Consider the following 143,617-nt stretch of genomic DNA (forward strand, 5'->3'; position numbering starts at 1 on the left):
TATGCCCCAGAAGCACATGTTGCTGATAACCATAGACTGTATATATAGATAACACACAAGCTCATTTACATTATCTAAACTCAGATGGTGCAGTAATATGCACAACATACAGGAGTAACACATAGCCTTCACCCTCATACTTACTTTAATCAAAAAAGGTAATATATTGTTTTATATGGAGGGCTGTTGTGTTGGATTCATTCATTAGGAATCGCTCACTTACTCAATTATGCAAAAAGCACAACACAGAAAACCCACTTCAACACATTTAAAGATATTATTAGGACAAGAGAAATAAGAGTTTCTCGGAGACCTCAAACACATAGTAATGCCTGGGAAAGAGTTGTTAAACCATCTTAGTTATTGTCATTGACAGAAAATACAAACCTGCTTTGTTTCGGTTCAGCCAAATGACATCTCTGCTATAATGAGGGCAATCTTAAATCCTGAGAAGATGCGCCATTTCCCATAATTCAAAGTCAAATCACTTTTGGAGGAAGATTCGTACTGCTGTATTGTATGATGTCTTGTGAAAGAGCATGATATCACCTGTTACACGGCATCTCCAAAATACAATCCTGAAATAAAGAAACTTCAAAAGTTCCCCCCAAGAATAAACAGTTCAGTCAGAAATTGTGTTGCTTCTCAAATACCATTTTATTTTCTCTATCCACGTTAGAATTACTTTATTAATATTGTTATTACATATATGTTCCTTTGTATTGAAATATGATATACAAAATTAATCAAATCAGAGATGACTTTAGTCAAAGTGACCTGTACAAAGGTTTTCTGAAAGCCAAAAGGATGGCCTACCTTGGTCTCATAAAGAGTTAGAGAATTAAGAATAATGAATAATGACAGCGGAAAGAAATGATGAAAGCTTGTGAAAGACAAAGAAATCTAAATGACCAGTACAAATATTATTTACAAAGTTAAAATCAAACAAAAAGCATAACCTTGTTTATAAGACAAATTAGTTGTGAAAAAAAAAGTTTCGTAATAGATGACAAAACATCAAGCCATTTTGACTTCCTCTTTAACATAAGTGAGCAGACCTGAAGTTTACAGTAGCACCCATTTGCTCATTGATGAATTGTCTAACACAAACAGTATTTGACCCAGGCTAGTGTAATGCAGGTAAAAAAAAATACCCATAAAAACAAGTTATTGAGAGCTCTTATTAAGTCAGTTTGTCACGCAGACTGAAACAAATAAAGAAAAACTAGCCATTCTTGGCATGCAGTAGCACTTTGACATTTGCTTTTCAGGGTCTCAAAGGAGCCATCAGCGGATGATTCTTTGTTTTAGCAGCTCAGCATTAAAGGGCAAATGAATGGACAACAATGGATCCAGAACTACCATGCAGACAACAGGACAAAAACAAACCGTCCATGATGGAGGCCTTTAACGCTGAGCCACTTACCCATTGTCTGTTCATTTTAAGCTTCTCAATAACTTAAAACGCAACATTATAATGTTTAACAACTTCCTGAAGTAACAATAAATCTACACCAGCTGCGTTAATAATGTGCACCATTCAGTCATGATTGGCATTAGTGGTATAATTCTTGAATAGAGCACAGACTGCTGTCACAGTAGTTAACATAGTCGTATCTTGTAAAAAAAAAAAAAAGACAACTTAAAGATCTGATTCAGGTACATAAGATCTGTAATAATAACTACATACATTATTTCACTTTATCTTCTCACCCAAAGACAGAAGAAACACTGGGTTTCATATTAGCTACTATATAAAGGGGAATATTGTCATTTCCAAAGAGGTGTCAGATAGTTTCTACATGTATCTGTCCAGCATTTTATGTTCTGAAACATGTATCTACTACAGCCTAGCGGTAATAAACCTACAGCAGCAATGCTTCCGAGTTTACCTTGAAGGAGTAACTGTGGAAATGTTTCCAAAGGACAGAGTGGCAGGAAATAACCGCCATTGGTACACAGCCCGATTCTTTTAACCGACTACATGAACTGCATCATATCTTTTTAGATTTTAAGTCATTAAATTCCCCCAATTAAGACCTAACGGAGAAGTACGAACTGAATACAGCTAACCGAGCTTTTGAGATGTTTCTAGATGAATTTTGTACACATTTCTGTGTGTGAAACTCTCTGCTATATATTATACTAAACATTTGGCAACACTGGCACACAGCTAGATAATGTCAGTTCGTGTTGTACACCAGTGACAGCTGATACGTGCAAAAATCATGTATAATATAAAAAAATATAATAAACAGTAATCCAAAAAAGGAAATACACGGTGACTGCAGGGTGGAGGGCCGAACCCCAGAGTCAGATGGAGCTCGGCTGGGTTGGAGTCTAGTCCAGTTCTACGGCCTCAACATCCCTCCATAAGGAGCAGTGGGCCATGTCTTTCTTAAAAGGCAGCAACAAAATGTGACACTCTCTCTTACTGCATGTACACTCAGAATATCGTCTGTGCATTCTTTCATTCTCACACACAGGATGTGCAAATTGCAACATAAAAAAACAATTTTTTAAAGCAAAACAAAAACTGATGGGTTGTAAGTTCACAGCTGCAGCATGTGGAGTGGACGGTAGGGACTTTGCCCCTTTGACAAAAGGGAGCTCCAAGGGGGCGAGGCGCTCGATAATGAGAGAAGACTGCCACCAACTCTTCAGATTACACAGACTAACACCACTTCTACCTGCATCACATCAAAGAAAACATTGTACCCTTCTCCATCTATTCTTCCCTCGCCGCCCTCCTTTCCAGTTCCTCTACAAGTTGACCAGCTCGTGTGCAACAAACTGTTTGAGTCTCTCCAGGTATTGTCCGTAGAGCTCCACGTCGTTGTGTCCGGCGCCCTCCACCCACAGCGGCTCCACGGGGCGCTGACAGCGCTCGTACAGCGCCAGGCCGTGGGAGAAGTCGATGACCTCGTCCTCCGTGCCATGGATCACCAGCACTGGGGACGTCACCTTGGAGATCTTGTCGATGCTTCGGAGTAAAAAGAAATAGAAAACAAAGTTAGGGAGTGATGTTAAAAATACAGGCACTCAGAAAAAATAAGACCTAGGTTAAAGGCAGGGTAGGTAAGAATGGAGAAACCAGCCCGAGTGCACTAGAATTTGAAAGTACACAACCGGAAAAGATCTAGCCCTTCCTTCAGACTTCCCTACAGAGCCCATCCTCCAAAACACATGAACGCGCACATGACCAATGAGGGCACGAGATAAGTTTGTGCACAGATAGAGGGCTGACAGGCAGGTAGGCCATCCAGTTATTTTAGCCGGGCCGGCTCAGATGATTGGTCTAGCTTTTTACAGTACTACGGCTTCCACAGATGAAATATTTGTATGGATTTATTGTCAAAGCATTTAATATATTCATTGCTATCGGGATGTTAAGAGCATTCCATGGAATATAACAAAAAGTGTTTCTGAAGTGAATTACCTACCCTAACTTTAAGTAAATGTAATCATCAACACAATAAAAACAGCTGAAATTTCACAGAAAAAAGGAACAAGCAGAGCGAGTTTGGCCACCGACCACCAGAGGGAGCTACAGGAAATATCTTTAAAGCATCTCACTCAGAACACTCCCTTTATTGATTAGAAACATCTAAATGTAATTGTTTGCAAGCTTGTGTGTGTTTCTGTCTCTTATGCAAATACGTTCATAAAATACTGTATGTCTAAAAGCATGAGCTTGTCATGCGCCTTTCTGTGCAGGATTGTCGTGCAGGAGCCATCTGTCTCATGCAGTGCACTCACTTTGGGAAGGCGTCGAAGCAGTAGGTCTTCTTGGTGTCGGGGAAGGCCACTCTCATGCCGGAGGTGAGCGGGGAGTGGAGGATGACGGCGGCGCTCTCGTAGCGAGAGGCCAGGTCCACAGAGGGCACGGTGCCAATACTCTGGCCGTACACGATCACGTGTTCGGGCCGGATGCCATACCTGAGAGAGGATGACATTTAGTATCTGAATATTACACGTTTGCACATCATGTACAGGATTATTTACACGACTAAAAGCCAGATATGTTTAGTTACATCCTGCTTGCTTCATCAGACACTGGCATGTGTTCAGCTGGCAAAGTAGAACAGGAAATATTTTGGAATCGACAAGTTGAAAGCTGATTTTATTAGTTACACACAAGGTCTTCTTTTTACCGCTTTCATGGAAAATACCCTCACGATGCCAACTAATCCTCCATTGTTCCCCCATGATGCTTCACACACACACCAACACCTGTGTGCTAACTGAGACTGACTCATACTTGGCTGAGACGTCGCGCTGCAGTGACTCAGTGATTATACGACCTCCTAACACAAGTACACAGAGATGGGAAACAGCCATGGCTCAGTGGCCGTCCGAACACAGAGGACCACCTCCTGCAGACTCGTGACTCAAAAAGGGAATCTAGAGCACGACTAAGGAAGAAAACAACGGATTGAGGTTGAAGGAGGAATAATACTAAGACATTCCACGGCTGATTATGGAGAACGGGACCTAGCAAGAAGCAGTCAGCTGACGACCTGAACCAGTCGGAGAACACTGCAGCCCTGTCTTAGTTTATCCTGTAGTACACAGCCACGAGCAGCCCCACTACAACCCTGCTCTACTCCATTATTACGATTAGGAGCACTACCATTACAGGCTTAAGCCTCTGCACTCCTGTAAATCACAGTGATGAACAATGAATGAGCACCAAAATATGACACGGCTCTGCACTGCTGGGAGGAATTATTATAATTAGGAACTCCATAAAAATAACCTTTGTAGAGAAGCAATCTGTTCAGCACTTCTGCTATGAATGGGCGATGAACAGGGTTAGGGTTGTGTGTCAGTTGTGTACACACTCTGCACTGACACAGTCATTAGCAGGAATATTGGAACAGTTTACCGTCGTCGTGTCAGCTGGCCGAGCAGAGTATAAATAGGGGGTGAATATACTGGCAGGGCAGAGAGAAGTGTTACTACAGACTGCTGTGGTGGTGAGAGCAACATTAACTCTCAAGGCTGGCTGACGGTATTATATACGCACCGGACTGAAAGCTATCTCTATCATTCAGCATCATGTTGCTGTTTAAGGGAGGTGAGGGACAGAGAGGACGAGAACAAGATGTCAAGGTCAAGTCAAATCGCCCTACCTGGTCCTAGAGAGAAGCAGCTTCTGACAAAAATCTGCAAGTTAATTTCCTCGCTTCTTTCAGAACATTCCTTGTTCAATGCAACGTTAATGATTTGTCATTCAGCCTAACATCACTGTTAATCCAGATCCCACTTTATGCGATTATTAGAACGGCTGTTTCTCTGATCCTTAAAAAGCTCAGGCGTTCTAAGCTTTGATCATAATCTTTTATACTAAGAACTCACTGAAGGCAAAATGTACTAAGGAGCGCCAAGACCTAAACTCCTGACTTGTTGAGCAGACAAGTTAGATTAGCACATATACCTGGTTCATACAAATATAAAAAAAAGTGGTAATTCAACCTTGCAAAATCTGAAATAGGGAGTTTGTTGTTGCCAGGGTTAAGCTAAGCTAACAGAAAACAAAATGTAAGCCATTTAATAACATTATTTGAAGGCGATAGACTTCAAGAGCGGTGAACTCTCATATGAAAGGAAGCCAGACAAATAGCAGAACGCTTGCAAAAGGACTGATAACCATATTGCGATTCAAATTAAATGTTGGTTAATCGTGCAGCCCGAGAGATAACAGCCACGGTTGAAATAGGTTTCGAATATTAAGTGCGACCGGGGAAGATTAAGGTACATCTCTTTGTATAAAAGGGTTACTTCTTCCTTTAAATACATGCTCACAGCATTGGATTAGAAGATTTCTGAATGTGTTTATGAAGTAACTTCACAATAATCCTGAGGAACACATCGCAATGCCTTCAGGCGTAACCGCATTAAAAGATGTAGCTTTCTTGTCTGTTAGCGGCACTCTGTTATTTGGTTACTGTTACGAACAGCTTTATCTGTTTAGCCTTCAACCTCTTTTGCTATCATATTTTACTCGTGCTTATCTCCTTTTGTTTACACTTATCTAGTCAATGTTCTTTTCCATATCAGGCCACAAAAGCAGGGCCAATCCTAACACACACACAAACAGTCACCACACGGATGTCACTACCACATTAGACCACGTCCAACTGGTCTAATGTCAATACAGAGAGGGTGAAGTGAAGCCGTTTGATAGCTTAGTCATCAGGGGAAGGGATATGAGATACTGCAACACACTTTAGCATGGTTTACTTCCATCTTTACACCAAACCAACAGGGTGCAAGTAGGAGTGTTTGCCTCGAGGACACAAGTTATTAATACAATCTATAATGCAAGGCTTGACCATGTGACCTCCTGCGAACAACAAGGTCACCTCAACCTCTAACCCGTCCTGGTGTCTTGGCACATTCAAGGAAAAAGGAGGACATTTCTAGATCTGCAGCTGCACGTAAGACCGGGGCTCTGACAGGCTTTAACCAACCCAAGTCCACACAACACACAACTAACCCGGCCAACACAAGCATGCCATTTACTCCATTGCACTTCAGCTTGAATACACTCAGAGAGCCATAGCCCGCCAGCCATGCTCCATGGTTACGGCCCTCCCCCGACTCTTTATCAATTTAGTCCCCTGACACAAATCCAATGTATTATGCATCACATCCTCCAAGTCGTCGCCCTGTTCTGTCTCCAGCCCACCTCTTGCTCCCTGAAGAATGGAAACATGCTCATCCCTTAGAAGTCACTATGAATAATATATATTTTAAAGATAATCTGAACATATGTAGAGGCATTTTTAACAGATTAAAGCACCATCTGCGCTACATAGAGGGGATTCCTTCACTGGAGCGTTCCTATGATCCGTTACTGCTTGGCACCTTTTTCCTTCAGGCTCTGCCAGTGCTCAGATTTGTCTTGAAAATTAATAGACGTTGAGATCTTAAAGCCAACACATGAAATGAACCCGTGAGTGAATTATATATCGAGATATGAGAGCAACAAGTATGTGATCTGCAACATCACTAAGCCCTGTTGCCAAGGATAGTCAGGTGAGCGATTACACTCCACCCGACACACTTAACGCACACAGCACTCTTTCTTTTCTTGCGCCACACAAAGCCTGATATTTCAAGTGCTGTATGTGGATGCACAAACATGGTGGGTAGCCTGTGTTCATTCATGTTTGTGAGAATTTCTCCCCACTAGGAAAAGTGAAGGTACTTTGATGAGGATCATTGAGCAAGAAGTGTTTTTTTGATCGATGAGTAAAAAAAAAAAAAAACCTGTTTGAAAGCTCATTGGTTAAGGGTTGCTAGGCTACTGTCATTATTAGACAAGCAGGATTGATTGCTGCCCCGCCTTCATCTCAGAGGGAAAAGAAAAGAATACAGTGCCATTCATCCCACACGCACACACACACACACACACACACCCCCACACAGACACACACAGGGGAAGGCTGTCAGCTAGGTCACTTCAGTCTTAAGTCAACTACTATTTTTTAAGTTGATTTCTAAACAGATAGTACATCTGACTCATTAGTAATCGTGAGTGTGATGATAGCCACCGTGTGAAAACACAATGACTCATACATTTGATGAGTACACTCCTTGCTCAGGTGAAGGGAGTGCCTCATCCACTGTGGTTAAACAAAAGCGCTGAGGAAGAGTGTGTGTTTTGTGCCTGGGGTTCGACTGTTAGCACAGTGACAGCAGGCTGCCCTTGTGTCATAAGACTGTGTAGTTTAAAGCGAAAGATCGCTACTCAAGTGTCCCAACACTCAAGAGAAGGGGAATTCTCTGACTGCTGAATCATACGGAGGAAAAAGACACGGAAAGCAGAAGCAGGAAAAGACAGCCTGGTTCGCTCAAAATATGAAAAAGAACAGTACAGAAGTGAGAGAGGCACACTCTTCTTCAGAATGTGGGTCTGATCTAACATGAGAGACTTCACGAGGGATGTAGGCAGCTGAGCAGACTAATCTGAGGCCGTGCAGAGAGGCCTTTTGATGAGATAAACACAATCTAGTGGATTCATGCTTGGCAGGGTCTAAAGGCTGGGGTGTACCCTCTTTCTATCTCAAAGACACACAATTAAGATTCTGGCAAAGCCTTTTACGGCATCAGACACACAGAGCAGATCCACCGAGGCAGATACATAATCCTAGGGCCTTATTAACACTAAGCTTTGGAAGGGCAAATACTTACAGACTTATGCAAAATATATCCATTATTTCTGCAGTCAATTACGGGGTGTTTCTCAATCTAGAGTACGCTTGCTTGGTAGCACATGTCTTCCGAGTCACGGCCCCTACACACGGCGGCGCGCGTTGCCGCTTCAACGCTTCTGCCCATTCACTTTGAATGGGGTGGCGTCAGGATTCGCCGAACTGCATTGTGGGAGCAAAGCGTAGCTTCTCTCACGGTGCTCGCTGCAAAAGTAGAGCAATGTTCTACTTTTGACGCCTTGACGGAGGCGTCAGCCAAACGAATCATATGTAACTACAAGCTCTAGCCAATCAAACCGCGTGCTTGTGTGTCTGGGGCGGGAGATTCATGTGATTGGTTGTTGGTCGAGTTTCAGCCCCCCCCGCCGGCAAGCGACAACGCACGCCGCCGTGTGTCTGTGGGGGTCGTCACTTGCTTCATAAGCGAGGCAAGAATACTTCCTGGCATTCGGAAAACAAAGAGTGGAACAGGCTAGCAAGTGTGCGTCATATGAGAGGCCCCGCCTTACATTTTCCGCCACAGATTTGGAGAAATTGATCCGTGCTCAAAGCATTGTGGGGATTTTAAGACCGCGGAGTCTACACATGTGCAGCCTCGACATTTCTCCAAACGAAGTACGCCGGGCTCGGTAGAATTCCAAGTATGCTGGACATTGGAACAGTACTTCGATGGCACTCGATGTCGGAGTATGCTTGGAATAGTGGCTCTGGAGCAGCTTTACTCGAGATTGAGAAACACCCACGGTACGTCAACACGGTTCCATCGCGTTGAAGCTTGCCGGTGGGCGTGTCTGGCACGAACCAATAACATAAATCTCCCGCCCCGGACACACAAGCACGTGGTCTGATTGGCTAGCGCTTGTAATGACATATGATTTGATTGGCTGGCGCTTACGTCGACGCTTGAAGCGAGCAACGGAGGCAAAGCGACGCGACGGAAACACAATGCAGTTCGGCAAAGCTTGACGTCACCCCATTCAAAGTGAATGGGAAGAGTCTCCGTTGAAGCAGGCGACGGAACCGTGTGGACGTACCGTAAATCCCTTTTAAATTATTTATTGTGCCAAAGAATTAGACTTGAAGTCCCCCATTTCAATTTTCATGATTAGCTAGCATTAAGCTCATTTAGTTTGTGAAAATACTTAAAAACTCTCATCATTACATTCTCTATGTGTTGTCACGGTTGTAGCACACTAGCAATGTCGAACTCAGTTGGTCTTTGAGCTGATATCATGCGATGTGTTTGGAGGCCTTAGCAGAGTATCACTGACCACAAAGAGGTCTGATGAGTTAGCACTCAGAAGCACTTAGTGTTGACAATCCTGACAGCGGGACCTTTGACATAATATATTCTGTAACTGGAGAGGCAGCAGAGCTCAGACAGAAAGAGGGACACTGACATGCCAATAAAGTATCCTAACCACACATTTTACATTGACACTCTTTTGTTTAATCCAAATAACGTATGCAAAGGGCTCGAGAAACTGAACAATGGTCTTATTTTAATTGTTGATTTCTTTGGGTATTAAAAAAGGGAACAGTAGACAGTCTCAGGCCGGATGTCTGTGTTCTCAACCCCATAATGACAAGTGTCTTGTGCGCAATTAAAGTATCACATTACATAATGATGCCGTCCTTCATGAACCCGTTACAGTCTCTCGATGCAACTCCTTCCTAGTGTCCATTCTGTAGTGTTTATACATTTCCAAGTGCATTGATTTCTTTATATACTAAGTTTTAGTTTTATCTTTGCAGAAAGTTTCATTTGCATTTTATAGAATTACTAATGAGGATATCTTTACATGCCATGATTCAAACACGCCTGCTTTCATTTTAACATCTTGGCACGAGTAGAAAAGAGATCACCAAAAAGTTGGCATTCACACTTGCAGGGTGAGGCTACTTGAATACAAATATATTTCGTTGTTCCTAAAAAGCCTTTTGAGGTTCCTTCTTCGCTGGGTAACAAACAAAGGAATGTGAAACAGTGTCTAAGATGGATGCTGGGTCAATAACTGCTTTTCCTTCCTTTTTTTACCAGCTCATTTACAGCTTGTTACAGCTAACCAGTGACACCAGAAGGCAAATACACCCCAGCTTACAAAGGTCAGTTGGCCAAGGCAAATTAGGTCTTGCAAATTTGGATATGGATATGATCACAGGGCTATACAATTGGACAAATTAAACATAGAGGCGATCACTTTATATTTTGCAAACTAAAGTCATGTGTCCATATTCACGCAAGAAGAATTGTCCATACTAAACAAGTGTCGTATCATCAACAATCAGAGCTTGAGACGGTAAATGATCGTGACTAAGTGAGTATTTTGGACTGGGAATAAGATGCTGATTGTTAGCTTTCCCACTGAAGACAAAGGCCAGACGTTACAAAGCATTAGTGTTTTCTTTGTCCAGTGGAAATGTGGCTTTATTGGTAAAACATGTATCATCTCTACTGACAGTGTGACAGAGCCTGGGCACACGGTGTGGTGACAGGGAAAGATAAGTAATGACCGGCACATTTTTATCTAAACTATAACTGAACTTGCATAAAAAGTCAGCAAACAAGATTAGCTTGTTGTCAAGAAATGCAGTTTCAACCGTCTGCCCGACACAAAGATCACCAAGTGTAATGTTTTATTATTTAAAGTTCTGCTTTGCTCAGATTAAAGAACATTTCAAAGCAAACGTTCGCCTTCGATCACGACTGAGTGGGAGCAGGAGACTCCTCTGTGCAGCAACAAAAACATGCAAGCTGTAAAATAAGATGAAGCAGAACGACATTCAAGAAGTGTTTGCTAGGAATAAAAAATGAAAAGGAAGAAAGCTTTCAAAGAGTCCTGAAGGCTTTTCTTAACCGTCTTTTTTCTTTCTATGAAAATCTACATTCATTGTGCGGCATTCACGGCGACACACTCCTAATTGAAACCACAAGTGACAGAAAGGCTCCCACTTTAAAGAAAGGATTGCATTTTGTTCCCACGCACACATAGACACAGACTGACCACCGGAAAGCGGGTTCTTCTTCACAGCAGTGGCCCATTTCCTGTATGCACAACCTTTACGATCAATGGGTTTCCTGTTTAACTTGCCAGCTTCCTTTTAAAAAGAGGACCATTCAGTATATTCACTGAAATGGTAGATTGTGTAAAATATAAAAAGAAGTGCCAAGAGAAATTCACAGCTAAAGGCAGCAGAAAATAAACAACGGCCCTACCAGTGTTACCCGTCAGCACTTTTGCCAACATCTTCCTTTTCCACAGAAATAACATGCACTCACAAAAGCATTGATACAGGACTGGCTTTCCCTGAACACCTGAAGCATGCAGTAGTGCAACCTCGTATTAAAAAAACCCAGTCTGGATCACACAGTTCTGGCTAATTTTAGGCCCATTTCCAAAATGCCTTTTATGTCAAAAATCCTGGAGGAGATTGTCAACAGTCAAATTATGTTTTTTCTGGAAGAGAACAATATACTGGAGGTTTTCAAATACTGTTTTAAATCTATACACAGCATTGAAACAGTGCTTTTAAGAGTTTTTAATGACATCCTTTTATCTACTGACTCTCTGGGGACTGCGTTGTGCTTCTACTTATTGATTTAACTGCTGCTTTCGATACAGTCGACCAGCGTTTCCGCCAGGGGGGCGTCTTGCCGTCATTTGACGCCCTTATTCAGCTCGGGACGCCCTGAACTCGAGCCGAGGGCGTCCACAAATATTAATAATTCGAGAGAAGATCGAGTTTTTATCGCTTGAAATGACGAAAAGGAAAAAGGACAAGGACATCCCTCTGTTGGAGGGGCAAAGGAGTCTGGTGGGATTCTTTTCGGAGTATTGAAGATCGTTTCCCCGACATCGAAGGTGCCTGCCACAGGACAACACGGAACGTGCACGATTTGGACGCGCTGAGCGGGGGGGGTTTCAGTGGAGCACACGCGTGAACTGCGAGCACCAGAGCCTCGCAGCGGCGAAACTGAGGCTCTGTGGTAAACTGTGGTAACATGAAGAGCCGCATGGGAGCCGAAATAGCCGGCGCTTTAAGAGAGCCGAGCCAAATGATCCGGCTCACTAACGTAAGAAGACAGTATCTATAAAGGGACGGCTCTCAAGTCAACCCCCCCCCCCCCCCCCCCCGCTCTCGGGGTGGACGCCCTCTTAGCCCTGGTCTGGCGGAAACACTGGTTCAGGTCATATCTGAAGGACAGAAATTTCTCTGTCAGCCTTGGTGACTCCAAGTCATCCTCTGCTCCACTCCTGTATGGGGTCCCACAGGGCTCAGTATTAGGCCCCCTGCTATTCTCCCTCTATTTGCTCCCTCTTGGGTCCATACTTAGAAAGCACGGCATCGCATTCCACTGCTATGCTGATGATAGTAAGATTTATGTCCCACTAAAAAAGAAGGAGGGTTACTCATTAGCCCACTGCTAAAGTGTCTAGAGGACATAAAGGCGTGGATGGCGTGCAACTTTCTAAAACTGAATGAAGGAGAAACAGAATTAATGGTTTTTGGTAGCACCATTTCTGTAGACCTGGGTTCTTTGGCTCAGTACACCAAGCCCACCATTACGAACCTTGGCATTAAAATGGACCGTGAACTAAAACTCGAGTCAGATTAAATCAGCGGTAAAAACGAGCTTTTATCACCCGAGGCAGCTAGCCAAAGTAAAACCTTTTCTCTCCAGACAGCAGTTTGAGACAGTAATCCATGCCTTTGTCATCACTCGGCTGGATTACTGTAACTCTCTCTACATGGGGGGTCAGTGGGTCCTCCCTCGCTCGTCTGCATCGGGTGCAAAATGCCGCAGCAAGGCTTTTAACTGGCACACGGAAATATGACCACATTTCCCCCATTTTGGCTTTGCTCCACCTGCTGCAAATACACTTTAGGATTCATTTCAAAATCCTTTGGTTTCCTTTTAAATCCCTAAATGGCATGACCCCACCATATCTTTCTGAGCTGCTACACCCTTACACGCCCAACCGCCCTCTCAGGTCAGCGGATCAACTGCTCCTGAGTTTGCCCAGAACCAAGTCAAAGCTCAGAGGGGGGCCGTTGCTTCGCTGTAGCGGCTCCCACACTGTGGAACGATCTGCCCCAGCACATCAGACAGGCCGCCACACTGCCTGCTTTTAAATCGCTTCTTAAGACCCACCTCTTCTCCTTAGCATATTAACATCTTTTAGAGCGTCTATTGTTTTTACTTATACTTGTTTTATGGAGTGTGAGCTGAGCTGTGTTACTTTTTGTATGTTTTGTTTATTTGCCTGTACAGCACAGGTCTGGAGGTTTAAAGTGCTCTATAAATAAAGCTGTGTTGTAAGCCTAGTTTTTTTTCTTTGTGGTGGATTTTCGCTGCTTTTGCTTTTCTCTTCCTGCCTTTTTTTTCCTGAGCCATCTTCCCCATCTCCTCTCTTAGTCATGTGTTTGTCCTCCAGCAGGAAGTATACAAAAACAACCAGGCCTAATGAACTTTTATGACCCCCTCATTCATGTGAACAAAAATGCAAAAAAATAGATCAACACATTATTTTCCTTCACATTCATATTCACCATACACTCATCCCCAAAATCGTGTCCTCAGCAGAGGCTGTGTGCTTTCCTGTTTATGAAGACAACATATCTTGTATGAATGGCTGAAACAACTGTAGAAGAGTTTTAATGAATTAAGTCTGTCAAACATATTCGTAAGTAAATCGATTAATTGTCAAACCTGGAGGTCCCATCTTCAAAATGCTTGCTCCAAAGATATTTAGATGGATTAAATGATCAAATACAAACTATCTAAGACATTGAAACCAGAAAAGCTCAGTTTTATCATGTTTTGCTTTGAAAATGAGTCAAATAATGAACTATGAAAACAGTTCTTCAATGTTCTGTGGATCGACAAATCGATTACTGAACCAATAGATTCAGCACTGCATGCGTTTACATTACATTTTAGGAACCTGAAACACAGTCTGTCCTGGCAAACCAGTCCTAAAATAAGATGTAGAACAATGTCCGTCTATGGTGTCATAGAAAGGACACAAGAAGGAGATGACGAGAGGTTTAAAAATGGATGGAAGGAAGTGAGAAACATCTGGTTAACCAGAAACAGACTGAAGTGCACTGCTCAGGTATAACAAACCTTATCTGGGGGAAGGGAGCTGAGAGGAGAGTCCATGCTGCAGTGTGGAGATAGATCTGCAAACATGTTTCTTTTTATCCTTGTTTTCTACTCGAAAACAGCACTAATGCAATTGAGAAAAAAAGGGTTTTCCAGGAACTGTAAATTCAATTATCTATTGCCTGACTCCTTCTCCATTGCCAGTAGACGAGGATTTTCATTATAACCTTGCGTGTCATGGTCGGCGACAAATGCACCATCCAATAAGAGGTTAGTTACACAATGACCATGTTACGGTGATTAAGCTACTGGTTTTTCATTTTGTTTACTTGTTCAGGTTCTCTTTCAAACCTAAAGACAAACAAAGATATTTTTAAATCATTTTAAAATGTGTTTTCAAGTTTGGATGAATTGTGTTTTATGATGATCAGCCAGGTCAAATGAGTGTTGTTCAACATTAGTCTGACGGGTTAGAAGACAGCATTTATAGTATGTTTTTGGACATAAATGAATTATAAGGATCCCTGTTGATTTGATGTTTTATTTGAATTATTCACTTCATTGGACCTGGAGCCGATAAACACCTGGGACTACTGCAGAGTATTTTGTCCCGGGATTGAATGCCGATTGTAACCCTTGCCAATAAAGACAAACACCAGATGTCAGTGGATGTTATTTGTGAGAATTTCTCAACACCACCTGCAATCTAAAACCACCAAGAGTCCAGGGGTCCTTGTTTTATTATCAAAACAAATCATTCAGACAGCGTCAACAAGAAGCACTGAATATGTTAGTTTATCAAACTGAGAAATCAGAAAAGGAGAATATTGGCCGATATGTTTTCATGTCCGCAGAGCATAGAGTTGCAGCAGAGCGCCCACACACACCTACATATGGCTGGGCAGCATAATCACAGCAAACTCCTTATTACTGCCTACAAGAACATCATGTCATTCCTACACAAATGTCCATTCCACATCATCTCCACCCAAGATCTTATCAGTTCCAATCTAATCACCCCTCCACCCAGCTCCTTCTGTACACCAGCTCTCCCTTTTACAGCGCTTGGTATCTCTTTGTGTCGCTCTAATTTTAGGTATCAGTCTACATCAGCCCAGTTTCTACAGAATTTAATTTGCTTTCATTTTAATATGTCCATTTTCTTTTGGTCCAACCAACTTCCCCATAGCTGTAAACATCCCCGGCATTATCCCTCACTAACAAAGCTGTCAAACTAGAATGACATGAACAGAGAGTTGCTATTAATACAACGCTTTTGTCACGGTTTAATCAGCTGACCGCTTCATGTATGACGTGCTATAGAGGGAAACTATTTGGAACTATATCTTGCACTGTAAGGGGAGAAGATGTTTGCATATAGCATTTACATACAGTATGCGATGCGTGTTCCCTTTCCCTTTAAGATCTGACGTTTAACTGCATGCATGTTACAATTATTTCACATCCTTAAAGTTAAAGGGGCCCTGTTATGCTCACTTACAGGGCTCATATTAGTATTCGGTGTCTCTACTGTGACATGTCTCCATGCTTTAATGCTCAAAATGCTCTTTATTCTTCTCATACTGCCTGTGCTTCAGCACCTCTTTTCACCCTCTGTCTGAAACCAGAGCCCGGTCTGCTCTGATTGGTTAGCTGGCCGGCTCTGTTGTGATTGGTCAGCGGCTCAGAGATGTCCCGCCCCTCAAGTACAATATCAGGATATATGCAGGAATCCTGAAGTCAAATGTAAGACCCTTTCCATACATTTTAAGACATCATCGCCACTTTGAGTTTTAACCAGTTACATCGACTATATACAGTATTGATTGTCCTTCCTCCTTATCTTCCAAGCATTTGGACGCAAACTTGCATTTCCTCATAACGATGTTGTTTAACAACCGGCGTAAACGGACCTTCGCGCGCTATCAAGCAGTGAGTGTGCGATGTCCTGTTCAGATGACGTAAAATCCAACGGGATGCCATCAATAAACTACACAGAATCACACTACACACCTACGCAATGATTACATTCAGGCAGACTGTAGAATACAACCTCTTTGGACAATTCATATACTTATTGAAAACAAGCTACAAAATGTAATACCTTGGAAAATGCCGTTTAATACTTTTTAATAGCCTTCATTTTCGCTAAATTGATTTATCAACTTTTAATACTTTTTAAGACCCCGCGGACACCCTGAATATGTTGGAGCGCTAGCCAACAGAAGCGTGAGTGTCGAGTAGTGATGTCATATGCACAAAAACCTATATAACACCCTACAGGGAAGGGAAAACCCCCAAAAGCTCAATAAGGCCCCTTTAAAAAAGGTGCTTTACCTACTATTCTCTGAGGTTTAGTTAATCCTCACCTAAATCGCAATTACGGTTTTATTTTATGACCACCTTTAAATGTGGTTCTGCATGCTATTCAGTTACTCTCATACCAATGCATTCATCACTACTCATCCATCACTGCATCCTTTACTCTACTACACCCTGTGCCAACATCTGTGTACAGGTTCTTCCATCATCATCATTATCTCTAATTACCGTGATCGGAGTGCCTGCCAGGCGGCGTCCACATCAGCATACAGGTTCTTCTCCGAGGGTTTCCCAGAACTCGCCCCGTAACCCGAGTAGTCGTAGGAGAAGACGTTGCAGTTGATCCTTGAACCCAGGCCGATGTAGAAGCTGCTCATCTGGCCCAGGTCCACTGCGTTTCCGTGGGAGAATAACAATGTGTACTTGGCGCTGGGCGAGCAGCGGACAAACATGCAGGCAATGCGGTTCCCTCTTGAGGTGCGTGTCATGAAACACTCGATGGCGTCCTTCTCACGGGACGAGTACTGCCAGTCTGCACGTTCGGAGAGGTTCAGCGTCCATTTGCTGCCACTGTCGTCAGACATGAGGCTGTAGGTGGGCTCTGGGGGCAGGAAGGCCAGCTTGGAGGCGATCTTGCTGGGGCACGGTGGACAGCAGAACAGGCAACATATCTCACTGAGGGATAAGTGGTTCATCCTCAAAACACTGTGGAAGGGGTGAGGGAGAAGAGTTCAAATAGAAACATCAGTAGATGAAATGTAAGATTAGCCTCACAGAAATTAAGATATAATGTCTAGAAAACGAGCCTCTATGCCCTTATCAGCCTCTGCATCCCCTGAAGATTTATCACAAGGAAAGAGCAATTTCAAAACCGAAGTCTTGGATGATGTGCTCTTTCCAAGAACATTAACACTTATCTTTGTTACTTTGTTAAGTGGAATAGCAGGGGGTTTCCGGGGCCGGGGGCTAAAACCTTTTTTACACACTCTCTATTCCCCTCTCCCAAATGCATAGCTCTATGCATTGCAGACAGGATTGTAGAAATAAAGCAAAAGTTCTGACACTAATTGAGTGTTAGTTTTTCGTCTGTCTTCAGGCTCCACAACCACTCAGACAGTATCGACTTAAAATGCTTCCTCGTTGCACCCTGCACCTGGACCCCCACCTAAGGCTACCTTTAAGAAAGTCCAGATGCTTTTGATTTGCTGTGGTGGTCCTGCACGAGACATGTCAGCAGCAGAACTCATTACGGTGACACTGATGCTAGTCAACCTGTCAAAATGTCCTGCAGGAATGCCTCTTACAACCAAGTCATTTGACTCTGCACCGCGGCATATGCCCTTCTGAAAAGGCCGATACACTCATCACAGTCAGGTTATGACCACGTGTTGCAGATTGGATTTCTAATTAAGGTGCTCAAAGTCTGAACTTACACCCTGATATGACATCTTTGTAATTACATCCTCGAATCTATGCAAATCTGCAATCCTCTATCAATCTGTTGCCAGGATACACCATCATAATGCATACTACAGTGACTGGACAAATTGTGAATGATGAAGCACATCCCTCATGCCTCTTCGTGACCACCCTTGCCAGTATTACTACCTAAACTGCTCTGTTTTAACAAATGAGCAATGATAATATAATTAAATGTAGCAGTTCATTAATTTGTGTTTTTAAAACACTTACAGTAAATGACCGGTTCACAGCACCAGAGATTTGCTTTAAATCCTCATTAGGTATTTATTTGTCCAGTGAAGTGTTTAGGAATCCTTATTTGTAGTTGGTCAAATGTGCAAACAAATCACTTGTATTCATGCATGTCTTTTTTCAAACTGCATCTGGCAGATTTACAGCAGTTTTAAATATATGGCAATTGCCCATACTTTACTGTGGGAGACATTCAAAGCCTTGGAAATAATCTTGTGTGTCATAACCCTGATTAATGTGTTTTAATAACCTCCTAATGGATTGGCTTTGATGGTACTGTTTGCATTTTATAGTTTTGAAAAAAGCTATTTGCATGGTGATTACTCACAGCTGACTTTAATTGTACTTAATTACCTGGGAGCCACTACTATCAACTATAGGCTGGACCAAAAATGATTTCCGCCTTGTGATCTATGAATGTTTATTCAACAAAATGCCCTGACATTTAAAACGAGCACACAGCAACAAAGTGCATAGGGGAGGCTATTTCCTTGTCATAATGCCCAAAAATAGTCCTTAAATAAAGCGAGGACACAGAATGGAGCCCCGCAGCGATGTACTGTAAAATGGTGGTGGAGGCAGAAATGTGTTCAGAGAGATTAGGCTGGTTTGTGGAGGTTTAATTTCCAATGGCTAAACATAATTATTGCAAAGTGTTAAGGGCCAATTAGCCACTAGCATGCATATATCCTCCTTATTAACACAGAGAGTAGAAATGATGACATTACCTGCACGGGCTCTTGTTTTGCTTTCTATTTCCAGGTGACAGTATTGAAGGAAGTCAGGTGTTATGTTTGCACCCACTTGTCTTCTTATCGACGCCGGGAGATTGACAAGGTTATCCAGATTATCCTCTGTTCCGTGTCCTCTTTGTTGGCGATGTCACCGAGTGTGTAAATCCCTCTTGGTACCCACAGCTGTGAGTTTTTTTATTAGCTGGCAGATTCCTGGTCCAGGCAGCCTCAGAAACTGTCGTCTCTTTTTTTTTTCCTCCGCTCGGTTTTCTCAACATATAGTCCTGAATGAAAACGATTCATTCAAAGGGTTAATGTCTAAACAGCTCAACAGCGACATGGGTCAATTTTATAAAATAAAATATTGTCTCACGTCCGTGTTGCTTTGGCAATCACTTCACAACAGTAACGCTCGCCTCCGAAACATCACCGCTTTCGTTGTGAAAATCACTCTGCTTGTAAGGAAGAAGAGGATGTGATTGACAGCTGTGTGGACCAATAGAAAAATAGTTTGATGAAACAAGCCGACCAATGGTGTAAAGTGTTTACATTAATGGGCAGGTCCTGTCGACGCTGCAGAGTGGCGTAATGTTTTGATTGACGTTTAGGAAAACCAATCAGATATTACTATTCCAAGGCAACATCCAATCATAAACGGCTGGGGTGTTTCTAATGTTCAACCAGGTGACGTCATTTTCTTAAAATAATTGTCTTAAGTACACTAAAGTTAGTTCCCGTTATCTATTTTTAATCTAGAATGTGTTCTTATTTTCTATTTAATCTAACCCCTTTTGACAAAAAGTGGAAGATTCGTGTTTTTAAGTTTTGACCTCATGACGTTTCATCACGTGCTCGTACTACTTCCGGGGTAGCTCTCTCTTCAGCATGCTTTTCGGAATTGTATACCGACATAACATGTGTATCTAAAACAATTGGGAAATAAAATGAGTTCTCAAAAAGGTAATGTCTCTCGTTCGCGAGCTCAGAAGCATAAAAACAACACGGCCTTCATAAACAACAAGTACGGAGCGACTGTACAAGTGCAGGTATGAACCGTGAAGAAAACAGTCCTGTGTAGCTAGCTAGCATACACTATGCTCAACTAAAGACACTTTAAATGCATTAAATGTGAAATTGTGTATTGATATAGAGTTAGCAACATGCTGTTGTGTTTATATATACAGTCTATGGTTGAGACCTTTTAGGAGACAAAGTTTTATTTTAACCTTTTTTAGTCTGTTGCCATCCTGAAACCAAATTGCGTTAGCATTGTGAACAAATCGTGTATAAAAAGTATATTCTGATTTTTGCAATGGACCTTTTCTGCTTTGGTCATTATTATCAATAACAATCATACAATAATGGTGTTTTGGCAAAACTATCTTATAACATTTCATTACAACACGTTCACCATCACTCTGCTTTTGTGAATTACAGAAAGCAAACTCCAAGATCCATGATGGACTCTGCAGACACTGTAAGGATGTTCTGGAGTGGAGAGTAAGGTACAACAAGTACAAGTCACTGACACAGCCCAAAAAATGGTAAGTAAGCTTAAGGTACACTTTGATTTACTGCTGATACAAGTTTGTATATATTCACTGTCTATGCCTATTTCTATTCAATTTATTTTGAACCCTCCTGTTGTGTTTGGGTCAAATCTCTAGTACTTTCATCAACAATGAATATTGTGTTGCCTTGTGATATCCTCCCCAGTAGGCATTTAAACGGACAACATGGTTGATCATCACTTTCATTGAATTTTGAGTGGTTTAGTCAACTTTGTTACACCTATGGTGTTCCCTGTCTGAAATGACCGCCATAGGAAATGACAGGCCCTGTTCCAGAACAAAATGACTGAGTGCATCTGAGATTAGAGAGGGTGCAGAGGTAAAGTGCTATTTTATAAGTGGTGAGTGGACCTAACCTCCTCTAGGGGGGTCCGGGGGCATGCTCCCCCGGGAATTATTATTTTTTAAATATTGAAGTTCAAAGCATCAATCTGGTGCACTTACTGTCATATAGTATTTCCTTTTTAGTAAGTGAGTTACTCAGATGAGTACCTGGAGACAGAGGTTGGTACTCTTGTACAGTCGTGGTGAAGGCATCTGACATACTTGAACCGAAATGCATAGCAGAAGATGGCATCTTTTTTACATGAATATTCCAGCCAATCTCTGTTTTAAAACCATGAGCTGCAAAATGAGCGCCTTACCCCACTGTACAGGCGAGTTGGGTACTTTTCTAAATATACCTGGGCAGGCTCTGTTTTGCCGAGGTCCTCTGACACTTGCGGGCCGCCGAGGGGTGGCGGTGTTTGGGGCAACAAAGACGGCTGCGGCTGCTCCGCCTCCGTCTTGTTTTAACCATTTTCTGATGTCCATCATTGACTCTATTATTATTATTATTCTTATTTTTATTATTACTATAATTATAATTATTGTTAATATATATGTAATATTTTTCGCTTTATATTTTTTTTGTTTTTTAACTTTAGATTATTTATTTTTTTCACTTTGAATTTTTTTTTTTTTCACTCTGAATTTTTCAAATGAGGGTGCATAATGACTCAACTGAGGGTGCAATGCACCCTTATGCACCCCCGTAGAACCGGGCCATGGGTAACCCTAGATTATGTGCATCCATCACAAAGTACTAGGGATGTAATGATATATCGAATATCGCGGTAAATAGATGTCTCAATACCGTCGTGAGAGTGACAAAATATACCGCGATTTTAAAAGAAACCTTTATTTAACCAAATGGTCCCATTGAGATCATCGATCTCTTTTTCAAGGGAGACCTGTCCAACATGGCAACAATTAGGCTACAACATGAACATAAAACAACAGATAACACAAAAGGACATGGTATTTACAGGGCTACATGTACATACCTAGAGACATAGACAAGTACCAACAGTATATTTATATCTCGCCCTGTCAATAAGCTTCACCTTCTTGGCAAAAACTGTATTGTTTTTGAAGTGGTGGAGACACAATGCACAGTTTGACCCACTGCTGTCACCCATGGCCAAAGCATATCTCTCTGTCCCAGCAACATCAGTACCAAGCAAGAGAGTTTTTTCCACAGCAGGGGATATTGTAAACGCCCAAACATCCCAGCTTCTACCTGGAAATGTGGACATGCTCATATTCCTAAAAGATAACCTTGATGATGCTGAGTGAGTGAGTGAGTTAGAGTTACTTGAAAAATTAAAGTGGAACTTAATTTATTCTATTGCAGGATCTGATTATTATATTGTTGACACTTTAAAATACTACTATCCTACTAAAATACTGTACAAATCAGATGTATTATTTAATAAATACATGTAAGAAAAACAAAATTCAAATTTTTTGTCTTTATTTTTCAATATTATTTATTTATTATAATACTTTTTATCGCGATATTATCGTCCCGTGAGTTTTTGGTATCGTTACATCCCTACAAAGTACCCAAATTGTCAATTTTTTTGAATATTATTAGTGCTATTCTTTATATATTCACTGCAATTATTTGTGTAAACCAGTAGTCTGAGACAGTTTATAGCTTAAAATTGTGTTTTTTTGGCGATGATTTTCCATGTTAATGTACAATTAACAATTGTATTACACTTTTTTATAACAAGATGGTTGTTACCTATTTATATGTCCAGTTAAGCATTTTGGTATTTGTGCTTGGTTACAATTCTGAAATGAATCACCTTTCTGCTTGTATGTTGTTCTTGTTTCAGTATCAAGTGTGCTCAGAGGACAGTGAAGGATGCATACCACATCCTCTGTAAGCCCTGTTCTCTGGAGCTAGACATCTGCTGCAAGTGTGGGAAGAAAGAGAAAATTGTTATTCCGTGAGTGCATCATATATTTTTGTGTGTATATGTTGTCTGTGTGCAGATTTGTGGGTAAAAAAGATAATTACATTCTCTGTTCTGACCTTAAGTAAATGATCAACTTTCCTGCTTGAGATTGGGATAATCTATGACTTCAGAGCCAATGTGTTTCATTCCCAAATTGCCACTAGTTACTCCTTAATGAGCCATTCATAGCATGTGTCGTCACAGTGTGCATGAGATGTGTTACATGTGTTCTTTATCTGCAAGGAGGACTACATGGTATTTATGTTATTAAGTTACTTAAAGGTGGGGTAGGTCACTTTGGAGGAACCAGCTCGAGCATGCTAGAATTTGAAAATACACAGCCGGAACAAATCTGCCACTTCCTTACAGAGCCCCTCCTCCAACACTCACGAACGTGCACATGACCAATGAGGGCACAAGATAAGTTTGTGCAGAGATGGAAGGCTGACAGGCAGGTAGGCCATCCAGTTATTTTAGCTGGGCCGGCTAAAATGATTGGTTGTGCTTTTTACAGTACTACGGCTTCCACAAATGACGTTTTTTTAATGGATTTTTTGTCAAAGCACTTAAGATATTCATTGCTATCGGGATGTTAAGAGCATTCCATGGAATATAACAAAAATGGTATCTCGAGCCGGTTTCTCAAACGTACCTACCCCACCTTTAACATTGTTAATACAGTATATCCATGACCCATCAAGCACATTCAGTGAATTCTACTGCAAGTCTGCCATCTTGTGGACAAAAGGATGTATTGCAAACTAGTCAACTAATAACAACATTTTAGCTCCAGTCTTTACTTCTACATTTAATGCCCTTAACTCTCAATCATTTTTCCATTCGGCATGTAAGACTTAAAGTAGCAGATGCTACTAAATCTAACTTTTTTTTTTCTCTCACTGTGCAGAATTAACTCAGAAGGGGACAATAATGATGATGAAGAAGGAGAAGGAGAAGTAAAAGAAGAAGAAGAGAAAGGAGAAGTTAAAGAAGAAGAAAAAGGAGAAGAGAAAGATGAAGAAAAGGGAGAAGAAAAAGTTGTTGAACAGAAAAAGAAAGTACGAGTACGAGCGAAGAAGGACTTGGATGACTCAGACAGTGATGATGATGAAGAGAGAGAGGACTTGCATAGTGGCTCAAAATCAAAGAAGACGCAGAACAAGTCTGATGATCTCCCAGATGTGTCCCGACTCCAAGTCAGATTTAATGACTAAAAACGAGTTTTAAAGTGAAGTATGAGATTTGAGAGGTGACCATACCCCTAGCTAACCAAATCTAATAACAAAAGTTCCTAGTTTTAGTTGGTTTAACAAAAGCTTCCAACTAATTCACTGTGTATCTTTGGTGAACACGGACCAACATGTTTAACTATCTTCTGACTTTTCTGATTTAAAGAAACAAACAAAAAGACGAGAACATATTCGCCAGATTATTTTCAAAGATTGCCTGCCAGCTGGATAAGTGTACTGTAATTAAAACATGTACATTAATGACATTCATTTGAATTTTATGTTTCCAAACTACCGAACTTCTCACATCACTGAATTAACCCTTTCATGCATGAATTATGAAAGCCTCAGTCAGGATTTTTTTACCAAGTGTTATTATTGCTATTGGGGCATGAAAAACAAGATTTGAACTTTATTTTTTTTTTATTTAGATTTGTATATGTCCACTCAAGTGGACAGTATGCGTTCAGGGTTTGAACTGAAGAGATGTACATTTTGAAAAAATGATAAATAAGGATGTGCAAACTTAAAATTACATTATAATAACATAAGTATATTGATTTACGGCCAAAAAAGATATTGCAGATAGACTATGACTATAGACTATGATCAATTTATTTTTGCATTCTTATACCATTTTGTACAATAATTATAATGAATAAGTTCAAACAAACTAAAACTTACAGCTGATTAATAACGGTAACTTTAGTTTTTATTATATCAAAAACCTGTTGAAATGCTACTGTTATTTTTACTGTCCCCAAAAAGCGCGTCGGAAGCCTCCAGGAATGCTTCTTTCACAACTTCGCCGTCTTTGAAAGACTTCATGTGTTTCGCAAGAACGTGACTGACACGATAAGATGCTATGGTAGCAGCCTTGCTCTTGTTGTTGGGCCTGGTGAAAATGGACAGCTGTGCATTTAGCTGTCCTTTCAGGTCCCTCCCCTTTTGGGAGCGTAGGGCAGAATTAGGAGGGGATTCCGAAGCGTTTTGAAATGCCGCTCCTAAATTACCCTTCTTCGATAAAGCCACGCTCGCATTGCAGATGAGACAGATGGACTTTGAATTGGAATAGATAAAAAAATAATCATCCTCCCACTCGGAGTGAAGATTATATATTTTGGGCTTTTTTCCTTCTGCCATAATTGCGGTCTTGTGTGTGTGCGGACTGTCACTTCTGTTGACACCATAGACCAGGGATCACCAACTATTTTGTCCAAGGGCCAAAATGTATCCAATAGATACTATCGCAGGCCAGCGATTTTTATATAGTCCAGAACGGGGGGGGGGGGTTCTAGTGGAGCACGCTCAGGTACTGCGGACCCCATAAAGCTTAGCAGACTCTTCACGCTAACGAAGGATCACTTCTAGGCAGGGTTGGGAGGGTCACTTTGTAAATGTAATCAGATACTGAATACATGCTCTGAAAGTAATCAGAATACAGTTACGTATTGAGATTACTTTTAGAATACTTTATTTTTCCATAACAGATGGGTATGTTTTTCACATTCACTGAACACGGGAAATTACAGTCCTGCCGTCCTTTCTAGTGTCTTGATGAGGTTCACGTAAAGCACGGTTGATGTATTATATTATTGAGGTAGAATTGTCCGGGGCTACAGAAAAAACATTTGGGGCAGGCCGAAATATTATTTTACCAACAATGTGGAATTTATTGGCTACATATTACACAGATTATGCACAGCGGGAGCAGCAATAACCGTCAAATAATAATTCAGACAGGGGAGCTCCGCACCCCCTGCCTGCCGCTAGGGGGTGCTGCAGCGCCCTCAGCACCCCCCTTCCCGCGCCATGCAGCCTGTACAGTACATGGTTGTGATGAATCACTACCCCTCAGTGATGGCAGTGATTAACTACAACACATCCTCAAATAATATCAGTAACATTTATATTTTTAATCAGTTATCTGAAAAACCATCAGAATATGGCTTTTTTTCTTGTCCAATGACTTAAGACATGTCTCTATTGATCAACGTTTTAACATGATATCTTGTTTCAACAGTTATTTGATCACTTTATTATTTTATCTTTATTCTTTACCTTGTGTGAATCCTGATTTTCACTCTGACCCGGTTGCTGCTGTAAACGCCTGAATTTCCCAACGGGGATGAATAAAGTTCCATTTTATCTTATCTTATCTTATTATCAAAAGTGCTGTGGATTAATTCCTGTCAATGGATGACAACAATTACTAAAAGTTGTTGCACTATTGTTGACGCAGTACACAGAATCCAAATGTAATGGTCTGCTAAACAATGTCATTTACCTCCGATCCCTGAAGTTTAGGTTTGTGGACACACCTGTCCTCACCTGATATTCAATACGATACGATATGACTTTATTAGTCAGATCAACTCTGAAATGTGTCCTGCGTCACAGCAGCTCCATGTCCAACATCAACAGACAAGTATCCAGACACAATACATGAAACACAAACAACAAACATTTAACATAACGGCACAATCAGTGAGAGAAAAGCTGCTCAAAGAGCCTTCAGCGTGCATTTGGTCTGATTTAGCTCTGTGTTTACTGTGAGGATTGACTTATGCACAAATGAATGCTTTCAAGTAATGTCTTGATCTTTTTCATCCTGCCTTTGCAGTATAGGTTCACTTTATGTATATTAAGCAACTGAAGCTCTTAATAATCCTTCTTCATGAACAGGCTTGAACAGAACATATAGGTGCCAATGATTGGTCATGCACCGGGAGTGACACATTTCTGGTGCCCGCCATGGAGAGTACTGAGTAGTGAAAAGATGGACACAGAAATCAGGCCCGGTTACTCCTTGCTATGGTGAGCTCTCTTGGTGGGCAGGGCACTGTAGACAATGTTCATGTCTCAAGAGACAAGAGAATGAGAGAGCTGGTCAGTTTGTGAGACAGCAGATGTTCTCTCAAAGATTGATCACACCGTGCGGGATGAGGAAGAAGCTCAGAGCGAGTTTAACGCAGACAAGACTCTTTCAATCATAAGAGAAAACTGCATTTAGGGTGGGATATGAAAAATGCCTAAAACCTCAAATCTTCTGCAACAAGGGTCACAACAAGTAGACACTTTTTCATTTTAAAACAAGAACAAATAGCCTACTGTACAGGAGCTAACAATGTAAGCAGTTCATGAGTCATAATACTGTCTGAGCTCACTAAGGGTCTGTTGGTGTGAACGATCATCCTCTCAGATCTAAAACTACCTGCCTGTCTTTCTGTCTGACCTTCAAAGGGTTGTTGGGGCTTTTCCTGCTTTTGTTTCAATTGCATCGCCTGCAAATACATGTATTTGTTCTCTTTGTGACACAGTTCTTGAAAAACAAGGTGTTGAGTCTCCACAAGTCTTCCTGGTGTCCAGCTTTGATCTCCACCTGTCTGATTTCCATCTGTTGCAGGAGACCCTGGAGAGAGAGCTTCCTGAACACAAGCCAAACACTCTGCTGTGATATTGTAAAGTGACTGGTAATGGCATGTAATGTCACATAAAACAGTGTGCAAAAGAGATTTTGTTAAAAAATGTAAGAATGTAAATATATTTCCGAAAACAAATCATGAAATAAAGAGACATATCTCTCACATCTCATTCAAACTGTGGGACATCTGCTATCTCACAGTCTGATCAGCATACTTCTTCTCTTATCTCTTGATATATATTTTCTGTCTCTTTACAAGATTTTGTGTCCTTATGTGACCCGACATTTACTCTACAACGCCCTGCCCAACAAGAGAGCCAGCAGGTGAAATAAACAATCTGAATGCTTTGTTTTGGGTATCATGATTAGTCTCATGGCATCTGACGTTACATTTAGTTAAAAATCACGTTAAAATGTTTGGTTTTGTGTTAAATAGTATATGCTAGTGTTAGATATTCACATATAATTTGGGCCTTACCCTTATGGCTTATATACGACTGGTCCTGAAGTTTAGGATTATGGAGGCACCTATGCTCACCCGAGAGTCAATCGTTGATGTCTTGATTCCAGCACAGGTACAAAGTAAAAAGCTCGTAAATCTAATGTTTTTTTAAATGTATAAAAATGTAGCACTTAAAGTAGGGTAGGTAAGAATGGAGAAACCAGCTGGAGTGCGCTAGAATTTGAAAGTAGGCAGCAGAAATAAATCTGCCCCTTCCTTCAGACTTCCTTACAGAGCCCCTCCTCCAACACACACGAACGCACACATGACCAATGAGGGCACGAGATAAGTTTGTGCACAGATGGAAGGCTGACAGGCAGGTAGGCCATCCAGTTATTTTAGCCGGGCCGGCTCAGATGATTGGTCGTGCTTTTTAAAGCGCTAAGGCTTCCACAGATGAAATTGTTTTATGTATTTATTGTCAAAGCGTTTAATGTATTCATTGCTATCGGGATGTTAAGAGCTTGGAATATAACAAAAAGTGTTTCTGAAGTGAATTACCGACCCCACCTTTAAACTCTGTGCACCAAGCTCTGACTGGTCAGCAGGCGGTGCGTTCATTTATGATATTGGGCTATATAAATAAAATGTTATTGATTCATTGTTGGGCAGCAGGGCACTGTACTGTTCAGGTCTCAAGAAACAAGACATGCGCTGATATTGGAGGGTGATTTTACATTTACAACCAGTTTTCAATATATTGGATAAATGTTTGTTCAAGTGTACACTTACATTCTCGCTCACTGAATAGTCATGCCGCTGAAAGCTTCATGAACTCTTCTGGATGGACTGACTGAACAGGTTTGCTAACAAACTTTAAAGAAATGAAATGATCCACTTCCAAAACAAACACACCCTCCCCCTATTTCTTGTAAGCCAGGTGACTTTACTGAAACCGCAGACAAGGAAACAACACTGATTGGTTTAGATTCTCTGTCGCTCACTGAAGGAAACATTTCATTGGTCACTTCATTCAGTGTCGAGAAGCTGACTGTCACTCATGTCTACACATCTAACTATTCACAACAGGGATACAAAGGTACACAGCCAAAGAAAACCAATATATTGAGATTAAATAATTGTCAAATAGACAGTTAGCTTTTTATTGCCTTCTTATTTATATATATTTTTTAAGTGGTTGGTAGTGTACACAAAAAATAAATAAAAATATATTTTTCTCCCATCGCCTTTGAAACACATTAAAATGTATTTTATGAAGTTATAGTTTTTGCTCAGTTTTGCATTTTAAGATGTTCAACATCAGACAGAACCCTTTCACGGATAGAACAAATAATATGTTTGTTCTTCTCATTCACAGAAAGTAGATTAGATTAAAATATTTTCAGTGTCTTTATTGCAGGACATATTATGAGACAGCGTTTCACGTAATACATTTCTCCATAAAGTGAAACCTTTGATAAGGTTACAAACATGTCTTGACAACCAAATGTGCTCTGTAAACAGACCCCTCCTCTATGCATTCCTTGTAAATCAGCTGCTTTAACTGAACAAGGAAAAAGAAAGGAAACATGATGAACGCTGATTGGTTTAGATTCTGTCACTCACTGCAGGAGAAGGTTTAATTGGCCACTGCATTGAGTGTCTAAGGGGCGGAACTCTTTAAAATATGAACCCATACAACAGCGCAGAAAAGAAGTTCAACTTTCTTGCTGAGTTTCAAAGTTGCAGGTGCATCATACGGTAAGGCATATATTTCAAATGAATGTTTAATAACATTAATTGTTTCTGACTGTTAGAGTTGCAACCGTTTACTATCCAGTCAATATGTGTGACTTTTGCTCACTCCTTGCATGTTTATCTTTTGTGCTTTGACTTTTTGCTTTTTTATGTAACTTATTAAGAATCTTGAGTTCACAATGGCTATTCTAGGGTTTTAGGACAGTTCTTAAGCTTTCATTGTAGACTTCACAGTTTATTAGAAAACACATATTTGTATGTAAAGTTTGGATATTGTAATTGTGTTATTAACAAACTCATTGTTTCTGTAAGTTTGATTTAACACAATGTCTTTTTAAATGCTCAGGTCACCAAATGAAAATAGTGAGATGACATTCTGTTTATTTTAATTTTTCAAGGAGAGCTATGGAGGATCCATTTGGTAAAGAACACATAAATACATTTAAAAAATTGCTGCAAACCAATGTCGCCGCAGCAGCTGCACAGATCAAGGCTTATTTGAAAGAGCAGGATAACATTCCACTAAACATCGCCATCACTGGAGAGTCTGGCTCTGGTAAATCCACCTTTGTTAACGCCTTTAGAGGCTTAGACTTGAAGGATCAGAGTGATGCAGCAGCCCCTACTGGTAGTGTAGAAACCACCATGGAGGTCAAATCATACCCCCATCCAAACTTTCCCAATGTTACACTGTGGGATCTTCCTGGTATTGGCATCACCAATTTTCCAGCTGCCAAGTACCTGGAGTATGTTGGCTTTGAAAGATTTGACTTCTTCATCATCATCTCAGCTGATCGCTTCACAGAAAATGATATGAAACTTGCTCTGGAGATCCAGAAGATGGAGAAGAAGTTCTACTTTGTTCGCTCAAAGATTGACCAAAACATGTGGGCAGAGGAACAAACTCAGAGCGAGTTCAATGCAGAAAAGACTCTTTCAATCATAAAAGAAAGCTGCGTTGATGGTAAGTTTGGTAAAATGACACATGGCTAAAACCTAAAATCTTTGGCAACAAGGGTCACAAGTAGACACTGTTTAATTTTAAAACAAAAAAGATGTTACTTTACAGGAGCTTACAATGTTTATAAAAGTTTATAAAATGAGTTGTTTGAATACTGGCCATTAATGGTTTGTTCATGTGATCGATCATCCTCTCAGATTTTAAACAAATAACCAATTGTTTTGTCTGTCCTCCTACCTGATGGTTGCTGGGAATTTTTCTAACTTGGTTTCAATTTCATCATCATGAATTAACTTTGCTGTTCTGTGTGTGTGACACAGGTCTTCTAAAACTCAAGATTGAGTCTCCACAAGTATTCCTGGTGTCCTGCTTTGATCTCCACCTGTATGACTTCCACCTGTTAACAAAGACCCTGGAGAGAGAGCTTCCTGCACATAAGAGAGATGCTCTGCTGTTATCCTTGCCCAGTGTTAATTGTGAGATGATCAGCGAGAAGAAAGAAGCTCTCAAGGCAAAAATCAAGTACCTTGCTTCTTTATCTGCACTCACAGCAGCTGTACCAGTTCCTGGGCTCTCTGTTGCTGTTGATGTAGCCATTCTGGTTAAAGCCAGCCTTAAGTACAAAAAAACGTTTGGTCTTGATAGCATGTCAATGGAAAATCTTGCTCTTAAATCATGTGTGCTTTTGACTGATCTCAGAGCAGTGATGACCTCAAGACTGTCTTTAGATGTAATAAACAAAGAGCTCATTATTCATCTGCTGTTACTGTCTGGGGTTCTAGTTGCTTTAATTGCATCAGAGGAAGTGTCCAGATTGATTCCATTATTAGGAATACCAGCAGCAGCGGCCATCTCTTTTATCTTCAGCTACAAAGCTCTCAAGGATTTCCTCAACATGCTCGCTGAGGATGCTCAGACGGTATTCACAAAGGCCCTGGGTTTAAACAGCTCTGTGTGATATTTTAAAGTGAACGGCAATGGCACTTAATGTCACATACAAAACTGCATTCTACTCATGTCATTTTGTATTAATTGTGTGAGGGGATTGCATTGCATTGTATTTTTTTTTTTTAAATCAAGCAAATAATAATAGAGGCTCAGAGGGGAGGCTAGACTGTCAATACAATTATCAATTGTCTTTTTTTCATCTTAATTAGTGCAAATGCTGTGTGTTCATTTCTGCCAGGAAATAAATGTTTACGAGAATGAGACCTGCAAAGGGCCTGTGGTATGTCATGTGATGTGTAATGTGGTAGACATTCAATGTTTAAATAAGTATATAAATAAGTTCATTGCAGTTTATATTGCTTCAGGTTTATCATTCTTTGTTTTTTATAACTTGCACTGTTGAAGATGTAAAAGCCAGCATGGTCACATGAGGTGCATTGAAGCAGGAAACCACAGAGTCCGTGCTCAAAAGGAAGGAAACTTTTGAATAAAGAATTAACCATATAAATGTCGCTTGAGTGAGTTATTTCTTGCCACTGCTTTCTGTTAATGAAGATAGCAACTGCTAGGGTACACCTATTTAATGTAGTAATTGTCTGCAAAATCCAACCTTAATAGAGCCGAGGAACCGTTTGCAAAGGCCAAACTTAAAAAACACTTAAAACTACATGAAAACTTAAGGCATCCAAGACCTACAATAAAAAAGAAATAGAAAAAAGTTTATGTCTCCTTTTTCCTCCAACATACTTTATAAATGATAAAACAATTGCAATTAGTTTCTATTGCCTTTTCATTTTGTCTTTTTATTCATAATGTTTTTTTATAGTCATCTTTCTTATGATCTTATTATAGATGTGGAATATTGCAATGAGCAAAATTAACTATATATATATATATATATATATATATATATATAAATATATATAATCTACATGGGTTTAATGTAGTCACTGAAATGTCGTGAGGCAAAAAAAGCCCCTCCCTTGCCCCCTTTTTCTCTCCTCTCAACTTCTAAACATAATATAATAACAATGATTAATGATTTAATAATATAATCAAATTATTTTTACTCTACTTTGCTTAAAGAAACTGAAAGCTAAAGTCAAATAAAAATATGTTAGATATGGTAACTATTCTATTAAGAGAAAGTAAATAGCATACAGATGTAGCACTTCATTTCAGACTCCAGTTTACAGCTTCCTGCCTACGGCCTGCCAAAGACCAGTATAGAGGAATGTTAAGCCTTCCCACTATTTTCCAAGAGGGCGTTGCCAGATTTTCAATTTCAGGTTTTAACCAGGAGATGGCGCTTTATTCACAAATACAGAAAGACAAGTTTCATGGACTTTCAGTTGTGTTTTGAAGAGCATTTGAACACATCAATATGTTAGATACTAAACTAAAGTATATCTAATCTTGTAATTCAATAATATGTAGTCTTTATATATTAAATAATAATAATGTAAATGTCTACATTACACTTCTTTATTTGTTATGCTCATACTTTTACCTTTACAATCGTTTGCTTTAATATGCAGTATATTTTTGTGTTTGCTTCCTCCTGCTCCCTTTCGGACACATACTGTATGATTTATTATTATTATTAATATGAAGATATTATTAAGATAAGATAAGATGTTACTTTATTGATTGAACATTTTAGTTTAGAATGTGCTGTCCCACGGTAATTCAGAAGGCTCACAGGTCACATTCCGACCATTATTTAAAACAGTAGGTGCTTTCACACCGTCTACAGTTTGATTTGTATAGAGGGAGCTCTGTCAGTGTTCGAATTACCCATTTGCTTTCGGGGGAGCCCTATTATTCAGTGCACATCCTGCTACAAAATATATCACACGCACGCTCTGTTGACTGGCGCAGCAGCAGTTGAGTAAAGTTGGAACGATATTGGCAGATTCAGATTTCACGGATCAATAACTCATGAACAAAACGTTATTCTGACACAAATGACGTCTCCTAAGTACCGTGGTAAGGTTGACAACGAACTACATTTTTATCAAAAAAAGCCAGTACGTGCTGTTCTCCAAACTGGAAACATTACATTGGTCTCTATCTGCAGCCGGAGAAGAAATGAGTGCTCAGGGACCGTCTGCAAAGTGCAACTCCGAAAAAAGAGAATACAATAATATTCAATCACTATTATACAGCTTATTACTACCAAACTCACTACACACATCAATAGTCTCCTGTTGGTCAGACTACAGCAGAGAGTTTGGAAGAATTTGCTTTTGAATAATTTTGGTGAATATTTCTAATGTAAAATCTTCAATAAATATGGCATCATCTTCAATAACGTTACTATTATACAGTATATTTATACCAAACTCACTACACACATCAATAGTATCCTGGTGGTCAGACTACAGCAGAGAGTTTGGAAGAATATGGTTTTGAATAATTTTGTTGAATATTTATAATGTAAAATCATGTCATCATCTTCAATAACCGTCTATACCTCCTGGATCATGGGTGTAATCCTAGACGGCACACAAGAGCAGATGGCCAGGCAAGACCTAAAAAAGGTGAGTGAAACTGATTATTCAAAGTATTTGCATCCCTTTAGTACTGTAGGCTTGAGAAAGGAGACTGAACTGTGTCTAAAGGCAACTTCTAGCGTTATTATAATTATGCCGTTTTTGGAGACATTTGTGTTGTTTTTAACCAATACATTTAAACTATAAGCATCCCTTTTTTTCTTGTTCCTGTTGAGAAAAATAAAAAATGAATACTGTGTAAATGAAATTATTGTTTTGCACCTGTAAATTATAGAAAATAACACTTATGTTTACATATTCCCTAGGTTTTTCAGGTCACATTTGATCTATATGATGGAGCCATTGGCTTTGTCAATATAAGAAATCAAAACCAAACCATATTCTTCCAAACTCTCAGCTGTAGCCTGACCACCAGAAGACTATTGATGTGTGTAGTGAGTTTGGTAGAAATATACTGTATAATAGTGACGTTATTGAAGATGATGCCATATTTATTGAAGATGTTACACTATAAATATTCCCCAACATTACTCAAAAGCAAATTCTTCCAAACTCTCTGCTGTAGTATGAGCATCAGGAGACTATTGAAGTGTGTAGTGAGTTTGGTAGTAATAATGTATAATAGTGAAGTGATTGAATATTATTGTATTCTCCTTTTTCGGTGTTGCACTTTGCAGACGGTCCCTGAGCACTCGTTTCTTCTCCGGCTGCGGAAAGAGACCAATTTCATGTGTCCAGCTCGGAGGATGGCGCATATTGCCTCTTTTTTTTTTATCAACATGTGATTGTAGTTGTCAACCTTACCACGGTACTTAGGAGACGTAATTTGTGTCTGAATAACGTTTTGTTCATCAGTTATTGATCCGTGAAATCCGAATCTGCCAATATCGTTCTAACTTTACTCAACTCGCAGCAGCGCGGATTCGATCAATTGCTATAAAATCACTCTGCTACTACTACAGACGGTGTCACAACGCCGGCGGCTGTGGCCGTTGTTGAAGCCTCTTCAGGCTCCGCATCGGCAGGCCTCTCCCTCGGTTTCGAGCTGTCAAGCTCGACCGTAACGCCGCTTACAGCCGGCCAACTAAAAGTTGTTTTCCGTTCACGTTGTTATTTTTAGACTCCTTCGCTTCTTTGCTTGTGAATCCAAAGCTGTGACTCTTGGCAGTTTTCGTTTTGCCATATTTTTTATTACAAAGCCAGAGTTAAAAAAATATCAATATGAACATTTCAAATACCGCGCCGGCATCACCGCCATAACCATAGCAACGTAAGTAAGAATGCGGCGCCACCACGTACAGATGGCAACACCCAGACATATTCACAAATATAAAACAAATATTCAGAAACTGTAATGAACAATAACTATTATTTATTTCAAGAACTGTTATTTACAGAAACTCAACATTTCTAATCTGTGTGACACAAATATGCACGATTGTTTTGGGCTCCCCCTATTTATCTCAAAGTCAGCCTTCAGGGGAGCTCCCTCCCTCTTCGGGGGAGCCAAGCTCCCCCTGGCTCCCCCCCATTTCGAACAGTATTTGGCTGAATGGCCAGCGATCAGGTGTGGCGCATAGGTGATCAGAGCTAACTGCCTGCCATCAGATTTCATTTAAAAAACAGATCTGATTTTAAGACTATTTCTGCGCTCATAAAGAATGATAAGAATAAGAATAATGCGTATTGAACTGGTTTCATTAATTAGTGAGTTTATTTAACACTAGAACCGCCAATCGGGTCAATTTGTGTGATGTGTGTTGTGTGTGTGCAATGTAACTTTTTTTCAATAAAATATTAAAGTCTCCCAGTCCGTGACTTTTCCTGAAAGTGTGTTATGTAGCACCCTATGTTGTTAAAAATTGCATTCTAATAGCGGGATTTGACAGGTTTAGGTAGGCCTATACAAAAACCTCTGGCGGTTCTAGTGTTAAGGTAATTAGGTACAGTAGAAGCCCTATTTCATCAGTAACGAATTTAGCAGTTGAACATAAAAGTCAACGAACTGAGGGTCACTTGCAATGACAGTGTTGTGTCTAACTGTAAGCTTGTCACTCAGAGTAACCTACCGTTAATTTAGCTGCTGGAGAAGAAAGATCAAGGGGGGAGGGGGGGAGAGAGCTGTGGTTGATGGGCCATTAGTTGTGTAAATACGCAGATGAGATCTGCCGTTTCATTCAGACTGTTTAAAAAACGGTAACAACGGACTATTTTTCTTAGCGGATGCATGTCAATTTAAATCAATACATACAACTATTTTTTAAATCAATACATACAACTATTTTTTAAATCAATAAAAACATTTTCTAAATCCATAAAAGCATTTCAATTAATATTGGGAGTCATGTCGTTACTTTGTTGAGAATGTGGCCATGTAATAAGCGGGATAATTTGCAGCGACTTGTTCCTTATGGGGAAAATAACACCCGTCATGCAGATGAGGATCCCTCCGCTACGCTTTGGGATCCTGATCGACCGACGAAGCTCCATTAAAATATAAATATTTTTTGTGAATTACTGAGTTTAGGCACGTTAATAACGTTTTAATGAAGTTGAATACAGTATATTCATATGTGTCAGTGATTTCATGTCAATTTGGCGAACATAAACATAAATGATCGTGGTGAAGATGATGATTAAATTAGGATTAAAAATCGAGAGCCGGGCTGCATTTCTTCCCGCTCGTTTTTTTCGACTAAACAACATTATTTTGTTAAATAACAACATGGGGATGTTTTGTAAATGATTACATGTCTCTTATTTAGCACAGAGTATGATATCCGTGACATATGGATCTTAACAAAGTTCCGCTGTACATCCAGCGTACTGTATCTGACTTTATTTCACATGAGCTCCAGTGTGGAACCCCACTGCAGCCCCTGGTGGATCAATGATCCATTGCAGCTGGCTTCATTATAATTATATTTATCTATCACGGGGGCGGTCTCAAGTCAAGCTGGAGGTTTTCCCTTGAGCGAGGGTAGATCACGTACCAATCACGGCCCTCGCGTTTCAAACTTTCTGAAATGAATCGCTACATCTGTAACACAATTAATTAATATTGTCTCATAATCTGAAGTTTAGAGTGTAGGAAATGCCACACTTAATCATCTTCTGGTAAGAAACAAACAAATCTACGAGTTTAAATCAAAGTTGTGTTATTTAATGAAGAGTAAAAGCTTTTAACAGAATCAATCTATTTCCAGCTGGAAGGACAGACCTCTCTCTTTACTTCCCCAATTTTCAAAAATACTAGAAAAAGTATTCAACAACAGACTGGGAGCATTCATTGAAAAGTACAAATTAATCACGGAGAGTCAATACGGATTCAGATCAAACAGATCAACATCACTGGCAATTATGGAATCAATTGAGGATATCGCAGATGCCCTTGAACACAACAAATATGCAGTAGGGATTTTTATAGATATTAAAAAAGCTTTTGACACAATCAACCATGACATCGTATTATATCAATAAGAAAGGTATCAGTGGTTTAGTTTTAGACTGGATTAAAAGCTATTCAAGCAATAGAAAGCAGTATGTGAAGTTGGGAAATGACTGTTCTTCATGTTTGGACATTGCTTGTGGTGTCCCCCAGGGGTTAGTGTTGGGTCCTAAATTGTTTATACTGTACATCAGGGGTGCCCAACCTTTTTTGAACTGAGAGCTACTTTTAAAGTTGCCAGTCTGCCGGGATCTACCAGTCCAAATAGAGAGGCGTAGCCATTACTGACAGCCTACTACCAGGTAAATACACACTTCTACTTGTATAAAACTGACCTTTGTACAATTAATACTTCATAAAATACTGCAGATGATACAATGGCCTCGTAAGAACTTAGATGCTCAATTCCGTTGCTTGGTAATATTCTTTATTGTAAAGAAACCCAAGCTATCAATAATGACTACTAGGCTCTACTAGGATTCTCCATATAATCACTAGGTTCTACTAGGTAATGTAACATGGATCTCTGGCAAAGAGGCATGGAAATAACGACATCACAAGACGAACCAACACCAGACAAAGGGAGAGAAGGACTAAATATACACATTAGGTAATGGGGCACAGGTGGACACAATCAGGGGCGGGAACAACAATCAGTCTAGCAGGTGCCACACGGACAGGAAGTGCCCACACCTGGAGAGAGAGAGTAGAGTAATTAACATCAAAAGACAGATAGACAAAACACTAAGAACACAACAGCTAACAGGATACTAGCGCTAAAACCTTACAGTACCCCCCCCCCCCCCCCCTTTTACGGACGACTCCAGACGTGAAGCCTGAGACCGTAGTCTGTCAAAATCCGTGATAAGGGACTTGTCGACATTAAAGCTGCCCGGGATCCAGCATCTTTCCTCTAGTCCAGAGGTGCCCAGTACGCGGGGGCAATGCTGGTAGATCGCGAGTCATTCATAAATTAAAAAAAATCCAGCTCCGTTAAAATAGACAAAACAGGTTTTGATCCCTCCTCCTTTGGCCTCCCTGCCACTTAATTCAGGAGTTGACTTGATTGACAGAAAAAGCGACCTATTGCTTTCCAGTCTGTTAACACAGAATGCAAAGCGATACAAAATCAGTCAAGTGCCGGGAGAGACAAACAACAAAATGAGTGCGGGAACGAGCAAAAAGCTAAAGACATACCACTTCCACACAGAATGGGAGGGAGAATCTTTTTTTGTGATGTCACATTCAAAGGTTATTTGCCTTATTTGTAAAGCAAGCGTCGCTCTGCCAAAGAAAGGTAACGTGGAGAGGCATTATCGGAGTGTTCACAAGGCATATGACAGCGACTTCCCTCCGAGTAGCGAGTTGAGAAAGAGAAAGGTCATGTATTATTGCTACACAAACATTATCTCTTAGTCTTAGTGTCGCCAACTCGTTTCTAACATGCAAAAAGACAAACAAATGCGTCTATGGTCGGTGTATTTTCTATCTTTCCAATCCAGAAGAGATCTCTCTCTCCCCCGTCTGTTTGCAAGGGGGCGGGGCAGTTTACACACACGCATCTGCTACATGCAGCAACACACGGAGGAGATGGTGGAGAGAAGCGCTCCAAGGTGTGGTTACATGTTACCCGTCTTGAGGTGGACAATGCTCGTCACCAAAAGTGTTTAGCATGTAAGGGCGGTAACACGAGCAATTTGTCTAAACATTTAGCAAAAGTGCACCACATTCAGACGGAGGAATGCACCGGGTTCGACTGTCTTTCGAGTAGCTCTGTAGCCCCATCCACGAGTAACGTTTCCACGTCAGGTGTTATGTATGCTAGCAGCAACACACGGAGTTAACTACATTATACAAACATGGGTTAATGATTAGAGGTAACTGAGTTATTTATTTTGTTAAAGTTTCAGCTATTCTGTTTCCAGTTCTGTCATCAGATTATTTAATAAGATTTGTTAAAACATTGTTGTTTCTTTTGATGTGAAATATTATTTATTTAATTCAAATAAAAAGCAATGTTAATTTTGTTCACAATTTGTTAAGTTAATTTAATAATATATGTATTTTTGAATCAAGTATTCATCTTTATTGTCTTCATTGTTAGTTTCCACATGCCTAAAACAACCTCAAACTAAATCTAAAAGTTGATGGCTAAATAAGAGCGTTTGAGAAATTGTGCAAGGCACACAGTAGTAGTCCGAATAGTCGATTAATCGTTTCATTAATCTATAGATTAATCGATAATCAAATTAGTCGTTTGTTGCAGCCCTATTGTAGTTATCCAATGTAAAAATAAAACGTGTTATTCAGCAACCCTTGCAATTTGGGTTTTTATTTTTGGTTGGTAGACCTTGGTTAGCTGGTCATTTCAAAAGTAGCTCACCAGCCAAAAAAGTGTGGGCACCCCTGCTCTAGTCCATACCCTACCCAGTCGACCAGGAACTGTCTCCCTCTACCCCGCTTTCTTTCTGACAGTATTTTTTTCACTGTATAGACGATACCTCCGTCGATGTCCTGGGGAAGTGGAGGTGGTGTGGAGGGGGGAACCAGTCTGCTCTCTAAAACTGGTTTCAGCTTGCTGACATGGAACGTGGGGTGGACCTTGAGGGACTTTGGGAGACATAGGCGAACAGCAACAGGATTAATAACTTTTGAAATGGGAAATGGACCAACGAACCGGGGAGCCAGTTTCCTGGAGGCGACGTGAAGAGGAAGATCCTTGGTGGACAACCACACTCGTTGACCGACCTTGTATCTAGGAGATGGACGTCGTTTTCGGTCAGCCAAACTCTTCATGCGGGTCGAACTTCTCTGCAGCATCTGTCGAACCCCCTTCCATACCCGGCGACAGCGGCGAACCAGAGCATGTGCTGATGGTACAATAACTTCCTGCTCGAGCTCCGGGAACAATGGAGGCTGGTATCCATGGACACATTGGAAAGGAGAGATTCCGGTGGCTGATGTGGGCAAGGTTTTGTGCATACTCAACCCAAATCAAATGTTTGCTCCAGGTGGTAGGTTTCTGGGACACCAGGCATCTCAAACAAGTCTCCATTTCTTGATTCATCCTCTCCGCTTGGCCGTTTGAATGGGGATGGTATCCAGAATTCAGGCTCAGAGTGGCTTGGATCAGGCGACAAAACTCCCTCCAGAAACGTGAAACGAATTGTGGGCCTCGGTCTGAAACAACATCGTTTGGGAAACCATGGATACGAAAGACATGGGACAACATGGCCTGTGTTGTTTCTCTGGCAGTAGGCAATTTGGACATGGGGATGAGATGGAAATCTTGGAAAAACGATCAATGACTGTGAGTACTGTGGTGTAACCTGCCGAAGGTGGAAATCCTGTCACAAAGTCCAACTTAATGTGCGGCCATGGTCTGTTGAGAATGGGCAGAGGTTGGACAAGACCTGCCGCAGCTTGACGAGACGTCTTGTTCCTAGCACACACAGGACATGCTGCCACATATTCTGCCACATCCTTCCCCATAGCAGGCCACCAGAATCTGTGTTTCACCATAAAGAGGGTCCTCTTGGTTCCAGGATGGCAAGAAAGAACAGATGTATGGGCCCAAATGAATCACCTGAGAACGAAGTGTCCCTGGAACAAACAGGTGATTCTGAGGACAACCTCTAGGGACAGGATTCTCCCCATTAGCCTGTTTTACCTTTAGTTCAATGGGCCAGCTCACACTCCCGATCACCCGGTCTGGCCGCAGAATGGGTTCCGGAGTCTTGGGAACTGGTTCAGGATCAAACATTCTGGAGAGAGTGTCCGGTTTTCCGTTCTGTGAACCAGGTCGATAAGATAGCCTGAAGCTAAATCTGTTAAAGAATAAAGCTCATCTGGCTTGTCTGGAGTTCAAATGCTTTACCCTCCTGATGTACTGTAGGTTTTTGTGATCTGTCCAAACCAGGAAATCCTGCTCCGCTCCGTCCAACCGACTCCTCCAAAGCAATCTTCACAGCTAACAGTTCCCGATTTCCCACGTCGTAATTCCTTTCAGCAGAAGATAGCTTGCGGGAGAGATATGCACACGGATTAAGTTTGTTGTCCCATTTTATATAATGGAATTTCTTTGCCATTATATAAAAATAGTGTTGCTACAAAAGTATAAATTAGGCTTACTAATAAGACAACTCAGATCTGAAGCTACACAGGAATCTACTGTCAAAGTGCAATAAAAAAGACAAAATTAATAGAATCAAACGCTTTTTTTGTTGCATTTTAGTAGAGTATAAAAAGAAATGCCTTTAAAATAGGATGCAAGCAACACTAGTTTCTTAACCTGAATTGATAATAGACTATAATCAATTTAAACAGAACAGATGTTAATGTTTGCATTCTTATACCATTTTGTACAATAATTATAATTCAAACAAACTAAAACTTACAGCTGATTAATTATGGTATCTAACTTGAGTTTTTATTATATCGCAGCGTCATTCAAACACCTATTCTCGCTTCGGAGCACATCTCTAAATTATCAGTAGCCTGGCTAGCTTAACTGTCCATAGACTGAACCACTCTAAGCTAGCTTTCGGTCGCCGGACGCTTGCCGGCTACACTTCCTTCGCATAGATTCGAATATTAACACACCAGTTAACACTCGATTCTGCCCCGCCGTTTTTTAACGGTAAGGTTTTTGATTATTGAACAGTAACATACCAGTTATTGTTGCTTCGCATAGATTTGAATATTAACACACCAGTTAATACTCGATTTTGCCCCGCCGTTTTTTAACGGTAAGGGTTTTGATTATTGAACAGTAACATACCAGTTGTTGTTCCGTCCCTCCAAGTCGGCACACCGGCTATCAAGGATGGACCCTTCTCTTCCTCACACACCAGAGGAGACGGAGGCTCTGAGAAACGGACCACAACCTTATAATTATCAGCCTGCTAGGCGTCCAAGAGACCAGGAGCAGCCAAGGATTAGAAGAAATAACGGCCATCGGAGAGAAATTGAGCTGTGGTGTGAGGAGAACCAGTGGAGAACTGGGCAGCTATCTTGGTGAGTGACCGGCGTTAGCTACAGAATGTTAGCTAACGTCACATCACAACATTGTAAAGTTAGCTATCATATATCAGGCTATAACTAAAGTAGCATTGATAATATAGTATAGTAATATAGCCCGCCCATTTGGAGGGAAGATATGATTGGTCAATTGTACTGTCATTTGACATTACTCTCTCATTGAGTTACTATAGCGGGCCCTCTGTGAATGTAGAGAGGGACCAACAAGCCCTCCTGTCTTCACAGCAGAGTCCTGCACGGGTCTGATTTTCAAGACCCGCTCCCGCCCCGCACCCGCGACGTGCAATACCGAACCCGCCCCGCTACCCGCACATATTACCAATTAGTTCCGCAACCCGACCCGACCCGTCGGCACAGGATCCGCAACCCGACCCGAACCCGCATAGGCCTATATGAGCAGTGAAAACGTGCAATTATTAACACACACAGTTGCATATTTCTCTCAAAAAGCGGGGGATGTTGGTTATTCTCTCCATCTAGGAGGACACCAACAGCCTCCCAGACGTTTGATTTCGCTCTTGAGGAAGTGTTGGAAAATGCTGTATTCTCCGCTATAGAGAGCTTCACCTCAGCCATTCAGAATGTGGCGCGCTCAGAAGCAGATTGATGCGCTGCAGAGGTTATGATTATGCACAGTCCCGCGGGGGAGAGGTCTGAGGATTTAAACTAAATTATTATTATTTAAATATATTTATTATGCAACACCCGCGACCCGACCCGCATCATCTTTGTTTTACCCAGAACCGAACCCGGAAAAAAGTGTTTGAAAAAATACCACCCGCGAATCACCTTTTTTGCGGGTCACCCGTCGGGTACCCGTGGGTACCCGACCCGATGCAGGACTCTGCTTCACAGTACTCGCAGAGACGGCATTTAACCCTTCACATTCCAACAGAAACTGAACAGGCAGATTCGAAGGATTTATTTCTTTGGAAATGTTATTTTAAATACAATTAAATCAAGTTATTTTGGTAAAACTAATGAAAAATGTAACAACAAAAAAATATAAAAAATTATATTTAAAAAGAAATTTTTTTATGTTTTCAAATATTATTCTTTAGAATATCTTAGGCCTAGAGGGCCCTAACGGCTCGCCACTGGCTCGCCACTGGTCATGAGCCTCCGCCGACGGCTAGCACGCCAAGCTAGCCTGTCGGGACGAGACCCTTTCATGTCTAGCGATATGCCGGCCGGCAACCGAGACATGGGGGAAGCCGCGCTGCATCCAGGCTGGACATCCCCTGGCCTGAAGTAGTGAAGGAGACCACCAGATGTCGTTACGAGGGGAAGAATTTGCCCCAGGCTGCGAGGATGGCAAGACAGCTTCTCCCAGTTTTTCCGGAGCTGTTGGACGAGGTGTCCGCCTCGTGGAGGGACCGACCGTTCAGCAGTAAGTCCCCGATCCAAGGAGCTTACTCTCTGGATTTCGAGGGCATGGAGAAACTCGGCTTGCTTCGCATGCCCAGGGCCGGCCCGTAGCACTGGCGTTATAGATGTTAGCCTAGGGCGCCAGATCTGGGGAGGCGCTGCGCTGGTAGAAAAACATTTTTGACCGCTGGTGCTCATCCTAATTTTCGGCCTTGATGTAACAACATTCATAATTAAGTAAATGTAACACCCTTTTTTGACCCCGGTTACACGTTTCATTTGCCCTGTGCGATGGGCGCTGTAAGTGATGAAAATGGGGGATGTTGGCTTATCTGGCGCCCGCAGCTCACAGTCAAAGTGCGAGTGAGCTTGGGAGCGAATGAGGGAGAGAGGGAGGGTGCACCGGTACCGGCGCTGCTGTTATTAGAATCTGGTGCTAGCTGCTCTAACGGATATTAGAAGAAGACGTTTCTACAATAATGTGGAGGGAGAGTCCTCTCCAGTCAGACTGAGATTCTGATAACTACAGCTCAGTGAGGTAAAGGACTCTCTGAGTGTTTAGATAGTTCACTTTAGTCTAAGTTATCTCAGTGGGTCTCAAACGGTTTGGTCACAATTTATGTAAACAAATATTTCCAAGGCACTCCTGTATAATTATTGGGATAAAACAGGTTTGAAATCGTTTCAATGTATACTATAGGACAGTAAACCAGTTTTAAACTGGAGAGATTTAAAAAAATGCACAAATAAATAAATGTTAATAGGTCAAATAAGATATGAATGAACTCCAAAAATAAAATAAGTTACATTTATTTGTTATTGGCTATGGTAGGTTATTGGTTATGTTCACATACTTATTTGATTAATAAAATGTAAACCAATCTTTTTCATATGGGTGTTTAGAGTTGTACCCCCTAGATCTAGTAGTAATTCTGCTTAAAGTGCACCAGATTGAAGCATTTTACTTTAAAGGTCACATGTCATGGCCATTTCCACTGATCATAATTCCATTGTTGAGGTATACTTAAATAGAAAAATAATGTGCAATTTTCCAAACTCACATTGGTTTCGCATACAGCATCTCTGTAAAGTATGTGTATTCAGCAGTATTCACCACTAAACGGCTCACTGCAGCTAACCTTCGCTCAGGCTGCCTCGTGACCCTACCAATTTAAGATCCCGAAACGGCCAAAGCCACATCCTGCCCCGGTTCAAACCCTGCCCAGGCATGAGGCGAGGACGAACTGGCCAAGGAAGTCCCCAGCCCCGACAGCAGGTGCACCGGCACAGCCGGCTCAGACTTTCGGTCATCAAGTGAGGAAGAAGAAGAAAGCGGCCTGACAGCCTTCCCTCGTCTCCTCGGTGGAAGAGCTGGAAGTTCCCTGTTCTCCAGCTCCACCTGTTCTGCGCTGGACTGTGCTTCCGGAGGCCATCCATGCCCCCGACTCCCCGTCGCCTCGCGTGGTGTCCAAACGACATCCGGTTCGCGCCGTGAGGAAGGTGGACTTTACGTTGGAGACAGCAGATTCTGCTGCCCGTTTAAGTCACAGAAGCACAGTTCCACGTTCTTTAATAAAGCATATTTCACTGTCGTTTCCGGGCTTAAAGCCAAGGGCGCAGTCAGAAATACGAACAAGAAAAAATAATAAGCAGTCAGGTGACTGTGTCGCTTCTGAGGGGAGCTGTCGCCTCCCTCAGCAAGCGGACGGTAACCGAGTCTGTCAAAGCGCTATCACCTCGCGCATGCGCAGTGTCGGCCGAGGTTGTCAGTCAGGGGTACTATCGTGTTAAGACACTAATAATAATAATAATAATGCATTTTATTTATATAGCGCTTTTCACGACTCAAAGACGCTTTACAATATGAGGGAGGGTAGACAAACAAGGACAGGCAAACAAGTAAGTATAGTAAAATAAATAAAAAGGCAGTCAAGAGGAAATTGATTGAGAGGAGGGGGGGCTTATGGGTAGGCAGAGTTGAAAAGATGTGTTTTGAGGCGGGACTGAAAGACTGTGAGGGACTCAGAGTCACGGAGATCTTGGGGGAGGGAATTCCAGAGCCTAGGAGCTGCCACTGAGAAGGCTCTGTCCCCAAAGCTGCAGAGTGTGGATGTGGGAATGGATAGGAGTCCAGCTGCGGTGGATCTGAGGGACCGTGGGGGTTGATAAGGAGTGAGAAGGTTTGTGAGATAAGGGGGGGCCAAATGGTGGAGTGCTTTGTAGGTGAGGACCATCATTTTGTAATTGATGCGATGGGAGACAGGAAGCCAGTGGAGCTCTTTGAGGACTGGGCTGATGTGATGCCATGATTTGGTATGTGTGAGGAGACGTGCAGCTGCATTTTGAACCCGTTGGAGTCTGTTGAGGGATGTAGTGCTGATGCCGTAAAGAAGTGAGTTGCAGTAGTCAAGGCGGGAGGAAATGAAGGCATGGATTAGTCGTTCGGCTGCGGGGCGGGTGAGAGAGGGTAGGATTTTTGCAAGATTGCGGAGGTGGAAAAATGAGGTTTTGACTGTTTGGCGGATGTGAGGTTCGAGGGAGAGGGTGGGGTCAAAGATTACGCCAAGGTTGCGTGCCTGATTGGAGGGGGAAACAATGGTGCCATCGATGGTGAGTGTTATGTTAGTGACCTTGCTGAGGGTGGATTTGGAGCCAATTAGGAGGAGTTCTGTTTTGTTGCTGTTCAGTTTGAGGAGGTTATGTTGCATCCAAGTTTTAATAGCTGTCAGACAGGAATCGTTGTGGGTAAGGGGTGGGTTATGGAGGGATTTGGTGCTGAGGTAGATCTGAGTGTCATCAGCATAGCAGTGGAAGTCCAGGTTGAAGTGGCGGAGTATCTGACCGAGGGGCAGGATGTAAATGATGAAGAGGAGGGGTCCAAGTACTGATCCTTGAGGAACACCTTGGGTGACTGAAGCTGTGGCAGAGGAGTGGTTGGGGAGGGAGATGAAGTGGGATCGTTCAGTGAGGTAGGACTGGAGCCATCTGAGTGCAATACCTTCAATACCAATGTCCCTGAGTCGGGTGAGCAGGATGTTGTGGCTCACGGTATCGAAGGCTGCACTCAGGTCGAGGAGGATGAGAATATTGAGGGAACCAGTGTCAGCAGAGGTGAGGAGGTCATTGAGGACTTTGACGAGTGCAGTTTCTGTACTGTGGTGAGGACGAAATCCAGACTGAAGGGGTTCATAAAGCTGGTTGGTTTGGAGATGGCAGTGAATTTGATTGGCTACAATGCGTTCAAGAGTTTTTGAGAGGAATGGTAGGTTGGAGATGGGGCGGTAATTAGTGAGGGAGGAGGGATCAAGACCAGGTTTTTTGAGGATTGGAGTAGAGAGTAGAGATCCACTAGAGGGCCCCATAACACAACTAATAAAGGCACAGAGAGCCGACAGCAGGGCAGGGGCTACTTCTCCTCTCACTCTCATGAGCGAGAGGTGGAAAGCGCTCACAAGCTCAGCTTGGGTGTTGAGGACGATATCACGGGGCTACAGACTCCAATTCGCTGTCACCCCCCTCACTTCTCGGGCATTGTGCATTCACAAGCCTGGGGAGAGTCGGCCCGTATTCTAGGAAGGAGATTTTCTCGCTGTTAGAAAAAAAAGGCCATAAATATAGTGCCCCCCGAACAGAGTCAGAGCGGCTTTTATTCCAGGTATTTCCTCGTCCCCAAACGGGGAGAAAAGTGATTGAGTCCTATGTTCCTATCACCAAAAGTACAATTTCCGTCTAAACTAAATCTAAGTTTACAGGACTATAATTCAGTGTTTTTTTAGTTAAATAATTGTCTGACTATTTGGTGATGGCGGACAGCCACCTGGTAGTAGTTTTCCCCTCAAAATAAAATTTGACAACAATCAATTTCATTAATGGGAGACCCTAAAGATAAGAAAAATCACTGTTGTCATTTGTTCTACCTTGGGTAGGGGTATCTCAAAATCTGAGGGCCCTTCCTGCTAGACTATATATTGTGTGCAGTTCTAGGGTTAATATGAATCTAATATGATTTTCATCGGTCTAAATTAGATTTAAAATGATTAACTGTGTATGTAATGAAGATCATAGTGTGGGTTGAATCCATTTTCATAACCACTGTCTTTTAACTGATTTAAATGCGGAAACTGGGCTTATTCTTCAGAATTTCGTATGACTTGACTTGACTGGCTTGACCTGAGCAATGACTTGACTTGCTTGACTCTCACCACAGTGACTTGGGACTTGCTTGATACTTGTAGGTCCAGACTTGAGACTTGCTCATGATTTGCACATGTAGGACTTACTCCCACCTCTAGTGTATATGCATATATGTCAATCAACAGGTAAAGCAGATTAATAATAATAATAATAATAATAATAATAATAATAATAATAATAATAACAATAAAAATTAATAATAATGATAATTATTGCAGATTATAGATTATAAATAAATCATTTAGGGACAAGGGGGTGAGATTAAATAAATTATACTTCTGCTCACTCCTTTTCGAACACTAGATGTGGCACTGTTTATGTTGCTAATGCTGTTGTTGTTGTTGTTGTTGTTGTTGTTGTTGATGTTGATGTAAATGTCATTTTTTGTTTTGACTTCTCTTACATGACTATGCACTGCAACATTTGTTTTGTTTTGTAATTATTTATTTTACTTGTTCGAAATAAAATGTATCAATCAATTAAGACCTCTGTAATCAATAAAAGGGCGTATTATCCTTTTTGTCCACAGAAAAACACCCTGCCCCCATATAAGATGAGGAAGGATGAATGAGACAAGCAGCAAGAGTCAGATATGAACCTCTCCATGGCCTCTTTTTCTGGCCTTGAAAGATTGTACAGCTTGCTAGAAGGGAAGTCTATCTAGCAAATATATGGAACAGTCATAGAGCCTGACATGTGTGGTAGTAAAGATAATATGCGGTCCTTGCTAAAAATCTCCTGGATGTCGTGATATTCAGAGTTTACGGAGGTGAGATCAATTGGTTTGGACTAGTGACTGTGGCACGAACTGCAGAGTACAAACAATATGAGTGACAGAATAAACATCAATTAACATGGATGAGTTAAGCCAGTCTATGGGAGAGTTGTGAAGTTTTAACCAAGGAAAACCTAAGATGAGTGGTGACATGGGTTAGGGGATAACGTACAGGGTGAACAACTTGTGATGGTTACCAGAGAGATTGAGAGAGACTGGAGAAGTACGGTGAATGACCTGGGCTAAGAGTCTCTCGTCTAAAGCAAACCTAGAGGCTCAGAGGGGAGGCCAGACTGTCAATACAATCATCAATTGTCTTTTTTTCATCTTAATTAGTGTGTTCATTTTTGCCAGGAAAGAAATGTTTACGAGGATGAGACCCGCAAAGGACCTCTGGTATGTCATGTGATGTGTAATGTGGTAGACATTCAATGTTTAAATAAGTATAAGTTCATAGCAGTTTATATTGCTTTAGGTTTATCATTCTTTGTTTGTTATAACTTGCACTGTTGGAGATGTAAAAGCCAGCATGGTCACATGAGGTGCATTGAAGCAGGAAACCACAGAGTCCGTGCTCAAAAGGAAGGAAACTTTTGTATAAAGAATGAACCATATAAATGTTGCTTGAGTGAGTTACAAACGAGTTATTTCTTGCATCTGCTTTCTGTTAATGAAGATAGCAACTGCTAGGGTACACCTAGTTGATGTAGTTATCATCTGCAACATCCAACCTCAATAGAGCCGAGGAACCGTTTGCAAAGGCCAAACTTAAAAAACACTTAAAACAACCTGAAAACTTAAGGCATCCAAAAACTACAATAAAAAAATTAATAAAAAAAGTTTATGTCTCCTTTTTCCTCACAACACCAGGAAATCTTGCTAGTGGGCTAATATACTTTATAAATGATAAAACAATTGCAATGAGTTTCTATTGCCTTTTCATTTTGTCTTTTTATTCATAATGTTTTTTAGTTATCTTTTTTATGATCTTCTTATAGATGTGGAATATTGCAATGAGCAAAATTAACTATATATGCAAGTACAGTATATATATATATATATATATATATATATATATATATATATATATATATATATATATATATATAAATATATATAATCTACATGGGTTTAATGTAGTCACTGAAATGTTGTGAGGCAAAAAAAGCCCCTCCCTTGTCCCCTTTTCTCTCCTATCAACTTCTAAACATAATACAATAACAATGATTAATTATTTAATAATCTAATCAAATTTTTACACTCTACTTTGCTTAAAGAAACCGAAAGCTAAAGTTAAATAAAAATATGTTAGATATGGTAACTATTCTATTAACAGAAAGTAAATAGCATAACACGATTCATTAATATTTTCTCATGATCTGAAGTTTAGAGTGTACTCGCAGGACAGAGGCGCACTGGTTCAAACATACGTTATTTATAAATGAAACGTTTCTTAGGATATACAAACAAAGGTTCAAAGGTTATTTGTCATATACACAGCCAGTTGTGCAAAGAAAGTCTTGGGTCACAGGTTCCTCCAACAATACAACATAAATATAGATAAGACATAAAACAAATACAAAAAAAAGTCCAGATAGTGCAAGCTCAGGAGTTTAGCAGTCTTATGGCCTGTGGGAGGAGGATTTAGAACAGCTAGTGGAGAACATAGAAAATGAAATGCACAAATTAAAAACATGGTTTGACAAAAATAAACTATCATTAAACTTGAGTAAAACAAACGTAATGCTGTTCGGTAAACATTGAACAAAAACACAAATGCAAATACAAATAAATGGGGTTGAAATTGAAAGAGTCTGTGAAATTACATTTCTTGGGGTTATAATAGATGACACAATAAGTTGGAAATTACACATAAAACATGTACAATCAAAGCTGGCAAGAAGCATTTCCATACTAAACAAAGTAAAACAAGTTCTAGATCAGAAATCACTTCGCATTCTCTACTGTTCACTAGTCTTACCATATCTGACTTAATGTGCTGAAAGCTGGGGAAATAACTACAGAAGTTCTATACATGCAGTATCTATTCTACAAAAAAAAGACCTATGAATCATTCACAAAGCCAAATACCTTGATCACACTAACGAATTATTCCTGCAGTCAAAATTGTTAAAATGTACAGACCTGGTAGAATTCCAAACGGCACAAATCATGTTTAAGGTTAATCATAACGTTTTACCAGGAAACACGAGTTCGGGGATATTGTTCAAGGAGACGATTTCAACTCGAAATTCATAAGGTCCGTACAACCAGAAGAACTTTTGTATCTCAGCCTGTGGAGTGAGACTATGGAACAGTGTGAATGTGGAGCTAAAGCGATGTCCAGACATTAACCAGGTCAAGAGGAAATACAGATACATTATTTTCTCGAGGGATGGGGAAGGTGTTTGACTATGTGTACATTATGTGTATATGTGTGAGTATGTAGGTGTGTATGTACATATGGATATATGGATATATGTCAACCAACAGCTAAAGCAGATTAATAATAATAATAACAATAATAATTCATAATAATGACAATTATTGCAGATTATAGATTATAAATAAATCATTTAGGGACAAGGGGGTGAGATTAAATAAGTTGTACTTCTTCTCACTCCTTTTCGAACACTACTGTAGATGTTGCAATCTTTATGTTGCTAATGCTGCTGTTGTTGTTGTTGTTGTTGTTGTTGTTGTAAATGTCGTTTTTTGTTTTGATTTCTCTGACATGACTATGCACTGCAACATTTTTTTGTTTTGTAATTATTTATTTTACTTCTTCGAAATAAAATTTATCAATCAATTAAGACCTCTGTAATCAATAAAAGGGCGTATTATCCTTTTTGTCCACAGAAAAACACCCTGCCCCCATATAAGATGAGGAAGGATGAATGAGACAAGCAGCAAGAGTCAGATATGAACCTCTCCATGGCCTCTTTTTCTGGCCTTGAAAGATTGTACAGCTTGCTAGAAGGGAAGTCTATCTAGCAAATATATGGAACAGTCATAGAGCCTGACATGTGTGGTAGTAAAGATAATGTGCGGTCCTTGCTAAAAAACCAATGTCTCACATTTATTTTTAAGTTATTCCCAACAACACCCAAGTTCAGTTTTTGTTTTTACTGCCCAACACACTATGGAACGCTCCACTCCACCAGTACAGCTTTGTAGCTTTGCCACTTTAAAAACCTTTACATCTTTCACCTCCATTGTGTTCACATTCCAATGATAAAACACAACATTATTGAAGCCTTACATTTCTATTCACTGCTACAGCTTCCCTCAGAGTGCTGTGATGCAGTCCAGTCATACACTTATCTAGAAGAAAATGATCATGCATGATGTAAAAATGTTCTAATTATTTTAAGCTGCCATTTGCACTTTTTGTCACTTGGATATAGGGATGGGTATCAAAAACCAGTACTAAATTGGTACAAGTCTGAATGTTCAGAGTATATTTACAAACCGGTATATTGACTGATTGAATTGGGCTGGAGCTGAGCCCGTTGGTCAACCTTGGCCAATGCTCTTACGTCATAAAACTCACACTACTATGCACATTTTACAGAAATATGCTTTAAATGCTTGCTTCGCTTATAGAAAACACATCTGCATATCAAATCAAGTGCATCCTAAACTAACATTCAGACACCAGACAGGGTTACAGATGTTTTGGCATCACTTTTGGCAAGCCTTCATCCTGGCTCTGTGAGCGGCTGCAGTTCGGTCCAGCTGGTTCTTTGAATTTTCTGTAATTATTCCCATAATTGTATTTATTTTTGTTGGATGGAAATGAAAGCAAAGTACAATACAAACAAACTGTTTTCACTATTTTCCAATGAATAATATTGAAAAAGATCCTCAACATTGATCAAAATAACCATTATTATTTTGGCCCTAAACATGGTCATGGAAAGGTTTGGATATTTCAGAAGGTCTTCCCCCTTCCGTGTCTTTATTGCAGGATATAATATGAGACAGCATTTGTTTCCAACAAGCCACACTTCCACGTAATAAATGTCTCCATAAAGTGAAACCTTTGATGAGGTACCTGCTCTGTAAACAGACCCCTCCTCTCTGCATTTCTTGTAAATCAGCTGCTTTAACTGAAGAAGGAAAAAGAAAGGAAACATGATGAACGCTGATTGGTTTAGATTCTGTCACTCAGAGCAGGAGAAGGTTTAATTGGCCACTGCATTGAGTGTCTAAGGGGCGGAACTCTTTAAAATGTGAACCCATACAACAGCGCAGCAAAGAAGTTCAACTTTCTTGCTGAGTTTCAAAGTTGCAGGTGCATCATACGGTAAGGCATATATTTCAAATGAGTGTTTAATCAAATTAATTGTTTCTGACTGTTAGAGTTGCAACCGTTTACTATCCAGTCAATATGTGTGACTTTTGCTCACTCCTTGCATGTTTATCTTTTGTGCTCTGACTTTTTGCTCTTTTATGTAACTTATTAAGAATCTTGAGTTCACAATGGCTATTCTAGGGTTTTAGGACAGTTCTTAAGCTTTCATTGTAAACTTCACAGTTTATTAGAAAACACATATGTTTATGTAAAGTTTGGATATTGTAATTGTATTATTATCAAACTCATTGTTTCTGTAAGTTTGATTAAACAGGATGTCTTTTTAAATGCTCAGGTCACCAAATGAAAATAGTGAGATGACATTCTGTTTATTTTTATTTTTCAAGGAGAGCTATGGGGGATCCATTTGGTAAAGAACACACACATACATTTAAAAAATTGCTGCAAACCAATGTCCCCGCAGCAACTGCACAGATCAAGGCTTATTTGGAAGAGCAGGATAACATTCCAGTAAACATCGCCATCACAGGAGAGTCTGGCTCTGGTAAATCCACCTTTGTTAACGCCTTTAGAGGCTTAGACAAGAAGGATCAGAGTGATGCAGCCGCCCCTACTGGTAGTGTAGAAACCACCAAGGAGGTCAAACCATACCCCCATCCAAACTTTCCCAATGTTACACTGTGGGATCTTCCTGGTATTGGCACCACCAATTTTCCAGCTGCCAAGTACCTGGAGCATGTTGGCTTTGAAAGATTTGACTTCTTCATCATCATCTCAGCTGATCGCTTCACAGAAAATGATGTGAAACTTGCTCTGGAGATCCAGAAGATGAAGAAGAAGTTTTACTTTGTTCGCTCAAGGATTGACCAAAACATGTGGGCAGAGGAACAAACTCAGAGAGAGTTCAACGCAGAAAAGACTCTTTCAATCATAAGAGAAAGCTGCGTTGATGGTAAGTTTGGAGAAATGACACATGCCTAAAACCTCAAATCTTAAGTAGACACTGTTTCATTTTAAAACAAAAACATTTACTTCACAGGAGCTTTCAAGGTTTATAAAAGTTTATCAAATGAGTTGTTTGAATACTGGCCATTAATGGTTTGTTCATGTGACCGATCATCCTCTCAGATTTTAAACAAACAACCAATTGTTTTGTCTGTCCTCCTACCTGATGGTTGCTGGGAATTTTTCTAACTTGGTTTCAATTTCATCATCTTGAATTAACTTTGCTGTTCTGTGTGTGTGACACAGGTCTTCTAAAGCTCAAGATTGAGTCTCCACAAGTCTTCCTGGTGTCCTGCTTTGATCTCCACCTGTATGACTTCCACCTGTTAACAAAGACCCTGGAGAGAGAGCTTCCTGTACACAAGAGAGACACTCTGCTGTTAGCCATGCCCACGGTTCATTTTGAGATGATCTGCAAGAAGAAAGAAGCTCTCAAGGCAAAAATAAAGTACCATGCTTCTTTATCTGCACTCACAGCAGCTGTACCAGTTCCTGGGCTCTCTGTTGCTGTTGATGCAGTCATTCTCGTTAAAGCCACCCTTAAGTACAAAAATACTTTTGGTCTTGATAGCAAGTCAATGGCAAATCTTGCTGTTAAATCAGGTGTGCTTTTGAATGATCTCAGAGCAGTGATGATCTCAAAACTGTCTTTAGATGAAATAAACATAGAGCTCATTATGAAACTGCTGCTAGTGTCAGGGGTTGTAGTTGCTTCAATGGCATCAGAGGAAGTGTCCAGATTTATTCCATTAATAGGAATACCAGCAGCAGCGGCCTTCTCTTTTACCTGCACCTACATAGCTCTCAACAATTTCCTCAACATGCTCACTGAGGATGCTCAGACGGTATTCACAAAGGCCCTGGGTTCAAACAGCTCTGTGTGATATTTTAAAGTGAACGGCAATGGCACTTAAGGTCACATACAAAACTGCATTCTACTCAAGACATTTTTTATTAATTGTGTGAGGGGATTGCATTGCATTGTATTTTTTTTAAATCAAGCAAATAATAATAGAGGCTCAGAGGGGAGGCTAGACTGTCAATACAATTATCAATTGTCTTTTTTTCATCTTAATTAGTGCAAATGCTGTGTGTTCATTTCTGCCAGGAAATAAATGTTTACGAGAATGAGACCTGCAAAGTACCTGTGGTATGTCATGTGATGTGTAATGTGGTAGACATTCAATGTTTAAATAAGTATATCAATAAGTTCATAGCAGTTTATATTGCTTCAGGTTTATCATTCTTTGTTTTGTATAACTTGCACTGTTGGAGATGTAAAAGCCAGCATGGTCACATGAGGTGCATTGAAGCAGGACACCACAGAGTCCGTGCTCAAAAGGAAGGAAACTTTTGTATAAAGAATGAACCATATAAATGTTGCTTGAGTGAGTTACAAATGAGTTATTTCTTGCCACTGCTTTCTGTTAATGAAGATAGCAACTGCTAGGTTAAACCTATTTAATGTAGTAATCGTCTGCAAAATCCAATCTTAATAGAGCTGAGTAAAGGCCAAACTTAGAAAACAGTTAAAACAACCTGAAAACTTCTCTGGCATCCAAAACCTAAAATAAAAATATATAATAAATAAAAGTTGATGTCTCTTTTTTCCTCACAACACCAGGACATCTGGCTAGCGGGCTTACATCATTTATGTTATGAACTCAATAACTCAGGGTATAGGACCCAATTGCACGACCGAGGAGACAGAAGTAAAGTATTTGTAAGATACTTTATTTTCAAATAGATTAACAAAATGACACTTTCCAATCTCTTGATGAGATGACGAAAAGTGAACAAAAGAAAATCGCTCACGTAGTGAGGAACAAAAACATCATGGTATCAAGGAGAGAATAGATCTGACCTACAGATGTAGCACTCCAGATAGGACTCACATGGGTGTGTCCCAACCAAAAGCCCAGCGGATCCCAGTGGCTGGGGGTGTTGCCAAATTGCTAGAGGGCGTTGCCAAATTTCTCCATTTGTTCAATTACAGGATTTAACCAAGAGATGGGGCTTCATTCACAAATACACAAAGACAACTGGGTGTTGTAGAACTTAGTCCGTTTGCAATGTTTGCAGCTCTGCAGTTGTGTTTGCTGAGTACTGTAGCATTTAATCACTTATTTGTTATGGTTTTCACAGGCTATTATAATGAAAAAACATCAATGTTTTAGATCAAATAAAGTATAAAGTTTGCTTTATGCAGTATATATTTTTTTATATTATTGGGGTGTTTTTACACAGTACAGTAGATTGAAGTAAATTAATTTATACATTAAGATAAGATAAGATGGACCTTTATTAATCTCCGTGGGGAAATTCAGTAGTTCAAACAGCAACAGGGTAAGAGTGAAAACAGGATAGCACAGATTCACACAGATTAATAAAATCAAAAATAAGATGAGCGATAAACATAAAAATAATAATAATGAGAAACTATGAAATAAGAAATGAATAAAACTAAAATGGAATTATCATATATTATAATGTATTGTATTATTAAGTAATATCACACATTAACCCCATTATAGCAGATGCGACATTGAATGGATGAACACATTTACGCATCAATAATTACAACAGAGTATATTTCTAAATACAAGTTGTAAAAATACTTATATGTATTTAATATTAATAACATAATGATTAATTTCAGATGATAATACTTTTCAGGGTTAGGTCCGGTCTGACAGCGCTTAGCTCTCTGCTGCAGAGAAGATCACTGCTCTAAACAAAGTAAAAAATCCTACATCCAAACGGAATAAATACAATTACTTATTATGAATACGTTAAGTCTTGTTCATTGTTTTTCACTTTTATTAAATGTTTGATATTTCCGGCACAGACCCTTTCATACCGGCAATGCGCGATAGAAACAACAGAAAGTGCAACAGTTTAAATATGCCAGTGTTAATTTCGTCAACGAAAACTATGACGAAAAATGTTCGTCAACGACCTTTTTTACATGACTAAGACGAGACGATGACGAGCTAAAAATAGATTCTTTATAACGAAAACTATGACGAAATGTATATTTAGTTTTCGTTGACGAGACGAGACGGGACTAAGGTGTTAATGGTGCACTATCGGACATTCAAAATGCAGCATATTTTCCCCCAAGTGTCCATCAAAGAGCCGGTGTCGGTACCAGATGTGTTCGGGGTACCATATGTGTTCGGGGTCCGTCTCTTACCAGTGACGTCACGACGTCACGACGTAATGACGTCACGCATTGTGATTGGCTATACGGTAATTTACCCACGCTGTCTAGAGTATAGAGGGGTTTTTTGATCATTACATTACATGGTATTTAGCTGACGCTTAAGTGCATTCGACCAACAAGATAAAAACTTGAAGAAATACAATAAAACTTGAAGAAAAACAAAGACGAATGAGGAGAAGAACAAGAGAAATCGAAGGTAAGAAGTATAAAACGTAATATGGTAGGTAATATGTAATATGTTCAGTGCCGTTGGTACGTTAGTTCAAACAGTAACAACGGACTATTTTTCTTAGCGTATGCATGTCAATTTAAATCAATACATACAACTATTTCACATGTACAATATTTTCTTAGCCCTAATACTTAATACTACTTATTTCGTTTTGATTGTTATATTTGATTATATTATATATTATCAATAAATTATATATTATATATCAATATGATATACTTTTCTATAGAATAGATTATCAAAAAAAGTATTTATTAAGTAAGGGATAATGTGCAGCAATCACAATCAAGTCCACAATCGAATCCATAAAGACAAAGTAAATCTGTTTACAGTTGTTTCATATGTATGTTGAGAGGTATCCATATATCTCTTCATTTTGCTCTCAAAGTGCACCAGATTGATGCATTTAACTTCAATATTTAAAAAAAATCACTCCAAAGGGAGTGCTTGTTCTTCCTTCTGTCTGTCTGAATCTGTGTATTCTCATGTTCCGATTAACCCAGCCAAATTTTTCTTCTTTTGTGTCTTGATGTGATCTTGAGTCGAGGCTGATCCTCTTGCTGTGGTCCTGCATCCTGGATCCTCTATCCTGAGTTCTGGATTAAGTCGTGGACTTCGGGTCGTGGTCTCGTCGTGCTGCCTCCCTGAAGGCTCCCACAGGATTGTTGACATCTTCTTGGATTCATCCTCTTATTATAGACACATGCATTTCCTAACATTCGGTCTACCTATGTTGTAAAATTTATTATCTCTTCAATTTACACACGGCATCTATTGCACGTCTGTTTGTCCTGGGAGAGGGATCCCTCCTCTGTTGCTCTCCCCGAGGTTTCTCCCATTTTTCCCTTTAAACTGTGGTTTTTCTCTTGAAGTTTTTCCTTGTACGATGTGAGGGTCTAAGGACAGAGGGTGTCGTTTTCTTCTCATACTAATATTCTGAACAAACTGCTGTTGTATTAGCTGTAAAATGTCTTTACTGTAGGGTATTTTTATTATTTGTACAGCACTTTGGCTCGACCAAAAATCGTTTGTAAATGTGCTATATAAATAAAACTTGATTTGATTGATTTGATTTGAAAGGGTGTGCGCCAAGGTTCCATATTAGGACCAATAATTTCACCATATACTGTATGTAAATAATCTCTAATAATTTTTCAAATGCTGCTTTCCATTTTTATGCAGATGATACTGTTATTTATTGTTCATCCTCTTCTATAGAGCAAAGTCTTGATTTCCTCCAGTCTGCCTTTGATGTTATTCCATCCCATTTATCTCAACTCAAGTTAGTATTAAATGCAGACAACTCCAAACTCATGATATTCTCAAATGGCAAAAAGTGAACTTCTTTTCTCCCCAACATTTGTACTGTTCAAGGGACTGACATTGACATTGAAAGGGTCACTACATACACATATCTAGGTTTTATTATTGATCAGAACTTATCTTTCAAGTCACACACTGAAAATGTTGTTTTAAAATTAGGTTTCTCCTTTCAGACAAGGAAACATTTGATCTCTGCAACGTTTTTACCAGTATTGGATTCTGGTGATCTGCTTTACATGAATGCCTCTGACCAGTGCATAAAGACTTTGGATACTGTATATATATATATATATATATATTTATTGTGAGTTTGGAATAAATATGCACTTTATGAAAATTATTAGTTGGTTACTGTTAGTAAAAAACAGTAAGGTTAATACTGGAGGTTTGTTACACTTGGATATGTTTTCTGTAACACTTGTAATGTAATTATTCTCCAGTTTATGCATTTGAGTGACTTGCAGTTAATGCTCGACATTCAATTCAAAACCTTTATTTATCCAGGTAAAATCCCATTGAGATCAATGATCTATTTTTCAAGGGAGACCTGCAGCAGTAGGTTCCACATGAAGACATAAAAACATAAACAACAGAACAACAAAAGGACATCATACAGCAAAAATTACAGGGATTACAATTTACATATCTATCCACATGTACAGGTACCAACAGCATCTGACTGTGGAGCATCCAACCGAGCTTTAAAAACATGTAGTGGTACCAGCTTGGTAATTTTACATTCTTTTTGCAGACTGTTCCAAGTTAGTGGAGCTGCACATCTAAAAGCTTTCTTCCCTAAGACAGTCCTAGCACTTGGCACATTTAATAAAACCACAGCATGAGATCTCAGGCAATAAGTACTTTCAATTTGCCGAGAGATCAGGGAGCAGATATAAGATGGTACTTTATCCAACATGGCTTTGTAAATGAAAATGTACCAGTGACTGAGCCTCAGTACAGTAAGTTATGGCAAAACCGCCTTGGTTTACAGTGTACAGTGATGCGTAAGTGCTTTACAGTTTGTCACAAATCTCAGTGCACTGTGATAGTAAAACCTTATTGTGGTGTAATTATATATCCAAAGCAGTCAGAAGTCAGAAAATCTTTAGTGATGTTTAACCACTCAGAAGACAGCCCATCAAAAATGAACACATTGGGACCTTTCAGAGAGGTAGTTCATCTTCTATATATAATAACGGACAAAGTAAAGAATGAAGTGTAGGCTATGTTTAAATGTTCGGAATTTGACCGTGTATGATGGTCCTCTTGAGTTGCCGTACAGCCAATGGCGTACAGCCATGCTCCGTTTTCATGTTTTTTTAACATGTTTTTCACAAACATTTTCACACGCTAGGAGCATAGGAATAATTCAATTCGGTTCGTCATGATCTGTAGATGTGATTTGCCCCCGAGCACCCCTGGGTAAATTACCGTACAGCCCATCACAATGCGTACAATGCGTGACCTCATTGGTAAGAGACGGCCCCCGAACACATATGGTACCCCGAACACATCTGGTACCGACACCGCCACCGGCACCGCCCTTTATTATTATATTGTCTAAACGGCATCATGTAAGTTGCACTGACAGGCGACACAGAGGTCCCCAAGCCCCCCTCCCCGTTGACAGTTCACGAGCGCGTCCATAGTGTCTCCCGTCCACCTACCACCCCGTCCACCCAGTAAAAACATCCCCACTACACCACTGATTGTAGTAGTACACCAACATGGATTAAACGTGTGTTTTTTTTTTACCACAATGTTGGAGAAATTAATGGATAAAATGCACGGATTATTATTATTATTATTATTATTATTATTATTATTATTATTATTATTATTCCCACTCCGATCGGGACACTAGGTCCACCGTTTCCCCGCAGCGAGGCTCCCCCCGTTGACAGTTTACGTGGGCTGGGCTGGGTGCAGTGGCGGACTGGCCATCGGGACGAATCCCGATGGGCCGGTACCGAAGTGGGCCGGTCGGATAAGTCACTAGCACATCCCCCACTCCCCCCGTTGACAATTTACTAGTGGTACCGAAGTGGGCCGGTCGAGAATCCCGGGCTGATTTTTAGTCCCAGTCCACCACTGGCTACATGACCGTATGATCGCCCATATTGACGCACCTAATTCCTAAACTTCTAACAGATACAAAATAAACCGATCCTTCAGCCTCATATGAGCTCTCAGACACGTTCAAAATTAAACTGTCATCGCTGTCTGAGCTTGCTGCTGTGTGCGCCATAGTGCGTTTACATGCAGATGCTGGGATCCTGAACGGTGCAGCTGGAGCGCTGTGCCCGCATTGACGTCACCCATACTTTGGGGGGACTTGAAGAATCCCCGAGAAGATCCAGGAAATGGTCAACATTGAAGGGCAGATTAATGGTTATCAAAGCACAAATATCCAAAATCAGTTCAGTAACGGTTTTCAAGGGGACAATATTTACTCAAATTGATGGGTTTGGATGATGGGGGGAAATCGTGTCACAGGCTCTTTAAGGCATCCAAAAACTACAATAAAAAAAATTAATAAAAAAAGTTTATGTCTCCTTTTTCCTCACAACACCAGGAAATCTGGCTAGTGGGCTAATATACTTTATAAATGATAAAACAATTGCAATGAGTTTCTATTGCCTTTTCATTTTGTCTTTTTATTCATAATGTTTTTTAGTTATCTTTTTTATGATCTTCTTATAGATGTGGAATATTGCAATGAGCAAAATTAACTATATATGCAAATACAGTATATATATATATATATAAATATATATAATCTACATGGGTTTAATGTAGTCACTGAAATGTTGTGAGGCAAAAAAAGCCCCTCCCTTGCCCCCTTTTCTCTCCTATCAACTTCTAAACATAATACAATAACAATGATTAATTATTTAATAATCTAATCAAATTCTTACACTCTACTTTGCTTAAAGAAACTGAAAGCTAAAGTTAAATAAAAATATGTGAGATATGGTAACTATTCTATTAACAGAAAGTAAATAGCATAACACGATTCATTAATATTTTCTCATGATCTGAAGTTTAGAGTGTACTCGCAGGACAGAGGCGCACTGGTTCAAACATACGTTATTTATAAATGAAACGTTTCTTAGGATATACAAACAAAGGTTCAAAGGTTATTTGTCATATACACAGCCAGTTGTGCAAAGAAAGTCTTGGGTCACAGGTTCCTCCAACAATACAACATAAATATAGAAAAGACATAAAACACACTTTTTTTAAAACACCAAAAATAGTGCAAGCTCAGGAGTTTAGCAGCCTTATGGCCTGTGGGAGGAGGATTTAGAACAGCTAGTGGAGAACATAGAAAATGAAATGCACAAATTAAAAACATGGTTTGACAAAAATAAACTATCACTAAACTTCAGTAAAACAAACGTAATGCTGTTCGGTAAACATAGAACAAAAACACAAATGCAAATACAAATAAATGGGGTTGAAATTGAAAGAGTCTGTGAAATTACATTTCTTGGGGTTATAATAGATGACACAATAAGTTGGAAATTACACATAAAACATGTACAATCAAAGCTGGCAAGAAGCATTTCCATACTAAACAAAGTAAAACAAGTTCTAGATCAGAAATCACTTCGCATTCTCTACTGTTCACTAGTCTTACCATATCTGACTTAATGTGCTGAAATCTGGGGCAATAACTACAGTTCTATACATGCAGTATCTATTCTACAAAAAAAAGACCTATGAATCATTCACAAAGCCAAATACCTTGATCACACTAACGAATTATTCCTGCAGTCAAAATTGTTAAAATGTACAGACCTGGTAGAATTCCAAACGGCACAAATCATGTTTAAGGTTAATCATAACGTTTTACCAGGAAACATCCAAAAAGTATTCACTCAACGAGTTGGGGGATATAGTTCAAGGAGACAATTTCAATTCGGAATTCATAGGGTCCGTACAACCAGAAGAACTTTTGTATCTCAGCCTGTGGAGTGAGACTATGGAACAGTGTGAACGTGGAGCTAAAGCGATGTCCAGACATTAACCAGGTCAAGAGGAAATACAGATACATTATTTTCTCGAGGTACAGGGATGGGGAAGGTGTTTGACTATGTGTATGTGTATATGTGTGAGTATGTAGGTGTGTATATGTATACGTACATATGGGTATATGTATATATGTCAATCAACAGGTAAAGCAGATTATTAATAATAATAACAATAATAATGAATAATAATGATAATTATTGCAGATTATAGATTATAAATAAATCATTTAGGGACAAAGGGGTGAGATTAAATAAATTATACTTGTTTTTCACTCCTTTTCGAAACCTAGATGTGGCACTGTTTATGTTGCTAATGCTGTTGTAGTTGTTGATGTAAATGTCATTTTTTGTTTTGATTTCTCTTATATGACTATGCACTGCAACATTTTTTTGTTTTGTAATTATTTATTTTACTTGTTCGAAATAAAATGTATCATTCAATTAAGACCTCTGTAATCAATAAAAGCGCGTAATATCCTTTTTGTCCACAGAAAAACACTCTGCCTCATAAGAGATAAGAGAAGGATGAATGAGACAAGCAGCAAGAGTCAGATATGAACCTCTCCATGGCCTCTTTTTCTGGCCTTGAAAGATTGTACAGCTTGCTAGAAGGGAAGTCTATCTAGCAAATCTATGGAACAGTCATAGGGCCTGACATGTGTGGTAGTAAAGATAATATGCGGTCCTTGCTAAAAAACCAATGTCTCACATTTATTTTTAAGTTATTCCCAACAACACCCAAGTTCAGTTTTTGTTTTTACTGCCCAACACACTGCAGAACGCTCCACTCCACCAGTACAGCTTTGTAGCTTCGCCACTTTAAAAACCTTTACATCTTTCACCTCCATTGTGTTCACATTCCAATGATAAAACACAACATTATTGAAGCCTTACATTTCTATTCACTGCTACAGCTTCCCTCAGAGTGCTGTGATGCAGTCCAGTCATACACTTATCTAGAAGAAAATGATCATGCATGATGTAAAAATGTTCTAATTATTTTAAGCTGCCATTTGCACTTTTTGTCACTTGGATATAGGGATGGGTATCAAAAACCAGTACTAAATTGGTACAAGTCTGATTGTTCAGAGTATATTTACAAACCGGTATATTGACTGATTGAATTGGGCTGGAGCTGAGCCCGTTGGTCAACCTTGGCCAATGCTCTTACGTCATAAGCCTCACACTACTATGCACATTTTACAGAAATGTGCTTTAAATGCTTGCTTCGCTTATAGAAAACACATCTGCATATCAAATCAAGTGCATCCTAAACTAACATTCAGACACCAGACAGGGTTACAGATGTTTTGGCATCACTTTTGGCAAGCCTTCATCCTGGCTCTGTGAGCGGCTGCAGTTCGGTCCAGCTGGTTCTTTGAATTTTCTGTAATTATTCCCATAATTGTATTTATTTTTGTTGGATGGAAATGAAAGCAAAGTACAAAACAAACAAAATGTTTTCTCTATTTTCCAATGAATAATATTGAAAAAGATCCTCAACATTGATCAAAATAACCATTATTATTTTGGCCCTAAACATGGTCATGGAAAGGTTTGGATATTTCAGAAGGTCTTCCCCCTTCTGTGTCTTTATTGCAGGATATAATATGAGACAGCATTTGTTTCCAACAAGCCACACTTCCACGTAATAAATGTCTCCATAAAGTGAAACCTTTGATAAGGTACCTGCTCTGTAAACAGACCCCTCCTCTCTGCATTTCTTGTAAATCAGCTGCTTTAACTGAACAAGGAAAAAGAAAGGAAACATGATGAACGCTGATTGGTTTAGATTCTGTCACTCAGTGCACGAGAAGGTTTAATTGGCCACTTCCTTGAGTGTCTAATGGGCGGAACTCTTTAAAATGTGAACCCATACAACAGCGCAGCAAAGAAGTTCAACTTTCTTGCTGAGTTTCAAAGTTGCAGGTGCATCATGCGGTAAGGCATATATTTCAAATGAATGTTTAATAACATTAATTGTTTCTGACTGTTAGAGTTGCAACCGTTTAATATCCAGTCAATATGTGTGACTTTTGCTCACTCCTTGCATGTTTATCTTTTGTGCTCTGACTTTTAGTTTTTTTATGTAGCCTATTAAGAATCTTGAGTTCACAATGGCTATTCTAGGGTTTTAGGACAGTTCTTAAGCTTTCATTGTAGACTTCACAGTTTATTAGAAAATACATATTTGTATGTAAAGTTTGGATATTGTAATTGTGTTATTATTATCAAACTCATTGTTTCTGTAAGTTTGATTAAACAGGATGTCTTTTTAAATGCTCAGGTCACCAAATGAAAATAGTGAGATGACATTCTGTTTATTTTTATTTTTCAAGGAGAGCTATGGAGGATCCATTTGGTAAAGAATACATAAATACATTAAAAAAATTGCTGCAAACCAATGTCCCCGCAGCAGCTGCAAAGATCGAGGCTTATTTGGACAAGCAGGATAACATTCCACTAAACATCGCCATCACAGGAGAGTGTGGCTCTGGTAAATCCACCTTTGTTAACGCCTTTAGAGGCTTAGACTTGAAGGATCAGAGTGATGCAGCCGCCCCTACTGGTAGTGTAGAAACCACCAAGGAGGTCAAACCATACCCCCATCCAAACTTTCCCAATGTTACACTGTGGGATCTTCCTGGTATTGGCACCACCAATTTTCCAGCTGCCAAGTACCTGGAGCATGTTGGCTTTGAAAGATTTGACTTCTTCATCATCATCTCAGCTGATCGCTTCAGAGAAAATGATGTGAAACTTGCTCTGGAGATCCAGAAGATGAAGAAGAAGTTCTACTTTGTTCTATCAAAGATTGACCATAACATGCGGGCAGAGGAACAAACTCAGAGAGAGTTCAACGCAGAAAAGACTCTTTCAATCATAAGAGAAAACTGCGTTGATGGTAAGTTTGGGTAAATGACACACGCATAAAACCTAAAATCTTTGGCAACAAGGGTCACAAGTAGACACTGTTTGATTTTAAAACAACAGAAATGTTACTTTACAGGAGCTTACAAGGTTTATAAAAGTTTATGAAATGAGTTGTTTGAATACTGGCCATTAATGGTTTGTTCATGTGACCAATCATCCTCTCAGATTTTAAACAAATAACCAATTGTTTTGTCTGTCCTCCTACCTGATGGTTGCTGGGAATATTTCTAACTTGGTTTCAATTTCATCATCTTTAATTAACTTTGCTGTTCTGTGTGTGTGACACAGGTCTTCTAAAACACAGCATTGAGTCTCCACAAGTCTTCCTGGTGTCCAGCTTTGATCTCCACCTGTATGACTTCCACCTGTTAACGAAGACCCTGGAGAGAGAGCTTCCTGCACACAAGAGAGATGCTCTGCTGTTAGCCATACCCAATGTTCATTTTGAGATCATCCACAAGAAGAAAGAAGCTCTCAAGGCAAAAATCAAGTACCTTGCTTCTTTATCTGCACTCACAGCAGCTGTACCAGTTCCTGGGCTCTCTGTTGCTGTTGATGCAGTCATTCTGGTTAAAGCCACCAATAAGTACAAACGTACTTTTGGTCTTGATAGCAAGTCAATGGCAAATCTTGCTCTTAAATCAGGCGTGCCTTTGACTGATCTCAGAGCAGTGATGACCTCAAACCTGTCTGTAGATGTAATAAACATAGAGCTCATTATGAAACTGCTGCTAGTGTCAGGGTTTCAAGTTGCTTCAATGGCATCAGAGGAAGTGTCCAGATTTATTCCATTAATAGGAATACCAGCAGCAGCGGCCATCTCTTTTACCTGCACCTACATATCTCTCAAGGATTGCCTCAACATGCTCGCTGAGGATGCTCAGAGGGTATTCAAGAAGGCCCTGGGCTGAAACAGCTCTGTGTGATATTTTAAAGTGAATGGCAATGGCACTTAATGTCACATATAAAACTGCATTCTACTCAAGACATTTTGTAATAATTGTGTGAGGAGATTGCATTGCATTGTATTTTTTTTAAATCAAGCAAATAATAATCTTGTATCCTAGCCGAACAATAAAATATAAGTTTTGTAGTTGATCATTCCATCCAATGGCCTCGTTGTAGGTTGTGTTTAACTGATATTAAAGCATATGTAGTGACACATCTTGTGTAGCTTGAAAGCACATTAAAACATGCCCTCCTTTCAATACATAAACATTTACTTTTTTGTATATAAGACTGTATAATGCAAAACACTGTAGAATTACTTTTGTGATTAAAAAAAAACCTCTTTCTTAAATAAAAACTTGGAAAGGTATCGTACACTTTGTCTTTCATGATTGTAGGTATTCAAAGTTTCTGTATTCTAGATGTACTAGTAGTTATTATTATGAGCCTCTGGACCATGAAATGTTAGTTACACAAGTTAAAGACAGGATATTAGACACATAATGTTTTTGATTTCAATCTATCTTAACCAACTATGATGAATTATATTGTTGCAGCCTGTACAGTACATGGTTGTGATGAATCACTACCCCTCAGTGATGGCAGTGATTAACTTCAACACATCCTCAAATAATATCAGTAACATTTCTATTTTTAATCACTTATCTGAAAAACCATCAGAATATGGCTTTTTTTCTTGTCCAATGACTTAAGACATGTCTCTATTGATCAACGTTTTACCATGATATCTTGTTTCAACAGTTATTTGATCACTTTATCACTTTACTTTTGTATTATTATTATTATTATTATTATTATTTGTAATCTATTTTATCTTTATTCTTTACCTTGTGTGAATCCTGATTTTCACTCTGACCCGGTTGCTGCTGTAAACGCCTGAATTTCCCAACGGGGATGAATAAAGTTCCATTTTATCTTATCTTATCTTATTATCAAAAGTGTTGTGGATTAATTCCTGTCAATGGAAGACAACAATTACTAAAAGTTGTAGCACTATTGTTGACGCAATACACAGAATCCAAATGTAATGGTCTGCTAACCCAATTTCATTTACCTCCGATCCCTGAAGTTTAGGTTTGTGGACACACCTGTCCTCACCTGATATTCAATACGATACGATACAATATTACTTTATTAGTCAGATCAACTCTGAAATGTGTCCTGCGTCACAGCAGCTCCATGTCCAACACCAACAGACAAGTATCCAGACACAATACATGAAACACAAACAACAAACATTTAACATAACAGCACAATCAGTGAGAGAAAAGCTGCTCAAAGAGCCTTCAGCGTGCATTTGGTCTGATTTAGCTCTGTGTTTACTGTGAGGATTGACTTATGCACAAATGAGTGCTTTCAAGTAATGTCTTGATCTTTTTCATCCTGCCTTTGCAGTATAGGTTCACTTTATGTATATTAAGCAATGAAGCTCTTAATAATCCTTCTTCAGGAACAGGCTTGAACAGAACATATAGGTGCCAATGATTGGTCATGCACCGGGAGTGACACATTTCTGGTGCCCGCCATGGAGAGTACTGAGTAGTGAAAAGATGGACACAGAAATCAGGCCCGGTTACTCCTTGCTATGGTGAGCTCTCTTGGTGGGCAGGGCACTGTAGACAATGTTCATGTCTCAAGAGACAAGAGAATGAGAGAGCTGGTCAGTTTGTGAGACAGCAGATGTTCTCTCAAAGATTGATCACACCGTGCGGAAGATGAGGAAGAAACTCAGAGCGAGTTTAACGCAGACAAGACTCTTTCAATCATAAGAGAAAACTGCGTTGAGGGTGGGATGTGAAAAATGCCTAAAACCTCAAATCTTCTGCAACAAGGGTCACAACAAGTAGACACTTTTTCATTTTAAAACAAGAACAAATACTGTACAGGAGCTAACAATGTAAGCAGTTCATGAGTCATAATACTATCTGAGCTCACTAAGGGTCTGTTGGTGTAAACGATCATCCTCTCAGATCTAAAACTACCTGCCTGTCTTTCTGTCTGACCTTCAAAGGGTTGTTGGGGCTTTTCCTGCTTTTGTTTCAATTGCATCGCCTGCAAATACATGTATTTGTTCTCTTTGTGACACAGTTCTTGAAAAACAAGGTGTTGAGTCTCCACAAGTCTTCCTGGTGTCCAGCTTTGATCTCCACCTGTATGATTTCCATCTGTTGCAGGAGACCCTGGAGAGAGAGATTCCTGAACACAACCCAAACACTCTGCTGTGATATTGTAAAGTGACTGGTAATGGCATGTAATGTCACATAAAACAGTGTGCAAAAGAGATTTTGTTAAAAAATGTAAGAATGTAAATATATTTCCGAAAACAAATCATGAAATAAAGAGACATATCTCTCACATCTAATTCAAACTGTGGGACATCTGCTATCTCACAGTCTGATCAGCATACTTCTTCTCTTATCTCTTGATATATATTTTCTGTCTCTTTACAAGATTTTGTGTCCTTATGTGACCCGACATTTACTCTACAACGCCCTGCCCAACAAGAGAGCCAGCAGGTGAAATAAACAATCTGAATGCTTTGTTTTGGGTATTATGATTAGTCTCATGGCATCTGACGTTACATTTTAGTTAAAAATCACGTTAAAATGTTTGGTTTTGTGTTAAATAGTATATGCTAGTGTTAAATATTCACATATAATTTGGGCCTTACCCTTATGGTTTATATACGACAGGTCCTGAAGTTTAGGATTATGGAGGCACCTATGCTCACCCGAGAGTCAATCGTTGATGTCTTGATTCCAGCACAGGTACAAAGTAAAAAGCTCGTAAGTCTAATGTTTTTTTAAATGTAAAAAAATGTAGCACTTAAAGGTGGGGTAGGTAAGAATGGAGAAACCAGCTGGAGTGCGCTAGAATTTGAAAGTAGGCAGCGGAAAAAAATCTGCCCCTTCCTTCAGACTTCCTTACAGAGCCCCTCCTCCAACACACACGAACGCACACATGACCAATGAGGGCACGAGATAAGTTTGTGCACAGATGGAAGGCTGACAGGCAGGTAGGCCATCCAGTTATTTTAGCCGGGCCGGCTCAGATGATTGGTCGTGCTTTTTACAGTACTAAGGCTTCCACAGAGGAAATTGTTTTATGTATTTATTGGCAAAGCGTTTAATGTATTCATTGCTATCGGGATGTTAAGAGCTTGGAATATAACAAAAAGTGTTTCTGAAGTGAATTACCGACCCCACCTTTAAACTCTGTGCACCAAGCTCTGACTGGTCAGCAGGCGGTGCGTTCATTTATGATATTGGGCTATATAAATAAAATGTTATTGATTCATTGTTGGGAAGCAGGGCACTGTACTGTTCAGGTCTCAAGAAACAAGACATGCGCTGATATTGGAGGGTGATTTTACATTTACAACCAGTTTTCAATATATTGGATAAATGTTTGTTCAACTGTACACTTACATTCTCGCTCACTGAATAGTCATGCCGCTGAAACCTTCATGAACTCTTCTGGATGGACTGACTGAACAGGTTTGCTAACAAACTTTAAACAAATTAAATGATCCACTTCCAAAACAAACACACCCTCCCCCTATTTCTTGTAAACCAGGTGACTTTACTGAAACCGCAGACAAGGAAACAACACTGATTGGTTTAGATTCTCTGTCGCTCACTGAAGGAAACATTTCATTGGTCACTTCATTCAGTGTCGAGAAGCTGACTGTCACTCATGTCTACACATCTAACTATTCACAACAGGGATACAAAGGTACACAGCCAAAGAAAACCAATATATTTAGATTAAATAATTGTCAAATAGACAGTTAGCTTTTTATTGCCTTCTTATTTATATATCTTTTTTAAGTAGTTGGTAGTGTACACAAAAAATAAATAAAAATATATTTTTCTCGCCTTTGAAACACATTAAAATGTATTTTATGAAGTTATAGTTTTTGCTCAGTTTTGCATTTTAAGATGTTCAACATCAGACAGAACCCTTTCACGGATAGAACAAATAATATGTTTGTTCTTCTCATTCACAGAAAGTAGATTAGATTAAAAATATTTTCAGTGTCTTTATTGCAGGACATATTATGAGACAGCGTTTCACGTAATACATTTCTCCATAAAGTGAAACCTTTGATAAGGTTACTAACATGTCTTGACAACCAAATGTGCTCTGTAAACAGACCCCTCCTCTATGCATTCCTTGTTAATCAGCTGCTTTAACTGAACAAGGAAAAAGAAAGGAAACATGATGAACGCTGATTGGTTTAGATTCTGTCACTCAGTGCAGGAGAAGGTTTAATTGGCCACTGCATTGAGTGTCTAAGGGGCGGAACTCTTTCAAATGTGAACCCATACAACAGCGCAGAAAATAAGTTCAACTTTCTTGCTGAGTTTCAAAGTTGCAGGTGCATCATACGGTAAGGCATATATTTCAAATGAATGTTTAATAACATTAATTGTTTCTGACTGTAAGAGTTGCAACCGTTTACTATCCAGTCAATATGTGTGACTTTTGCTCACTCCTTGCATGTTTATCTTTTGTGCTTTGACTTTTTGCTTTTTTATGTAACTTATTAAGAATCTTGAGTTCACAATGGCTATTCTAGGGTTTTAGGACAGTTCTTAAGCTTTCATTGTAGACTTCACAGTTTATTAGAAAACACATATGTGTATGTAAAGTTTGGATATTGTAATTGTGTTATTATCAAACTCATTGTTGTTGTAAGTTTGATTCAACAAGATGTATTTTTAAATGCTCAGGTCACCAAATGAAAATAGTGAGATGACATTCTGTTTATTTTTATTTTTCAAGGAGAGCTATGGAGGATCCATTTGGTAAAGAAAACATAAGTAAATTTAAAGAATTGCTGCAAACCAATGTCCCCGCAGCAGCTGCACAGATCAAGGCTTATTTGGAAGAGCAGGATAACATTCCACTAAACATCGCCATCACAGGAGGGTCTGGCTCTGGTAAATCCACCTTTGTTAACGCCTTTAGAGGCTTAGACTTGAAGGATCAGAGTGATGCAGCAGCCCCTACTGGTAGTGTAGAAACCACCATGGAGGTCAAACCATACCCCTATCCAAACTTTCCCAATGTTACACTGTGGGATCTTCCTGGTATTGGCACCACCAATTTTCCAGCTGCCAAGTACCTGGAGTATGTTGGCTTTGAAAGATTTGACTTCTTCATCATCATCTCAGCTGTTGGCTTCATAGAAAATGATGTGAAACTTGCTCTGGAGATCCAGAAGATGGAGAAGAAGTTCTACTTTGTTCGCTCAAAGATTGATGACACCATGCGGGCAGAGGAGAAAACTCAGAGCGAGTTCAACGCAGAAAAGAGTCTTTCAATCATAAAAGAAAGCTGCGTTGATGGTAAGTTTGGCGAAATGACACATTCCTAAAACCTAAAATCTTTGGGAACAAGGGTCACAAGTAGACACTGTTTAATTTTAAAACAACAAAAATGTTAATTTACAGGAGCTTACAAGGTTTATAAAAGTTTATCAAATGAGTTGTTTGAATACATTAATGGTTTGTTCATGTGACCGATCATCCTCTCAGATTTTAAACAAATAACCAATTGTTTTGTCTGTCCTGCTACCTGATGGTTGCTGGGAAGTTTTCTAACTTGGTTTCAATGTCATCATCTTGAATTAACTTTTCTGTTCTGTGTGTGTGACACAGGTCTTCTAAAGCTCAAGATTGAGTCTCCACAAGTCTTCCTGGTGTCCTGCTTTGATCTCCACCTGTATGACTTCCACCAGTTAACAAACACCCTGGAGAGAGAGCTTCCTGCACACAAGAGAGATGCTCTGCTGTTAGCCATGCCCACGGTTCATTTTGAGATCATCTGCAAGAAGAAAGAAGTTTTCAAGGCAAAAATCAAGTACCTTGCTTCTTTATCTGCAGTCACAGCAGCTGTACCAGTTCCTGGGCTCTCTTTTGCTGTTGATATAGCCATTCTGGTTAAAGCCACCAATAAGTACAAAAAAGCTTTTGGTCTTGATAGCAAGTCAATGGCAAATCTTGCTCTTAAATCAGGTGTGCCTTTGACTGATCTCAGAGCAGTGACAACCTCAAAACTGTCTGTAGATGTAATAAACAAAGAGCTCATTGTGAAACTGCTGGTAGTGTCAGGGTTTCAAGTTACTTCACTGCTAGCAGAGGAAGTGTCCAGATTGATTCCATTAATAGGAATACCAATAGCAGCGGCCTTCTCTTATACCTGCACCTACATATCTCTCAAGGATTTCCTCAACATGCTCGCTGAGGATGCTCAGAGGGTATTCACAAAGGCCCTGGGTTTAAACAGCTCTGTGTGATATTTTAAAGTGAACGGCAATGGCACTTAATGTCACATATAAAACTGCATTCTACTCAAGACATGTTGTAATAATTGTGTGAGGAGATTGCATTGCATTGTATTTTTAAAAAATCAAGCAAATAATAATCTTGTATCCTAGCCGAACAATAAAATATAAGTTTTGTAGTTGATCATTCCATCCAATGGCCTCGTTGTAGGTTGTGTTTAACTGATATTAAAGCATATGTAGTGACACATCTTGTGTAGCTTGAAAGCACATTAAAACATGCCCTCCTTTCAATACATAAACATTTACTTTTTTGTATATAAGACTGTATAATGCAAAACACTGTAGAATTACTTTTGTGATTAAAAAAAAACCTCTTTCTTAAATAAAAACTTGGAAATGTATCGTACACTTTGTCTTTCATGATTGTAGGTATTCAAAGTTTCTGTATTCTAGATGTACTGGTAGTTATTATTATGAGCCTCTGGACCATGAAATGTTAGTTACACAAGTTAAAGACAGCATATTAGACACATAATGTTTTTGATTTCAAGCTATCTCAACCAACTATGATGAATTATATTGTTGCAGCCTGTACAGTACATGGTTGTGATGAATCACTACCCCTAAGTGATGGCAGTGATGAACTTCAACACATCCTCAAATAATATCAGTAACATTTCTATTTTTAATCAGTTATCTGAAAAACCATCAGAATATGGCTTTTTTTCTTGTCCAATGACTTAAGACATGTCTCTATTGATCAACGTTTTACCATGATATCTTGTTTCAACGGTTATTTGATCACTTTATCACTTTACTTATTAATATTTGTATTCTATTTTATCTTTATTCTTTACCTTGTGTCACGATTCTCATGTTATGTCACGTTTATAATTTTGTAGGTTTGGGTGTTTTTGCTGTTTTCCATGTCATGTTTTCCTTTGGGTTATTGTCTGGTCCTTTTCCCTGTGTTTTCCTCTTGTCATTAGTTTCCCTGGTGTGTCTAATTGTCTGATTATGTTCACCTGGGCCCCTGTGTTTTCTCCTCCCTCCTCACCTGTGTCTTGTTGTGTGATTGAGTCTTGTGTGTATTTAAGTTCTGGGTTGTCTGTCTGTCTTGGTCGGTTCGTCTTGTTCCCTGACTAGTTCTGCGGTGAGTGTTCTGTTTGTCATTGTACATATATCTCATAGCCTTGAAATAAAGGAAGTTTTCAGTTTATATCTGCATTTGGGTCCTGCTTGTTTCACGAACCGTGACAGTACCAACCGACCTGAAATATGGGCCCAGCAGATCCTTTCGAGCAGGAGATATTGGAGTTAACCGTTGCTTTGGCTGTCTGCTGTAGTCGATGGTTGGGAGCGTCCAGGGGTCAGCAGCGAGAGGCTGTTCGGGCTGAGGCACACCAGAGGGCAATGGAGAAACCAGGTTTAGTTAAATTCTTACCTGGCTGGATTTTGGACTTCCTCTCAGTGTGTTATTCCCGGCCTGCTAGCCCCAGGCATGCTAGCTCCATGTCTCCCAATTCCCAACCTGGCACCATACGCCTTGGTGGGTTCCATCTGAAGTCAACCCGTGCTTCTGCCCCAGTTCCTGCTCCTGTCCAGGAGTTATATTCTGGAACTCGTCTGGCTTATGGAGGTCCACGGAGTATTCAGGCGGCTGCTAAGAGGAGGAGTCGCAAGGCCAAGCTAGCAGCTCAAGCCCCAAGAGCCATGTTTCCGGCTCCAGAACCGGACCTTACAGCCATGTTTCCGGCTCCAGAACCGGACCTTACAGCCATGTTTCCGGCTCAAGAACCCAACCTCACAGCCATGTTTCCGGCTCCAGAACCGGACCTTACAGCCATGGTCCCGGCTTCGGTGCTGGCTCCAGTAACCATGGTCCCGACTCCGGCTCCTCGTCACCTGCTGACTCATCGGCCGACGCCAGCTCCCCATGTCCTGTCAGCATACCGGCCGACTCCAGCACCTCGTCTCCGGTTGGCTGTCCGTCCGACGCCAGCTCCCCGAGTCCGGTCGGCGTACCGGCCGACTCCAGCACCTCGTCTCCGGTTGGCTGTCCGTCCGACGCCAGCTCCCCGTGTCCTGATGGCTGTCCGTCCGACGCCAACTCCATGTCTTGTCACGTTGGAGGTCCCGCAGACTACTCTTCTGCCGGGGGTCCTGCCAACTCCATGTCTTGTCAAGTTGGAGGTCCCGCAGACTGCTCTTCTGCCGGGGGTCCTGCCAACCCCATGTCCTGTGCCGTTGGAGGTCCCGCAGACTACTCTTCTGCCAGGGGTCCTGCCAACTCCATGTCTGGTCCCGTTGGAGGTCCCGCAGACTACTCTTCTGCCGGGGGTCCTGCCAACCCCATGTCCTGAGCCGTTGGAGGTCCCGCAGACTGCTCTTCTGCCGGGGGTCCTGCCAACCCCATGTCCTGAGCCGTTGGAGGTCCCGCAGACTGCGCTTCTGCCGGGGGTCCTGCCAACTCCATGTCTTGTCACGTTGGAGGTCCCGCAGACTGCTCTTCTGCCGAGGCTCCTGCCAACCCCATGTCCTGTGCCGTTGGAGGTCCCGCAGACTACTCTTCTGCCGGGGGTCCTGCCAACTCCATGTCTTGTCACGTTGGAGGTCCCGCAGACTGCTCTTCTGCCGAGGGTCCTGCCTACCCCATGTCCTGTGCCGTTGGAGGTCCCGTAGACTACTCTTCTGCCGGGGGTCCTGCCAACCCCATGTCCTGAGCCGTTGGAGGTCCCGCAGACTGCTCTTCTGCCGGGGGTCCTGCCGGTCCTGTGTCCTCTTCCATGGGGGATCTTGCCGACACCGGCTCCTGACCGGCCTCCGGAGCTATCTGGTCTTCACCCCTCCTCGGACTCTGCCTTGCCCCCGGGCCGTCCGCCCGAATTCCCCTTTTTGAACTCTGCCTTGCCCACGGGCCGTCCGCCCGAATTCCCCTTTTTTGAACTCTGCCTTGCCCCCGGGCCGTCCGCCCGAGACCCGTCCTCCAGACCCCCTCCACCCACCCTGCTGGATTTTTGTTTTTTTGGGACGTCTGGAATCCGTCCCTTGAGGGGGGGGTTATGTCACGATTCTCATGTTATGTCACGTTTATAGTTTTGTAGGTTTGGGTGTTTTTGCTGTTTTCCATGTCATGTTTTCCTCCTGTTTATTGTCTGGTCCTTTTCCCTGTGTTTTCCTCTTGTCATTAGTTTCCCTAGTGTGTCTAATTGTCTGATTATGTTCACCTGGGCCCCTGTGTTTTCTCCTCCCTCCTCACCTGTGTCTTATTGTGTGATTGAGTCTTGTGTGTATTTAAGTTCTGGGTTGTCTGTCTGTCTTGGTCGGTTCGTCTTGTTCCCTGACTAGTTCTGCGGTGAGTGTTCTGTTTGTCATTGTACATATATATATATCTCATAGCCTTGAAATAAAGGAAGTTTTCAGTTTATATCTGCATTTGGGTCCTGCTTGTTTCACGAACCGTGACACCTTGTGTGAATCCTGATTTTCACTCTGACCCGGTTGCTGCTGTAAACACCTGAATTTCCCAACAGGGATGAATAAAGTTCCATTTGATCTTATCTTATCTTATTATCAAAAGTGTTGTGGATTCATTCCTGTCAATGGAAGACAACAATTACTAAAAGTTGTTGCACTATTGTTGACGCAATACAAAGAATCCAAATGTAATGGTCTGCTAAACAATGTCATTTACCTCCGATCCCTGAAGTTTAGGTTTGTGGACACACCCGTCCTCACCTGATATTTAATACGATACAATATTACTTTATTAGTCAGATCAAGTCTGATTGGAAGTGTACACAAAAAATAAATACAAATATATTTTTCTCTTCCATCGGCTTTGGAACACATTAAAATGTATTTTATGAAGTTATAGTTTTTGTTAATTTTTGCATTTTAAGATGTTCAACATCAGACAGAACACTTTCTGTTACACGGATAGAACAAATAATGTTTGCTCTTCCCTTTCACAGAAAGTAAATTAGATTAAAATATTTTCAGTGTCTTTATTGCAGGACATATTATGAGACAGCGTTTCCATGTAATAAATGTCTCCATAAAGTGAAACCTTTGTTAAGGTTACAAACATGCCGTGACAATTAAATGTGCTCCGTAAACAGACCCTTCCTCTATGCATTTATTGTAAATCAGCTGCTTTAACTGAACAAGGAAAAAGAAAGGAAACATGATGAACACTGATTGGTTTAGATGCTGTCACTCACTGCACGAGAAGGTTTAATTGGCCACTGTATTGAGTGTCTAAGGGGCGGAACTTTTTAAAATGTGAACCCATACAACAGCGCAGCAAAGAAGTTCAACTCTCTTGCTGAGTTTCAAAGTTGCAGGTGCATCGTACGGTAAGGCAAATATTTCAAATGAATGTTTAATACAATTAATTGTTTCTGACTGTTAGAGTTGCAACCGTTTACTATCCAGTTTGCTCACTCCGTAGGAGACCAGGGACAGTTGTAACACTTTTTGGGTTTTACCCAATAAGTAAAAAACCATTTACACTAGTTTAGCCATTTTGCTATATTATACATTCTCAACGTGTCATCTACTGAAACAATGTATTTAAGATGTTTCTATGAAATAAATACAGGTTGGAAAATGTATTTTTTCTTTTTTAAACTCAACTATTACAGGGACAGTTGTAACACATGCCAGGGACGGTTGTAACGTGTTACCTTTTTTCACACTACATGACAAAAAAGAGGGAAAGCTGTCAAATTCTAAGGCAACAAGATTGTAATGGGGTTTCACCATAGACTGTATGGGTTTCACACATCCTCCAACAAACAATGAACAGAACTTAAAACAGAACACCAGATGGAATTAATCTGATTCACAGTTGTGGCAGGTGTAAAAGTCACTTCCATCTGTAGCCTATTCCAACTTAATTATAGACCTACCTCCTTTGAGCTGAGACCATTGTATAAATCAGCTTCTAGTCTCTCAAAAGCATCTCTTGCTCTGTTGAGAACACCTTCTTTGGTGTCCAGTAGCGAACTCTTTGGGGTGATTTTGATTCCTGACTCTCCAACCTAAGCCTCTTTTTATGGAACCGGTACAGAGTGACATGGCATATATCATGGGACTTTGCCACTTCCCTGGCTGATTTGCTCTCCTGAACTTCATTTGAGGCCCTCTGCAGCGGCACTCCCCTGTCTTCCTTCCTCTTTCTGATATTTGGCATACTGTAAATACACGCACACACTTTACATACAGTATTTTATTCTGTTTATTTTTACAGGGACAATGCACACCAATCAAAAATATTGATAATTCGAGCAAATGAGCCATCATTTTAAATGTGCCATGTTACAACCGTCCCAGGTGGTCCGTGTTACAACCGTCCCAGGACCACCACTCATGTTCTCACCCCCTGTGAACCTGCCTGATTGCTAGCTTGACCTATATTTAGTTATATGTTTAGCTTACAAAACAGTGATTCTAATAATACTAGTTTGGATTCCTAGACATTTGACCTCAAGACAGTATCCAAAAAATACATCATATAATTTTTGCTAATGTTTTGCCTCAGAAACACACTTTTGTTGATATCTTTCGCGACAGATTTAAACGTGGCTCCTTTTTTTCACAGCAATCTTTCCATCTAACTGAGCATGTGCAGAGTGAGTTTCATCACTCTAGCTTGTTTGTTATTGGAGATATTGAAGGCGTTACAACTGTCCCTGACCTCCCTACAAGTTAATCTTTTGTGCTTTTTGTGTTTTTATGCAGCCTATTAAGAATCTTGAGTTCACAATGGCTATTCTAGGGTTTTAGGACAGTTCTTAAGCTTTCATTGTAGGCTTTACAGTTGATTAGAAAACATATATTTTTATGTAAAGTTTAGATATTGTAATTGTATAATTATCAAACTTACTGTTTCTGTAAGTTTGATTCAACAAGATGTATTTTTAAATGCTCAGGTCACAAAATGAAAATAGTGAGATGACATTCTGTTTATTTTTATTTTTCAAACAGAGCTATGGAGGATCCATTTGGTAAAGAACACATAAATACATTTAAAGAATTGCTGCAAACCAATGTCCCCGCAGCAACTGCAAAGATCAAGGCTTATTTGGAAGAGCAGGATAAAATTCCACTAAACATCGCCATCACTGGAGAGTCTGGCTCTGGTAAATCCACCTTTGTTAACGCCTTTAGAGGCTTAGACTTGAAGGATCAGAGTGATGCAGCAGCCCCTACTGGTAGTGTAGAAACCACCATGGAGGTCAAACCATACCCCTATCCAAACTTTCCCAATGTTACACTGTGGGATCTTCCTGGTATTGGCACCACCAATTTTCCAGCTGCCAAGTACCTGAAGCATGTTGGCTTTGAAAGATTTGACTTCTTCATCATCATCTCAGCTGATCGCTTCACAGAAAATGATGTGAAACTTGCTCTGGGGATCCAGAAGATGAAGAAGAAGTTCTACTTTGTTCGCTCAATGATTGATGAAACCATGCGGGCAGAGGAGAAAACTCAGAGCGAGTTCAACGCAGAAAAGAGTCTTTCAATCATAAAAGAAAACTGCATTGATGGTAAGTTTGGTAAAATGACACACGCCTAAAACCCAAAATCTTTGGCAACAAGGGTCACAAGAAGACACTGTTTCATTTTAAAACAACAGAAATGTTACTTTACAGGAGCTTACAAGGTTTATAAAAGTTTATCAAATGAGTTGTTTGAATACTGGCCATTAATGGTTTGTTCATGTGACCGATCATCCTCTCAGATTTTAAACAAACAACCAATTGTTTTGTCTGTCCTGCTGATGGTTGCTGGGAATATTTCTAACTTCGTTTCAATTTCGTAATCTTGAATTAACTTTGCTGTTCTGTGTGTGTGACACAGGTCTTCTAAAACTCCAGATTGAGTCTCCACAAGTCTTCCTGGTGTCCAGCTTTGATCTCCACCTGTATGACTTCCACCTGTTAACGAAGACCCTGGAGAGAGAGCTTCCTGCACACAAGAGAGACACTCTGCTGTTAGCCATGCCCGATGTTCATTTTGAGATCATCCGCAAGAAGAAAGAAGCTCTCAAGGCAAAAATCAAGTACCTTGCTTTTTTATCTGCACTCACAGCAGCTATAACAGTTCCTGTGTTCTCTGTTGAAGTTGATGTAGCCATGCTGGTTAAAGCCACCGATAAGTACAAAAAATCTTTTGGTCTTGATAACATGTCAATTGAAAATCTTGCTCTTAAATCAGGCCTGCCTTTCACTGATCTCAGAGCAGTGATGACCTCAAACCTGTCTGTAGTTGTAATAAACAAAGAGCTCATTGTGAAACAGCTGGAACTGTCAGGGTTTCAAGTTACTTCATTTTTAATGGCAGCAGAGGAAGTGTCCAGATTGATTCCATTAATAGGAATACCAGCAGCAGCGGCCATCTCTTTTACCTGCACCTACAAAGCTCTCGAGGATTGCCTCAACATGCTCGCTGAGGATGCTCAGAGGGTATTCAAGAAGGCCCTGGGCTGAAACAGCTCTGTGTGATATTTTAAAGTGAATGGCAATGGCACTTAATGTCACATATAAAACTGCATTCTACTCAAGACATTTTGTAATAATTGTGTGAGGGGATTGCATTGCATTGTATTTTTTTTAAATCAAGCAAATAATAATCTTGTATCCTAGCTGAATAAGAAAATGTAAGTTTTGTTGTTGATCATTCCATCCAATGGCCTCGTTGTAGGTTGTGTTTAACTGATATTAAAGCATATGTAGTGACAAATCTTGTAAAGCTTGAAAGCACATTAAAACATGCCCTGGTATCCTTTCAATACATAAACATTTACTTTTTTGTATATAAGACTGTATAATGCAAAACAATGTAGAGTTACTTTTGTGATTTAAAAAAAACCTCTTTCTTAAATAAAAACTTGGAAAGGTATCGTACACTTTGTCTTTCATGATTGTAGGTATTCAAAGTTTCTGTATTCTAGATGTACTAGTAATTATCATTATGAGCCTCTGTACCATGAAATGTTAGTTACACAAGTTAAAGGCAGCATATTAGACACATAATGTTTTATGATTTTTATTTCAAACAATCTTGACCAACAATGATTAATTATATTGTTGCAGCCTGTACAGTACATGTATTTAGTTCTCTCTCTTCAGTTTATTACTGTAAATGCAGTTGGTTTTCCTGGCACCAGTGTTGAGGTCCACTGGAATTTAAAACCTGTCACCATCAGTCTGCTTTTGTGAATTACAGAAAGCAAACTCCAAGATCCACAATGGGCTCTACAAACACTGTAAGGATGTTCTGGAGTGGAGAGTAAGGTACAACAAGTACAAGTCACTGACACAGTCCAACAAATGGTAAGTAAGCTTAAGGTACACTTTGATTTGCTGCTGACACAAGTTTGTATATATTTACTCTCTTTTGCCTATTTCTATTCAATTTATTTTGAACCCTCCTGTTGTGTTTGGGTCAAACCTGTAGTACTTTCATCAACAATGAATATTGTGTTGCCTTGTGATATCCTCCCCAGTAGGCATTTACAGTTTTTCTCGATTGCTAACACTCGTTTTTTTTTTAAATTGCTCAGTTTCTCAGAACACTAAACACAATTCACAAAACCACACACCCAAAGTGCAAAACACCTAATTTCTCCTGCTAAATTAAGAACTGCACTCAAAATTACATAAACACTTACCAAATGCAAACTTTAGCACCAAATGTAACACACTTCATTCATAATACTAGATGGTTTGACCACCCAACTACACACTTCTGAGCATCATCTAAAGCACTTTCATCTGTTATGGGCTATGCTCTGTCCATAGAGGTTTCTGCAGAGAAAGATTGCTTGAGTATACAGAAATACAGTAAATGAAGAAATACAAATGAGTTGTTGAAAAAAAAAATCACATTTTATTCAAAGATAACATTGTGCAACATGCATCTCAGCTCATAGTTACTATGCTTCGGATCTCTCTAAGTGTGATGCATTGTTTGTCAAAATCCAGTTTGTAACTGCTGCTTCCTGCGCCTCATTGAAAATCCTTAGCCTTCCACCTGCACCTCTTTGTTTCTCAGTCCTTCAGAAAAACAACAAAGATGTAGTGGTTGGTCAGTTTCTGTGTTGCATAAAAGTACGTTTACCACAGTCAATTGTGCAGGATTTGTGTACAGTTATAGCCTGCAACATGCCAACAATTTAATTACAGTAATGAAGTAAATACGTTTCACACAACAGATATAAGCACTGATATATCATGAATTATGCAGAGCTGGTAACTAACCTGTTTTCAAGTCTAAGTGTCTGGATTACAGAGGCAACAGTAAATCGGCTTAGATTAGGCTGAACCCTCTGTCCAGCCTCTCCCTCCAGCTCTCAATCAATCAATCAATGTTTATTTATATAGCCCAATATCACAAATGTTACATTTGTCTCAGTGGACTTCACAGTTTGTACAGAATATCAGTATGACAATACGACACCCTCTGTCCTTAGAGCTCTACCTCTACCTCTCATTCTTCCTCATCTCACTCTCACCCAGTGGTGTAGTCTACGTGATACGCTGGTATACGCCGTATACCCACTAGAAAATGCCAGTGATTTCCGTATGCCCTCTTAAAAATGAGCGATGATACGTAACAACATCATTTTGTGACTTCGCTTTCACGCTTTCGCCCCCTTCTGTGTTAATACTTTTGGACGTCTGGGGCTTCCGTCGCCTTTGGCCTGTTGCTAAGCAACAGCAACACACTTTGTTCGGCTCTGACAAACCCCACGTTTCTCTAACGTTATCAGAATTGGATCCTTCCATCATTCAAGTTCGCGGAGCGCTAAACAGGAAGCAAACATGAAACGAAAACAGACGAAAATATTTTTATGTTTTCCGAAGTTTTCCCCTATTACCACTAGAGAAGAAGAGCCAGGTCAGGCGGCTGTCCTAAAGGTGACAGAGAACGAGCCCGGCGCTACCGCAAATTTACCCGGTAAGTGGAATTAGCATGGTTATCATTAACGTAACAGTAGCTGGAATGTAAGAACAGGCATCCTTGGTTAGAGTGGAGGGACAGAAAGTTAGGTAAATGTCAGCACACATGCAAAGGAAAGCTGATCTAAACAACAGAAATTCATAAAGTCAATGACTATGCAAATGAGAGTTAATTCATGGTCATGTTAAAAGTGCATTTAAAACATTTGCACCATTATATTACTATATGTTAGTTATCAGTAGTTGTCAAATAATTAGCTATTGAAAAAGTGGAAGATTGTTCTCCTTTTATCTGCTTTTCATGCATTTGTTAGCCATGATGTACATATTGTAAGCAGTTTATTAAATACTTTTGAGTAAATCTTGGCTCTTTTCTGCAGATATTATTGGTAAAAACTTGTATTATGCTAATTAGTCATGGTTTTGTTTATTTCCAGGTTGTGCTCTTTGCAGCGCTACAAAATCAACAGGTGTCCTCACAGAACAACGAGTGTCTATGTCTGAGGAGTGGGTGCACTTTAAGATCCAGTCCTCAGATTCAAGCAGATCAACATCTCTGGCCTCTTTGAGAAACAAGATTAGACGACATGAGACGTCCAGAGCACACAAAATAGCCCAGGAGCTCACGGAAAAGGGTGGACAGGATTTAGTTGGAAATTTGGTGAGAGCTGTGTCAGAGACAGTGTTTGCAGTAGGCCATATTGAGATTTTGATAAAAATGTCGATTAATTGTTCAACCTTAGAAGATAAGTGGGCTTTTTCCATCATTGTTCATTCTTTTATTTTTTTATTGTTAATGTCTCTGGCAGTTAAAAGTCACATAAAAATGCTTATAATACATTGACATGTTGATAACACATAACCAGTCTCAAGACTAGTCTATGCATTAGTAAGTGTGATGGTGTTCATGAGGTGTTGCTTCGAGACAGGATGAATACAATTATTACAGTATACCCACTACAAAAAAGTAGACTACACCACTGCTCTCACCCCACCACCTCACCCCACCTCCTCCTCTCACTCTCAGCCCAGCTCTTCCTCTTGCTCTTGCTTCCATGTTGGCTTCCATTGTTGCTGTAAGAAAGTACTCACCTGTGGTCTTTTTATAGTGCTAACATCCTGATTGATGAGCCAACAATTATGCTCTCAGGTGTTTGGTCAGGTGGAACATGTTTCTTGATCATTGGTCCATGTGTGAGGCATTTTGAATATCCGTGTTTTAAACCAGCTAACACGTGACTTTATGTCAGATTCCTGTGTCTTACGTGGAGAAACGTGTGCAGTGGTTTGCAAAAAGTACCATGTTGATTTGCAAATTGTGTGAAAAGCTGAAAAGGTATTTAGAGTTTTGGAGATTTGAGCCGATGTTTTGCTCTTTTAGTGTCAGTTAAAATAATTGTGCTTTATGTATCATTTTAGTGTGTTGGCGATCAAGAAAAACTGTTAACAGATAACATGGTTGATCATCACTTTCTGTCACGGTGTGTGTAGGAAGCAGGACCCAAATGCAGATATAAACTAAAAAAACTCCTTTATTTCAAGGCTTAACTATGAACAAAGACTGAACAGAACACTCACCGCAGACCAAGTCATAACACAAGACGAACCGACAAAGACAGACAGAAAACCCGGAACCTAAATACACACAAGACTAATCACACAACAAGACACAGGTGAGGAGGGAGGAGAAAACACAGGGGCCACAGGTGAACATAATCAAAAATAATTGTGCTTTATGTATCATTTTAGTGTGTTAGCAATCGAGAAAAACTGTAAATAAATGATCAACTTTCCTGCTTGAGATTGGGATAATCTATGACTTCAGAGCCAATGTGTTTCATTCCCAAATTGCCACTAGTTACTCCTTAATGAGCCATTCATATAGCATGTGTCGTCACAGTGTGCATGCGATGTGTTACATGTGTTCTTTATCTGCAAGGAGGACTACATCGTATTTATGTTATTAAGGTACTTAAAATTGTTAATATGTACAGTATATCCGTCAAGCACATTCAGTGAACTCTAGTGCAAGTCTGCCATCTTGTGGACAAAAGGATGTATTGCAACCTAGTCTTAACTAACGCAACATTTTAGCTCCAGTCTTTACTTCTACATTTAATGCCCTTAACTCTCAATCCTTTTTCCATTGCTCATGTAAGACTTAAAGTCGCAGATGCCACTAAATCAAACTTATTTTTCCTCTCACTGTGCAGAATTAACTCAGAAGGGGACAATAATGATGAAGAAGGAGGACAAGAAGAAGAAGAAGAAGAAGACGTAAAAGAAGAAGAGAAAGATGAAGAAAAAGGAGAAGAAAAAGATGAAGGCCCTTCCTACATCCAGGACATGGTTAAACCGTACACCCCAGCACGTGCAGTGCACTCCGCTCTGCATCAGCCAAACAGTTCGCTACACCCGCACTGCGAGGGGGACCCAAATTCCCATCTGCAAAAACACGTGGGTTTGCTATCCTGGCTCCAAAATGGTGGAATGAGCTCCTTATTGAAATCAGGACAGCAGAAGGCTTACACATCTTCCGGCGCAGACTGAAAACTCATCTCTTTAGACTCCACTTCGAGCGATAGAATTACCAACAAAGAATTGCTAACAAAGCACTTATAAAGGGCTGGCTTATCTAAAGCCAGTTGAGTAGCACTTGAAATGTTTTGGCTCTATGAAACCTGATGTACTTATATGATTCTGTTCTCTTCAAGTTTGTATTTTGTTGGGCGAACAAACTTATTGTAAGTCGCTTTGGATAAAAGCGTGAGCTAAATGCAATGTAATGTAATGAAGAAAAAGTTGTTGAACAGAAAAAGAAAGTACGAGTACGAGCGAAGAAGGACTTGGATGACTCAGACAGTGATGATGATGATGATGATGATGATGATGAAGAGAGAGAGGACTTGCATAGTGGCTCAAAATCAAAGAAGACGCAGAACAAGTCTGATGATCTCCCAGATGTGTCCCGACTCCAAGTCAGATTTAATGACTAAAGGCGAGTTTAAAGATCAGTATGAGATTTGAGAGGTGACCATACCCCCAGCTAACCAGATCTAATAACAAAAGTTCCTAGTTTGAGTTGAGTTAACAAAAGCTACCAACTAATTCACTGTGTATCTTTGGTGAACACGGACGAAACATGTTTCACTATCTTCTGACTTTTCGGATTTAAAGATAAAAAAAAAAATCAAAGATTACCTGCCAGCTGGATAAGTGTACTGTAATTAAAACATGTACATTAATGAATTTTATGTTTCCAAACTACCGAACTTCTCACATCACTGAATTAATAGAGACTTGAAGTATCACTGAAAGCAGAAGTTGAGCCTTTACATGACCTCACTCTGAAATATTGAGCCTTTCGTGCACAATCTATATTTACCCTCAGAGGACTACTTATCAGTTCCTCTTAATCTAATCCAAGCATCCTGCATCAATGGGTGTTGATTCAACTTTAGAGCCTGAAGTTTGATTCAGAAGAAAATTGGACTGTGTTAAAATAAGTGTCTACTATTTTATGACTGAACATCAGCTAAATATTAGAAACACATCTCGGACAAGGAAATCATACAATACCATTTGATTTGTATTGCAAATAAAAGTATAACATGTTCCTCAAAAGGACTCGTATGGTTTATGAATGTCTCACATTTTTTTGAAGTTATTCCCAACACCCATCTTCACTGTGTTTTTTTTAATGCCAAACACATTGTGGAACGCTCCACTCCACCAGTACAGCTTTGTAACTTTGCCACTTTAAAAACCTTTACATCTTTCACCTCCATTGTGTTCACATTCCAATGATAAAACACAACATTATTGAAGCCTTTCATTTCTATTCACTGCTACAGCTTCCCTCAGAGTGCACTCATACACTTATCTAGAAGAAAATGATCATGCATGATGTAAACAAATTCTTATTATTTTAAGCTGCCATTTACACTTTTTGTCACTGAATAGGGATGGGTATCAAACACCAGTTCTAAATTGGTGCAAGTACCTGATTGTTCAGAGTATATTTACAAACCGGTATATTCACAGTTGAATCGGACTGGATGGAAATGAAAGCAGGGCTCTGTCAAAGTACAAGCAAACATTTGTTTCACTTATTTTATTTCCCACTGAATAATATTGAAAAATATCCTCAACATTGATCAAAATAACCGTTATCATTTTGGCCATAAGGTCATGGAGGCGTGTGGGGCAGTGCACTAGTGCGTTGGTGTTCGGATCAGGGGGAGCACAGGATCAAACCCCACTGCAGTCAGCATGTCGTTGTGTTCCTGGGCAAGACACTTCACCCCAAATTGCTCCTGTGGGGATTGCCCACAGTAGCAATTGGGTATGTATGTCGCTTTGGATAAAAGCATCTAACAAGTAATGTCATGGTCACACACACCACCTTCAAGACAGAGCCCCCCAACACAACAAAACCCAACTGAACCCCTGGGGATAGATATGAAGTATCGGTATTGATAACAATCAATAAAACCCATCTTTACTGAAAAACCTGTAGTACCATCCAAAGTTAGTGTGTGTCATGAGGTCGATACGTTTAAAAGCATGTGCCAATATATATTTGAGTCATGACCTCATAGGATTTCACTTTATGAAGGTCTCCTGATGTATATCACATGGCTCTGTTCTGCTTTTACTCTCATGATTAATGTTGACTGTTCCAAGCAACATATTTACTGAAATAGAAGCTGGTCTATTGGTTTTAAATGTTTTTTTAAAAAGGGCGTTTACAAGATAACAAAGATAAATTGTTTCTTGTTTATGTTCTTGCCTTTTTTTCGCCCTTTAGTACCACATTACCGTGCAATAGGATAAGCCAACATAATACCCGGCTTTTGCTAAATTATTTCCCAAAAAATGAAACCCTTACATTAGCAAATATAAAACCAATTTGATTTATATAATGTCCCTATTTAAAGTCAGCCTTTTCAGACATAACCACTCTAATACAGTATTACCCAATTATAAAGATGTACAGAGCTGGTAAAAGGTGCTATGAGGAAATGTTTCAAACACCATGAGGACCTATGACAAAAATTGCGAAAGTACACTGACAAAAAGGAAGTGACCATATATATGCTGACTGGCATACCTACATTTAAAGCAACGTTTGCAATATTGAAGTTCATATGGGTTAATGAATGTTTGGCCATATGTTGTGAAAGACAGATGGCACAGAGTGTCTTTTTGTGTTATAGCTATCTATGTAAAGTATTTCCTTCTCTCTCTCTTCAGCTTATTACTGTAAATGAGGCCCACTGGAATTTAAAACCTGTAAATATAGAACCCACATGCCAACTTGAACTTTAGCCTGAGTTTAGATATGTTTACCATCTCTAAACACCAGACACGGTCTAGTATGTTTTATTGCAGTACTGATTGAGGTATTGGAAGATGTGAATAAGGAAAACAATAAGTTGGTAAAGTGTTCGTAGATCACGTAAAAGTCGAATTGTAGGGATTTAAAACACCACTCCAGATACTGAGCTGCTGTCTCTGTTTTTTAAATCCATTTCCTTTATTAATACGATGGCACTTCCTCACTGGAATCATTCTTTGAGATTAAAAAGTAAATTAAATCTGATTATTTTTTGTTCGCCTATTTTGCACATAAGAATATATCATTGGGTGTATTTGCTTAGGAGAATTGAGCACTCTATCCGCAGTTTTTCTGTATCTGGCATGCTGTTATTTGCCACGGAAACCACGGTTTCTTGGTCATCTAAAACGAAAGTGGCACCTTGCACTAAGGTAAAGTGCCGCACCTAGCCTACTATTTAGTGGCTATTTAGTCACAAGTCCTGAAAAAAGCAAAACAAAATTAAACTGGAGACGTATTTTTGTTATCACTCAGTCTTGGGGACTGTGACAAGCAGATAGTTATACTAAAACGACGTTTCAAACCGAGAAACCAATTCCCACGCATAGACACTCACCCTGTGTTCTGATTGGCTGCAGATTGTCTCTGTGGGAGTTGCGCGTCCTGGTGCATGGTGTTGATCGGAGCTCTCCGAAGATAAACCCCGGTGCTCCGTAGCTGCGGCAGGTATCTCTCTGTCACTGCTCGACTCCAGCTGATCTAGTGAAAGGATGGCAAACTCTAAAGGACCCACCACCGAAATTAATTACGTCTACAGGGGAACATTTATCCACTCTACCCAGCAAACACCGCTGCAGATCTTGGAAGATGAGGTCCTGGGAGTGGATACAGATGGAAAGGTTTGTTACACTCGAATGTCTAACAGCCTCAGGTCTGATTATTATAAATAAGTATGACTATTTATGCTATTAATGTTAGTGTATGAAAAAAAGCAATGCGTTAAGCCTTTTTCTCTTAATTAATAAATAGGTTTAAGCTAATTGTGACTCATCCATAACCTTGCGCAAAGAGACACAATTTGGCACACAGGAATAAAAAATAGATTTCCAAACGGAGAAGGCGTAAATCTGTTGCATAATATCTTAATTGTATACCACATTAATGTGTTGCTGAGCAACTTTAAAAACGCCAGGCCCTTGGAAATTACCACATAACAGTTTGAAGTAGGCTACCCTCTTCAAATACAAAAGGGATAACAATACTAATGAAGTCCTTAAAACACCCCAAGCAATCATACATGTGTCTTTCTCTCTTCTTTTCAAAACAAAATATTTTTTTCGGACATTGTGTAAATCTTACACTGATATTTAAAAACGTGGATACAGTGTAAAGAGTATCATAAAAGACCTTTACACAAAACGTGTGTTTTTTTTACAGAATTTAACATTGATGCAATTTGTTAGAACATGTCTTAATGAATATTAATGATAAATATAAGTATGATGTTTTTTTTTACCAAGTTAACAGCTTACTCTCTTTTGCATACAACCACTTTCTAATCATTGCCTCTTTTACATTGTGCCGTCAGATTGCTTTCATTGGGAAAGCTGCAGAGTTAGACAGCCTCTCTCAGACTTTTGGGTTCAGTCCTTCAGAAGTCATTCAACTGGCACAACAGTAAGTTGAATATATATGAATGACTGAATATATTCTGCATTAGTATGTGGCTATTAGATCAGCATGCATAACACATACATAATTCAGCGTATTTGAACCATACTAATGGCTTGCTGCATTGCAGTGAGTTCTTCATGCCCGGATTGGTGGACACCCACATCCACGCGCCCCAGTACAGCTACGCTGGCACGGCCCTGGACATGCCGCTACTGGAGTGGCTCAATAAATACACCTTTCCTGTTGAGTCACGCTTCAAGGACTTGGAGTTCGCCCAACAGGTCTACTCTCAAGTAGTGGTGAGTTTTCTGGCACCATGATTTAAGCAGCCAATAAAAATTATAGAGCTGCCGTCGATCATTCACAGGAAGTCAAAATTGAATTATGTAACGCAGGGCATGTAAATCAGGTTTGAAATGTTGATGATTTTTCCATTTGCAAAAGCAGAAATTCAGTGAGGTTTCCTCCATTGCTGCAGAGACAATATCATTTGAGAAGGGTGTGAACCGTTTAAAAGCTTAACAATGTATAAAAAAAGATGGACAGAGCTTGAATGTTTACCTTCGTGTAATATAATCCCTGTGTTTTTCAGAAAAGGACCCTGAGGAATGGAACAACCACAGCATGTTACTTTGCAACCATACACACAGATGCCTCTCTGCTGTTGGCCCAGATTGCAAGTAAGATGTCCCACACACACACACACACACACACACACACACACACACACACACACACACACACACACACACACACACACACACACACACACACACACACACACACACACACACACACACACACACACACACACACACACACACACACACACACACACACACACACACACACACACACACACACACACACACACACACACACACACACACACACACAAATGCAACAGTGCCAGTGTCAAAGTGATGTGGTGCATAAAGACAGAGATGGCTTTATCGGACATATTCAAGCTGTAGTCGTCGTTTTAAGAAGAGCACACATCGAGTTACTGGATCTATTTGTTTTGTTTGGGTGTGGTGAAGGGTATGTAATATGGTGATCTATCAGATTACGCCCTTTAATTATAATTTTGTGTTCATAAAACCCTCTAAGTGGTGCCGAGCAATCAGCTGACATGTTTTTCTCTTTGAAGTTAGACTAGTCCCGTTTCCCTTGGTGGTCTCAATTGGCTTATAGGAACATTTTTCTGGCTCACCCTTTATGCCTTGTTCTTTTCACCATGTTTTCATGTTGTGTAAGTCTGAATACACACCCTTGCTTGAGTGTAAAGGGACCCACTCATTGTGGCTGGGCTGGCTTTAGCAGCCGTGCAGAGTAACTCCGTGTCATTAAGGCTGTTGAACCCCCACCTTTGTCCTCTGTCATGAGCATCTGTCCTACTTTCTACCAAAGTGTTTGTATTTAGTGTGAGGACTGTGTGTTGATTAACAAGTTGGAGAATTTCAAACACTTATTTAGCATGTATGCCTCATTTTCTTCCGGATTTGTTTTTATTTTAAAAAGTGTATATGAAGAATACAAAGTATGCATACAAAATCCATTATGTAATATTTTCTCAGGCAAGAATTTTGTTGGTTTCAAAGTTCAGCAGTGAAATCCGTTATACATGCACATTTTCTGCCTGATTAGAGTGGAAATGTTTCGGTCACAGACACACAAAGCTCTTTCACAGTCCCTGAGTGAACTGATGTATGGTATGTGTAACATTAACCTTCTTAAAGCACATCATTATAAGAGGGTATCCCCTCTCACAGGCCCCCTCTCACACACCACCATCATTTGTATTGTGTACAAATGGTTAACATGACCGTGTTGGCCATAACTCCCAGAAATCCTTGGTAATGTCCGTAGATCATTTATAGATCCTGCAGACCAAGTGCCAGCAAACCAGCCTGCACATTTCCAGGACCCTGAATCTCCTCTAGCTCACCTGGATTCAATACCTTTACCTTTCCTTTTCCTGCTAGTAGTCCAAATGCCTACAGGGAAAAAAGCTCTTTCACACATCTACTCAGATGGAAGACTTGACGAACTATACTCTGAATCAAATTCACCAATAAGAATGATAAGGAAAGTCAGAGTGATGCAATGAAAGCCTTTGCAAACACACACTCTTGTGATCTAGAATAAGTGAGATCATCTATGTGTGTTTATAAAGAAAGTGTTGACCGTGCACATCAATGTCCCTGGAATACAGTTGTGGCTTCGACTGTTGATACAAAATTATCCTTTGTTTGGGAAAAAATGTATGTCAAACGTTTACAATCAAATTATTTCCTTTTGTTCTGACATATGTTTGGTGTAACAAACAACACATCTTTATTGTGGATTTAGTACGGCCCCAAATGTTCCCCTAGGACTGTTTCACAGCATATTTATTAATGTCAAAACAGATCAGAAGCTAAAACATGCTGATCGTGAGGGTTCAAGTGATAACTCTCAAGTGACAGCCTTTCAAATGCATGACCTTTTGTAAGAATGCGGCGTGTATTTGATGGAGATGCAGGTACTTAGCTGTGTGGTGCACTCGTGTATTGGTATGTGTGTCTGTGGGAGAATTCTTACAAAAATACGGGGATTAGTGTTTGTGAGTGACAGCAGGACTTGACTCTGACACATGAAGGACCTGGAATGCTTTCACATGCTGCAGGTGACAGGTGAAACTATGAAGATTGTTGAAGTGCAAGTTTAATCGTTGCACAATTACTGCTCGATGGAATGATAATGACAACATTGTTTTGACCAAAAGAGAAGTCTGTAGGAACGAGTCAAAAACCTATGGAATCTCAATGAGGACTCATTTAATTTGCTTAAAATATTCAACATCAGTATGTAAAGTAAAGCTAGCTCCACCTTTACCAGCTGTGATGAACACATTAATGCACCATGCCGTAATGTGATACACGATTGGCCATTTTGTATAACGAGTACTTTTACTTTTGGTTTATTAGTATATATTGTTGGTAATACGTCTGTGCTTTTACCTGAGTACGGTTTTGAATGCACGACTTTTACTTGTACCAGAATATTTAAAAATACTTAAGTTAAATAACTCAGTACTTCTTCCATCACTGCTTAATATTAACACATTTGTAGTTAGGGTTAGGTAACCGGGGGTTTTGGCTTAACAGGTTACTGTGTTTCCTGTTGTTGTTACTCATCATCCTCATTCGTCTTGCAGATGACTTTGGGCAGCGTGCCTTGGTTGGGAAAGTGTGTATGGACACGAACAATTCTGTGAAACATTACAAAGAGACCAATCAGGAGTCCCAGGACGAAACCTGCCGGTGGGTATCAGCTTTTACTAAAATAGTGATACGATGGGTGTTTTAAACAGGAGATGCGGCTTAATACAGAGTGACCCTTTTGAAACATTGCGTAACATTGACAATAGATGATTCATTTAAAATAGAGTAGTGAATGTTTTTTCCAGTCAGAAAAAATTCACTGACACTTCAGTCACACTGAATGTATAAAATGTGTGTGAGTGAAGTTTTCAGTCGTACAACTCAAAGCTACCGCAGTATATCTTGAACAGATAGAGACAGATGTGTCACAGTTGGGTTGTACTTTGCCGTGAAGATGTATGTTACACATTAGATATGTCCCTCTAGACCCTTTTTTCCACATGACCCACATCCCTGAAATGATGCCCATAGACGCTGAATGTGACAAAGCTAATATGGGTCAGGAAAATCACTTTTTTGACGTCGACTGATACTTGAATTACACCTGTGCACATCACAGAGACTGTACATCTAATCTGCAGTCACACTTGCCTCATAAACCTTTGTTCTTGCCAATAAAACAATAAAGATTTTGTATGGAGACCTTTACAATCCCTTGCAAAATGTAACTTACATAGACATTCTTGTAAAAAGAAAAAGGGTGCATATTCAAATGTTCAAATGTGGCTGCTAAAAATGAGTTCAATCTTTGTTTTTTTCCCTCCAGGTTCATTGCAGAGCTCTTGAACAAAAAGGTAAGATTCTATATTACAATAAACAGTCAAACTCAAGGTAGGCCTGCATTATAAAGACATCTTCTGAAACCCTGTCTCCTCTGGTGTGTGCGTAGTATCCTCTGGTGAGGCCGGTGGTGACTCCCCGCTTCGCTCTTTCGTGCACAGGAGCCCTGCTGGGACAGCTGGGAGCCATCGCTAAGAATAACAACCTGCACATCCAGGTGAGATCACTGTGGGAACCAAACCGGGCCATCTCCACAGGGGACTGTCGCCGTGGATACCATTCACTGTTGGACCAGTGGGGGTTTTGGAAGATGAATTACAAATACACACATGCAAAACGATACTCTCCTGCACACCTCAGGCGGAATGATCTGAATGCTACACCCCAGGTTCTCTTAAAGTAACAGTTTAATGATTTTTTTTCCCAGAGTCACATCAGTGAAAACATAGAGGAAGTGAAACTTGTAAAGGAGTTGTTTCCTGAATCTAAGTCTTACACAGATGTGTATCACAAACACAACCTGCTGACTGACAAGGTGAGTCACATTTCTGCTGGCACACACGCAAGCAGACGTTTAGTAGAAAAACATAAATGCAGATTAAAGTGCTAAATATGATGACGGTTCACAGACAGTGATGGCTCACGGCTGCTTCCTCAGTGATGAAGAGTTGGCTCTGTTCAGAGAGACAGGAGCCTCTTTGTCTCACTGTCCCAATTCCAACATCTCGTAAGTCTTGGTTTATCAAGAGCATTACACAATTGTAAACTTGAATATACTTAATGTATCTAACTGTTACAGTGTGTGTGAGTCAGCTGACAAGACATGGCCCAAAGCTATTGGCCTATGCACTTCTGTTTAAACAGTCTCTATGTGACCAACGTCTGATGAATGTCATTTTTCCAATATAAAAGCAATCAAGCATTACAGATTGACTTCGTTATGCAACATATGAAACTTATCATATCTCTCTCTTTCTCTATTGACTCAGGCTGTGCAGTGGAATGTTGAATGTCCGCAACGTCCTGAGACACAACGTGAAGCTGGGGCTGGGAACAGGTGTGAGCATTTACACGCATTACCAGATTTTGTTTTTGTCAATTTATTGAACATGTCAGAAACAAAACATACAACAATAATAATAATATATATACTGTATATATATATAAAACCTTTTTTTATCTCACTCATAATAATAATTATAACAAAGTAAAAAAAAAATAATAATAATAATAATAATAAAAATAATTCTCAAATAGTCTCTGTCATGTTCAACAGGGGCAGGAAGAAGCTTAAAACGTTTCTGGTCCTACCCCCTCTAGCGTACATGTTCCTTATAAATAAAATATTAGATCATCGTCATCAGCGACATGTTTGTCTTGTTAATTTGTTTGTTTGCTTTTTGTTTTTTACAAAACAATCAGAAAGAAATTACTTTTACAATTACAAGAAATAACAAATGGGATTGTACAGGTCCTGTTCATAACCATTCATGATTTGGCTCCTAAATAATACTTTCAGTTTAGATAGACTTGTACAATATTTTGTTGTGATGCAATGCAGTTTGGCATTTGTTCGTACGGGTGGTTTTTTGAAAATGCAGTTTTGTGCATGCTTTCTCTCCGTGGGAAAAGTACCTGGATATTATGAGGTAATTGTTGATTTGCGGCTTTGAACATCATTTGAATAGTTTTATAGTCAACCAGGTCTTGTAGTTTTAGTGTTTTTAGTTTGATAAATAATGTATTTGTTGGTTCTCGTAGTTTTATGTATAACTCGTATGGCTCTTTTTTGCACTCTTGACAAAATGTGTTGGACACTACAAAAGCATGAAAATGTTGTTTGATGATTTGGCTTGTTTTGGGAAATCCATGCACTGCAGATTTTAACGTGCACGAGATAGGTACAAATATATTCCTACTAACTTGTGTTGTGTTTTACAGCCGTCATCATTTGAATGTTTTAGTGCAGTCAACAAAGAGATGTGGCATGCAGCAGGCTGGCTAACCATCAGCTGATTACTTTTAATGGGTGATCTGGTCTGGTTTAAACCTCTAACTGAAAGCTAGATCCAAATAGCTATTTGTGAATGTTTGTTTTAGCTGTTTAAAAATGTTCTAAGTTCCCAGGAACCTTAGTCAACAAGGATATCTTATTTCTTATTCAGAACTCCAAACTTTTTGTGAAGGCCCGATGTATTCCTAGTAAAACTTGAACATTGTTTCAATGGAAGTAAATTCCAGCGTCAAGCCATTTTATTTCCATCCAAATTGCATCTCAACCGGTTCACCACCACCTTGATGATTCGGAAGTAGGCCATTTGTTATAACACTGCAATAAATAACTAAAACGCTGTTGCAAAACTAAAAGACAAGTCAACATGATTAGCTACATGGTCAAAACTAATTAAAGTTAAACTCTGTTTGGCCATGTGCCCTGAAAGCACAGCACTATCACCTGTGGTAAATAATAACAGGAGCATAACACAGTCCACCTATATCAATATACACAAAACTATACGGGTCGGTATTCATTTGAATTCATTGATATACTTCAGCTTTACTCATGGTAGTACTGCTACTTCATTACTGCTACTAACGGCTATTTCAATGCCCATGCTGTAACAGCACTGTTGATGCAGCTACCTCAGTATTGCTTTTTTACATATTTACCTACTTTTAACAATGTTACCTTTTATTTTTGTTCCATGTTGTGCACTTGTTTTTTTTACATTTGCTTGCTGTTACTCTTCTACTCTTTAAAACATGTAATCGTATGTCTGCATGCAAGCTTGTATTAATGTTCTGGTGTGTGTTTGTGGTGCTTCATCAGACGTGGCGGGGGGCTACTCGGCCTCTATGCTGGACGCTGTGAGGAAAACTCTGGACACGTCCAAAGTGTTGACCATCCAGGACCCAGAACACGACACGCTCACCTTCGAGGAAGTGTTCAGGCTCGCCACACTAGGAGGCAGCCAAGGTGAAACCATCTCAGGAACAAACGTGTCTTTATTCAATTAAAACATGACCTGTGTTCAGACACACAATCATATTCTCCATCAACATTCTCGCGTGATTCAGCACACATGAAGGACTGTGGGAACAAGATATTGTTGATGGTGACTGATTGCAAATTTTACGGGTGTGGAGAAAATAAAGCAGTTTCTTTTGTGATGCATTTTCCCCGTAGCTTTGTCCCTGGATGACCGGACAGGGAACTTCGAAGTGGGCAAAGACTTTGATGCCCTGAGGGTGAATGTGGCTGCTGCTGATGGACCTATCGACCTCATCAAGATCGAGGAACCAAAGGTTGGTAGTCGGGTTTAATCTTGATGTTTTTGCACATAAATGAATTGAAGCAGAACATTTGCTTTCAGTGTTGGCTAATTTATTGTCACTTCAATTTCAGATTATTTTGGAGAAGTTCTTGAATTTGGGTGAGTGTCAATTTCTGTTTATTTGTCCAAATGTTTTACACTTTGATGTGACAATCCCCTTTTAATTGTATTTGTCTCTGTGACTTCTTCGACAGGTGATGATCGCAACATAGTCGAAGTGTTTGTGGCCGGGAGAAAGGTTGTACCATTTACAAAAGAGTAAATGCTTACTACCGAAAAACATGAACATCTGAGCGATACAATATGTGCAGCCAATGAAGTATCAGAAGGAAATGCCGTAGTTGTGCATGAACTGCACAGCTGCACTGTCTGCTTTTGATGATAGGGAAGAAAGTAGGAAATTAATTATTACCATGTTTTACTGCTACTGCAATACAAAGGTGTGGTCCGCTGAGCTTGAAATAGGTCTGTTGATGAAGCTGGAAAGGGTGAACTACTGGACTTTAAAACAGGAAGGAACTAAGGGACTTATTAAATGTTGTGAACCGGTGTTTCTTCATTTTTGCGTGCTAAAAAACCACAATCACGCATCAACGCTTTGCTGATTAACTTTTCACTTTTTATGTGCATGTTCACATTGCTTTAGACTTTTATTAACCTGAACTGCTTGTTTAAACACATACTGATGGTAACGTGCCAACTGCAACTTATCTTCTGTTGAATGCTGATATCTCACTGTGTTGCCTTGAGAAATTTGAACTGGGGAAATCTTGATAACATTAAGTGACATATTAACGTATAGGACTTTGTTCAGTGTAGCTGCAGAGCCTGACATGGCACAAAACCATTTATTAGAAGTCTTTTAGTTTCAGTATGATTCATTCAGTTTATTACATTTGACATCTGATTGCAGCGCCATGTGTGGTGAAATGAAGGGCTCATGATACACAAATTAGTTAAAAAGTGTCCATTCCAGTTATAGGATCGTTCTCTGTGCTTCCAATTACCTCAACATCAGTGCAATTTACTCAACATGGTGCCTTATGATGAATATCAGTTATTTTTGATACAGCTTTGTATTACTAACCTTATCTACTAGTTAAATCCATGTTTTACTAAAGAGATTGTTGATTTATTTGATTGTATTTTACTTCTGTATATATATATATGTGATATAATCTTTGTTATGAATGTTGGGAATTGAAGGGAAATTAATTGGATTGCTTAATATATGTTTGTCCTGTGCTTCCTTTTTACTAAAAATATATTTCATTTTTATCACAACATATCAGTCTATGACACCAAATCCTACATGTTAAACGTATTTTTTGATAGGTCACACTATGGATATTGAAATAAACAATACAATAAAGCCTGTTTGGATACTTTTTGGGTGAGCAGTTGTTTGACGATCAGAAACTGGTACAATGTTTGCATTAACAAACTGTCCTTCCAGCCCGTAAACAGCCCGTACAGCTTTTTTAAGAGACTATCTTCACCATCTGGGCCAGACAGCTGAGAAGCTGAGGTAGCAGAAGAAGTGACATTAAGATGGCTGTTGTCAAGTCTCACTGACATCAAGGCCCACTTCAAATAGACTGTACTACGTGAAGGATTCTTGCTTTATTGAGTTTGTTGGTTTAATCTGTTTGTGCTATATGGTGGCTATGGCGGGAATTTATTTATCAAATGTATAGAGAATCAAACCATTCAGCTGTCTTTGTCGTATTTTATTTCTTGCAAGAAAGTTCGGTCAGTCATACAGAGAGCATACAGTCTGCAGAGTGGAAGACGAAGAGTAGAGTTTGGGTTGCATATTTAAACACAGAGAGAGGAGAAAGGGAGGGGTGAAGCTTCAAAGTCAAGTCAAAGCCAACTTTATTGTCAATCTCAAAATATCTTTGTACACACAGAAAGATCGAAATACTGTTTCCCACAGTCCCGAGGTATAAAAAAACTCACTCATTAAAATGCAAGAACACTCAATAATTTACAAAAAAAACACAAAATAACCGTTTACTTCAAGTAAGCAGGATATATATAAAAAAGATGATGTGCAAGAGGGAGTGCTTGATGATAAGGAAAGGAGCATTCTGGAAGTTAGGGAGTTAGGGAGGCAGTATCAGGAAGTTCTCGGTTCACCTGAGTTGAAGGTCATACTGTTGGTGCACATGACTAACAACACTCTGTAACTCAACACTGCATCAAATCTTCTTAATAAGCAATCTTCCCAAGCTTAGCTAAGAAGTGTGAAAAGTAGTAAATACAGATAAACATTAGCAAATAACAATCACACAATTATATTATTAAAGTAAGTGCAAACACGCCACCCAAAAACATTTCCATAGGAGAAATGCTTTCAAAAAGGATGGATCTTAACTGAAATGTGCCAAATCTCATGGAATGTGATAAACACAGCTGGGACCGAAGCCCTTGTTGATGTTCAGGGATTATAACATTGGCCCATCGTCACTATTGTTAGAAAATTACTTAAAATGTAAGTCCGATATTGTTGCAGATCTGCTGTCAGCTAACAAACCTAACTAACATAGTATTATCGTAAGGAATCATGGGCACCACATGGTTAAAATAAGCCAGTAAGATTCACATTTTAGGTATGATATTCTTCAAATGCATCCACACACCTCAATCCTGTCATTTAATGTACAGGTCTTTACTTATCATGCAGCATTTCAGATTTATAAAGTTTAGGCCATTTAATTGAATTGTAATTATTCAGTTCATCCCTTTAAGGTCGGTAATGATATTAGTTTGTTTTATTACTCAATATAATGCTGGGTAGCTGAATAATATTTCTTGATTTATATTTTTAAATCAAAACTAAAGCAAAGTGACTTGTTACTTAAGCTGTAAAATAAACAAAGTGGAGTAAAAACACAAAATGTGCCTACAAAATGTATTGGGGTAAAAGTATATCAAGAGTGGATGTGTGAGTGAATGTGAATATACTTATAATTATACATTTCACCACTGGTTAAAACAATATATTTTATGATTAGATATGCAGATATAAGTAACACTGTACATTACATTACATGTTACTTGTCAGATGCTTTTATCCAAAGCGACTTACATACTCAATACTGTGGACAATCCCCACAGGAGCAAATTGGGGTGAAGTGTCTCAGGCACACAACGACATGCTGACTCAGGGCCGTTTCTAGCTTTTTGGGGGCCCTATGTAAGATGCTGTTTGGGGGCCCTAGTTTTGACAGTTTTTTAACTACAATGGGGGGGATTCCGAAGCCTTTAAGATGATCTGTGGAGATGCATCAATCTGTTAAACTTTAATAGGAAAAGAGGCTAATTTCACGAAAACCAAGCAATCGAAAATGACAAAAAATGATATTAAAAAGGTAAACAATAAGGCTCCTCTATGTCAATAAATGCAAGAGATGCAGCATTTTCTCAACAATGTTTAATTTACATTTTTCATCTTCCTCAGACGTCACTCATTGGCTGACAGCCAATGAGTGATCGTTGGATTTACATACATTGGATTTGTAAGCATATAATGCTTCACCGAACACATAGTGGTGACTGGTCATTAGGGGCAGGTGGGGCACAACCCCACCTAGTGTCAGCAGAAAGTATTACAAATAATGATTACAAAAAAATGCAAAAAATAAATAACAAAATATATAAAATATATTTTAAGATCATGGTTAATCATCTGATTCGTCTGTACATTGCTTTTTTAGTCTGTGTTCTTCTAATTAGTGTCTACAGTGTATGCCTATTGAGCTGTTTAGAGCCATGTGGGACAAAACCCGATCATGCCCCTCCCTCTCCCTCTCTAAGTGAACGGTGACTGTAAAAACTACACTGCGCATGCTCAGAGTATTGTCCTATTTAATGTGTGTGGCAAAATATTAATGACCATAGGGGCATAGAGCTGCCATCCCCACCATACGTCATCTCACATCATTTAGAACTGATTGGCTGTAAGTACATGTGCCGCGAAAAGTGTGGTGTGTGAAGAGGAGGAGAGAGACGCGTCCTAAAACCAGGAAGTAAGCTGCGCATGGGTTCCCTCCACAAATAGCAATGATATTTCACCATTGGATTTTTGAAAATAGCTCAAAATAAGATCTGTGGGAAACGTACCTGTTAGATAAATGCACGTTTTGTTCAGCCGGATAATATCCACATGTCTACCCTACTTTTATAATTTTCTAATCATAAATCTATCGATTAGATTTATGATAGACTTTTGAAACTACAAGAAGATAAGGAGGACTTTTACAAAAAAGTAATAGAGATTTTTGTCCAGAAGGATAGGCAAATGGACTTCATCTTCAAGTCAAGGTAAGACCGCAATTTTATTGAAAATTGAATCTTACTAAGAGAGAACAATTCAATATTTAAATTATAAAATTACATTTTTTGGGTATCCTTTTGTTGAATTGTCTGTTTAAAATTAATCGAAGCATCAGACAAAAAAAGCTTTTGAAAATAATATTATATTTTGATTTAGGTCAAAATATAATATTTGTAAACCTGAAGATTCAGTGCCAGTGCCTCACCAGCCATGAAACTCACTGCAGAAGCTTATATATAGTAGGGATGTGCATCTCCATCACTGAGGCCGATGCGATGCGCATCTCGATACGTTACCACGATACGATACATTAACGATACCTTTGAAACACCAGGCGATGCGATACGATACGATTCACCCCTGTTGCGATACAGTTCGATACGATTTGATTCAACATTATGCGATTCGGGGCGATACGATGCGATTCAACACGATGCAAAAATAATGATACTTCAATATGGTACGACAGAGGATTTTTGTTTTATTCCTTATATGCAGCAAATCATACATTAACAAAAAAGTGCTTTACATATTTGGTACTGCACATCCCATCATGCCGTTTATTTGTTTACCTTTAAAAGCTCTCCAGAGTACAATTGTATAACACCTCACAGTTAAACAATGTAAGGATGCATTGCTCATGATTAACAATTTGCAAATAACAGCTACCATAGAGCAATGCCCATACAGCTGCCAGCCTGATGTGCTTAACACTCAGAGGCTAACACACCAGTGAGCAGAAAGCATTGGTTTCTATCTGAACAATAAAGAAAACAAATAATCTTTCACAAACAGGTATTTCATAACTGCTTACAGTAAGGAAGACATTTAAATTATTATTGGCCGTCACAGGCTGCTGTAAGCTAAACACCTCTCTCTGACAGAACACCTCACTGAGTGATTTAACTCATATGTCTCACTTTCAGGTTTCTCTTTTCAGCCGCAGACCCCATGTCGCCTCTTTATGTGCGTCGCTAAGTTCCTCGTACTACTTGTGTACTTTAAAGCGGCTCGGCATCGTTAACAATTTGCGAGTGATTTTTCAAGTTGACCGTCTGTAGTAATAGTGCCGCGCACATATACCATCAGGACGTTACTGATGGGGTGCGGCTGCGGAGTGATACTGTGTGTATGCAAGTCCGCATCTAGGACGGATCTATGTATCATGGCTGTAGACCTGTTAAGTAATAAAGATACCTCATACAAAGGTCTACGGATACCTTATTACTCTCCATGACCTGCGGTCAACTATATAGCATAAATGACTATTACACCGTCTTTCTTGAACAATCCGAAGTGTTGCCAAACGTTTGATTTGTAGGTATTTTTCGCTGCGCTGTGTTTCTCTTTCTCCTCAACTTCCGTGTGTGTTGATAACTGAGACTCTCGTTCTCCGTAGTGGCGAAGCAAATATCAAAGATCGTCTCTGCTGAACGTTGACAAGATAAGGGGATTTTATATGAATGAATCGGTTTTTTACCGATGCAAAGACGCTACGCAATCGATGCATCGCGAGTTCAACCCAAACTGTAGCCGATGTGCACTCTTTCAACCGGTGCACTCGCATCTTGAACGTTTATGCCGGTGCACCGATGCGAATCGGTGAATCTTAACATCTCTAATATATAGACATCTACGTTTTTTGTGCCCCACCACTTTTGTACATATAAAAACACCACTGCGAACACAGGAGGGGGCTTGGCTGTCTACAAATAAACTGCTATTGACATGTGCAGAAAATGACCCTATATCTAGTTTTCGTATATATATATATATAAATATATGCATTTATTATTTTCCTGCCCTAACTTTTATTTAATTGTTTCTCCTGTTTACTTTATTTCTTTGTACTCCTTAATTTCTATACGTTTTTGACGCAATATTGCCGCTGTATTAGGATGATGCACGGGAGGGCTACTTTCCACAAGCTATGCTTCAGCCCTCCCGCTTCTACTAATTTTGTTCATCTTTGTGTGTATGAATTAAACTTTTTTTGTTTTTCGGATGAAAAAAAAATACTTTCAGCTTGGGGGCCCCCTATTGGCCGCGGGGGCCCTATGCCCCCGCATAGTCCGCCTATAGGAAGAAACGGCACTGTGCTGACTGCAGTGGTACTCTCGCTACCCCCTGATTCGAAGTTCAGTGGTATACAGTGATCATGTCGGAAATGATGTACTGCCTGGTATCCAAGTGTGTTATTTTAGTTTGAATTCGGATTGGCTTAATATTATATAGGTAAATGCTACACTATTTATGTTTCACTGTATTTACTTAGGCCGCGAATCACAAACATAATCCCAAACATAAAAGAAAAAGCGGCACTTTCTGGTTATAGTCAAAATGACATGAAAAAAACCACCAATGAATATTAAACAACCTTTTTTTAATACGTTTTTAAAACAGCATATTCCTAAGGATAAAAATATACATTTTTCAATATTACTGACTGATTATGTGGGATTGATTTAGGATTAGAACACGATTGTTGTGGTTCAAGGTTGTCCTCCGAATACGTGAATAAAAAATTGTTCCTGACAGACAAAACTCAGGGTTGGAAATATCGTTGACTATGACCAGGAAGTGCCGCTGTAAATAGGCTGAGCAAAGGTTTTTTCAAACACTTAGCTTTTTCTTTACACTCCTGGCTTCTTAGCATTGGATTATTGACATTAAGGTGATTCAACAGGTAGGTCTTAATGCAATACAACATATTTCCTGAATTGGTGGTATTAGTACACTTTAGTTTATTTACCGTTATATTCCTTTCATTCGGTCTACTCTTCTACTCTACAGTAACTAACCTTACTACTGTATTTCTCTTCTCAGCTGATTGAAGTAGTTATGAACAACAGTGGAGATGGGAATTAACTAAAATGATCTTACTTTAGCAAATGTACGTATACCACAGAGTAGAAATTATTTGTTAAAAGTCCTGCATTTAATTTTTTTTACGATTTTAATATACCAAAAGTCAAAGTAGTCTACTTGTTATGCAGAATTGCCCACTTCTGAATAATATGTATTATGTTAATGATTATAATGTTGTGATGCATTAATGTGTGACTTAAATGTTGGATCAATAAAGTGTACATATAATACTACACAATTGATCTTGCTGATATTTATATACTTTTGACCCGTCAGCACTGATTGAATATGGATAACTATAATCCAATGTTCAATCAAAACAAGATCCCCTCCCCCTTATTCTTTTTTTTTTTTGCAAGCTATTAAATGTAAGAATCATTCTGTAATTTTCAAGAAATTGGAATTGTAAATCTGAAACAGTCATGTTTTTTCTCTTCTCTTTTCTTTCCCCCCTCATCCCTCTAGCAGACAGAGGAAACCCCCTCATCACACAGACACAGCATCAATTCCTGTCTGGAAATGCCTCTGTTTCGAGCTCCAGGTAAACATGGCGGGGTCAAAGCTGGGTCCCGGAGGAAGAGAAATAAAGAGTGGATGGGGAGCTGCAGGAAAACAGATGAGGACGGCTCTGTGCTGTCGTTGACTCGGCTGTGTCTGCTCAGCCTGGCAGAAAACATGAAGGAAGTGTGGGTGAAGGACTACGCCGACAACTACCTGGATCACTTCTCATTCAGATACATCATGGGGCCTTTCAACCTACTGCGTGAGTGTGTGAGGGGAACATTTAACCGACAACGATACATGGTGCTCTTTTACGTACTCTTCCAATGTGGAGCAATATATTGATTTCCTGTATCAGGAAGATTTTTGAAGCTAAGTGAAAATACAAGTCTGGTGGAATTTTTTCTTGTGCAGAATCAGAGGTTGAATAAGGGCTGGTGTTATTACTATAGTTCACATGCATGCTTTTTGCAGCTTTACTTAATTGCATGTTATTTACAGGGTTATTAACAGAGATGGCAAAAGTACACACATCCTTAACTCAAGTAGAAGTACAGATACTCGTGTTTAAAAATACTCTGGTAAAAGTAGAAGTACTGACTAATCTCCTTTACTCAAGTAAAAGTAAAGAAGCATGGGCTACGAAATGTACTTAAGTAAAAAGTACCCATAACTACCAGCTGTTTTAAAGAATAACTGACCTCCCTTTATATTAATAGAACATTAAAGATCCATCTTTGGGATAATAAGGCGCTGCAGTTGCTTCAGACCGAATTCACTCGAGCCGAGTTCGCATTGGTCCCTCTTCTTTAGAGAAGAACAGGAAAAGATGGATACACGGATCGTGTTAAAATCCATAGGCACGCAATGACTCTAAATAATCATGATCACGCCACTTAACGCGGTAGAAAGTACAGGTATTTGTGTAAAAAAAATGTAAGAAGTAAAAGTAAAAAGTCGTAGTGGAGTAAATTACTGATACCAGATCAATGTACTTAAGTACAGTAACAAAGTATTTGTACTCCACTACTTCCCACCTCTGGTTATTAATCACTTCTACTCCTGCTAAAATATTTCCCCGGCTGTTTCTATTTATTTGCTTTTCCCTCCGTATAGCGGGTGAGCTGGTGGAGGACCTGACGCTGCTGCTGGGCTCCAGAAGGCAGATGTCCCGGGCCGCCCTCCACCTCCTTCTGGTCCCCCAGCTCCGAGGCCTTTCTCTGGAGAAGTGTCCTGGCCTGGTCAACTCTGCCCTCTGCGCCCACGTTGCTGCACGGTGCCAGGTCAGATTTATTTTGCATTTTGACAGTGGGTTATATCAAACAAATATATACACCGCTAATAAAAAAAAACTCACCCACAGAGCTGTAGAGACATTATCAGAATTTGACCACTAAAGTCAAAGTTCATATTGTTTCTTTGATATATTGTGTCTGGGCCATTGTTTGAGCCGTTTAGAGCTTTTAATTTATGATGAGAATATCTAACAGATATACTTTGACATACAGGGCTATTTATCCAATATATTATTTATTAACTGTTGAGATAATCAAATATTATATAAATAATAAATACGTTATGATGATTGACCTCTTTTTTGTGAACGAAGGAAGGTGGTCTAAATAGACAAGAGAAACTATTACGACCAAATTATTTTGCGCAATATTGGCACATTTCTTACGACACATTATCTTTGCTTTTTGCGAATTGTGTCATTCTCCCTTACCTAACGTCACCTGTCTTCGTAAAAATTTAAGCCCAGGATTATCCAGTTGACCTATTATTCGTCCTATAATGTCCTTCTCTCTGTCTCAGGCTCTGTGGAGTCTGGACCTGTCTGCAGCCCAGCAGCTGTCCTCTAAGGTCCTGTCGGAGACCCTCGGCTGTCTTCCTGTCCTGCGCTCACTCTCCCTAGCCGGTACACCTTGTGACAGATGTGTAATCAGGACGATTGCCCAACGCTGTCGTTTCCTGCGCCATCTGGACATATCCCGCTGTCATCTCCTCTCTCCGGCTGCACTACTTCCTCTCGGTGGTGGGGCTTCCTTTTCAACCTCTAGCTGTCCCTCTAGGTCACCTGGTTGCCCCTCTACATCTCCATCTGTTAGTTCCTCTTCTCCCCCGGCAACCCTGTCTCCTCTCCCCCTCTGCAGTCTGCTGGCTCTGGATATTGATTTTGGGGAACAAGAAGGAGATCCTGTGGCGGCAGCAGCCTACCTCCTCCTCTCCCTGCCCTACCTGGAGAGAGTGGCCATGGAGGGTCTTGCACAGGCCTGCTGTCTCATCCAGGAAAAACAGTTTGGACAGACAGAGGAGTTCACTAACAGAGAAGGAGTTCCCCAGCTGTGGGATCTATGGAGGGAGAGGAAGAGTAAGGACAGTTTGAGGAAAAAGAGTGAAGGAGCAGCAGCAGGCGACGAAGATGAAGAGGAGAGGGCATTGTGGGAAGGGTATGGTAGTGAAAACGAAGAAGAAACGAGTAGAGATGAAGGGCTGAGTCGCTCTCAAGCAGAGGCAAAAAGCAGAGAAGGAGTTTTGTCAAGTGATGAACGCCTGATCCTACGCCTGAAGGACGTCAAGGGCTTATCATGTGACTCTCTGGACAGTTTGAGTCGTGCATGTCCCGACCTCCGCTCCATATCTGTGAACATTGATGATGGTGAAGATACTAGAGGAAGAAGCCAGGGCTCTCTGTTGGCTGCAGGCCTCCAGGCGTGTTCAGGCCAGCTGCAGAGCCTCACAGTGCGCTACCCAGGCCCTCTGGTGGAGCTCCTTCCTGCCTTGCAAGTTGCAGGCTCCTCTTTGGTCTCTCTCACCCTGGAGGGGGTGAAAACTAACCCTCACACTCCTCTGCTGGAGGTCATCAAGGCCTGTCCCCGACTCAGAGACCTGCACATCTCTGCAGAGCCTCCCAGCACACCACAGGAAGAGGAAGAAGAGGAGGAGAATCAGCGGGATCTTCCTCAGCTGCCTCACCTCTGCTCTCTCACACTCAAGTAAGGCTACATTTAAAGTGGACCTATCATGCTATATTTGAATAATATAGTGTAGGACCATACCTATATAAGGCATATTTATACTTTTTATTTTTCAAAATACCAAACAGATCATGCATTTTAGCCATTACTCATTTTGCTCAATTTAACACTTTCTTTCCATGGGCTGATTCTGTGAGAACAGCACCATCTACAGGCCTGGCATATGTACTACAGCGTCTCCAGCGCTTTCGAGCGGCAATGTCCGTGGCTGTCTCCTCCTGATTGGTGGAGTTGGCCCAATAGCCGTAGCGCCACTTTTGTGACGTCATAGAAGTGTTCAAATCTGGATCAGTCTGTATCAGATCCGTTGCAGCCCCTTTTTAAGAGATTTGGGTATGGAGGAAAATAGAGAGGGTTGTGTTTTCTGACACTTGGTGAGTTCCCTGGAACACCGGGGACACATATTCATGTATAAAAGACGTACAAAAGTGCATTTTGCATGATAGGTCCCCTTTAAGTTACACTGGGTTGTACACTAGAAACTGTTAACCCTTGTTTGGGAGTTGTTGGATGAACTGTTGGATAAAAACCTGCCACAAATCGATAATTTTCCTTAATCTAACTTTAGTGCTTTTAAATCACATAATTTCCACACTCAATTCACCAGATCCACTTTGTTTGAACCAGTCGGACAGCATCCAATCAAGTTGCAGCATAAAACAATGAAGAACTAATGTTACATTTTTAGTGATGTACTATAACTTCATGTTCAAATTATTGTTCTTCTTTGTGTCTCTATAAGTTTCTCCTACGAGCACAGCCAAATGAAGCCTGTCATGTCCTGGATGTCCCTGAAGAAAGTGCTCAAGTGTCTCCTGGCTGGTTCTCCTTTGCTGGAGAAGATCTCCCTGGTGTCCCTGCCCTGCCCTCTGAACTGCGTGTTACAGGGTCTACTGAGCGTTTTGGACTTGAACCTTAACCTCTTTGCAGAAGCCACAGACTCACCTCCCATACCACTCTCACGGTTACAACGCATTGACATGCCGCGGACTGATGTGGAGATGATAACAGTGAAAAGCATTATGCAACGAAGCAAGAGACTTAAGAATGTAGATGTGAGTTACTGCTGGCAAATCAGTAACTTGGAGATGGTGGACTGTAAGATGTCCAGTGAAGTCAAAGTTCTCTGGTTGTAGTGAAGAGATGGTCAGCTTCCAATAATGGAGCTGCATTGTTAAAGGTGAATGAATAATGCTTTAAATTATTCAAATACAAATACACACATTTTGTATAGTGTCAATTACATTTGTATTTCAACTTGTATCACTACAACTGTACTTTAAAACGTTTGACCTGACAGTGAATGGGCAATATGTTAAATATGTACTCAATACATGTCAAAACTGTTCATTCTATAGTGCATTAAATTAATTACAAACTGGGAATTCTCCATTTTGTTTTGAATAAATATTTGTATTATTATGTTTTGCATAGCTAATGATGAATTGATGCAGAAAAACAATGTCCAGTACACAAACATCACATAATAAATACAAATACATTCATATGACACTTTTTCTAAGACCTCAAGTACAAAGTCTTGCAAATGTATTTAACGTCTACTGCAGTTCAGTTATTTACTTCAGAACAGTTATAACTTAGAACAGTAAAGATACTTATGTTATCTAGTACTTATATAATTATGTTTTGATAAAGGGACCTTTTTGGGTGAAGGAGGGATGTCAATCCAAATAGACGAGAACAATGTTTTACGCAATATTTTTGCTTTATTTGGCAATTTCCACATTATTTTTGACAGTTTAATGCCTGATCAGAATATAGATTTAGATATTGGATTTCTTTTCTTTTCTGGGAAGTCAACCGGAGTTTATGTTTCCAACATTTTGAAGTTTAACAAAACAGCATCTCCAAAAAAATTGATTTCTTAGTTATTTGTTAACTGATCTACATGCCAGCTCCTAGGTGGGGCTAGTGCAGCTTAATCATGTTTATTACCCGAAATTAAATGGAAAATACGAAGAAGTAATGGTGGGCGGTTTGGGATTTTGCTGCTTGTTATCCGGGCAACGTGGAGGCAAAATCCAACGCACCGCATCAGAACCACGTCACTCACCGGAGACCTGCCACATACTCGCTAAAACATTAGCCAGCAGCTAGCATCTGGCTGCCCAGAAATGTCGATTTCTCCTATAAAGGAGGGACTTTCACTTATAAGTTAGTAAGTATGACATCTTTTAAATGCCTCGAACATATCACTGTGCTGTTTTGACACTGACGATGTGTAGAAATGTGGTAATTTTAGCTATTTTAGCTCGATGCTACAGCCAAACACTTAGCATAATGACTCTCCACAGACGCTACGTACTTAATCTTTACAGTGTTTGTCCAGCTTCCATTATATCAGGTTGATTTCTGTTTAAATTCGTTAAAATGGGTCATTCAACAGGCAACAAGATATACCAACCACGTGAGAACATTCTGTCCAATTATGAGAATTAGTCTGACAGCTTCGTGCGACCTTAGGCCATTCTCATAACAAACCCTCAGACAGTGGTGTAAAGGAATTTAGCATTGGGATTAATAATGTGAAATATCATCAACATTTAAATAAGAATTTAGTTACACGTGGAGAACATTCACAAGCTACCCTGCAGTATAGAAAGTCATTAAAACAAGCTCAACCTTTACCAGCTGTTATAAACACTTTAATGATCAATCATTATAATCAAAACATATTATATATTTTTTTGAAATGGGCCAATCTGCATTATATACATGTATATTTAGATGTATTTCTACTTTTACTCAAGTGCATTATCTTAGTACTTCTCATTTAGCATATCGACATTTCTCCCAAAAAAGGTCATGGTGAGAAGTGAGGAAAACGGGATGGAGCCGTGGATCAAGCCACATCTCACATCTTCAGCTGACTGATTAAATCTCCAAACCCACTGCACTAACAAGAAGAAGACAACCCGCATCATGGGAAGGTGGGTCTGTCAGCTGTCGTTCGTGGGAATGTAGATTGATTGTGAACTTTCTCATATCTCTGACATTTTTAAGGATGCTTTTTTCACGGACTCCTCTCGTGACTCCATTCTATTTCCATGTAAATACTGCTATAGTTTACTACATTTTTTATTATTTGTATTATTATTTTTAAATAGTTCTCTACCTGTGTTTTAAATGTTTGTTTGACTTTTATGTATGCATCACCACACCAAGTCAAATTCCTCGTACGTGTCAACCTACATGGTAATAATCCTGTTTCTGATTCTTATCTGTTGGCAGGATCAGCTTTTCGTGCCTTTTCCCAGCCTCATGGCATTTCAGCCTGTCTTCCCTGTTTCTTCCTCGGCTCCTGACACCTTCCCTCAGACAGCTGCTCTTCATCGGCCTGCTGCTCGGCCTCATTGGACTGCTTTACCTGCTGCTTCTCTCAAAGGGGCACGCCAGCTGGCTCAGAGAAGAAAACCACTTTCACAGGTAAACTAATAGCTGCTCCCCAAATCCGTTGTTACATTAAACACAGGCAGTATCGTCTTAACAATTCTGCTTGTCCAAAAGGCACTTGGCAAGGGTGACTGATGTGGATGCAACAGATACAAGTAATCCCGATCTAAACTACGGCCTGGTGGTGGACTGTGGCAGCAGTGGCTCCAGGGTTTTTGTGTACTGTTGGCCCCGGCATAATGGCAATCCCCATGAACTGCTGGACATTCAGCAAATGAGAGATCAACACCGCAAACCAGTGGTCATGAAGATCAAACCAGGTTAGTGCCATATTAAACCATATGTTATGTAGAATATGTAAGAATGACTTAAGTGTTACCACCGTTTGTTTGAAGACAAATACTAATATGCTAGCTCATTCTAAACCCCAGATAAAATATATGTTTGGTCCTTATCTTTTGTCTTCGTAGGTATCTCTGAATTGGCTAAAACACCAGAGAAAGCAAGTGATTATATCTATCCATTGCTGAGCTTTGCAGCCCAACACATTCCCAAAAATAAGCACCAAGAGACCCCCCTGTACATCCTGTGCACAGCTGGAATGAGAATCCTTCCTGAAAGGTACAGTCTGGCTAAATGATCGTCACCTTGTAATGTTAACCCTCCGATAACACGTGATGTAAGTGAACGCTTTGATGTTTTACACACCACACTTTTTCTCTAATAACGTTTGTGCTTTTGTTAAATCTCAGTCAACAAGAAGCTCTTCTTGAGGATCTGCGCACTGACATCCCGGTCCACTTCAACTTCCTTTTCTCTGATTCTCATGTGGAAGTGATTTCTGGAAAACAGGAAGGTAAATGAAAGGAATAATAACGGTAGACATGTTTCAAAAAGGATTATTTCAACTTTAACGTGTTGCAGTTGCAGTTTTATTTATATATCACGTTATGAAACATTTTAATTATGTTAAGAGATATTTAATACTAGGGATGCTTCGCCGATCGCCGACCGAGTGGGCGGGGCCTATGGGGATCTTCCATTTATAGCAGGGTTGGGCAAATTTCGTTCGGCAGCCAAATACCGCAAAATAATCTGTGACGTGTTTGTGTGTATTGTGTTTGTTTCCCGGGAAACACTCACAAGAAACACCGGCTGTTGTTATGCCTGGGCGAAACAAGTTTAATATTCTAAAAACCAAGACTTTGTTTATTTGAAATCAGATGAAAACAAACTGTCACGGACCCTGCCGTGTTATTTATGATTACTACGCTTTTCATTCAGAATTTCAGCGGGAGGGAGGGGGAGCGGCGCTGAGGAACAGCAGAGTGCGGGCTGAGAGGTGTCTGTGTTGACATTCCCCTTATTGTGCGTCAGCAGAGACGGGCTACAAGTGTCTTAGGTTCAAGTTAGACGACTAATGTCTGGGTTAGTGTTCATGACTTCATGTGTATGTCATCTTAATGGTTAATCTTAATGCACACACATTTTCCGTGCTTTCCAATAGTTTAAAATAGTTTTATTCCTCTGTTAAATAACCTGTTCAATACAAACATGCCACCTGTAAAAATGAAATAACATTTCCGTGAACTGATATTTGTTTAGTGAGCTTATTAGAGGATGTTCCCTGAAAGATTGTAAAATGTCAATGAAGATGTCAGACTTTGTGTGTGTGTGTGTGTGTGTGTGTGTGTGTGTGTGTGTGTGTGTGTGTGTGTGTGTGTGTGTGTGTGTGTTGCCCATCCCTGATTTAAAGTGATGTTTAAAACTCAGTTAATGGGGCTCATTCACTGGCGCTTCCACAACCAACATCGCTCCGCTCACCGGTCCGTCTCAGCGGGTGGAGCTGCAGGATTTCTGCTTCACACACGTTGCAAACCGCTATTTTCTTGTCATTTTCGGACACCTTAAAATACTGCCAGACTGGTGAAGCCGTTTTGGCGAGCTTGTTTTGCCGCGCACAGAGACAAGTGTCATGTATTTTAAGTCATCATGCGATCTGCGTTTTTAGAGAGCACCGATCGATCGGCAGAGAGTGAGTATCGGCCGATATCGATCGGCGGCCGATCGATCGGAGCATCTCTATTTAATACAATGCATCTTGTTTTGATCATCCACTTCATTGGCGTGGAACTATTTGACCTGTATATAACAAATTAAAATGCATTTCCTAAAACAAGTGGTTTATGATTCTCCACTACTGTATATCTTAATTGTCTCTATATATTTAATTTATATTAAGATTAAAGACGCTGCTAAAACACATTGATTAAAGAATTTGTCTTTTTTTTGTGGCTTTTAGGCGTCTATGCATGGATTGGAATCAACTTCGTCCTCGGAAGGTTTAACCATGTGCACAACAGTAAGGAAACAAGCATGTAGTTTTTCAACGGTGTGACATTATAAAAAGTCTCCCACTCAAACATATCTTTGGTCACATGATATACCTTCCCTGCCTGACTCTCCTCTCTCCTGTCACCCTCTCCAGATGGGGAAGCTGTAGTTGAGGTGAATGTCAGCGAGCAGCAGGAGGCGCTGGTGAGGAAAAGGACCGCCGGAGTCCTGGACATGGGCGGGGTCTCCACACAGATCGCATACGAAGTGCCCAAAACTGTAAGCTTTGCTTCTCCACAGCAGGTTATTATCCACAACCAATTCTTTTTTTTGTGCAGTCTTTGGTTTTTGTCACTCACCCTTTGTTCTTCTCCCTCCTTCCAACCTCTGTCATTCCCTGGTTTAAAACCCTGTATGCCTCATTTTGTCCCCTGGAGACGATCTGCTCTCCATCCATCACTATTGAAGGCGTACTGTAAGCCTGCTGCATGACCCTATAGCAGGAGATCAGACTGAGGTCGTTAAGTCATGTAAAAAAATCTGTCATATGTGTATATATATATACACATATATATGTGTATATATATATATAGAGATCGTTAAATGCAATTGGAGCCCATGTGATTTATTTTGTGTTGTAGTGATTATGTGCAGGTTTGGCATACACTGCTTTTCCTTTTGACTCTCATTATTCCCTTAAACCACATGATGCCCAATTGAATTTCCACTGTCATCTTTTTATATAGTTTCAGCCATTGTTCTTTGATGTTTTGAGATATACTAGACATGACCATTTTAAATGTGCCCTTAAAACATGCTGTATAACAAAGTGATGTGTTGCATGTGAGCACTACCTTCATTTCAAAAATATGAAACCATTTTGGATATACTTTGCTGCACCGTGAGGGTCCCCAGCCTGACTTTTCTTTGTTCCCCCAGGAGGAAGTTGCCAAGAACTTACTGGCCGAGTTTAACTTAGGCTGTGACGCACATCGCACAGAGCATGTTTATCGTGTTTATGTGTCCACCTTCCTGGGGTTCGGAGGAAATGCAGCCCGCCAAAGATATGAGGAGAGTGTCATCAAAAATACTGCCACCCGAAACAAGTGAGACCTATAGTCAGATCATTTCTTGTAAACATCTCTTAAAGGTCACCTATTATGCAAAACCCTCTTCTTCATGTCTTTTCTACATCAACATGTGTCCCCTCTGTGGAAAGAGATTCTGAAAGTTTCAGGAAAAAAGATTCTCTCTCTTTTTGTCCTGATCCATTTCTATAAAAACCTGTCTGAAAATGAGCTGATCAGATTTTGGCCACCTTATGATGTCATAACGATTTTTTAGCTTGTGTAACCATTAGCCAACCCCCCCCCCACCTTATCACCTGAATCTCCTCCTAGAGCACCAGTGTGTTCTTTGTAACCAAATCTCTCTCAGAGGGGCGTGGGGAGGGGCTCCTTATTTTTATCTAAAGTAACAGACAGAGAATCAGCACTTTTGAAACAGGGCTGAAACAGAGGGGATTATGGGTAATGCTGCAATGATCTGTTTGGTGTTTGGAGCCAAACACTTCAGAGACATGTTTTGTATCTGAGACCTGTAACATATTGATGAAAAACAGTATAATAGGGGACTTTTAATACCCAGCATTATGTGTACTTACACTGTACTGCTGATTTCTCCAGGCTGTTGGATCAGCATGCGGGTGAGACGGCAGATTCTCCTCTCCTCGACCCGTGTCTCCCCGCTGACCTGCAGGATGAGATCGGTTCGTCCACAGAGAAGCTCCATCTGCGAGGCACAGGAGACTTTGACCAGTGTCGACACATCCTGCAGCCGTTCCTCAACCGCACCAACGAGACCCTGACCTCCCTCAACGGCATCTACCAGCCGGCCATCAACTACAACAACAGCCAGTTCTACGGCTTCTCCGAGTTCTACTACTGCACCGAGGACGTGCTGCGAATGGGCGGGGACTATAACTCATCCAAATACTCCAAGGCTGCTAAGGTAAACGCTCCACAGGGAGAGGGTCTTTTGTACTCATTCTGTTTCACAGAGTAGAAGGAGACGCTATTAGCCCTAAAAGAGGAACGTTTAGATTTCACTCTGTTGGTATCAGTGGTGGAAGTAACTAGTCGTGAAGGACACATTTGAGGTACTTATACTTCAAGCAATTATTTTCATTTTATAGTACTTTTACTCTACGACATTTTGGAAGCACATTTTTGAGTTATTTACTACCGTAATTTTCGGACTATAAGCCGCGCCTTTTTCCCTATTTTTCGACGCTGCGGCTTATATAACGGTGCGGCTAATCTATGGATTTTTACAGCTAACGGCCAACACCTTTAACTCTATGGGCTCTATGGCCGGTCCGCGCCCCCCCACCTTTAAGCGGTGGGTTCCAGCAGGAAAAGCTGGAGGCCGGAAAAGAGTGAGACAGGTAGCGCGCAAAAGTAAAAGTGGAACCGAGAGTGGTATGCAGCTGCTGCGGCTTATATTCAGGTGCGGCTTATAGTCCGAAAATTACGGTAGTTACTTTCTAAATTCAGACTTTGAAACACAATACTTAAATATGTGATTATTAGTTATAGATTCATTAAAAAAAAATGTTTAAAAGAAAATGTATTGGAATTATGATTTATTTGTGTTGTATTTATTTATTTTATTTTATTTTTTTTATTATTTGTATTTTTTTTTTTACAATATTTCAGTTCCAGATTCTTAAATGTGAAATATTTAAATAGGTTTTTTCTGCAATTAGTTATTTTACTCCTAATACTTAAAGTACATTTTCCTAATCGTTCTTAAATACTTTTACTTAAATTGAGTATTTTTACAATGTGGCATTAGCACTTTTACTCAAGTAAAGAACCTGCCATTTGTTTTCACAATTTGTCCAAGTATACACGCATGAAACAGGACCTAATATAGATTAGGCCTAAGATGCACAAACATGGAGAGATGTTTGAGTGAAGGGGCTGCAATGTTTCGGCACCCAGGATTAGTTAGGGGTTCAGTGCATTGTAGGGCTGTACCCGAATATTCGTTCGTTGGAGTACTATTCGGGTTTCAATTTCGTTATTCGGATATTGTTTGTTTTTTTTCATTTTTTTATTTTTTTATTTATTGAAATCTCCAATATCAACGTAAGAGCTTGTGCCTCTTCGGAGGGTGATAACACTTCACCATAAACGTTTACTTTCTCCATCTTTATATGTAGATATTATTTTTTCTCCATTAATCTCCGTCACGTTGTTTCCATAGCAACAACAATCTCCTGTCAACTGCGCTAACTCTCCTTCAAAATAAAAGCATGTCCAGACAAAATAGAAAGCCAAGCCAAATTACACTTAAGACATACGAACGAAAGTAAAGGACTTGAACCAATGACCGAGCTAAGTATCTACGGACTGAGCAGCTGCCACAGTTGTAGTCCATTTATGCAAAACTAAAACAAGACGTGTATTCCTGTTGTGCATTTTTTGAATTTGCAATTACTCTCACAGAGCATGTTAGATATAACATAAATAAATAACTAATTGTTCCCTTCTTTTAATTTGGAACCAAGGTACTTTTTATTGATGTCCTGATGTTGTCCTTAAACATTTACAGAGTTACTGCTCCACCCAGTGGAAGACTCTGAAGGAACGCTTTGACTCTGGCCTGTACGCCACACATGCTGATCTTCACAGGCTGAAGTAAGTCACGCAGGATTATCAAACCGCTAACAACAGTTGGTCAAATCCCCCCCAAAATACTCCTGCTTCTTTGGACAAGATTATTTATGATTTTTTTTTTATTATTATGCCTGCAGGTACCAGTGTTTCAAATCAGCGTGGATGCATGAAGTATTGCACTCAGGCTTCTCTTTCCCAGCCAACTATAAAAACCTGAGGACCGCTCTGTTGGTCTACGATAAAGAGGTCCAATGGACGCTTGGAGCTATTCTCTACAGGACACGCTTTCTGCCATTGAGGTCAGTTAGATTTTCTCTCATGTTTACTTACTATCCAGCTTTCAAATCAAATCAAATCAAGTTTTATTTCTACAGCACATTTTTAAACGATTTTTGGTCGAGCCAAAGTGCTGTACATATAATAAAAAATACCCTACAGTAAAGAAACTGTACAGCAAATACAACAGCACAGTTTGTGCAGAATATCAGTATGAGACAACGACACCCTCTGTCCTTAGACCCTCACACCGTACAAGGAAACACTTCCAGAGAAACCCCCACAGTTTAAAGGGGAAAAACGCTTTGTCTTTGTCTGTACACACAAGCTGAAAGATTGACAATGAAGTTGACGTTAAGTAATGATTGTTAAGAATCTGTCGTGCCATGTGAGTGGAGGAATGACTGACTAGTCTTCTAAGCTATCTTTGATAACAGCACATGGCAGTGGATCATCAAAACAATGATCAGTACTCAGGATTGTCTGTAACTGAGCAGAGCACCAAGCCGTTAGCAGCAAGTGGATGACACTGAACTACAAATACATTAAAGTGATTATCCAACAAAACGGGTATCTTTCAATGTATTATTATTTGTGATTTAATAATGGACTAGCTACTCTTGATCCAGCTTACTTTGAATAAGATGGCAGTTTTGCTGCTTTAAGTGTAATTCCCTCGAAGCACAGGCAGACAAAAGTGGCTTTCTCATTACGGGTTTATTCCTCCGAATCCACCTTGAGAACTCGTTGGGCTGCATGCTCTGTAAACAGAGGGACGTATTCTTCAGTTCTCTTCACAACTTATATGTTTTAAGGAAGAATACAAAACTAACGGAGCTGTAAGTATCCGTGCATCTTACTCTGAGGGTGCTTCTCATGTTCTCGCTCTCTAACTCACGCGAGAACAGCATAACAAGACGTGAGCTTGAACTTCAAAATAAAAGACGAAATATTGCACGCATGAAACATTAACACAATAAAAATTAGTACACTTAGAAAATACACATTACAGTTAAATGATGAACATGTAAAGGCTGCACTTACATTAAGCCTTATACATGTTACTAAGGTTATAATCAGAATGACTTCATTCATCCCACATAGGGGGAAATGTATGTTGTTAAAGCAAAAGTGACGATGGAGACAACAAATAAAACACTATTGGATAAAGAGCAGAGTGCAACGCAAACTTTGTTGACCTCAACACATGAGCAGGGCACTGAACTGAACTTCTGTGAACACATTATCTCCAGGTCTAATGTTTATGTTTTGTTTTCCTCTCAGGGACATCCAGCAGGAAGGTCTGAAAGGAGTGCACTCTCACTGGCGGCACAGCTTCTCCTTTGTCAACAACCACTATTTATTCCTGGCTTGTTTCTTCATTGTTGTTTTGTCCATCATGCTGTATCTGCTGCGGCTGCGTCGCATCCACCGGCGCGCGGCCCAGCACTGCACCCCCTCCTCTGTGCCCTGGCTGGAGGAGGGTCTCGGCTCGCCCACAATCCCCATCACTCTCTAAAAGTCTTGACAGGGTGTGACTTTCCAAAGCAGATCTCCTTGAGCTGTTTGCTTGTTCGTGAGCGTTTGAAGTCTGCTTGAAACAGAGATTGTAGTACAAATTGGACATATGAGGAAGATCTTACGTAAGTCTTCCGGCTTACCTGAGCCATGAAAATATTTTTGTTATTTTTGTTTAATTATGACGTGTTTTTTCATCCACGTTCTTGCCTGTTCTTGTCTCCAGGTGTTTTCCTATTCATGTCCGAACAAACAACGGTTCTTTGCTCACTAGCAAATATGGAGTCTAAACTTTGAATTACACAAAAGTTGGACGTATTGGACATTTTGCCTTTTTATTTATGCCTTTTGATTTGTATGATCATATCTATTTTTGTTGGTTTCTTTTATAGTTGGTTTATGGTACGAGCACTTGCCAATTCTACAGGAAACTCAAATGCAATCCAATCTATAATGATCCGAAAGAGGAGTTTGTAATGCAGTTGAGAAACACATCCCATCTGGAATGGTCTTTTAGTTTTTCCCCAAAATGTTTCCTTCTCAACATGACAAGTATCCTTTATCGCTATACTAGTGCAATACATGTCTTCTCACTGTTGGGAAAAGCTCCAAAAACGTCTTCTTTTTTTTTTTAGAGAGAGAGAATAAATCTCTCCGAAAGCCCTGCTGAAATTCTTATGTTGGGTCATCGGACTTTTAACGTCGGATACCGTGGCATATATTTACGTTGGGCTTCATTTTCAGAAGCTGTCATATCACTGCTGTGAGGGGATTGTAAATGTAAGCACATGCCCCATTATTTATACGAATACGGTCTGTAGTGTAATGTTTGCACAGATGAATGCGAAATAAGTGTTGTCACATGGAAATTCAGTAATAAAGGATTTATGGTACACCTGTATGGTTGTTTATTCAAAGGAGGAGATCAGACTAAAACAACACTTGTCTATTTCTAGAGGTTGTTCTATACATATAAGGTAAAACATCGACATTTAGGAGTACTGAAATACTTTGAGTAATTTAATTGTACAAATCAAACTCAAGGCCCGGGGGCCAAATCAGGCCCTCGTGGATTTAATTTCGGCCCGTAGGATAATTTCTAATTACTGTTCGATCTGGCCCGCTGGTATATTGCACGCACACCTTCACTCCATCCTGAGGGTCTCCTCAGCTCAGAGCCTGAGCCCAAACATTGATGACCTTGCACCCAAGATGAGATGCCAAGTATCTGCTTGAACTAGCATCACAGAGCAGCACACTGAGTTTAATGGATGTTTCCTTCTGTACTTTGTTTCTTGAGACAACAGGGCATGTTTGGTTTTTCTTTGAGGGAAATTGTTTTTTTTTAAGCTGTTGTTGGCCTGTGGGAAAATGTAAGAAAAAAGACTATATATACATATATTATAAAAATATAAGAAATTACTCTGGAAAAGCTGCAGATAGAGCCATAAGAAATGAATGCAACTGATTATTTAATGTTTAATGTTGTTTTTATAGGCAATAATTTAAGCTTTGTTAGTTCCAGGTTTAATATGTGCAATAAGTTCATTTCAATACGTTTTGCAATAAACATTGAACCAGTCCGGCCCTCGACTAGTACCCATTTTTTTTATTTTGGACCAATGTGTGTTTGAGTTTGACACCCCTGCTTTAGATCATTAAAAAAATGACACTTTAAACACTAAGTTAGGATTTGTTTATATTTTTGTATTAATTGGACAAAAAAGATTGTTATATTAATTTCTTAACATTGTGTATTTGTGCTTACATATGATATGCACTACAACTTGCTATAATTTTCTAATAACAATAATTTTCTTCTGAGATACATATGTGTATGATTAAATATATTGAAAAAACAGTACACGTGCCCAAAGTCTAAATATGTATAATAAGAACAATGTTCTTTTTAGCCAATTCAAATAAATATATGTATTTTTCTAATAAAGCATATTGAGTAATGGGTATCCCGGTGCAAAGTCTAGGTTTCAGAAAGCTCAAGTCACAGATAGCATTAAAATCTCGAAAGGTCCTAAAAAACAGAGTTAATCCCCGACAAAATCTGCTGATATGATGTTGCATTATATCTAAAGAAAGGAGCACAAAACAAACACTGTGCACACCTCTTTTAAACCCTGAGGAAAGGTCACGGCTTGATTGGCCAAGAGGGGAAAGTTCATCACTAATTTCCCACCAGACCAAACCACCTTGCACAACAGCATGTGTGTGTGACATTTAGCTAAAATACATTTGAGAAAAGGTAAATAAAAAATACTTAAAGGTCACTTATTATGCAAAATCCACCTTTTGTACATAACCATGTGTACTCTGTGTAAAGAGACTCTGAAAGTTTCAGGAACAAAGATTCTCTCTCTTTTTGTCCTGATCCATTTCTATAAAAACCTGTCTGAAAATGAGCTTATCAGATTTTGGCCACTTTATGATGTCGTAACGATGTTTTGGCTTGAGTAACCATTAGCCAATCACCAACCAAGGTAACCCCCCTCCCCCCCTTATCACCTGAATCTCCTCCTAGAGCACCATTGTGTTCTTTTTAACCAAATCTCTCTTAGAGGGGCGTGGGGAGGGGCTCCTTATTTTCATCTAAAGTAACAGACAGAGAATCAGCACTTTGGAAACAGGGCTGAAACAGAGGGGATTATGGGTAATGCTGCAATGATCTGTTTGGTGTTTGGAGCCAAACACTTCAGAGACATGTTTTGTATATATCTGAGAGCTATAATGTATTGATGAAAAACAGTATGATAGGGGACCTTTAATGCTTCTCTCTGACTATAGTTTCCCTATTGGACAAGTGAACAGGACACTATCTTGTGCTTCGAGATTTGTAAGCGCTTCGAGATTTGTCTTGGCAGATGAGAATTGCTATATAAATGACATTTTATTATTATTATCTGTAATAAAACATGCTCTAACAGGTGGCTCTTTAAGATGCAGGCTCCTATAGTGCTGAGTCATTGATGTGTAACACAGTTATCCGACACACCCACAGCGAGACTGCAGTAGGCTAAGGTTTCAATGGTGAGTTAACCAGGATATATAAAACATTTAGTCAACAGACAGGAAATGACTAATAGTAACAATCCTTATAATACTGTTTTTATTTCTTTAATAGCATCGACTGGAGGAATCAAAGGCTCAGATCTCTCTCTGTGGTGGAATAAGTAGAGTGGATTATCACTGAATTCCTATTATGTTGTGGTTGAATCTGCTGATATCTTCAACAAAAACTAGCATCTTGTTGATGGTTAAATTGAAATGTAAACTATTGGCCTGTAACAAGAAACCGGACGACACAGCAAGGAAATCCTCAGTATAAATTATTAAGAATAAGAGATGTGATGAGAAAGTTGTACAGACATTTATTCAGCCACTTTAAGATAATTCGTTTTTAACAAGCTATTTGAAATAGAAAATGTAATTAACTTGCACCTTTGCAGCAGCATTATGTACAGCTTTAAAAATGTAATGATAATGTTATGTTAAGGAGCTGAAACTTAGAAACAGAAGTGCACCCCTTGTTCCCTTTTCCTTATTTGTTCACATGGCGTGTAGGGATGATTCGTGCAGATCAGTATGTTGAATTAAGTAGGGTTACAAGTGAGTGGGTGTTGTGACGTGGTTGTTGCATAAGCTCACTTATTATTTTTAAATTTTTCTGAATATTTATTTCTCATGACTACTGTAGAGTCAATTGTCCAGAGAATGAATGTGGATTATAACCTTTCCCCAAAACAAGAGGCAGATGTTAGTGGGTGTTACTGAGTCATGTTAGGCAGTGGAAAAGTTTTTTTTTAACTGTTGAGATATTTCACACCAAGTGGTTTCAAAAAGTCCTTTTGGATAATCCTTAAAAATAATAATCTCTTAATCATTGTTGGATAATCCTTCCAAAAATACAGGTTGCTTGAACAAATGACCAGACCACTAGTAGTTAACATTTAACCATTGATTAGAAACGTTGTATGGTGCTGCATTCCTTAAAACGTGAAGATTAGTTGCAAGCAGCAACAACAACAACAACAACAACAACAACAACAACAACAAACTACTATGCAATTTAAGTGTCCAGACAAATAACAACTAATATACACATATTTAAAAGTAAGATTTCTGTCATGTCTGGTCCTTTTTGGAGGATATAATTTACAACTTTACCCCAGTGCTGGAAACTAACTTAATAGAAAATGTATGACTTTTTGCCCCCCAAAATGTATTTGCGCAGCTTTAGTTAAGTTGCATGTTTTTCAGATTGTATTTGTAATAAGATCAGTTAATAAAATTGAATGTACTGTTCTTGATAACATAATCAGACAGTACACATTACAATAGTTGTTAGAATGTAATTCATCTCGACCAGCCAAAATATTAAAAACAGGTTAAAATGTTAATGAATCAGCAACAAAAATCCAATTTAGCCTTTTATTAATATGACTTTTGAACATAATTAATAAAGCTAGAGTACTGAGCCTATTAGTAATATTTGTTGACAAACCCTCTCTTATCTTACTTGTTTTAAACATTGAAGCACGTTTAGGCTACTTGAAATAAAATACTGTAAAGTGGGTCATTGCTAGGCTACTTATTACTTAACTTGCCTGGGGATCTGAATATTTACATTATAGTTTTTACTAGCAGTCATAACTATTGCCTATTCAATTGAGGATCCGTCCTTATGAGTAAGGGGAGGTTCAGGTCATCTATAGTGAAAACAAACTGCCTGATAAGGGGACCAAACCTATTTATCTATTCAAGCAGGACTATGAGATTAACACTTTTGACAAACCCATTCAAGAACAGAGACAAGCAGGGATGCACAGCAGCGCAGTGAAGTGTCAGAGGAATCCACCACAGGAAGTTTTAATTGGACGCCTTAAACCAAGAGCCCGCCCATATCCTACATCTGATTGGTCCATAATAATCTTAGCCACGCCTCCGATTTGTGGACGTCACACGGGCGCTGGAACTCCACTAAGTAGCGATGATGTTGTGGTTATCCATGCTGCCGACTGCTCTCTGAGTGTTATCCTGTGGAGAATACGGACGGGGGAGATCTCTCCACGCATGGAGTTGAGCTCGGACCCGGTGGTGGCAGCTCTGGACATGTCGCAGGTCAAAAGCAAAGAGGACGATGAGCCTTTTGATATTGACGGGGACTACGAGAGCTTGCCACCTCATGTCTCAGTGGCGACCCACATGACAGCAGGAGCCGTGGCGGGCATCCTGGAGCACACGGTGATGTACCCCGTGGACTCTGTCAAGGTAAGCTACACACACAGCTAATCACATGTGTTTTGCTTTTACAGCTACTAGCTAAAAGGGGCTGCTAATTGACAACATGCTATCGATTGCTAACCAGCGTTAGCAACCATATGCCCATCCTTAGTTAGCCTTAGCTAATATAAGCACGCCTGCATGCTTGCTTCAACTGAACAAACTAGTTGAGCAGGCTAGCATGAATTAATATGGTAATAAAATTAGCCAAACCTAGCAGTTTTACTAGCCGTCTTTCTGGGTGTAACTTTGCTAACATAACATAATTAATTTGTCACATTTAAGCATGTCTGACACACATTTCTTCTCATTTTAAGCATGAGCTCGTTTTTCTGTGTATGGTGTAAACGGGTTAACATTTTGTTCCAGAGTTATTTCTCCCATTCACAGGTTGTTGTTTCTTCACACAGTGTAACGCAATTCGTTACCCAGACTTGCCCCTATTACTCTTACGTAGTAGGATAAGTGAAGGTCAAGTAACTGACTCGGCTGTAAAACATGTCAGACGGCCTTAACATTCAAACCACATATATGACCTCGAGATATCTACAATCTAAAAAGGTAAACACTGACCTTTACAATGTTGCTAAACCCCTCAATTGCTGCTTCAAAGTATACTTCTGTGGCAACTCATATATTCATTGACCAGTAAACATAAGTCAACTGCCTCACTGTTGAAGTCCCCATTATCAGAAGATAAAATCTACATTATAAATGGTCTCAATAGCTTTTTCTATTATGATCAAGACATTTGTTTTGCCTTTTGGATGAGATTGAGTTTCATTGTCATTGCTTCCAGTGAGTATCAGTGCAACACAATGCCATATAGTATCCAACCAAGTACTACAAACAGAGGCAGAGTGAATATACAGTACATCTATAAATGAAATAATATGCCGTTGTCATGTATAATAAAATTGTACATTTAGAAAAAGTGCAGTCTTAGTGATTGGGCTTTTTGTTCTTGTTGGAGAACTAGTTTTATTCCAGCAATTTCTCAATCCCAAATGGTTAGAATTTTATGAAATGTGGGGATAACCTGACTAAACCACTCATCGAGAAATGAATAATAAAAAATGGAAATAAAACTAATACCCAGTATGAACAACATTTCATTATAGTTGTATTGTTTTCTTAAAAATGAAACAGAAACTCCTTCTAACTTCAGCTCTGTGTGAACTGGGTTCATTGAATGCCATTGTTCAAGTTTATGTAACTGAATTAGATGTTAGACTAGTTTTAAGCTTGTTAAAAATTAGCAAAGTAAATCGTAAACTGTTGGTTTGAATGTGAACTTTGCTCCTACAATCCTCTTCTTCTGCTCAGCCCCTGTTTTCTAACAATTACCTTGATGTAGCACAGACTACTTCATTAACATAATGAAATGAGAGAGAGAGAGAGAGAGCGAGAGAGAGAGAGAGAGAGAGAGAGAATATCCTCTTTGTGTCAGTGTCAAAGTCTTTCCAAATCAACCCATGTGCCTATTACTCAAACACTGTGGCTATTTCCTCTTAAAGTTTCTAAGTTTACACAAGCACCTTCCAGCTGAAGGTACTCATTCAGTTTGATCAGTGCATGTCTGGAGTTCACGAATAACCTGTTTGCAATTTCCGTGGATTAAAGCTGATGAATAATTAAGAATGGTTCCTATTTTCCATTATTTTGTCAGTTGCAATGTAGTATAGAAAAAACCTTGCATAAAAGACATAAGGAGTCCTCAATACATTTATTTCCAGTCTGTGTTTCCTTCATGAATGAATTCACGTTTCACATAAGAGACAGTAAGAGAACTGGGCTTGATATTATATCCATCTTGTTATTTGAGATTAAGACAAGACGTGTCATTTTTTATATTTGGACGTTGTGCATGTTGTCTCTTTCCTGGTTTTAAAGGTTGAATTACAGTCAAGTGAGGAAATATCCTGAGCTTACACGTTTGAAAAATCGAATGGTCAGGTCTACACTATCGTCACAATTTCAATATCGAGGTATGCCAGCTCTAACTTGAGTTTAGCCCAATGACTGGTTTTAATAAGACCGGGTCATCAGTGGATAGTGCTAACAATCCACTGAACCTGTCCACCTCTCAGTGAAAAAGGAGATGCAGCGACAGGGAGTGTCGATGAAAGGAGGGGATCTTATCGTTGCTGTGCACATTGGGAATCCACCTCTCTCAGTGAAGGGTGTGTGTACGCAGTAACTCTTCTGCCGTGTTGATTAGGAAACCGCCATAAAGACAGGACTGCTGAAGATGTGCTATGTAGTGGATGAGGGTGTCCTTTTTTAGGTATGCCTCAATGGTTTTGTTATCACTGTCCAACTGTGGGCCAACATATTCATGCAGAAAGAGCACAAGGGATTCTTTTGAGAGCCTAATGAAAATATAATCTGCATCATTCTTCTGAAGTTAGCCCAGAGGCCTGTACTACGAAGCAGGATTTGCGGTTGGCGAGGTAACTTCAGGGTTAACTCTGGGTTTCCGGTCCTACGACGCTGGTTCTCTTCTTACCGGTGTAGATCTCCATGGTAACTTATGCTGAACACCAAACCTGCTCAGAGCTCAGTGTGCAGAGTTTAAAGCTATCAAGTAATATTATAGGAAAAAAGGATATTCAGTTTAAACTGCCGTGTGCACAAACACATTAGGTTGGGGAAACACTAGAGTCAAATGTAATTTAAAGTCAGGTCCACTCATGTTTTAGATGGGGCAGTAATATCATAATTGTTGTTAATGTATGCATTCAAACACTCTGTAGTTTTTTTTTTACCAGCTGTTCTATATTCACCTCGCAGGTGAAACTATGTGGCTTGTATCCTGGATAAAGTGTTTAAGTCATGGATGTTTAAAGTTTAACTTCTTCATATTTGTCTAACATGATAGTTTATCAATCAATGTTTATTTATATAGCCCAATATCACAAATGTTACCTTTGTCTCAGTGGACTTCACAGTTTGTACAGAATATCAGTATTACAATACGACACCCTCTGTCCTTAGACCCTCACATCTTACAAGGAAACACTTCCTGAGAAACCCCCACAGTTTAAAGGGAACATGGGAGAAACCTCAGGGAGAGCAACAGAGGAAGGATCCCTCTCTCAGGACGGACCGACGTGCAATAGATGCCGTGTGTAAATCGAAGAGATAATACATTTTACAGCGTAGGTAGACCAAATGTTTGGAAAGACCAAATGTTTGGAAATGCATGTGTCTTTAATAAGAAGATGAATCCACGAGGATGTCAGAAGTCCTGTGGGAGCCATCAGGGAAGTAGTATGACGAGAGTCAGGCAGGACCGCAGAGACAGGTTCAGCCACGACTCAAAGTCCAGGACTCAGATCCAGTACCCAGGATAGAGGACCCAGGACTCACGACCACTGCAACAGGATTAGTCTCGACTCAGGATCCCGGCGTATATATGGACACAAAAAAGAGATTTGGGGGAAGCTGGGTTAATCGGAACATGAGTACACGGGTACAAACAGACAGAAAGACGAAGTAAGGTGCCCCCCCCGACAGTCCAAGCCTATAGCAGCTAAACTAACGTGTCTACATACATGCACTCCCTTAGGATTGAGGGAAAAGTGTAGCAAGCAAGAAGCAGAGGTGGAGAGGCACACAGTTTACTTTCATTCAGGAAGTATGACGCTGCGCTCTCAGTACGCTTGTCCATGTTTGTGATTGATCAAATGTTGCTAGCCCCGCCCCTTTCATGTGAACGCACACTCAGCCCGATAGAGAAACCCTGGCTTGAGTTACAGAGTTGATAACCAGCTTCGTAGGACCGCTTAGCGAGATCACGTTTGTTAGGGTTAGTTAAGCCGGGTAACTCTAACATATCCAGGGTATATTGAACTAGATTCGTAGTACAGGGCACAGGACTATTTTTTTTTTTTTTTAAGTTCTCTCTCAACAGTTCCTTAAAGTCTTATTTTAGACCACTTACACCAAAGTTTGAATACTTACTTACTGAATGATGTAAGCTAAGCATTTTTGGAATCTTAAGCTTTTTTATTCTATGCATTCTTGGTTGTTTTTACCCCAACAGTCATTATTAGCATGGGTTGTATTAGGAAAATAAGATAAGATTGGACGTACAGATATAGGATGCATTTGACACAATTTAAAATAATTTATCACGGCTGTTTTCATTTCCATAATAATGTCAGCCAAATATTTTATTTTTAATAAATATTTAACAAATGTAAGTGTCAGTGTCAATGCAAGGAGCAGCATGACAGTTCTGTAAAGAGTCAAAAAGTGTTAGTGGTAGTGTTAGCGTTTTTTAAAACCTAATGAAAATATTTCTTTCTAATCATTAACACATTTAGATGTTCACTTAACCATTGGTTCATGTCTATAAACTTTGACTTCAAGCTGAGGTCTTGGTTCTAAGACAACGTACTTATTATTATTATTATTATTATTATTATTATTATCATTGTCTAAACAAGATATTTTATTTATCATAACATAAGGCATTGAGTGGTTAATAATAAAAAAGAGCTCTGATCTGGAATACAGTTGGAACTATTCGTGGTTTACTTTGTACCCACTCAGCAAAAAATACCCTTGAGATCATTTCTAGATCAACAGATTTTGCAGCTATTCATTGGCCTTAATATCCAATTTGTCTTCAACAGAACAATGTGATTTGTATTGTGGTCACGCCAACTCAAACCTAAACTGTGCTACCAAGATCTGCCCCAAATTCCCAAATCTGTATCAAGCGGAAATGTAATTGATATTTTATTGTTGAGCCAAAGGAAGGAAACACATGGGGACATGCTGAGGAAGACAGACGTGGCCTATCTCCTGAGCCAGCCCCAGATATGTTAATATGATAAAAACATGCTTTGTGGTTTCCACATAACTTGGCATGGTTGGGGGAAAACAAAGAGCTGCCACGGCTCCTCCAGCAGCAGCTTCAGGAGAGACACACATCTCTCAGTCAGGACCTCACTGCTGCCAAGTACTCTTACTTTCAGGAAAATGTGGCAGTGAACAACACACAAAGAAATCATAATTTGACATACAACAGGTGCTCGTCTAAAACCACTCAGAGGCACATTCATAAATATAAATATATATATATAAAATAATGTATTATATTTAGGGCCGGGACTCGATTAAAAAAATGAATCTAATTAATTAGAGGCTTTGTAATTAATTAATTGAAATTAATCGCATTTTTAATCACATATAAATATTTGACCTGAGAACAGTGAGAAGCAATTTTTTTTACCATGGATTTTAGTATACCATTGAATAATGACTGAATACATAAGCTTAAGCAACAAAGCATTGTTTATTTTTTTCAAGGTGGTACTTAACCAAGACCAACAGAAAAGTGCAATTTTTGCCATAAAGTGTAGCAATAGCATATTTAGGAATATAGTACATTTCAGAGATTCAGGTAGCCTATAGGTAGGTAGACCTTCTGTAAACTATAACACTTTGTTTTTTAAGTAAAACACAATACTTTCAAGTACATTCAGAACATTGGAAACCCTGACTATTAGAAAACATCTCTCTGTTGCTTCAGAGGCCATAACAGACTTTGTTGATTTACCAACAGTTGATTTAAAAAATCTAATCAATTTCAGTCCAACTCTCTCAATAACCTTGGCCAAAACAATAAACAGTTCAACATAAAGTGCCAGTTGCACCAACAACGTAATAAATAGTTCAACATAAAGTGTAACATTTAAAATAAAATAAAAAAAAGTGCCAGTGATTGACCTCAATCCCTCCTATTCTTCCAATATCCTGATGAAAAATAAAATCTCTCTGTTGCATAGGCCACTGTTTGATCAATGCGAATTGGGTGTGGGTCCTTGTACTCCGAGTCGGGCTAACGTCCACGCTAGCTTCCACGTTAGCTGCTATATGTTTTGCATTGAGGTGATACTTGAGGCTTGATGTGCTGCGTGATATGCAAATTCCTTTTTGCATAATTTGCAAACAACCGTGCTCTTATTGACGCTTCCATCCGTCCGTTTTTTAAAACAAAATGTCCCATCCACGGGGCCAACCAAAGCGGTCTCATCAGCTTCTTCGTTCATGTTTGACTATTGTTCACTGTGGTTTGTTGTTGTCTGAAGTCATGAACGTTAGTTGGTGCTCCAGTATAATCGGTACCCCTGAAACTCATCCAGTGAGAAACGTTCCGCGGTGCAAAAATAAGTTCGATTAAAATGCGTTAATTTTTGTGTAATTAATTAATCTTAATTAACGCGTTAAAGTCCCGGCCCTAATTATATTACATTATTGCCTCTGCATTGGATTATTATCAGATAGGGTAATAACTTCATAATTAACTACGTCTGAAAGCAGAAGTCTGGGGCAAATAATTGCAAGTCTCTTCAGTGAGAATGTCACAATGATTTAAAAAGAAAAGCCACATTCTGGAAAAAGTGACATTTAAAAAAAAAAAAAAAAAAAAAAAAAAAGGAAGTGACATTTAAAAAGAAAGCAACATTTTGGAAACAAAGTCAAATTCTGAGAAAAAATGCATATTTAGAAGAAAAAGTCAAATTCTGAGAAAAAAAGTCTAATTTGAGATGCATTGTGGGACATGTAGTTTATGGGCAACGTGCTTCTGTAAATCGCCATGTAACCGTATAATAAACATATAATATTCTTTGCAAGCTCTTGTGGGGCCACAGAAAATTAATTCACGGGCCGGATTTGGCCCCCGGGCCTTGAGTTTGACACCCTTGGTTTAGACAGTATCTACTGGGTTCTGCATGAGCTCAGCCCCCTCCTTTTTTATTTTGTATCAATCTTTTTTTTTTTTAAAGCTTTATACATAAAATCAGCACTTGTGAAACAGGAAGTGAAATAGAGGGATATGAGGCATGGCTAGAATGGGTGATCTGTTTGGTATTTTGAGCAAAACACTTCATAGACATGTTTTTTATATATTTTTATATTTATGAGACTTATGCTATTGCCTAAAAATAGCATGATAGGTGACCTTTAAAGCATGTAAACATGTCACAGTAGAGGCACAAAATACAACTATGAACCTGAGAATGAGTCACAATGTTTAAAATATCTTTCTTTTTTCAGACACGGATGCAGAGCCTGCAGCCGTCGCCAAACGCACAGTACAAGGGTGTGTATGAGGCTCTGAAGAGGATCATCCAGACAGAGGGGGTCCTCCGACCGCTGAGGGGCCTCAACATCACCATGATCGGAGCGGGGCCCGCACATGCCATCTACTTCGCCTGCTATGAGCGGGTCAAACGCTCACTCAGTGACGTCATGCAGAGCAAAGGCAACAGCCACTTGGCAAATGGTAAATGTTCCCACGTTTCAACATCAATATCTTGATATTCGGACTGACTGCTTTCACACTGGGCTAAGTAACAACGCCTGGAGGAGGGTTGTGGGATAAGTCATTATATCCTGTTTACAACGGAGAGGATAAAGTCATCCAAATATGAAACATCCAAACATGCTATCTGGGATGTGCTAGTACCAACCTTTCTTTCATGCATTCAAACAGCTCAAACAGATAATTCACTTGTACTGAATAAAGGCTCCAAATTTGTAAAAAATGAACTTGATGTTAAAACGCTTGTAACCAAAGTCATTCATTTAGACAATATGTGTTTGTTTCACCAGGTTTGGCAGGTTGCGTGGCCACTGTTCTCCACGACGCCGTCATGAACCCAGCTGAAGGTAAGACAAAAGGTTACTCTATAGGTCTATGTGATGCACGATTATGTTTGAATAACTTTTCGATTAATGTCGCAGCCCGAATGTAAATACTAAATGCATTAGAAACATTCAAATACAAGTCATTTTCAAGTATCACAACTTTTTTTTTTTGGTCGAAACAAAGAGCTTATTTATCTTTTTAAAAGCCTAAAAATAGCTGTTGAATTGCATTATGGGAAATAATATTAAAGGTCACCTATTATGCAAAATCCCCTATTTCATGTCTTGTATACATATGCTTTGAGCACCAGGAAAAGCGCTTTATAAATGTAATGTATTATTATTATTATTATTATTATTATTATTATTATTATTATTATTATTATTATTATTATTATTATTATTATTATTATAAACGTGTAACTGTGTAAAGAGATTCTGAAAGTTTCAGGAAAAAAGATTCTGTCTCTTTTGTCCTGATCCATTTATATAAAAACTACGGCTGTCAAGCACATTTTCTTTTAACGCCACTAATTATTTTAACGTGCGATTAACGCATGTGTATTTGTCCTCGGCCCTCCCCGTAGTTTCAGAGCCCAAACGCTTGACGTTGTTGTTGTTAGTTGGATGGTGGGGGAGGGGGGGGGTAGTGAACTGTCAACGGGGGGAAAGCCTCGCTGCGGGGAAACGACGTACCTCTGTCGGCGCAACTTCGATGAGGTCGTTTAAAAACATAGTAAAGTAAGGGCGGTGCCGGCTGTCAGCGGTACTTGACGACCGGCCGTTCTGTGGTTCCACAGATTCTACAGACGGCCAGTCCGCCCCTGCTGACAGCCCCGCTCCTGCCGCTCGCTTGCGGCAGACCACGCTTGAAAGTTTGCCGGGGAGACGCCTGGACAACAACAGCGATAGCTAAATGGGTGGCTACAGCTTAACATTGTGGAGGACGAGGGGTTGCGTTAGATCATTCGGATCGCATCCAACGTGTCGACTGCACATCACAGTGCTTCAGAACTTCAGTCTCATGCTTTGACTGAAGATGAAGACAGAGGAGCGGCATTTCGCCGACAACTGTAAACAGGATTGTCTGTTTGAGCAACTGGCTCAGTGCAAATAAGTACACAGGGTTAGGAGAGAGCAAAGAGAGAGAGAGAGAGAGGTTCCAGGTTGTCGTGTTCAGAATATTCAGGAGAATATTTGTCATTGTTCCAATGATAATAAACAAACATTTGCATAAAGCATATTTGTCCACTCATATGTTGATAAGAGTATTAAAAACTTAAAAATATTCCTCTAAGATACATTTAGAACAGATAAAAAATGTGCGATTAATGAACTGACAGCCCTAATAAAAACCTGTCTGAAAATGAGCTGATCAGATTTTGTCCACTTTATGATGTCATAACGATGTTTTGGCTTGCGTAACCATTAGCCAATCAGCAACCAAGGTAACCCCCCCACCTTATCACCTGAATCTCCTCCTAGAGCACCATTGTGTTCTTTGTAACCAAATCTCTCTTAGAGGGGCGTGGGGAGGGGCTCCTTATTTTCATCTAAAGTAACAGACAGAGAATCAGCACTTTTGAAACAGGGCTGAAACAGAGGGGATTATGGGTAATGCTGCAATGATCTGTTTGGTATTTGGAGCCAAACACCTCAGAGACATGTTCTGTATATATCTGAGACCTATAATGTATTGATGAAAAACAGTATAATAGGGGACCTTTTTAACACAAGTACCTTTGTCTCTCCATGGCTCAGTGGTGAAGCAGAGGATGCAAATGTACAACTCTCCGTATCGAGGGCTCTGGGACTGTGTTCAGACGGTGACTCGTAAGGAGGGACTGGGGGCTTTCTACCGGAGCTACAGCACGCAGCTCACCATGAACATCCCCTTCCAGGCCGTGCACTTCATGATCTACGAGCTGATGCAGGAGCAGCTGAACCCCCACAGACATTACCACCCCGGCAGTCACATCGTGTCGGGGGCCGCAGCGGGAGCCATCTCCGCAGCGATCACCACTCCGCTGGACGTTTGTAAAACTCTCCTCAACACTCAAGAGAACGTAGTGCTCAGCTCCGTTAACGTCAGCGGACAGTTATCTGGGATGGCTAACACCTTCAGGACAGTGTACCGCCTCGGGGGTCTGCCGGCCTTCTTTAAGGGGGCCCAAGCTCGGATTATATACCAGATGCCCTCCACTGCCATCGCCTGGTCGGTGTACGAGTTCTTCAAGTACTTCCTGACAAAGCAGCAGATGGAACATGAGGCAGGACCTCGATCTAGGAAATGAAGAAGACTCCAACCTGAAGCGAAATGAGCTCGCTGCGTGCTGTTATAGGAAATAACGCAAGATGTTGTCACACAGGGAAGTTGGCTGAAACTTGATCACCTTATAGTCACTTGTTGAAGTCTGGGTGTCTTTAAAGTTAGTTGCCCAACCAGGATATGCATCAGAGATGATTGATAAACATAGGAGAGTTCATCTCGTTCCTCTTCCACTCCACAGACGCTCTCTCTCTTCCACATGTGGAGAGCGTATAATTAAGTTGTCTTGAACGATGTTTGTAGTTTTTAATATTGGAACTTCTTATTTATTTTGTTTAGCTTGCAGAGGCTTGTGTTTTACGGATGCAGAAGAAACTCAACGCTGTTCGTTTGTTTTTGTTTCACTGTGTATTTATTAACAAAAACATGACTACACATTCCTCATTTTCGCTACACGGCCAACGGAACAGTTGCGCTTTCCAAGTGCCTCATGATTATGATTCTTTTTTTAGAAAACTTTTTGTCCTCGGTTTTATTTTTCTTGCTTAAATTAAAGGTGGGGTATGTCATTTATTTCAGAAACACTTTTTGTTATATTCCATGGAATGCTCTTAACATCCCCATAGCAATGAATATATTAAATGCTTTGACAATAAATACATTAAAAAAAAGTCATCTGTGGAAGCCGTGGCGCTGCAAAAAGCACGACCAATCATCTGAGCCGGCCCGGCTTAAGTAACTGGATGGCCTACCTGCCTGTCAGCCTTCCATATGTGCACAAACTGATCCCGTGCCCTCATTGGTCATGTGCGCGTTCGTGTGTGTTGGAGGAGGGGCTCTGTAAGGAAGTGGCAGATTTGTTCCGGTTGTGTATTTTCCAATTCTAGCGCTCTCGAGCTGGTTTCTTCCAAATTACCTACCCCACCTTTAAGTTTCATCAAAGAAGCTAACTTTTCTTTCCTGAACCGGTCAAATAACTGGTCAAATCTGATCTTTCTAAACTGAATGCTGTGTTGGTTTCTTCCACATCAAAATATCAAATGCCGGTCTGCAGCTGTTCATTTTTTTGGTTACACTTTTATATGCTTTTAAGTGTTTTCATAAAAGCCGTAAAGGGCCATTTATTTGCCTTCTTTTAAAGCAAGCAATGCCGCTGACGTACGCACAATAACAGTGTCATTGAAAGAACCATACATGTTGCAGAAAGAAGGCAGCTTGTTTTATATATATATTCATAAACAGGATTATATATTTGGAGGATGACTCTTTTTCAGAAATGAGATAGTGTCTCTCTACTTTCACTTGCATTTGATCTGGTGTAATGTTTGGAACTTTTGTGTGTGTCATATTGACTTTAAGGTCATAGATTGTATATCAAATATTTTCAAAATATATCTTTGACTGAGTATAAAGTTCAGACTGTCTGTGATCCATAATGTAACATAATAACTTTTACTTTAAAACTGTGAGGCACTCTTTATCGCCTTGAGAAGAGGAACAGCTCCAATCCGTAGGCAGGCAACGCTGTTTCTTTTATTCCCGCTCATCCTGTTGAAGTTTCACATTTCCTGTGTGCTCACTGCCTTCTCCAACTATTTTCCACTCAGAAGTCAAGACATTCCTCCAGACATTGATGTAAGCATCCAGATTTATTTGTTTTTAATCAAGTGGGCTGTTCTTTCCTTTGGTGAAAGTTCATCGGATTCCAGCGGTCTCACAAACACTTTAGGATCAGATTCCTTATGCGTGTACATTAGTGTACTTATTAATATGCCAAAGACCTGCATTGTATTCTATGCATCTTATTTCAAACCTGTCTATATAATGATGTTTGCCTTCCTGCTTCTGAATATTCATGCGACCTATTTGCCCCCTAGTTCTGTGTAGAAATCCCTCCTCACTTGAACTTATTTAGTGGCTTATTTTCTGAATGTGTCAGAAATAGACGTCCTATAACCTCCTAAAGTACTTGAGAAAATATGTTAAATGTTCAATATGTTTGGGGAATAACATGATTATGTGATTGTTATAGACTGATAAAATACTTAATTTCAATATAATTGTGATCTCACATGAATGAATAATGTTTTCTCAATTGGCTTGACTATATAAGTGTATTAATTAGCATAGCTTCATGATGTTTTATTATAATATAAGTGAGTTCACAGTAGGATTCACTAACACAACTCTGAGTTTAAGTGAATCCTATGAGTAACGAAAATATCTGACTTAATTCCACAAAATTAATAATTGCATTCAGCTATGTTTGCACTCCCACCCTTTGTTGCAAAGTACTTTTTAAAGTGTCAAAATAGTGTTATTTTTCATAGATGGTCACATTGTAAAGGGCACAGGAGAGATGATATTCTATATGGCTCATTCCATAATGTAAATAATTGTTTCGCTGATCACGCACAAATGTTTGAAATGGGAGTCGGGATGATTTATGAGAGAATGCCATCTCCAGAACACGAATGCTTGGAAGTACGGCCATGCAATTATGATTTCATTGTGACAATGCTGCTACAGTTTGTAACACTGGAGCTGAAATAAACATGCAAGTGAAAAAGGCTTTGTTTGTGTGGGTTTTGTTTAAAGGGGACCTATCATGAAAAAATAACTTTTTGATGTCTTTTATACATAAATATGTGTCCCCGGTGTTTCAGGGAACTCGCGCAGCGTCAGAAAATAAAACCCTCTGTCTTTTCCTCCGTACCCAAATCTCTAAAAACGGGGCTACAACTGAGCTGATTCAGATTTGCGTCCGATATAACGTAATATCGGAAATGTAGGCTGGCTTTACACCCACGGCCCTATCAGAAACGTTGCTATTAGAAACAATGCCCGACTGTTTTGGAGTCGGTAATAGAGTCGGTGCATGTTTACATTAGCATCGCTAACACTCAGAGCTAACCTGTGCTGGAGAGCATGTGTGTGAAGAAGCAGGAAATAAAAAGGAACTCACCTTGTGGTATAACCGGCAAGCGAGAAAGCCTTTGAGCTCCATACTGTATCAGAAATTATCCTTGATAATCCATGATATGGCGTTTCATCACCGCAGTATTTAGTTTGGACAGTAGCTGCCGGGTCCCGCATGAGCTCATCCCCCTCATGTTTTTAATCAATTTTTAAAAAAAAAATTTTTAAAGCCATATACCGTAAATCAGCACTTTTGAAACAGGAAGTGAAATAGAGGGATATGAGGCATGGCTAGAATGGGTGGTCTGTTTGGTATTTTGAGCAAAACACTTCATAGACATGTTTTTTTATATATTTGTATATATCTGAGACCTATGCTATTGCCTAAAAATAGCATGATAGGTCCACTTTAAATAAGCGCTTGCTTTGATCCTCTATATTATGTCCTTTCTCACTCATACTGGGAAAAATATGTGTTGGTTTTTATTCTTAGGGAAAACATAATACAACCACCAAGCATTTAACACATCTAGTTAACAATCACAACCTTTCCAATGCAACTAAATCATACCTTCCACTCACTACTGATGTATCTCCACATATGCTCAATGCTCATATATTTAAAATAGTTGTAATTTTTGTATGTGTAATCAAGCGCTACTTATCTGTTTTTTGGCAAATGATAAAGGCTCCTATTGAATACAAATGTTAAAATTACTACAGTAAGACACCAATCAAGATATACCAGCTCAATTGAAGTGGGGTAAATATCGACATAACGGAGAGAAATATTTTAAAACCAAATCTACATGCATAGCTTAACCAGTAAGTTGGACGAATATATTTGTGTGGATTTACCCAGCGCCATATAGATAGAATCTATATATATATCTATATATATCTCTCTCTAATGTATATGGCGCTGGATTTACCCTTTAGTTAATAGTGAATCCTGCAGGAGTTCTTGAGCTCCAGTAGAGGGCAGTATAGTATTATTTAAAGGTTGACACACAGCAGGCATCACCATCATCACAAAGCCAAAGACAATGATAACCAGGTATTATGTTTGGATCCACTTAGTCATAATAAGCCCATAATTGTTGGCTCTGAGTTTGTTTTTGGCTCACAACACCTGGCAATATAAAACCCACCTGTTTCTGCTTAAACCTAAAAAAAACAAATGAAGCACCTTCAAGATTTTGCCCATTTCAAGCTAAATAAACAGCACTTACAATGGTACGGCTTACTTCAAACAGTTGTACCTGCATGTTGTTGCTGTTTGTATCTTTATGGTTTATCACACTGTTAATCCCTTTAGAGAAAAGTGTCAGCTCTTGCAAGTAGGAATATGGAAAATCTAAATGATTTTTTTCAACATTAAGACCAAAAATGCTCTTCCTCGGGCAACTGTTGTTCCTGCGTTGTTTTTACTGTACTGTTTATATGAAGGTGAATACTGTATTTCAAATGTGTTTCCCACACAAGATACAGTATAGCAACAGAACAACAACACTGATCAGATTGTTTGGAGATGCAGACAGTGGAGAGCTTTATCCAGCGCAGCATGCCTCAGGACACGTACACTTGTGCTGTAAGGCTGATGTCTCTGATGTGTTTAGTTTTCGCCCTTGTCCACGAGCAGGTTGTTTATCTGAAGCGCACAATGAGCGGCCCCTCATCCCATGTCCTCTGTCCCTGTCATACTGTTCTCTAATCACTGTAATCTGAAGTAAACTGTCCCACTACTTGAAATCTTTATCCCACAGATAAGTACACTGGAAAAAGACGCTCCTCTCTGTGTGTGTCTGCCTGTCTTCACCCTGTTTCTTTTTCCCTCCCTCACAAACACATACACACTTTTTTGCAATCAATGTTAACCATCGGATAAGCAGCAGTGTATCTTCTGATGGGAGAAGAAAGGCAGCTGCGCTACTGGTACCGAAACATGAGGGATCCAGTTACACTACCCAAATAAGTTTATTCCCATGTGAAAAAGATCAGGGCTGTTTTAAACCTTCCTTATCAACTCCACCAAATTTGTCCGACAGTCACGGCATATTTGAACGCTGACAAAGGCTGTCTTTGTGTTCGGGGTTTGGTTTTCGGCCTCATCTGTGATGAAAATCTTCTTGTTTTTCAAAGCATCATTGGCCACCTTGAAGAGAACAACGACCACACTGCAGCTCACAATCAGAGCCCTAAATATAGACAAAGACGTCTTGATAACAAAGGCTTAAAATGGCGCTATTTTCCTGTCGTGTGTTAAATAGGTTTATGAGCATGTAAATGTTATGTAAAGGCTCAAATCCCTGTGTTCCCATCAGAGGGAGTTTCTCTCCAACACACTCCCCCCCCCCCCCATGTTTGAAACGTCTCCATTGGAATACTCTGTTTACTTCGGTAACATAGTGACAACACTAGCTAACACTTGTGCTTCTATTGGCTAGCACTCGAACACATTGTACCTGATAGGATAAGGGGCGGGACATCTCTAATGGCGCATTTCCATTGCAGGACCTTGCTTGGCTTAGTACGGTATAGTTAGGACTGGCTCACAGCTGGGGCAGTAACTATAGTAACGCAGTGTAGGCGGAGCCGTGACGAGGAACATAAAAGCAGAATCAGCCGTTAGCTGTTAGCATTCAGAGCTCACAGCTCCTCATATCTGTTCAGAAACTAGACAAAAGTTAAACAAGTACAAACCACAGACTGTCTGTGTCATGGCGAATACAGTCGCTGGTTTATTTATGTCTGTAGGCCGTTGTTGTGAGTGTGGACGGTCGGAGCATATACGGCGTTAGCTTAGCCGATCTCCATTTATTAAACGATACGATATACGATAATACTTTATTGGTCAGATCAAGTCTGAAATTTGACTTGCGTCACAGCAGCTCCATGTCCAACACCAACAGACAAGTATCCAGACACAATACATGAAACACAAACAACAAACATTTAACATAACAACACAATCAGTGAGACAAAAGCTGCTCAAAGAGCCTTCAGCGTGCATTTGGTCTGATTTAGCTCTGTGTTTACTGTGAGGATTGACTGATGCACAAAGGAGTGCTTCAGTCTGACCTTATTGAATGTTGGGACCCTGTATCTCCGATCAGAAGGTAGCAGTTCATATTCACTGTTCAGAACATGGTTTGGGTCAGAGATGATGTTGTTGGACAGCCTCACTAGGTTGTTATGATAGGCTGAGTCATAGAGTCTCTGACAGGGTTGACCAACAATCTTGGAGCAGATTTTTAACAGGTGGAGCAGTTTTGATTTTAAAGCTGCTGACAAACACTTGTACCAAGTAGTATTGCAGTACTGCAGAATGGACATGATCCCAGATGTAAAGAACAACAGAAGAATTTCTCTGCTCGCCCCAAAAGACCTAAGACGGCGGAGAAAATAAATTCTTTGTTTTGTCCTTTTGCTCAGATATTCAATGTGATCCTTCAGTGACAGCAGATGGTCAATCATTACACCCAAGTATTTGTATGAAACTCCCTGCTTGATTTCATCTGTATGGATGACAATGGGGACTTTATGGGAGTCAGATGGTGAGCCAAAAAGGATTTCCTCAGTTTTCTTGGTGTTGATCTCAAGAGCATTGTTATCAGTCCACTCAACCACCTGATGTACAGCCTGTTGGTGCAGCTCAGGGTCGTCTGTGTTACTGAGCAGAGATGTTATTGCAGTATCATCAGAGTACTTAAAGATGAATTGATTTGGTGTGTTGGTACGACAATCATCAGTGCAGAGAGTAAAGAGCACAGCTGAACTCACGCAGCCCTGGGGGGCCCTACATTGGTTGTGATGGCAGATGATAAGGTTTTGTTAACCTTCACAAGTTGCTCTCTACAAGTGAGGAAAGCAGCATACCAGTAAATCAGGTATGGATTTACTTCCATTTTGGCCATTTTTGACACCAAGATGTCTGCTTGTATTGTGTTGAATGCTGATGAGAAGTCTAGGGAAGAGGGCTCTTGCATAGGTGTTGCGTTTATAAAAAAAACACCACGCATTTTAAAAGGTTCTTCGCCTGCCGTCTGTCTGCAGACTTGTCAAAGCATTAATTCATGGTTTGTACTAACCGGTATCAGTATGTTGTTACAATTAAATCACGGTCAAATCTGTTCATCTTGTTGTAGTTGTAGCGCCCTTGCCAGCGATTCTCTCTCTAGTTTAGCATACTCAGCCCGACTCAGCCTAGTTGTTTTCCCGCTAAGAACCTCAATTTTATGGGGCCAGAAAAACTGTGAAATAGTACCCGCTATGCGCAATTACGCCTAGTGGAAACGCAACCAAAAACGGGCCATGCACGGCACGCTCAAACTGCGCTCCGCGTTGTAGTGGAAATGCGCCATAAGTGGTTGTCCAATCACAACAGAGCCAGCCAGCTAACCAATCAGAGCAGACATGGGCTCTGGTTTCAGACAGAGGTTGAAAAGAGGCAGGCAGTATGAGAAAAATAAAGAGCTTTTTGAACATTAAAGCATGGAGACATGTCACAGTAGAGACACACAATACAATATGAATCTGAAAATTAGCATAACAAGGCACCTTTAACACTGTGTGTCTTTGATTGTACTTGCTTTATTGCCATATCCCAGTTAATCTTTACATGCAGAATCTATGATCCAAGTATAGAGGAGACTTGGCAGTGAGTTTTAGTCATTTACTTTCCAAATCCAGTTGATCCAGGTGGTGCAGAAACAGATTTAGAGACATTCCCCCGAGCCAGAGAGCTAAACAGACGAGAGGATGTTGTTTTTAAGTCTTCTGTGTCTGGGAATCAATGTACCGTGTCCCTTTGAGACAGCGGAAGTGCAGGTATTACAATGGCAAGTGCCAAAATAATACTTTTCCTAACCTTCAGCTTCACCCTGCAACAAGCTCCTTTATCAGATGAGCGTGTTCGAGTACGGCTGAGAGACGCTGTGAGATACTGTCAGATTTTCAATGCCGTCAAAACAGATGCTATCTGCCCTCTTCATGTCTAATTACCTGTTTACTCCAAGGGCCTAGAATGAATGGTGCTGTTGATAAGAACTCACTTTAGTTTAAGGAAATTGTTAAGATTCTAGATTATTTTTTGATGGTTTTTTTAGCGTTTACATTCTAAGATGTTGTCGGAGTTTATGGTAACATGTAAGCTCATGTCCATCTCTAGTTTGAAAGGTGAGGGGAATGATCAACACTTAAAAATCGAGGAAATTGGAGACAGAAATAAGAAAATAAATTCATGATAATCTGACACTTGTAGAAGTAAAACAAAGTGCCAATGAGGGCGACTACTTCACAAAGTCAAACAGGTTATTGGTCTGAGAGCTCTTAAGTCTGTCTTTTCCATCAGTCCTCTGCTCACACTTTGGGTGTGTTGCAACACACTTACAGTACCCTCCTTAAATATGTTAAACCCTAAATACTGCATGCAATCTTATCAGCTCTGTACTGAGTCAGCCAACCTGCATGAAGTTATGATCTGATGGTATTCAGCTTTTGTAGAAATATTTCTCGAGAACTCAAGAGAGCTCTTTGGGAAAATGTGTACATGTGTTAGTTAACAGATGCACACTTTGAATTCAGTTTTAAAGGGGACTTCCTTACAATATACTGTGTTTTTTTTATCTGTAGCGTTTGTTTGAATTGTTTTATATTGTATTGTATGTTTTTGGAAATGTGCACGGTGCACAATATGACTTTGGCCACTTCATGTACTAAGACAGATTGTATCTCATATCTCGAGATTGTATCTCATACAATGCTTAAAATGTAAATATGTAA

General features: G+C 39.8%; 10 protein-coding genes across 14 annotated transcripts; 9 read left to right on the forward strand and 1 right to left on the reverse strand.

Moving 5' to 3' along the window:
* Positions 1-633: 633 nt before the first annotated feature.
* abhd17b (abhydrolase domain containing 17B, depalmitoylase) lies at positions 634-19,608 on the reverse strand. Of its 2 annotated transcripts, XM_079690491.1 has the most exons (5): positions 19,474-19,608; positions 19,095-19,384; positions 16,882-17,358; positions 3,760-3,939; positions 634-2,983 (listed from the first exon to the last, which is right to left on the reverse strand). In XM_079690491.1, the coding sequence occupies exons 3-5, from the start codon at positions 17,346-17,348 to the stop codon at positions 2,764-2,766; spliced, it is 867 nt and encodes a 288-aa protein (XP_079546617.1). In that variant the 5' UTR covers positions 17,349-17,358; positions 19,095-19,384; positions 19,474-19,608; the 3' UTR covers positions 634-2,763. The 2 variants fall into 2 exon arrangements, with proteins under 2 accessions (XP_079546617.1, XP_079546616.1); XM_079690490.1 differs by having other exon boundaries at positions 19,095-19,554.
* A 308-nt stretch (positions 19,609-19,916) lies between these two features.
* Positions 19,917-24,454, forward strand: cUnh9orf85 (chromosome Un C9orf85 homolog). Its single transcript, XM_079690494.1, has 4 exons — positions 19,917-20,146; positions 20,538-20,644; positions 22,837-22,950; positions 23,867-24,454. The coding sequence occupies exons 1-4, from the start codon at positions 20,045-20,047 to the stop codon at positions 24,171-24,173; spliced, it is 630 nt and encodes a 209-aa protein (XP_079546620.1). The 5' UTR covers positions 19,917-20,044; the 3' UTR covers positions 24,174-24,454.
* Positions 24,455-29,469: 5,015 nt separating this feature from the next.
* On the forward strand, positions 29,470-32,232 carry LOC307045019 (interferon-inducible GTPase 5-like). The gene is made up of 3 exons (XM_079690483.1): positions 29,470-29,815; positions 30,211-30,776; positions 31,094-32,232. The coding sequence occupies exons 1-3, from the start codon at positions 29,742-29,744 to the stop codon at positions 31,729-31,731; spliced, it is 1,278 nt and encodes a 425-aa protein (XP_079546609.1). The 5' UTR covers positions 29,470-29,741; the 3' UTR covers positions 31,732-32,232.
* A 20,495-nt stretch (positions 32,233-52,727) lies between these two features.
* On the forward strand, positions 52,728-73,807 carry LOC307042939 (uncharacterized protein). Its single transcript, XM_079687098.1, has 7 exons — positions 52,728-53,371; positions 65,543-66,108; positions 66,426-67,036; positions 69,558-69,622; positions 71,365-71,499; positions 71,895-72,460; positions 72,773-73,807. The coding sequence occupies exons 2-7, from the start codon at positions 65,550-65,552 to the stop codon at positions 73,408-73,410; spliced, it is 2,574 nt and encodes an 857-aa protein (XP_079543224.1). The 5' UTR covers positions 52,728-53,371; positions 65,543-65,549; the 3' UTR covers positions 73,411-73,807.
* Positions 53,463-55,978, forward strand: LOC307045022 (interferon-inducible GTPase 5-like). Its single transcript, XM_079690488.1, has 2 exons — positions 53,463-54,332; positions 54,632-55,978. The coding sequence occupies exons 1-2, from the start codon at positions 53,774-53,776 to the stop codon at positions 55,267-55,269; spliced, it is 1,197 nt and encodes a 398-aa protein (XP_079546614.1). The 5' UTR covers positions 53,463-53,773; the 3' UTR covers positions 55,270-55,978.
* Positions 73,808-77,674: 3,867 nt separating the features above from the next.
* Positions 77,675-81,185, forward strand: LOC307045023 (interferon-inducible GTPase 5-like). Its single transcript, XM_079690489.1, has 3 exons — positions 77,675-77,759; positions 79,393-79,955; positions 80,269-81,185. The coding sequence occupies exons 2-3, from the start codon at positions 79,397-79,399 to the stop codon at positions 80,895-80,897; spliced, it is 1,188 nt and encodes a 395-aa protein (XP_079546615.1). The 5' UTR covers positions 77,675-77,759; positions 79,393-79,396; the 3' UTR covers positions 80,898-81,185.
* An 8,214-nt stretch (positions 81,186-89,399) lies between these two features.
* gda (guanine deaminase) lies at positions 89,400-99,080 on the forward strand. Its single transcript, XM_079690482.1, has 14 exons — positions 89,400-89,612; positions 90,302-90,390; positions 90,515-90,686; positions 90,980-91,067; positions 93,587-93,692; positions 94,360-94,387; positions 94,483-94,590; positions 94,801-94,908; positions 95,003-95,100; positions 95,363-95,430; positions 97,204-97,350; positions 97,561-97,679; positions 97,780-97,807; positions 97,903-99,080. Exons 1-14 carry the CDS (start codon positions 89,484-89,486, stop codon positions 97,968-97,970), a joined length of 1,356 nt encoding a protein of 451 aa, XP_079546608.1. The 5' UTR covers positions 89,400-89,483; the 3' UTR covers positions 97,971-99,080.
* A 5,537-nt stretch (positions 99,081-104,617) lies between these two features.
* LOC307045015 (uncharacterized protein) lies at positions 104,618-109,838 on the forward strand. 2 transcript variants are annotated; one of them, XM_079690476.1, is made up of 5 exons: positions 104,618-104,736; positions 105,384-105,681; positions 106,536-106,702; positions 107,235-108,415; positions 109,200-109,838. In XM_079690476.1, exons 2-5 carry the CDS (start codon positions 105,438-105,440, stop codon positions 109,591-109,593), a joined length of 1,986 nt encoding a protein of 661 aa, XP_079546602.1. In that variant the 5' UTR covers positions 104,618-104,736; positions 105,384-105,437; the 3' UTR covers positions 109,594-109,838. The 2 variants fall into 2 exon arrangements, with proteins under 2 accessions (XP_079546602.1, XP_079546603.1); XM_079690477.1 differs by having other exon boundaries at positions 104,625-104,736; positions 105,387-105,681.
* A 641-nt stretch (positions 109,839-110,479) lies between these two features.
* Positions 110,480-120,575, forward strand: entpd4 (ectonucleoside triphosphate diphosphohydrolase 4). Of its 3 annotated transcripts, none has more exons than XM_079690478.1 (13): positions 110,480-110,636; positions 111,281-111,408; positions 111,710-111,904; positions 111,986-112,191; positions 112,342-112,492; positions 112,624-112,727; positions 114,174-114,233; positions 114,360-114,508; positions 115,145-115,311; positions 115,891-116,215; positions 117,824-117,909; positions 118,026-118,187; positions 119,449-120,575. In XM_079690478.1, the coding sequence occupies exons 2-13, from the start codon at positions 111,401-111,403 to the stop codon at positions 119,681-119,683; spliced, it is 1,848 nt and encodes a 615-aa protein (XP_079546604.1). In that variant the 5' UTR covers positions 110,480-110,636; positions 111,281-111,400; the 3' UTR covers positions 119,684-120,575. The 3 variants fall into 3 exon arrangements, with proteins under 3 accessions (XP_079546604.1, XP_079546606.1, XP_079546605.1); XM_079690480.1 differs by having other exon boundaries at positions 114,360-114,484; XM_079690479.1 differs by having other exon boundaries at positions 110,491-110,632.
* Positions 120,576-124,504: 3,929 nt separating this feature from the next.
* slc25a37 (solute carrier family 25 member 37) lies at positions 124,505-137,483 on the forward strand. Its single transcript, XM_079690484.1, has 4 exons — positions 124,505-124,965; positions 132,052-132,280; positions 132,610-132,666; positions 134,407-137,483. The coding sequence occupies exons 1-4, from the start codon at positions 124,516-124,518 to the stop codon at positions 134,937-134,939; spliced, it is 1,269 nt and encodes a 422-aa protein (XP_079546610.1). The 5' UTR covers positions 124,505-124,515; the 3' UTR covers positions 134,940-137,483.
* The last annotated feature ends 6,134 nt before the right edge of the window (positions 137,484-143,617 follow it).

The sequence above is a fragment of the Notothenia rossii genome, assembly GCF_949606895.1.
Source record: "Notothenia rossii genome assembly, chromosome: 6".
Classification (NCBI taxonomy): Eukaryota; Metazoa; Chordata; class Actinopteri; order Perciformes; family Nototheniidae; genus Notothenia; species Notothenia rossii.

Excerpts from the sequence above, each read along its gene's own strand:
- abhd17b (XM_079690491.1), bottom strand. The coding sequence starts at position 17,348 with ATGAACCACTTATCCCTCAGTGAGATATGTTGCCTGTTCTGCTGTCCA. Across the intron at positions 3,940-16,881 it reads TGGCAGGCACTCCGATCACG|GTATGGCATCCGGCCCGAAC; the intron begins GTAATTAGAGAT and ends ATCCTCTCTCAG. Across the intron at positions 2,984-3,759 it reads TGCTTCGACGCCTTCCCAAA|CATCGACAAGATCTCCAAGG; the intron begins GTGAGTGCACTG and ends TTTACTCCGAAG.
- cUnh9orf85 (XM_079690494.1), top strand. The coding sequence starts at position 20,045 with ATGAGTTCTCAAAAAGGTAATGTCTCTCGTTCGCGAGCTCAGAAGCAT. Across the intron at positions 20,645-22,836 it reads CTGACACAGCCCAAAAAATG|TATCAAGTGTGCTCAGAGGA; the intron begins GTAAGTAAGCTT and ends TTCTTGTTTCAG. Across the intron at positions 22,951-23,866 it reads AAAGAGAAAATTGTTATTCC|AATTAACTCAGAAGGGGACA; the intron begins GTGAGTGCATCA and ends CTCACTGTGCAG.
- LOC307045019 (XM_079690483.1), top strand. The coding sequence starts at position 29,742 with ATGAACCCATACAACAGCGCAGAAAAGAAGTTCAACTTTCTTGCTGAG. Across the intron at positions 29,816-30,210 it reads AGTTGCAGGTGCATCATACG|GAGAGCTATGGAGGATCCAT; the intron begins GTAAGGCATATA and ends TAATTTTTCAAG. Across the intron at positions 30,777-31,093 it reads AAAAGAAAGCTGCGTTGATG|GTCTTCTAAAACTCAAGATT; the intron begins GTAAGTTTGGTA and ends TGTGTGACACAG.
- LOC307045022 (XM_079690488.1), top strand. The coding sequence starts at position 53,774 with ATGGGGGATCCATTTGGTAAAGAACACACACATACATTTAAAAAATTG. Across the intron at positions 54,333-54,631 it reads AAGAGAAAGCTGCGTTGATG|GTCTTCTAAAGCTCAAGATT; the intron begins GTAAGTTTGGAG and ends TGTGTGACACAG.
- LOC307042939 (XM_079687098.1), top strand. The coding sequence starts at position 65,550 with ATGGAGGATCCATTTGGTAAAGAATACATAAATACATTAAAAAAATTG. Across the intron at positions 69,623-71,364 it reads CCCAACAAGAGAGCCAGCAG|TGCAGGAGAAGGTTTAATTG; the intron begins GTGAAATAAACA and ends TCTGTCACTCAG. Across the intron at positions 71,500-71,894 it reads AGTTGCAGGTGCATCATACG|GAGAGCTATGGAGGATCCAT; the intron begins GTAAGGCATATA and ends TTATTTTTCAAG.
- LOC307045023 (XM_079690489.1), top strand. The coding sequence starts at position 79,397 with ATGGAGGATCCATTTGGTAAAGAACACATAAATACATTTAAAGAATTG. Across the intron at positions 79,956-80,268 it reads AAAAGAAAACTGCATTGATG|GTCTTCTAAAACTCCAGATT; the intron begins GTAAGTTTGGTA and ends TGTGTGACACAG.
- gda (XM_079690482.1), top strand. The coding sequence starts at position 89,484 with ATGGCAAACTCTAAAGGACCCACCACCGAAATTAATTACGTCTACAGG. Across the intron at positions 94,591-94,800 it reads ATAACAACCTGCACATCCAG|AGTCACATCAGTGAAAACAT; the intron begins GTGAGATCACTG and ends TTTTTTTCCCAG. Across the intron at positions 95,431-97,203 it reads GAAGCTGGGGCTGGGAACAG|ACGTGGCGGGGGGCTACTCG; the intron begins GTGTGAGCATTT and ends GTGCTTCATCAG.
- LOC307045015 (XM_079690476.1), top strand. The coding sequence starts at position 105,438 with ATGCCTCTGTTTCGAGCTCCAGGTAAACATGGCGGGGTCAAAGCTGGG. Across the intron at positions 105,682-106,535 it reads GGGGCCTTTCAACCTACTGC|CGGGTGAGCTGGTGGAGGAC; the intron begins GTGAGTGTGTGA and ends CCCTCCGTATAG. Across the intron at positions 108,416-109,199 it reads CTCTGCTCTCTCACACTCAA|TTTCTCCTACGAGCACAGCC; the intron begins GTAAGGCTACAT and ends TGTCTCTATAAG.
- entpd4 (XM_079690478.1), top strand. Across the intron at positions 112,493-112,623 it reads ATGAGAATCCTTCCTGAAAG|TCAACAAGAAGCTCTTCTTG; the intron begins GTACAGTCTGGC and ends GTTAAATCTCAG. Across the intron at positions 116,216-117,823 it reads AATACTCCAAGGCTGCTAAG|AGTTACTGCTCCACCCAGTG; the intron begins GTAAACGCTCCA and ends AAACATTTACAG.
- slc25a37 (XM_079690484.1), top strand. The coding sequence starts at position 124,516 with ATGCACAGCAGCGCAGTGAAGTGTCAGAGGAATCCACCACAGGAAGTT. Across the intron at positions 132,281-132,609 it reads CAACAGCCACTTGGCAAATG|GTTTGGCAGGTTGCGTGGCC; the intron begins GTAAATGTTCCC and ends TTGTTTCACCAG. Across the intron at positions 132,667-134,406 it reads CGTCATGAACCCAGCTGAAG|TGGTGAAGCAGAGGATGCAA; the intron begins GTAAGACAAAAG and ends TCCATGGCTCAG.